This window comes from Anomalospiza imberbis, chromosome W (genome assembly GCF_031753505.1).
Source record: "Anomalospiza imberbis isolate Cuckoo-Finch-1a 21T00152 chromosome W, ASM3175350v1, whole genome shotgun sequence".
Classification (NCBI taxonomy): Eukaryota; Metazoa; Chordata; class Aves; order Passeriformes; family Viduidae; genus Anomalospiza; species Anomalospiza imberbis.
The window spans coordinates 5870239-6013907 of record NC_089720.1 but is presented as its reverse complement, the minus strand read 5'-3'; the positions used below and the strand labels follow the sequence as shown (position 1 = coordinate 6013907).

The following is a 143669-nucleotide window of genomic DNA, read 5'->3' as shown; positions in this document are numbered from 1 at the left end:
GAGTCCCACACAAGAGCTTGTGTGTCGGTGAGAATCATCGACACAATGGACCTGATATCATATGGTGCCATATCATATATATTAAAAGTGCTTTTTAAAAGTTGTTTGAAATATGAAGATCCGAGGCCATTATCTCTTATCGCTTTGATCAGGTCTTTGACAGCATCATGCTCCAGTCGTTCCCATCTTGGATTTTGTCCCTGTGCATCATAATTCACAGGCATGGCAATGTGCCTTGTACCAGTCATGTGGAAATCTTTTTCTTTCAACGCCTTTTTCCTGATTTCTGTCCAATCTGTCATTATAAGTGTCAGTGTTTTAGGTATTTGTAATTCCATGGGTATCTGCTTGTAAAATGGAGTCAATTGTTGCGCTTGCTGCCATGCAGCAGCTTGTCCCATCTTGGGATTCGCTGGCATCAGTGGTATTTCCACACTTTGCTGAGCTGCAGGCACCGCATTTCCAAAGAATGTTGACAGTCCTGGTGTTTCCCTTGGTCCTGGATGAGGAACATTTGCAGCTGAAGAAAAAGCACTGCTGCTTTGCATTGAATGAAAAGTCTGCGTAAATTAAGTCACCAAATCCGGACGAGATTTCAAGGCTGTATCAATATACTGCAAAAGAAATTGTCTCACAACATCCCCTGGTAACAGAATCGATTGTCCCTGCCTATATGAACCAGCAGCTCCTGGCGTTGAAACCATCCAAGCTGGGACACCCTCTGAAGCAGTAATACGTAGCATGTCATCCTGTTGCTGCACTTCAGTAGGAATGTCCTGAGCCCCATGATGTTCAGGAGCTAACGGTTGTTCTAGTTGCTGCACAGGATACGTTTTTCCTGGAGTAGTCTTTCTTTTGTAAGAAATCGGAAAATACTGTTGTAATGTTTGTTGTAATGTTGTAATCCCGCCACTGAGTGGCGCTGTTGCCCGCTCGGCTGGGCTCCGCATGGTAAATGGCTGCTGTAATGTTGCAGTCTTGCCACCAGTTGGCGCTGTTGCCCACCAAGGCACCCGTGACAGGGTGGTGTTTTAAGGAATGTCTCCGCCCTGATCACGCCCCGTCTCTGCCTATGATGCCACGGGGATGTGGGAAGGAACGCCCCTATCGTGGCCACGCCCCGCCTGCTCTGGCTCTGGCGTGGCTGTGCTCTCGGGAACACCCTCTTCCTCCCCCCGGCCGGCACCCGTGCTGCCCCGATCCCGTCCTGGGTCCACCCTGCTCCAATCCCCCCCCGGGGCTCGTCCCTCCGGGCTCCATGGCAACGCCTACACACGGCGCGAGTGTCCCCGCTTCCCCAAGGGTCCTCTCCGGGGCCCCCTCCGCCACCGTTCCCGCTCCGGGTTCCGGGTTTGACGTCATCAGCTCAGCTCATCGGATTCCGCTGCCCCGGCTCTCACCCCGCGGCTGCCGCGCATGCCTCGGGCGGCTGGCCGGTGTCCGCTGCCATGGTGTCCACCGCGCGGGCTTCCACCACGGCCGACGAACAGGTTTTTACATTTTATACTAAAAACTCCATGTACTATGTTTACAATAATGTGCCAATATCTATCATTTATGTTGGACAGTGTGTCTCTACCTTAAACCAATAGAAAAGTGTCACCATCACAGCAAGACATGGAAGGCGAGAAGAAGAAGGTCAGGACACACCCAAATCCCTCCATCTTGTCCCCTCGAACCCCATTTTAAAAAGCCCCAAAATTCTACTTTTTCATCCTGTGTTAATTCAACTACCACACTACTCAAACCCTTGTGGCTTGTAATTCCTCATACAAAGTTGGCAGTTTTTTCCATGGGCTGAAATTGAAGCCACAGGTATTTTTGACTTCATGCCAAGGTCTCCGAGCCCCCTGCCAGGGTCTCGAGACAGCCAGGGCAGCCAGAGGGATGTCCTGGGTTCTCACAGCACACAACATAATTAAAGGCTTGAGACAGGCAATAAAAGAGAGTGGTTTAGGGTCTCCTTACTTTAAGCAATTATTAAAAGGCACCTTCTGTAATTAGGCTCTGGTTCCTTGTGACTGCAGATACATTGCCACCACAATTTTAACAGATTCACAATGCATGCTATGGGAAGTCAAATGGAGAAGAGTTCTCACTGCATTAATAGAGTCTTATGCTGGAGGCCCAAATAGAAACCTCATGTGAAAAATGCATATTATATGGCTCTACGCAGATATTTACTATATGTATTATGCTAGGTTGGAAAGTTATGCTGTAGTAACATTTTAATAATATAGTAAATGTAGTTTTGTAATTGAAATTAAGCTTTAGTAGTTAAAATAGAAAATATGTGTGTGTGGTATTCTTTTTGCTCAAGAGAAGGAGAAGATAATCAAGAAATTCTTCACACAGAGATAACAATTACAGAAACCCCTAAATCTTCCAGAGGAGAGGAATTTATGGCTTTCCTTATCAACAAAAAAACCCGAACTTCTCCAAACTCGACTTAGACTTCAAGGCGCCTGGGATTAACAGGAATTCCTCAACAAGTACCGGACAAATTTCTTGTTTTAAATAAAAAATATGCATATTCATGAAGTGGTTTGTGTATACAACAGGTTACCCCTCTTAAGGAGGGAATTCTCTTTTATCGGGGTCCTTCTCCTGGCTCACTTTTGTCCAGAGAGGGGTACCCAGCCCGGGCTGTAACTTTTTGCTGTTATTGTCTCTTTAATTGTCCTAACTCTAATTGTTTAATCTTTATTACAATACTTGTATTAATTTTTTTTCCATTTTATTTTTATTAAACCTTTATAAATTTTTAAAACAAGTGATTGGCGTTTATTACAAATGGTAGCAGAGGATGGTTATTAATACCTCGCTGTGGGTGCTGTAGGAGAATTAGAGTGAGAAGACGCGTCCTGCCCTGATTAGGCAGCCTCGCTCTGTTCCCCTGGTGTGACCACAGACCACAGGTAAAGATCCAGGGACAAAAGAGACAATAAAGCAAAAAAAGGGAAAGAATTCCCTAAAACCGCGGTAATTAGCCCCTAAGACCAAAGTGTACACGAAGAACAAAGACCCAAGGACAAGGGATAGGTAAGTATTTGTTGGGATGGGGTGGATAAGGGGGGATGAATGTGTGTGAATGAGAGGCGGGCTGGTTACCCCAGACCTGCTAAGCGATTGAGGAGTTTCTTATGCTGCGTTTCCGTCTTTTTCGCGAGAAATGCAGCCAGTACAGAGACGAAGCGAATGATAAAAGAGCGAGAGAATCCCCCCGGGGAAAATTTAGATTGGGTCTCGGGGAAGGAGTGGGACCCCTTGGAGAGAAGAAGCCAAGGGTGTTCCTGGTATAATCCATTGGGGAAAATAAGAAGGTAAAAAGGGGGGGCCTTTAAAATTTTTTTGCTAGGTTGAATTGAATGGGCTGGGTTGAGGGATTAATATTCAAGAGCACCCAGGGTTGAATAAAAGTCTGCTGGGTTGAGATATTAATCTTCAAGAGCACCCAGGGTTGTTGCTGGGTTGAGATATTAATCTTCAAGAGCACCCAGGGTTGGTGCTGGGTTGAGATATTAATATTCAAGAGCACCCAGGACTGAGTAAAATTTTGCCAGAGTGAGGGTACACCCGAGAGAAGCTGGGGTTGGGAACAACACAGCCGGATTGAGGGGTATCCAAGGACACCGGGGCTGGCCAGGGACACCTAAACGTGTAATAGGTGTTAAAATTAGAAGGTACCTTGTTGTTGTGATTGTTTTGTTGTGTGTGAGAGTAGGTGAAAAATAAAGTTGAGTGAATGTGGACGAATGAAAGTATATGTAATGTAGATTGTTTATTTTAGGCTTTATTATAGTTCCTCGGAGGAAAGTGTATTGTATTGAAAAGGAGTGTGAGAAAAAGGAGGTTTTTTTAATATAGTTGAAAGAAAACTGGTATTTAGGTAGTGAGAGGAAAGTGAAAAACAGAGGAAGGGGGTGAATAGATAAGATCTTGAAAAATGGGACAGAAATCCAGTAAGGAGAATACAGGAAAAAAAAAAAAAAGTAGTAAGAAATTATCCACAGAAATACCCCAAGATAGTCCTCTGGGAGTTATGATAGCCAACTGGGAAAAAAACCCATGTAAAAAAAAAAAAAAAGACAAAGTCAAGATGATACAATTTTGTATGCTTGAATGGCCAACAAAGGAAACAAGATCTGACCACGTTTATTGGCCTAGATATGGTTCTTTTGAGAAATGGATTTGTCAGGCTTTAAATGTATTTGTAAACTCAAAGGAATCGTTTAATTCAGAAGAAAGAGAATATGCCACGTGTTGGACAGGGGATTTTAGGAAAGTAAAAATCTTTAAGGTATCAGAAATCCCCGAAACAAAACAAGAAAGGAAAAAAAGGGAAAGACAAGGGAGGGGAGCAAGAGGAAAAACGAGGAAAAGAAAAAGAATGGGATCCTTTAGAAATGTTACCTCCTCTCTTCCCATTCGCGCCTGCACCGCCTGCGGCCCCAGCACCGGTTTCGGGTCCCAGCGAGCTGCTCCCCTCAGCTCCGCCGGCCCCGGTGCCGGTGCCTGTCCCGGTGCCTGCGCCCACCCCGGGTTCTGGCTCGCCGCGTGTTCCTGTCCCGGTTCCCGTGCCCGCGGCGGCGGCTCTGCAGGCTCCCGCCCCGCTGCCCGCAGCAACCCCCCTGGTCCCTGTTTCGCCGCCTGCCGCGTCGGTACCGGCCCCCGCCTCGCTGCTCGCGGCTGCCCGACCGGCCCCCTCCCCCATCCTGCCCGGTTTGTCCGCGGCTGGTTCGCTGGCCGCGCCCGGCGGGCTCCCGTTAGTCCCGGCTGTCCCGTCTCTGGCCGCTTCTCCCGCAGCAGTTTTCTCGGCCCCATCCCCCGCGGTTTTGCCCGTTCCGGCTACACTGGGCGCTGCCGCCGCTGCCCTGCCTCTGCTGGGAGCGGCCGGCTCAGCCGCCGTGAGCCACGTGGAGGCTGACCGCACTCCCATCCGGTATCCCCCGGACATGCTGCCCCCTTCAGCAGCTCCGGCAGCAAACCCCGCCCGTGCTCCGCCTCTGGAGGACCTGGCCTCTATGGTATGTCCTCCTCACACCGCCTTTCCTGCCCGGAGCTCCGTTCCCTTGGAAACCGCAGCTCCGGCTCCAAGGAACTCCCTGTCCCTGGAAGATGCTCCTTATAAAAATACTAGAGGTGCAGTTAAGAGGCAGCTTTCTCCTGATTTTTCCTCACCACACGAAAATAAGGCTACAGAAAAATACGGGGAGAAAGAAATTGGTCGATTTCCACAGAGAGAGGTCCCGATGGGAGGGGGTTGGACTGGATTTGTGAATGCTCCCCTGACTTCTTCTGAAGTCAGAAATTTTAAAAAGGAAATCAAAGGGATTTTAGAAGATCCCATTGGCACAGCTGAACAACTGGACCAATTTTTAGGTCCAAACATTTACACTTGGGAAGAGATGCAGTCTATAATAAAGATACTATTTTCTAGGGAAGAAAGGGAGATGATCAGAGTTGCAGGCATAAAAGCCTGGAATAAGGAACATCCACAGGGGCCCTCTGGAGAAGAAATAATGCCAACTGAACCTCCGGGGTGGGGTCAAAATAGTGAGCAGGGGAGAAAACTTATGAATGACTATTGCAATACAACAATCAAGGGAATAAAAGGGGCGGCACCTCGAGGGCAAAATGCTAAAAAGGCTTTTGAGGCACAGCAGGGGAAAGAAGAGACTCCAACTGAATGGTTAGACAGACTTAGGAGAAATATAAAACAATATTCCGGAATAGATCCTGAAACTGATGTGGGAAAAGCTTTGTTAAGGATTAACTTTGTTACAAACGCTTGGCCAGATATTAGAAAGAAATTAGAAAAAATTGAGGATTGGCATGATGTCCGGAGAGATGAAGAAAAAGCTAAACTGAAGGCAAAAATTATGGCAGTCACCATGAGAGAAAACAATTACTCCTAAATATGAAGGTCGTAGAGACAGGGGAACAGAAAAGAATAAAACCCCAATACAAACCAAACCTCAGGAGCATTCCAGGAATGTCTGTTTTTACTGTCAGGGTGAAGGACATTATAGAAGGGACTGTCCTAAGCGGGCAAAAGATTTGAAAATCTTCAAAGAGATGAGCACAGAGGAAGAATAGGGGTGTCAAAGGCTCTATTTTCTAGGGGACAGATACCATCTAGAGCCTGTGATAACTTTAAAAGTAGGTCCCCAAGAAGAAGAATTGGAATTTGTGGTAGATACCGGAGCAGAAAGAACCTGTTTGTTAAATATTCCAAAAGGTTATAGTGTACCAACAGATAATCTAATACATGATTGTCTAGAAATTATCCAGTACCAAACAAAAGTTCGAGAAGACCTTGAAGAACAAGTCCTTTCAGAAGGGGAGATAATTTTTGTGGATGGTTCCTCCAGGTGTCTACAAGGAAAAAGAATGTCAGGGTATGCAGTAGTTGATGGGGAAAACATGCAGACTATTGAAAAAGGGAAATTACCTTCAAACTGGTCAGCTCAAACCTGTGAATTATATGCTCTAAAAAGGGCACTGGAATATTTAGTACACAAAAAGGGAACTGTATACTGATTCAAGGTATGCCTTTAGAGTAGTACATACCTTTGGAAAAATTTGGGAAGCTAAGGATGCAGCAGAAAACAGAGCCGAAAGAGTTATGCTAATATTAACTCCAAATGAGGAGAAACTGGAAATTCCAAAATTTAGTGAAGCAGAAGAAAAAGAATTAAAGGAGATAGGAGCTGAACAAGATGAATCAGGGAAATAGAAACTTCCTGATGGAAGACAATCACTTAATAAAATGCTTACTAGAAGAATATTAGAAGATATGCATCAGAAAACTCACTGGGGTACTCAGGCTTTGTGTGATCATTTTCTAAGGAACTATGGGTGTATTGGGATTTTTGGGATAGCAAAGAAAGTAACTGAAAAATGTATAACTTGCCAAAGGATAAATAAAAAGGTAATGAGGAAAACCACATTGGAAGGCTGGAAATTAGCTCTTAGACCATTTCAAAGTATCCAAGTAGATTTTAGTGAACTTCTTCAAGTTCAAAGATGGAAGTATTTATTAGTAATAACAGACCATCTAACTCATTGGGTGGAAGCGGTTCCCACTGCCAAGGCCACAGCCAATGTGGTAAGTAAAACCCTTTTGGAACAGATTATTCCAAGATATGGAATGGTTAATAGGATAGACTCGGACAGAGGAACACATTTTACATCAAAAGTGTTACAACAATTAATTCAGACCTTGGGGATAAAATGGGAATTACACACCCCATGGCATCCACAGAGTTCTGGCCGAGTAGAGAGAATGAACCAAACTCTAAAAAGAACTTTAACTAAATTAATAGTTGAAACCCGAATGTCATGGGTACAATGCCTACCTTTAGCCTTACTGAGGATTCGAACACAACCCAGGTCAGACCTGGGAGTGTCACCTTATGAAATGATGTTTGGATTACCTTTTCTGACCACCCAACATGAAAATGCTACCCATGAGGTAGGGGAAGAAAATGTTAAAAAATATGTGAACACCATTGCAAAAACTCTTGAAAATTGGAGGTTAAAAGGAATAATCCCCCAAACCACACCTTTAGACTTTAAAATCCCTAATATTCACCCAGGAGAATGGGTGTTAGTAAAAACATGGAAAGAACAATCTTTAACTCCACAATGGGAAGGTCCTTTTCAGGTACTGCTGACGACCAAGGCTGCGATGCGGATCAGGGAACGAGGGTGGATCCACGCCAGCAGAATCAAAGGACCAGTGGAAGAACCTAAGGAGTGGACAATAACATCTGAACCGGGTGATATAAAATTGACTCTTAAACGGGGAATGGGTGGTAATGAACTGGGAAGACCCGAATGATCCAAGAAATATACACAGGATCACACCTGACTGGGAAGTAAGACCGAGCTTACATCAGTAGTTTCAAATACCGCGTGGACAAACTTTGAGGCCCCTCCGGTACCCTCCTTGGGAAGGAATACTGCCACCACAGACAGGAGGGTTGGGACTGTTTCGGACAGAAAACTCCTGTATTTTGGCCTTAGCCTGTGATTTATACAAAGAGGAGGGCGAATTACAACCTCAATCAGTGCCACATAATATACCCTGTTTGATTCACCCAAATACTGAGCATGTTAGTTGGGTTAAATGTAAATGTTTGAATTGTGGGAATAATTGGTATTGTAGTTCACACAACTGACGCCCCCATTGCAAGAAGTGTCGAGTGTCAACTAGATCCCCTATCCAAGCAGAGCTCAAAACAACTGAAATAATAACTTTATTTTGTGGATGGGAATTATTAGTGCCTGTTGAATGGGAAATAGCTGAGGAACAGTGGGAGACCACCGTTTAGGAGTGTCAAAAACGATTTGCCTGGAAATTAGCTAAGAGAAAGTGACAAAAGAAGAGAGGGCAAGACCAGATTGGCCTCTATAATCGCCACCAAGAAGATCACATACACCTGCTGTGGGTTGCAACCCCATAGGCATGGGAGGTGGGAGTATAAGCCATACTGGACCTCTCCTTTTTCTGTCACTCATTTTCTGTCTTTTCCCTTTTGGGATATTAACAAAACCATGCTACAGGTGTTACCAGAAGCTGTATATGGAAAGACACCGAGGCTCTTTTTTTATCTCGCACACTCATGTCAACAGTCATTGTTATAACCCATCCAAATTAGGAAACTGCATGCACAATGGACAAAAGTACTGGATTACTGAGAATTTAGGAATAAGTGGTAACAGGATAGGAAGTGAATGCCCAAAAGGGGAGAAATGGATTTGTTTCACATACGCTATTGGGAATAAAGCACAGGATTTGGTAAAAGAGCAATTGATAAACAAAAAGGCTAAGCCAGCACCACCACCTAAACCTGTACCAATCTCACTTGACAATTTGTATACAAAACTGGAACAACAATTAGAAAAAGAGATAGATATTTCGAGGATGGGTAAAAATCAGTTTGTAGAATTGTGAGAAAGAATAAGTAAGGAACTTAACATAACCAATTGTTGGGTCTGTGGAGGGGCCCTGATGTCAGAAGAATGGCCATGGAAAGGCAGCAGCTTAGGCCCAATTGAGCTCCTTAAGTGGAACCAGACAAGTATAAGGGGAGAAAACCGACCAGAGGGGTGGGTTTTGAGTTCAGTAGTCATAGGGGAAGAATGTCTTTGGCGCAATGGGAAAAAGTTCCTTCATGAAGTAGGAAAAACTCCCTGTAAAAGATATAAGGTCAGTAATGGAACTTCTGTATGGTGGGTCCCAGAAGAACCTACCATGTATTGGACCCAGGAAAAAGTAAAAAAAGGAAATTGTGAGTATAATAATGAAATCAGGCTTTTTCAGTGTAATGATACAGGAAAAAATCCTTACGTTGGCATCCCAGAGATTTCTAAATTTTGGGAGAATATAGATGAGCAAACATTTGACTATTGGAAAGCTCCAGATGGCTTATTCTGGATATGTGGGAAAAGGGCATACCCAAAACTTCCCTCTCAGTGGAAAGGGAGTTGTACTCTGGGAGTCATACAGCCAGGATTTTTTCTTTTGCCAGGGCCTGAAGGGGATCACTTAGGGATACCAGTTTATGAGGATCTAAAAAGAAACAAGAGAGACTTAATTGGAGGGTTCCAAACATGGGGAGACGAGGAATGGCCCCCTGAACGTATATTGGAAACATATGGGCCAGCCACCTGGGCACAAGATGGGAGTTGGGGATATCGAACCCCAATTTACATGTTAAATCGCATTATAAGACTCCAAGCCGCTGTAGAAATAATAACAAACAAAACTGGTCGGGCAATGGCATTAATGTCAAGACAACAGACCCAAATCAGAGCAGCCGTGTATCAGAATAGGTTGGCTTTGGATTATCTATTAGCGGAAGAAGGGGGTGTTTGTGGAAAATTCAATACATCAGATTGCTGTTTGAAAATAGATGATAACGGGGATGCTGTCCTAGATATAGTCAATGATATCAGAAAAATAGCCCATGTACCAGTTCAAAGGTGGGAACCAATGCTGAATACTAGCTGGTGGGATAACGTGTTGGGAATAGAATGGTGGAAAAAGCTAGGCTTCTTCGTGTTATGCGCTACAGCTGGTCTAATATTTCTTCCTTGTTTGATCCCCTGTTTCATTCGACTCATCACCAGTGTAGTTCAAGGCATGCAATTAGTGACCATGGATCAAAAATTGGATACAACAAAAACGGTGCAAAAGATTATGGTATTAAAGAAACAAAATAATATAGAAGACCCTTTTCAAGAAGCTAGATTGATTTATGAAGAAAATGAACGAAAAATGAAGACTAGAAAGCAGTAAATATTGCTCGAGCCAAAGTAATTATAAAAAGAAAGAGGAAGGATTGTGAAAAATGCATATTATATGGCTCTACGCAGATATTTACTATATGTATTATGCTAGGTTGGAAAGTTATGCTGTAGAAACATTTTAATAATATAGTAAATGTAGTTTTGTTGAGGAATTCCTGTTTATCCCAGGCGCCTTGAAGTCTAAGTCGAGTTTGGAGAAGTTTGGTTTTTTGTTGATAAGGAAAGCCATAAATTCCTCTCCTCTGGAAGATTTAGGGGTTTCTGTAATTGTTATCTCTGTGTGAAGAATTTCTTGATTATCTTCTTCTCTTGAGCAAAAAGAATACCACACACACATATTTTCTATTTTAACTACTAAAGCTTAATTTCAATTACAAAACTACATTTACTATATTATTAAAATGTTTCTACAGCATAACTTTCCAACCTAGCATAATACATATAGTAAATATCTGCGTAGAGCCATATAATATGCATTTTTCACACTGTATATGTTTATTTCTTTCCCTCTTGCAAATTCTAAGGCCCAAGTTAGAGCAACTGTCTCGGACTTTTGCGCAGAGGTATTCGTTGGCAGGGGCCCAGATTCTATTACCTCCTTGTAGGTAGTAATTGCGTACCCGGCATGCCGTTTTCCACTAATGACATAACTGCTTCAATCAGTAAACCAGACTTCTGCATTCTCGAGAGGGGTGTCCTTCAGGTCAGGGCAGCTGGAATAGGTGGCCTTGATGGTCTCCAGGCAGGAAGGAGGCTGGATTGACAATGTTACATCATCTTGCTCCACCATAATAGCTTGGTATCTCAGGAACCGTTGTCGGGAAAGCCCATGCCTGCCTTTTACCTCTAGCACTGCAGACACCACGTGAGACACTAGCACAGTCATTTTCTGGCCCTGGGTGAATTTGTGTGCCTCTTGGATATTCAGTATGACTGCTGCAACAGCTCTGAGGCATCCAGGCCACCCTTTAGCTGCTGCATCCAATTGTATACAGAAGTAAGCCACTGCTCTCCGGTACAGGCCGAGGTCCTGTGGTAATATTCTCAAGGTGATTCCTTGCTTCTCATGGGAGAACAAAAGGAAAGGCTTACTCACGTCTGGCAATCCCAGAGCTGGAGCTGACATGAGGGCTTTTTTCAGTTGGTTGAAAGCCTGTGTAACTTCCTTTGTCCATTGGATGTCCCTGCTTTCAGTTGCAATCAGTTCATATAAGGGCTTAACAAACAGTCTGTAGTTATAGATCCATAACCTGCACCACCCTGTCATCCCCAGGAAAGTTCGTAGTTCCTTTACAGTCTGAGGTTTTGGGGTTTGGCATATTGCCTCTTTCTGGCTTTGGCCCAAGGTACATTGTCCAGCACTGACTTCGTAAACCAGATAAGTTACTTTCTGTTTTACTACTTGGGCCTTTTTCTTTGATACCCAGTACCCTTGGAGCCCCAAAAAGTTCAAGAGGCTTATCGTCCAGGCCACGCATGCTTCCCTTGTCCGTGTGGCTATCAGGATGTCATCTACGTACTGTAGCAGCTTCCCTTCCTCTGGAGGGGCTTCCCAGGTCTCTAATTCCTTTGCAAGTTGTTCTCCAAACAAAGTGGGTGAGTTTTTGAATCCTTGTGGGAGTCTGGTCCATGTAAGTTGAGTTCTTTGCCCGCTTTTAGGACTTTCCCATTCAAATGCAAAAATTTTCTGGCTGGCTTCGTGGATAGGAAGGCAAAAGATGGCGTATTTTAAATCTAAAATGGTAAACCAAATTAGTTCGGGTATTAAGCAAGTTAATAATGTGTAGGGATTGGCCACCACAGGATACAGATCCTCAGTTACCTTGTTCACGGCTCGCAGATCCTGTACTAACCGGTATGACCCATCATGTTTGTGAACTGGCAGTACAGGGGTATTAAAATTTACATTCTTTTAGATGCAGCTAGTGGTTAATATCAAACTTAATATTTTTACATGCTTTTGATCATTTACCTCCAGAGTCATTTCCCCATTTTTAAATGTAATGGTTGCCTATAATTGTCCCAGCAAATCTCTGCCCAAAAAGTGGCTCAGGGGAATTGGGCATATATAGAAACTTGTGGATCTCCCACTGCTTTCCCAGTTTGCATTTTAGTGGCCTAAAGAAAAATACCTTTTCAGTTTGGCCAGTCGCTCTTATAACTATAGCGTATTCATCTCCTATGGGCATCAAGGCTGTATTTAGAACTGAGTACGTTGTCCTAGTATCAACTAGGAATTTTACTTCTTTTTTCACTTCTCCCAGCTTCAGAATTACAACTAGAAGGCCTGCTGGGGTAGTCTCTTCTGGTCTCACTTAAATAACATTAGTTGTAATAAGGTATTATGTGGTGTTATATTTTAGTTCAATGGTATGCTCTGTCTCATCCCTCAAAAATGTATGGTTTATTCCAAGCCTGTGATCCTCCCCTGAAGTATCATGTGTCTGTAATCCCATTGGCCCAATCTGTTCCGCGCCCACTTTGAATCTCCCTGTTAAGTGTGCCGGGGCGGGGGGACAGTTCGCTCCTTCTCTTAGCCGGCTCTCCTGGCCGGTGCTCTCTCAGCCCCTCTCTCCCCCTCCCCTTTCCCCCTTCACTCCCCTTTCCCCCCCTCTCCCTCAGAAACCATGCTGCCTTGTTGCAGCAGATAGGCCTGCTAGGCCCCTCTGGAGATTAGCTACCTAAGGGCAGAGAAAATGCATAGTCATGCTGACTAGCAAAAGAAACCCTTTTCCCGCGCCTCAGACCCTCTGTTATCTTCCTGTAAGACAACAGGTCAATTTGTACCCTGACCCACACCATTGGACCATTTCTCAAAACCCCTGTACCCTATAAAAACCCCTCAGTTTCCCTAGCTCGTTGGAAGAAAGCTGTCCCTGAACCCTTCACGGAAGATGAAATAAAGATCCTCCGGTGGAACCTCACACAGCGCTCCCCGTCTCTCTCTCCCTGCGTCTGCCCGAGGCACCCCAGCAAGCCTATGAGCTGAAATCACTTCTAAAAGAGCTGAACACTGCTTAAGAGCTGCATATCACTACAACAGCTTGCTGGGGCTAGCTTGTGCCTGGGAGCTCTGCCAAAGGTGCTTGGGCAGGAGGGTGTGCAGATACCCTTCTCACCCTAAAACACCAAGGCAGCCGGACCAACTGAGCCTAGCCGGGACCAAAAACAATAATCTGGCCGCCCAACCGGGAAGATAAAACCCACCAGAGCAGCCTTCTTCGTGAAGAGTAACTGCCTTGGGTCCGGCCAGAATCCTTCTGAAGATAACTTCTCCGTTATAGAAGAAATTTTCTGCAGAAGGTGTCTGAATGACCCTCTTTGTCCAGCCCTGAGGAATCAGACAGTGGCAGACCACCCTCCAGCAGCTTCCGACCCACATTTGGCTGAAGAGTAAGTATATTACAGCCTTTTTCGCGCGCTTTTTCATTTGGGTCCCTTTTTCTTTTTCTTTTGTTTTTTTTCTCTTTTTACTGCTTGGAGGGGAAAGGGAATAATAATATTATGGGATCAAAAAATAGTAAATTAAAACAACCCCAGAACGAGAGAGACGTATATTTAAAACTCTTAGAAATTCTTTCCCTTAATAATTCTTCTTTCTCTAACCCTAAACTTTTGAAACCTAACTTAAAAAAGTTTATAAAATGGATAATTTCACAGTTTCCTGATACTAATACACACTCCATAACCTTGGATTCTTTTTGGGACTCTGTGGGCATACGAATATATACTTCCCAAATTAATGGGGATTTCTCTGTTACACGATTCTTACCTATTTTTCACAAAATTACCAAAGCGGTAGAAAAAAGAAATAGGACGGGTTCTGCGGCAGAAGCAGTTCCAGCCTTATCTCTCCCACCAGCTTGTTCCCTTTCAAGTGCTAATACCTTATCTACAAATCCGGACTCCAGGGAGGGCGGGCCCCAGCTCACCCCTGCCGCTTCTGCTCCGCCCCTGCCCTGCCCCCCCGGGATTACCGCGGCCCCCAGCACCCGCCCGCCTCCTCCACAAGCCCCCCCGTCCCCCTCCCCCGCGCGGTCCCCGCCCACCCAGCCCGCGCGGTTCCCCTCCTCCCCCTCCCCCGCGCGGTCCCCGCCCACCCAGCCCGCGCGTCCCCCGCCTTCCCCCTCCCTCGCGCGGCTACCAAACCCTTCCTGTGTGCCTGCTAAGCCTCCGGAGGTCTCTTGTCTCAAGTGTGGTCAACACCCCGCACCCACGATATCTCCGAATGCAACTGTATCTGTTCCTGCTGTTACCCACCCCACCCCCCCGCCGGTCCCTTCGCTCCAGACCCTACATGCCTCTCAAACCTGCCCCAGCTGTGCTGTCGATAGCCACGCCTTGCAGTCTTCTTCCCAGCACCCCACACCCCTGCAAAATGCCATTCCAAAACGCCAGAAAAAACACTCCTCATCTGAGGATAGTAGTGATAGTGAGTACAGTTCTGACACAGATGATTTGGATCCATGGGCTTCAATTAAGATGGAAGCCACCCGGGCAGGGGATTGGGAGTTGGCACAAAGAATTTCTGCCTTCCCTGTAACTTATTCTAAGGGAAAAAGAGGGGGTTCCTCCACTAAGATTACGTGGGAACCCAATACAAACAAAGAGCTCATTGAACTTCGAAAAGTAGCCAAAGAACATGGCAGAAACTCACATATTTTTAAAAATTTTCTAGAGGCAATCTTTTCAGCACACGTCTTAATACCACATGATGTTAAAAATATTGCTCATTGCCTCCTATCCCCAGCAGAATACATGTTATGGGAAAGGCATTGGAAAAAACAATTAAAAACATTATCAGACACATATGCAAGAGATCCTAATAGGCAAGATTTCTCAGTTGAACAGCTGGCTGGAGAAGGCAATTTGCAGAAACCTTCAGAGCAAGCTAAAACTTTGTCTGAGGCAGTAATACAAGACCTGGCTATCGCAGCAAAAACCTCCCTACTTCTCACCCCAGATGACTCTATCCCTACCCAACACTTCTCTAATATAAAACAAGGAATAGATGAAAGCTTTATTAAATTTGTGGACAGAATTAAAGATGCTCTGGATAAACAAATAGAGAGCACAGAGGCAAGAAAAGAACTGTTATGCAAACTTGCCATGAGCAATGCTAATGAGCAATGTAAAAACATTCTGAGAGCCTTACCTTTGGACACAGAACCTACCATAGAACAAATGGTGGAAAGTTGTACCCGACACCTTTCCACTGAAAATACAGTAGCACAAGCAGTTGCTAAGGGCATTGCAGAAGGAGTTTCTGGTGCATTTGCAGTAGTGACTTCCAAAGACCAGACCCGCTGCTTCCACTGTGGTAACTTTGGACATTTTATCAAAGACTGTCCAGAAAGGTCACCTATCCCAATTCCCCGTAATACCTACCAGAAACACCAAAACCGGCCACGCTTTCAGCAGCGTTCGGGAAACTACCAGCGGAGCGTGGTCGGGCTCCACGCCAAGACAACAAATCAAAAGCCATGCAGACCCAACCATGCATCATTCCAAAAGAAGCCACCTCACACGAAGGGGATCCAGCATACAGAGCAATACAGACGGGAACCCGACGTCAGCTGGTAACTGCTTTATCCATCGACTTAAAAAAGAGGGATGTTTATCGTGTCCCAACTGGCAAATATGGGCCAAAAGGAGGTCCTTTTGACATCTTAATTATAGGTGATACTGTTAATTGCCCAAATGAAATTTTTGTTTTTCCAGCAGTACAAACAGTGTACCCGGGTCAAGAAATATTGGTTCAGCTGTGCTGCACAGACTTACCATTTTTTCTTTTAAAGGGAACTCCAATTGCACAAGCCTTTCTACTCCCCAGAAATCACAAGGAACAGCTTCCTCTCAACCCTATAGCAATGTGGGCACAGGTTTTGGGACCTAATAGGCCTACCATCGAGTGCGGCCTGTCCTGCAAAGGGGAGAAGACCCACCGACTAGGTCTCCTGGACTCGGGCGCTGACGTAAGTCTTGTGGCACGTTCAGAATGGCCAGCAAACTGGGAACTGGAACCCGTACTAGGTATGATTTCAGGGATTGGTGGTGCCACAGCTTCCATGCGAAGCAAGCACAACATCCTCGTCGAAGGACCTGAAGGCAAGCTGGCTACTGTCCGTCCATTTGTGGTAAGGGCCCCCGTCACCCTTTGGGGAAGGGATGTTCTATCCCAATGGGGAGCCTCTCTACAAATTCCCAGTCGGGATTTCTAATTGGGGCCACTGAGGAGCGCGTACTACCAGACACCCCTCAGATCACCTGGAAATGCCAGACCCCGATCTGGAAAGAACAGTGGCCCCTGCCTAAAGTAAAACTACGCGCACTACAAGCCCTCGTAGAGGAGCAGCTTGCCAAAGGTCACATCGTCGAGACCACCAGCCCTTGGAACACCCCCGTCTTTGTACTGCGAAAGCCTGGAACGGACAGGTGGAGGCTCCTCCAGGACCTGCGTAAAATCAATGAGGTAATTGAGGACATGGGCCCTCTTCAGCCTGGACTGCCTTCACCATCATTGTTGCCTCGAGACTGGTCACTTGCCATCATAGATATTAAGGACTGTTTCTTTAGCATCCCACTGCACCCCCAGGACGCTCCACGGTTTGCTTTTTCAGTCCCCTCTCTTAACAGAGAGGCTCCACTCAAAAGGTATCATTGGCTTTTTCTTCCCCAAGGTCTCAAGGTCTCGCCTACTATATGCCAATGGTATGTTTCTCGTGTTTTGTCTCCCGTTCGGAGCCTATTTCCAGAGGCAATTATTTACCACTATATGGACGATATCTTGATTTGTGCATCAGACAAAGCCTACCTGGACAAAGCAGTTACAAAGACTATTGAAACCATCAAAAAAGCAGGGTTCGAAATCCGGGAGGACAAAATACAGTACACCAACCCATGGACCTATCTTGGATTCCTGATCCGGGAGAGGACCATCGTACCCCAGCAGCTCGTCATCCGAGACGACCCAAAAACTCTGAGAGACTTACATAGCCTGTGTGGATCTATCAATTGGGTACGTCCTTTGCTAGGAATTACAACAGAGGACCTCGCTCCACTGTTCAACCTTCTCCGTGGCAGCAGAGACCTGGACTCTCCACGCACTCTGACAGCAGAAGCCCGAGATGCCATCACCAAAGTACAAGAAGCCCTATCTTCACACCAAGCCCATCGCTTCGAGCCCAGCCTGCCTTTCCAGTTCGTCATCCTGGGAAAAGCACCCCGGTTCCATGGACTGATTTTCCAGTGGGATACTCAGCTTCGAGACCCTTTGTTGATACTTGAGTGGATCTTTACAAATAACCAACTTACAAAGACAATTACCACCTTCCAAGAAATAATGGCACATTTAATAAAAAAGGCCAGAACTCGCCTCCGTTCTCTCGCAGGGTGTGAGTTCACATGCATACACTTGCCATTAACCAGTGGAGACCTGGAGCATTTGCTTCAGAATAATGAAAATCTCCAGTATGCCCTAGATAGCTATACAGGCCAAATTTCTACCCATATCCCAAAACATAAGCTTTTTAATATAACCTTTAATCTGACCCCAAAATTAGTACAAAGTAGAACACCTCTCAAAGCTCTAACAGTCTTTACAGACGGCTCAGGGTCATCCCACAAGTCTGTAATGACATGGAGAGACCCTAAGACCCAAAAATGGGAATCTGATGTCCAAATTGTGGAAGGGTCTCCACAGATTGCAGAGTTAGCAGCCGTTGTCAGAGCCTTTGAGAAATTCAAAGATGAACCTTTTAATCTCATTACAGATTCCTCATATGTAGCAGGTATAGCTATGAGGGCAGAACAAGCCCTTCTAAAAGATGTTCCCAATCCAAAGTTACACCAATTGATTTCTGCATTAATACGCTTAATCTCCCACAGAAAACAACCTTACTATGTAATGCATGTGAGGTCACACACTGACCTCCCAGGTTTCATTGCAGAAGGGAACAGGAAAGCAGATGCATTGGCCATGGCAATAGGGACTGCCAACATCCCAGACATCTTTGCCCAGGCAAAGTTGTCACATGCATTTTATCACCAAAATGTGCCTGCCCTGATCAGAATGTTTAAGCTCTCAAAAGATCAGGCCAAAGCTATTGTTGCCACTTGCCCAAACTGCCAAAGCTACCAGATACCATCTGTGGGAACAGGAGTCAACCCCCGAGGACTCAACAGCTGCCAGCTGTGGCAAACAGATGTCACTCACTTCCCACCTTTTGGAAGGTCAAAGTATGTACACGTGTCAGTTGACACATTTTCTGGAGCAGTGTTTGCATCATCTCATCCAGGAGAAACTGCACAGCACGCCATAAAGCATTTCCTCCTTGCCTTTGCTACCCTGGGAGTACCAAAACAGATCAAAACAGATAATGGACCTGCTTATGCCTCTCGTAAGTTAAAGGACTTCTTCAGTGAGTGGGGAATAGAACACAAAAAAGGCATACCTGCAAATCCCACAGGACAATCCATCATAGAGAGGACACATCAAACCCTCAAAAGAGTCCTCAACCAGCAGCGAAGTGAAACAAAAATCATATCTCCAGTTGAAAGACTCTGCAAAGCTCTCTATGTCATCAACTTCCTAAATGGCACAACATCAGAACCTGATCCTCCAGTGCTTCGCCACTTTGCAAATACCACCCAAGCAAAGCTCGCTGAGAAACCACCGGTGCTAGTGAAGGACCCAGAGACTCATCAAATCTCAGGGCCTTTCCAGTTAATTACTTGGGGTAGAGGATATGCGTGTGTTTCACTACCATCAGGCCCAAGGTGGTACCCAGGAAAACACATAAAACCATACCTAGGCACTACAAACACTACTCAGTCAGACACGGACAAGAGTTCCTCTGAACCGGATACAGGACCGCCTCAAAACCAGACAAGTTCTGCCTGGAGACGAAGACGTCGCAGAATAACCACATACCTGAGAAAAAACCGACACATCACACGACAGCAGAAGAAACAGAAAAAATGAATAACATTCTGCTGCATTAATCAAGCTATAAGCCAGACATAGCTTGAACACAAAATTGTTCTCTAAATTACATGTTATTATCTGTTTTAAAAAATTTTTCCCCTAAAAACCCCTATAATTCCCTTTCCCAACTCTTACTAAAAACCCTTAACCTCACACCTGCTTACCCATCCCTTGCTTATATTACAAAAAAGAAAAAAAAAAAAAAAAAAAAAAAAAAAAAAAAAAAAAAAAGGGGGGGGAAGGAACAGAGAAAAGGAATGAGGGAAAAAACCCTAACCCCCTCCTCCCATCATAAAAGATAACAAATTTTGCTTATATTCCCTATCAGAAGTCTTATCCCTGTCCAGAGATGAAAACTGGTGCAATTACACCACTCGAGTGTTATCTGTGTCCTCTCTCCATCCCAAAGTACTACCCAAAGGAATGTTTCTCATCTGTGGTGACCGAGTATGGGCTGGGATCCCCTCACACCTTCAGGGAGGTCCCTGTAGCCTTGGGAAACTTTCTACCCTCACACCAAATATTACCTTGTTGCATAATTGGAAAAAAGAAAGGGAGGAAAATCGCCACAAAAGATCCTATACGGAATTTGATGAAAATTGTGATCCCAGATTACACAATTGGAATAAACCAAAAAGAATCGCTGTCTCCCTATTCTTACCATGGGTAGCTGCAGCTAAGGCCCTTGGTGAAAATAAATCACCTAGGCTGCTGGCTTAGTAAGCAAGCCAACGCTACATCTGCCGCCCTGAGTGATCTTTTAAAGGATGAGGAAACCACAAGACATGCATCTCTCCAGAACCGCGCAGCGATTGACTTCTTGCTGCTCGCCCATGGACACGGATGCCAGGACTTTGAAGGGATGTGCTGCTTCAATCTCTCGTCACGCTCAGAATCCATCCATGCAAACATCCAAAAAATGAAAGAACTTGTGAAGGATGTGAAAATAGAAAAGAACCCAGACTGGGTCAATGACCTTTTTGGTAAATGGGGATTAACTGGATGGGTTGCATCCCTGGTTAAGGGAATTATTTTGATTTTCATTGTAATTGTCATTGTATTACTTATGTTCTCATGCCTTGTCCATTGTTTTAAAAGAACCATTGGGAATGCCTTTTATTAAATACAGAAAGTGGAGTTGTTGCAGCAGATAGGCCTGCTAGGCCCCTCTGGAGATTAGCTACCTAAGGGCAGAGAAAATGCATAGTCATGCTGACTAGCAAAAGAAACCCTTTTCCCGCGCCTCAGACCCTCTGTTATCTTCCTGTAAGACAACAGGTCAATTTGTACCCTGACCCACACCATTGGACCATTTCTCAAAACCCCTGTACCCTATAAAAACCCCTCAGTTTCCCTAGCTCGTTGGAAGAAAGCTGTCCCTGAACCCTTCACGGAAGATGAAATAAAGATCCTCCGGTGGAACCTCACACAGCGCTCCCCGTCTCTCTCTCCCTGCGTCTGCCCGAGGCACCCCAGCAAGCCTATGAGCTGAAATCACTTCTAAAAGAGCTGAACACTGCTTAAGAGCTGCATATCACTACAACAGCTTGCTGGGGCTAGCTTGTGCCTGGGAGCTCTGCCAAAGGTGCTTGGGCAGGAGGGTGTGCAGATACCCTTCTCACCCTAAAACACCAAGGCAGCCGGACCAACTGAGCCTAGCCGGGACCAAAAACAATACTGCCTCCCGGGGGTAGGACCCCCAATAAACCCTTATCTAATTAGCACCCTCAGAAGCCGTGTGGAGTCTCCTTGCCTGCCTGCTGCTACCAGCAAACTCACAGCCTAGGGGGGCCCCCCTGGGGACACCCCCGGGGGGTCACCCCCCCCGAAATGTGCTGCTACAACTGAGCATCCATCTTGAAAATGAGGTAGCCATGTGGTACCCATGAGGGCAGTTCCCAGCACTGCAAATTTTTCCTTATTTAGTCCTTTTGTTGTATTTTTGTTAAGGTTTAATAAACCTTTTAAATTTTCAAAGTGAATAGTTGTTTTTCACACTGACTGATGCCAAAAGCTGTCCCCAAACCACGATTGGCCTCCCTTCTTAGTACCTCTCCCAGTTTATATATTGGGCATGATTTCTATGGTGTGGAATATCCCTTTGGTCAGTTCAGATCAGCTGTCCTGGCTGTGCTCCCTCCCAGCTTCTTGTGCAGCTCCTCACTGGCAGAGCATGAGACACTAAAAAGCCCCTGACTCAGGGTAAGCAATGCTCAGCAACAACCAAAACATTAGTGTATTATCAGCATTATTCTCATACTGAATCCAAAACACAGCACTGTACCAGCTACTCAGAAGAAAATGAACTCTTATCCCAGACAAAACCAGGTCACCTGTGTTTCAAACTGTGGACAGTTTAGCTCATCGATTGCTAGCCTGCACCCACAGCTGCAGTCTGTATGAAGAGCTTCCCCACGTGTCTGCTCTGAGAGACCATGGGCTGTAGCTTTGCAGGACTCCCCAGGGCACAAAAGGGCTGACACCAAGCCAAAGCCTGGTTCTGTGATGGCAAATGGGAGGGCAGAAGCTGGGGGCGGGGTAAACTTCTCAATGCTTTGATACTCCCTTTCTTTCAGGCCTTTCCCTTTGTACGTGGTTTCATGTCTGTGTGAGTTGACACAGGCAGGCAGCCGGAATAACCACAAAAACATGGCTGAAATGCAAAGAGTAAATTTATCTCATTACCTCGCTATCCGGAGGATCCCAAAGCAACACCTGGGTGGAGACACTCAAGCGGGAACACAGCACCTTCAGGCTCAGTCCACGCTAGTAGGCAGTGAGGCTGCTGTTTGCACCCATTTATCAAGGGCCCGCGCACATGTATTTTACCACCGTGCTGTGATTTCTGTGCTTTTTTATGATCTCTGAGCTTTGATCTTCTTTGTCCCAAAACAGGGAGCTCAAGCATGTCCGTGAGAGGGCCTCCAAGTCTCTTCAAAGACCTACATTATCTCTACACAGAGATTCTACTTCTAATAACAGACAGAAGATAAACAGCAGTAGGCATAATACATGGAGTTTCCCACACTGTTATTCTCTAGGCCTTGGCATTCCCAGCTACAAGGTCCCTTGAGCAAATCTACCATCCTTCTCACCATTCTTCTACTTTTAAACCTTTCCTCCCAACAGTGTCTGAAGCAGACAACCTTTCCACACAGTGAGTCTCTTACCATAAGCATACAGGTTTACTTTGGGACTACAAGCCAGGACCCTTTGAGCTAACCCAGTCAGTCTCCCCATCCCCAGCTGCTGAAGTCTCCCTGCACCAGGTTGGCATGGGACTCAAAATTACTCTTGGATAAAGCTGGATTCCCAAAGGAGTGAAACAGACTAGATATTTTCTAATAGAGCTGAGGCTTTATTTAATTTAAGTTTTACTGTATCCTTTTTCCAGAGTGAACATTTGCAGTCATGGCCTTGATGCTGCCTAGAGCTGCTGTGAGCCTGTGGGCTATGCCCTGGGTTTGTGGGAGATCAAGGACAGAAATGTCCTCATTCCTTTGAAATTGGCATTGACTGTGCTGCTGTATACAGTGGGGCCAGCTCTATTCTCCCTGCTCCAGGGATCTGGTATCAGAGCCAGACCATCTCATAATGCAAAGGGTTTGTCAAATTGTCCGTCCTACCTGTGCTTTGTATACTGGTGCTTTACTCGATCACTGTAGTTTGGAGCCCAGAGAAGTGTTTTTGCCTGAAGCACGCAGCTCTAGGTCTGACTTCAATCACCTTGCACTAGCCAGGGAAGGTGGCAGTGTTGAGACCTGTGCCTGTGTGTCCCCTCTATCCCCGGGGGGGAGGGGTCTGTCCTAACCACACTGCATGGCTCTGGGCCCCTTTGTGTGACAGTGAGCAAGGGTGAAGGGGCACCTGCTCCCACTTGGTGTTTGGTGCAGCTAATTTTGTATGAGGAAGGTCCCACAACCACATTAGCCAAGCTTTTGGCAAGCCTTTTCTCCCACAAGAGGGAAGAAATAGTTTGGAACTGCAAGGTAAAGGGTGAGTTGAGGGAGAGGAAACACGACATGACAGAGAAGTGTGAGGTAGGAGCTGCTGTGGCCTCCTCTGAATGCTGAAGGGGCCCTAAGTGGACTTTGCCCTGCAATTCCTTCAGAAAAAGTAACTCAGACCGTGAGGGATGAACGGAGGGGACTGAAAACCCAGATGCTGGGGGAAAATGCTGTCCTGGTTCTGGACAGGACAGGGTTCACTTTTGCAGTAGTCAGGAGGGAGGTTATTCTATACCACCTCACATCATTGCTGGGGGTGGGGGAAAGGGATTCTTGCTTCTGAGGAGGAGTTCCTCCAGGTTGAGAAAACGTGGCAGACTGGTCTGGCATTTGTTTATTGTTGGGGGCTTTACATGTAAATTGTTTCTTTTCTTATACCTTTTGTTATGAATATTGTTGCTGATACTGTTCAGTTTTCTGATTTCATTGTTGTTTCCAGTAAATTGTTCTTATCTCAACCCATGTTCTTCACCTTTTGTGCCTCAAAGTCTCAACTCGATCCCAATGACCTAGTGGGAAGCGGGAGGGGAAGAGGGAGTGTTATAAACGCCAATCACTTGGTTTTTAAAATTTTAAAAGTTTAATAATAATAAAATGGTTATAAAAATAGTAATACAATTAAAGTAATGAAAATTTAGAGTTAGGACAATTACAAGACAATAAAAAGCAAAGAATTACTGACGTCCGGATGCTCTCGGGCACTTAAGCCCAATAAGCATGCCTTGTGAACAAAGGAATAATCTTTAAAAGCAGTAGCCTGTTGCATATTCATACATCTCATACATGATGCATAAATTCCTTGCAAATAAAGAACTTTTCTGGTTTTTGTCAACTTCTTCCCCTTAATCCTGGTGGTTCCATAAAGACGGAGAGAAGGTGGAAGAATGTTTGTCTTTTCCGATAAGGAGGCAGTAATTCTTTATGGGCCCCCATCATTGTCATCTCTGTGTGAAGAGTTTCTTCATTATCTCATCTCTTGCTTGAGTTAGTAAAAAAAACCCCCACATACATAGGTTCTATTTTAACTACAAAACTACATATACCATACTATTAAAATGTTAATACAGCACTTCTAATCAATATAACATAATACATATAGTATTCAATTTAATATTTGCGAAAAGCCAATCATAAAATATGCATTTTTCACAATCCCTCCTCTTATTCTTTATAAATCATTTGGCTTGAGCAATATTTCTTATCTAATTGCATTCTTTAGACTATGTTAGTAATCAAATTAAAGATGGGATTAAACAAGGAAGAAACATCAGAACAGTTGTAATCCTAATTTATTCCACTATCTATTCTTCAATACATTATCCCATCAGTTAGTTTTTAACATTGTTTTCCCACTTTTGGACCAGTATCTGGGTTATTTCTTTAATTCTAATGCCTGAGCGGCTTTGTTTGTTATCTTTTTTATGACTGCTTGGAGTCTTATAATACGATTCAGTATATAATTTGGGTTTAATACAGAGGTAGATTGCTGTGCTGATTTCACTTTTTTTTTTTTTACTAATGGCCTTTTTGCCTAATCTTGGACTGTATTTTTGAAATCAAATGTAAAACAAATTAATCTCTCTCATTTTGGACATTCAATGCCCCATCTATTACCACTTTTTCCTAAGTTCCTTGTAATTCAATATTTTCCCCCATTTTTCCTGCAGGTACTCAGTTTGGATGGGTTATGACAGTGGCTGTTGACATGGGAGTGTGTAACAAAAAAGGAACTTTGGTTTCTTTCCATGTAATATTTTTTTGTAGTATTTGTGACACGATCTTGCCAGTATCTCAAAAGGTAAAAGACAACAAATGAGAGACAGAAACAGAAATAACAGAGGTCTGGTATGGCTTATACCCCCACCTCCCCTGCCTATGGAGTTGCTTCCCATAGCAGGTATGTGTGATCTTCTCGGTGGCGAGTACAGTGGTCAATCCAGGCTTGCCCTCTGTTTCCTTTGTTACTCTTTTTACTAAATATTTTTAGGCAAGTCCTTTTCAACACTCTTTAACTGAGGTTTCTTACCATTCCTCAAGTATCTCTCAGTCAACAGGCACTGATAATTCCCATCCACAAAACAAAGTTATTACCTCAGTTGCTTTGAGTTCTATCTCTATAGGGGATAGATTCAGTACTCAATACTTATTGCAATGAGAACATAGATTTTGTGAGCTCCAATACCAATTATTCTCATAATTTGAACATTTACTTATAACCCAGTTAGCGTGTCCAGCACTGGGATGAATCCAATAAAGTATACAGTATAATACTGATGGTAATTTCCCTTCTTCCTTGTATAAGTCACAGGCTAAGGCCAGAATTGAGAACTCTGATTAAAATAATCTTGTTCTTCCTGTTTGAAGTGGTAATGTTCCTCTCCTAAGGAGGTGTCGGGAGGCATCTGAGGACTTATTTAGGCAGTGCTTAAAACCAGTGATGTAAGCTTTGCCTTATTTCTCAGTTAGGTGTTATTTTTTTGTACTTTCCTTGGTTCATTTGGGTTTTCCCAGACTATTACCACCCAGTCCCAGTTGAAAGTCAATTTGATATCACCCGGTTTAGATGTGATAGTCCATTCTTCAAGGTTCTTCACAAGTTCTTTGATTTTGCTGTCGTGAATTCACCCTCTTTCCGTAGTTCAGATTGCTGCTTTAGTGGTACCTGGAAAGGACTTCTTAATAACACAGTGTTAAAAGAAAGACAATACTGCATTAACTTTTACCATTAGTTTTCTTCAAAACTTTCTGGGTTTAACTAAAAGTTTTTTCTACAGCTGCTTCTTCTTCTTGTATCCAGCTGTTTTAATAGCTGCAGAGGCCAATTCTTCTTGTGAGCTATTAGTAGTTAAATAGAAAGACCAGGTCAATTTTAACACGACATGAATCACATCTCTTGTTTTTTTACTTTTTGGGCAACATTTAACTCATTCTTCAGAACAAAAAGCCTCCTCTTCTTAACAACAAAAAACCAGAAGGAGAAAAGAGTTCTTGCTTAAACAAATAAATCACTTTGTGAAAGTCAGCTATCTCTGCCTTGATCTTATCTCTAGTGGTGGTCCCTTTCTTTTATTTATTTATTTATTTTTTTTTTAACAGTCTTGCGTTTAACTCTGTCCACCTCCCTCTCTCTTTTTCTCTCCCTCTCTTTCTCTCTCTTCACATTTTAACATCCACATTCCAGCATCAGTCCACCTTCTAACATCAGTCCACATTCCAATGTCTCAGAGGGATAAGTCTGCCAACCACCCCTCCCCCTTTTTCAACTTCTTTACAAATTAAATTACTTTTGTTATGTGCGTTTGGCAAGCATGCAATTCATGGCACTCTTCACCAAGGCTACTAGCCACTCACAGCTGACACAGTGCCAAAACTAAAGACTTGTTTTTCTATCACAATTTTCTCCATTCACAAGCTCAAAAGGGTTATAAGAACAAGGTAAACAACAACTTACTTCCAAAGTGACCCTACCTGCACCAAAAAATTTAAGACAATGTTAGTTAGTGTACTGCAATTTGCAACGAAGCCAAGGTTTGATTTGGGAAGGGCATCTGAGGACACAGAGCATGAGTTTTACAAATCCATATTTTGAAGAGAGAATGGAAAAAACATGAATACAGTGGGGAGAGACAGAAAGTAAGGAATTTGTCTCTGCAATACCTTCTCTTTGACTGCTAGGAAACGCTGATCAAAGAGGCTCCTGTGGTACAAACAATAATTGGATGGAAAGAGGCACTCTTGAATTTAAGCTTTAATGTCACAATAGGAAACAGCACCTGAGCACTGCAGTGGTGAAGCACCCTGCCTGCAAACTCACTAGAGGCAAGCTACTGCTGCCACGCTGCAGGGCTACCTGCAGCACAGAAGGAATCATGACTGAGCCCTCCCTGCAGGCCTGGGTAAACCACACAAGGAACCCACAACTTCTTCATAGCTGTCTAACTCATTCCAGAAATAAAACTACAGCAAGCAGAGATTCCCCCACACCAATTTTTTTTTTTTATGTGTGTGTGTGTCACAGAACCACAGTGATGCTGAAAGTAACAAATTAACAGCTTATATTAGAAGATACTGAAACCTTTTCTTCATCCAGCTTTGTGTGTTCCCATTTATATATGTAGCCATCTCCAATTCGAGGTTAAAAAAATGAGCCTTATTTTTCAAAAGTGCTATGCATGCACAACTCTAGCTGCTGTTCTAGGTGCACTGCAAGTAGTCAGCACTTCCAAAAACACAAACAAAACAAAAAACTAAAAAAGCAAAACACATTTGGGTACATGTAAAAGGACTGGCTGGAAGAAAAAAATGTTTCTCATTGACCTGCCAAGTAGCTGGTGTTACCTTTAGTTTAACTTTACACACTGAGAACCATGTGATTGAACAGCTTCACATCAATTCAAAATAAATTAAAAGTAGGTCTGGTTATGTCATAGCTGTAAACTAGTTTCTCAACTTTAGAGTATAGCAAGTTACAAATTTCAAGATGAAAAATCACAATGTAAATTGAAAGAAATAATTTAAACTACTTGTCTTTGCTTGCAATTTTGATAATTTCCCTTTCTTTTGGAGAAAAAAGTATCTTTATTATTGACCACATTTCTTCTCAGGTATAAATGCTTGAACTTAAAAATTGGTCTAATTGATCAGCAGTGCTTATGGGATCCTTTAAAATCCCTTTGATTTCCTCTTTAAAATTCCTGACCTCAGAAGAAGTTAAAGGAGCATTTACAAACTCAGTTCCACTCCCTCCCATCGGGACCTCTCTTAGTGGAAACAGATCCCAGTCTTTTTCTATAGCCTTTCTCCCGTGTTGTGAGGAAGAGTCTGGAGAATGTTGTTTTCTAACTGTACTTCTCGTGTTCCTATAAGGGGCGTCCTCCAGGTGCGAGTTTCTTTGAGCTGGAGCTGCGGTTACCAGGGGAATGGAGCTCAGGGGAGCATGGGTAGGGCTCGCTGCCGGAACCGCCAAACGAGGGGGCATTTCCAGGGGATACCAGCCGGGAGCGTGGTTAATGGCGGCTGGGTCAGCTGTTCCCAGCAGAGGCGAAGCAGCAGCGGCGGTGCCCAGAGCAGCTGGCACGGTCAGAGTCGCTGGGGATGGGGCAGAGGAAACAGCCGCAGGAGGAGCTGCCAAGGATGGGACAGACGGGATGGACAAGAGCCCGCCAGGCGCGGCCGGCGGAGCAGCCATGGACCAGCCGGGCGGGATGGGGGCAGGGACCGGTTGGGCAGCCGCGAGCAGCGAGACGGGGACTGGTACAGAGGCTGCGGGCGGCGAAACAGGCACCGGGACAGGCGCCGGCACCGGGGCAGGCGGAGCCGGAGCGAGCGGCTCGCTGGGACCTGGGACAAATGCCGGGACTGGGACAGACGGAGCTGAAACAAGCGGCGAGCCAGGGCCCGGGACAAGCGGCTCGGCTGCGAGTGGTGTGGTTCTCTCTTGTTCCACTCCCTTTTCCTTTTTACTGGTTTTCTGTCCCTTTTTTTTTTTTTTTTTTTTTTTCCCAAAATCTTCCGCACATTTTCTAATGACCTAAATACTACCTTCTTTCAACTACCCATGCAAAAAATCCTTTCTCTCACAAACCATTCAACATAATACACCTCCCTCTAAAAAATAAAACTCAAAATAATCTACATTACATATCTTCCACTCATTTCCATTTACTCACCTTTATCTCTCGCTCACTCTCACTCACATTCACACCCTCAAGCCTGTTCATTCATACTTCTAAACTTCACAATATTGTTACATATACTTTCATTCGTGCACACTTACTCACTTTTATTTAACTCAAAACAAACAATCTGCATTGCATATCTTTCACTAATTTCTATTTACTCACCTTTATTTTCCACTTACTTTCGCACACACATCTACACCCTCAGGCCTGTCCATTCATACTCCTACATTTCCCTTTATTTTATTGCACAGAGGAAGGAAACGTTAGCAAACCTCTTAGACTTACACAAAGGGATTTCTGTTGCCAGAGAATCGTGAATCGTGTAAGCCCCCACCCTGACCCCTTCCACCTCCCCGAGGTTTGGCTATCCCTCTTCCCTAGAGATAGCCTCAGAGTCAGGGGTTCGGACCTCCGTACCTTGCCCGATCTGGACTCCCCACACCCCCCCCCCCCCCGGGGAATGGGTTAGACGACTACTTTACGCAGCCGCGGTGCTAAAAGGTCCTACGATACTGAGCCATCCTTGCTTTGGGGGCAGCCTCTCTGGGTTTCAGTACCGCTGGGCCTCTGGGAAGGGCCCTGAGTTACTCAATCCTGGGTGCTCTCGAAGGTTAATATCTCAACCCAGCAGACTTTTTCACTCAAGTTTTTGCAGGGTTTTGCCTAAGCTCCCACCCTCAGGGGACTTGTTGGTGCGGGTCCCACCATCGCGTACACAACAAGTAAAGGTACCTTTTGTTTGCCTCCAATTCACCTTTGAGGCTGGCTGCAGTCACAACTTCCCCCTCACGCCCAGGGGAACAAGGCTAGTTTTGTGGGTTTTGCCTAAGCTCCCACCCACAGGGTAATAGGTGTTACTGGCCAGTGTTGGTATTCTTGGATATCCCTCAATCTAGCTGTGTTGTCCAAAGCAGAATTTCTAGGGGCCCCTCCCACACATTTTACCTTTTGAATTTTTTCCTCCAATTAATTATGCCAAGAAAACCCTCTTTTTACCTTTTATTTTACCCAATGGATTATACCGGGAACACCCTCGGCTCCTTCTCTCCAAGGGGTCCCACTCCTTCCCCGAGACCCAATCTAAATTTTCCCCGGGGGGATTCTCTCACTCTTTTATCATTCGCTTCGTCTCTGTACTGGCCGCTTTTCTCGCGAAAAAGACGGAAACGCAGCATGGGAGACTACTGCACTCACTTAGCAGGTCTGGGGTAACCAGCCCGCCTCTCATTCACACACATTCATCCCCCCTTATCCACCCCATCCCAACAAATACTTACCTATCCCTTGTCCTTGGGTCTTTGTTCTTCGTGTACACTTTGGTCTTAGGGGCTAATTACCGCGGTTTTAGGGAATCCTTTCCCTTTTCTTTGCTTTATTGTCTCCTTTTGTCCATCGGATCGTAACCTGCATCTGTCGGCAGCACCAGGGGAGCAGAGCGAGGCTGCCTAATCAGGGCAGGACGCGTCTTCTCACTCTGACTCTCCTAAGGCACCGGCAGAGAGGTGTTAGGAACCATCCTCTGCTACCATTTGTTATAAACGCCAATCACTTGGTTTTTAAAATTTTAAAAGTTTAATAATAATAAAATGGTTATAAAAATAGTAATACAATTAAAGTAATGAAATTTTAGAGTTAGGACAATTACAAGACAATAAAAAGCAAAGAATTACGGATGTCCGGATGCTCTCGGGCACTTAAGCCCAATAAGCATGCCTTGTGAACAAAGGAATAATCTTTAAAAGCAGTAGCCTGTTGCATATTCATACATCTCATACATGATGCATAAATTCCTTGCAAATAAAGAACTTTTCTGGTTTTTGTCAACTTCTTCCCCTTAATCCTGGTGGTTCCATAAAGACGGAGAGAAGGTGGAAGAATGTTTGTCTTTTCCGATAAGGAGGCAGTAATTCTTTATGGGCCCCCATCATTGTCATCTCTGTGTGAAGAGTTTCTTCATTATCTCATCTCTTGCTTGAGTTAGTAAAAAAAACCCCCACATACATAGGTTCTATTTTAACTACAAAACTACATATACCATACTATTAAAATGTTAATACAGCACTTCTAATCAATATAACATAATACATATAGTATTCAATTTAATATTTGTGAAAAGCCAATCATAAAATATGCATTTTTCACAGGAGGGAGAGTGAACAGCCTGTGGTTTGGGAGAGTCTAGGTGGGGGCACCAAATTGGGGAGTACCATTCCTAAACCACGACAAACACCTTGCTGGGAGAGGTTTAATTCAGCAGACAGACTCATCTAGGCTGGAAGAGCCTTATGGCTGCTCTTCTTCAGTCCCACCTTACTACTTGGGCTTTGAAAAAAGGAGGGCAGACGAGAGGAGGCAGGGTTTAAGTACTAGTCGGCTCCTTGGAAGAGACCACCAGATAATTAAATTATTCATAAGCATCTAGGAGAAAACAAGGCAGTGCCTGCCAGCATCGTACATGTCTGATTCCTCCTGATATGAGCAGGGCTGGGGCTGTAGATGCAATGCCACGTGGCTGCAGCAATGTTTCTAGCCCTAAGGAAATGCCACCCAGGTGAGGATGAGTGCCTAAACAGACCGAGAAGTGGTTGTGGAGGGGTGGCTGGTGATGGAAGAGCTGTGGGATGGCTGTTTCAGGTGGTTCAAGGGGAACTAGAGCTTCAGCCCCCTGGTAGAACAGGGTCTGTGCTGGGACAAGCGGCTAGGAACGAGTCCTGCAGTGGGGCCTGGTGGGGCAGTCCAGTCCTGCCTAAAAAATCAATCAGGGAAAAGAAAAACCTGCAAAGAAAAAAAAAAAAAAAAGAGGAAAGGAGTCCTATAGGTACCTTTGGGTGGAGAGGAAGGGCTGGGTCCCTACACACACCTTTTCACTCGGGGGGAAATCAAGCCTCTGGGGCATGTTCCCCACAAAGCCTCGCCGAGGCAGCAGAGATCACCTTCTACGGGTCCAAACCTGCCTCACTGCCCGAACCTAGGCGCGCGGTCCAGTCAGCTGAGCCCGGGCGCGCAAAGCGCATTCGAGCACTCACCTCCCGCCCCTCCTGCTTGTCTACAGTCCTTCCCACACGTTTCTCTTTCCTCGGGTGCTTAGCCAATCGCTAGGCGAGGGTAGCTCAGATGGCTGTCGTAGTGGGACTTTCCGCCTGGATTTTCGCGTTGGTAGATTTTTGCCATTGGCTGCTCGACCCGTATTGCCCTATAGAACAGCCACAGCAAGGAAGGCGCTGCAATTAGCTGACGGGTGTTGCTATTGGCTTGTGATGATTGGGAGAGAATAGGAGCGGGGCGGAGGAGGGAGAGTGCGCGTTTTTTTTTTTTTTCCTCGTCCCCTCGCTTCCACCTTTCCGATTGGCTGAGATGGTGGCCGGACGAAATTTCCGATTGGTCAGCGCACGCTGTTGTTAGGCGGGTGAGGCAGCGCGAGGCGGAGTTTCCTCTTCTGATGAGTCGGTTCTGAGGTTCAGTCAACGCGAAGCGTCCCGACGTACCATTGCTTCTGCGAGTCTGTCCGAGACCTACCGTCACCCGTCTTAAGGAGCTGTTGCCGGCCGCCTCACCTCTTTTCCTCTCAGCGCCATGGCCTCAGGATCCGAGTAAGTGTGGGCCGTCCGCCGGCAGGCCGCGGCCTAGGCCCGGCTGCGGTGGCGTTGGGCCCGGCTCGGCCTAGCTCTCCTTATCTCGCTTTCGCGCGACGCTACCCAGGCTGGGCCTGACGGCGGGCCCAATCTTCCTCCCGATCCCGCTGTGTCATTCAGGTTCTGAGGAAGTGGGGGTGGGGCCAGGAGGGGGATGGGCTGCTCTTCGTGTATGCCCAGCCAGAAGCTTGTCCGCAGCGGGGCCCTGGGTACCGCCGCCCCTCACCTGCCGGGCCTCCTCGGGAAGTGTTGAGTAATGGGGGGTGAGGCCTGGCCGGGGCCGTCTCGCCTGGGCTAGGCCTCATCCAGGGAAGGCTTTGTTTTCCAGAGCCCGGAGCGCTGGGGTGAGCGGCTGGCTGGGACATGAGGGGGAAGAGGCGTGTCCTGGTTTCCTCCCCGCAGGTCCACAGCGGCCTCGGATCGGGGCTGGAAGAGACTTGGCATTGGAAGAGGAAGATTTGTTGTACCGGACTAGCCCCTCTGGCAGCTGAAGCAATCAGTTATATTTTTGTCTCTAGTGTCTTGCCTCACTGTCTTCAGTTCCAGGCTGAGGATCATATTTTGTGCTCCTCAAAAGCCAGTTGAGTAATACTGGCCTCTCTGTGCCCAGTCCACGTGTGCAAGTCACTTCACAGTCCCTTGAGAGGAGTAAAAATAAAACCTAAAGCTAATTTCCAAATCCAAGAATACTTCAAGTGACTTGTTGGCTTCACCAGATGCTCTTTCAGTCCCTTTAGTGTCTATGGTTTATCTTCTCCTTTTCTTTTCCAACTTCTGCAATTTAGACCCACTTGGTCTTATTAAGTCAGCTTCAGCAAGGTGTGCCAAGAATTTAAGGTCTGTGGTAGAGCTTGTGATGGAAGTGATGGTCTCAGAGGTGTATTTTGAGTCTGAGGTGAGCAGTGTTATTAAAAAAATTATGTTTTTGCAAAGTTGTTCTCACCACATAGGAATCAAAAAAAGTTCCTGTACAACTGGAAAACAATTACTTAGTTACAATTTTTGGGTCAATGCTGTTGGCAGCCATCTTCTCGAATTGAGCTTTAGCACAGAGTATAGCACTGCAAGACCTAATAGAGTGTTTCTGAAAAAATTCTTGGATTTGTGTGTATACCTGTCTGAAACAGTATCTGAGAATTTGGCATCTTGAGCATGGGTATGAACTCACTGCTTGTCATGTGGTGTTCCAGTAAAGTGGCTGCAATCATCAGATATTCCACTCATTTACTTCAAGGGATTTTTTTTAAATACTTACCCAAAGAAAGTAGTTCAGACTGTAATTAGGATGTTCAGGGTGGTAAAAGAACACTGACAGATTTTATCTAGGATGTGAGTTCATGAGGGTATTGATAAAAAAGTTCACCAGCATACAGGAGGCATGACTGTTTTCACTTTTGTTACTAAAGCTGGAATAATTTTGAGTTGGTGACTTTTCATTGTATATTTAACATAGACATGCAGGAACAAGTTGGTTCCCTACTTTATGTGGAGCTCCGAAGGTTGGTGGTTGTTTTCAGAAGATTCACTAATTACTTTCTGATCTCAGTCTTCATACTGTCTACCACAATGCATAGCCTCTGGGCATTATCACATGCTGAACAAGGAAAGCTCTGACACAGAAAAGTGATGAAGTGATGTAATTGTAGAATCACAGAATGATTTGGGTTGGAAGGGACCTTAACAATCATGTAGTTCCAACCCCTCTGCCATGGGCAGGGACACCTTTTGCTAGACCAGGTTGCTCAATGCCCCATCGAGCCTGATCTTGAACACTTCCAGGGCTAAAGGCTGGAACTAGATGATCTTTGAGATCCCTTCCAATCCAAACCATTCTATGATTTTATGAACCCCCAGGAGAGATGCAGTGATAGCAAATGGTGATAATAATATTCTAAATTGCTATTGGAAGATGGGTAGTGCTTGTCTGTCAAAGTCCTTACTCTTGTCTGTAAGAGAAATAACATCACTTTCCTGTGTAGCTGTCATAATTTCCTAACACCTTTTTTTCTTTTTAGTAATTAGGTCAGATAACTGAAGCTGACCCCATGCGTTTAGATGCTTACATGCTGTGTTTCTTGGAGAGCTTTATTTCCATTATTAATGCCTCCGAGCTTTTAAACTGCTTTAAGTGCAGCAATGTACTGACAACATTGATCCAGTTTTGCTTCTTACTTAGGAAACTGCAGATTCAGTTCTTCAGTACTAAAACTTTTTTTCTCACACTCAGCAGAACTAAGTGGACATCTTGCTGTGCTCTTCAGCACTGCTGTGTGTTCAAAGGTATCTGAACTTTTTTTCCAAATATATATAATACAACTTTTGATTTATTGGAAGTTTTGGTCCAAAAGCTTCCACTTGCTGCCCAGTTCCTCTTCCTCTTTTTATCTTGTATCCCAGACCATTTTTTAGGCTGCACAGCAATTTCTGCATCCTGAGGGACAGCTGCTCAGTTTCAGTTATGACTTATATAGCCGAAGTCTGGCAGTGGTTTCTTATCAAAAGGCCTTTGGATCCACATTTCATGTGCAGAAGGATATTATTTGCATTTACACTTTGAATAGGCTAAATTGTTTTTTTTTGTGTCCCTTAGCTTAAGTTTTAAAATATACATGCTAAATTAATTTCCAGTGTCCAGGAATGTTGAGGCAAGGTTCTTACAAGTAGGTGGTTGTTTTTATCCACTGTTTTAACCACAAGATCCTGTTTGGCCTGATGATATATTGGTTTATTGTTGCACTCTCAGTTTTCCTGGAAATCCCAGACCTTTTAGGACTTTACCAGGACCATATTTTAGGTTTAAGATGGAATGAATTCAGTAGCTCCTCCCTGGAGGTATCCAATAGCCTTTCTTGTGTCTTCTTTGGGTTTAGAAAATGAATCTGTAACATCTCACACGGTCATTGAAAGGGATGGATGTTGATTTCTCACCTCTTGCATTCTTTAATGAAGAGAGGGAAAAGGTGGCTTTTAAAAATGCAGTGAACATGTCAAGTGATGCACTACTGATACAGTCTGTGTTTATGCTGTGTTGCTGCTTGCTCTGCCACTTCCACTCAAGGTTTGATTTCTTCTGGTTATTTTGTCCCTAAAACAGCAAAATGGAGCCAAAGCGTACATCCAGCACTATTGTCCGCAAAGCTTCCTACTCTTTGTTGGTGCTTGCTGTTTGCTTAGGACTAAGGAAGACTTTTTTTTTTTTTTTTTTTTTTTTTGGTGAGAATCAAGCCAAACTGTGCTAAGTTTCTGTTTCGACCTTAGTCACTGGCACATCTGGACTGCTTTGAGAGAGTAGTCAGATGCCCACCAAGGCAAGTTACAGTAATCTGCTGCTATTGTGACTGGCTAATATACAACTTCTAAGAGCTCCTTAGGAATCAGTTGGTTCAAGTTCATATTTATTTTGTAAAATGAACTATTTGCTATATTCGATTTTGAAGTAAATAAATTAATCTGCCTTTCTTCCATTTCCTTGTTGTTTGGTGTGCTCAATTTTGTCAAGGCAAATGAATTATGTCACATATCTTATGGCATAGTAGGCTAGAGCTGCAGTGAGTCCTGTGAAGGTGTTATAAAAAGGTGCTTATATCCAAAAAAAGTAAACCCCATTTTTCATGAGCACTTGAATATTTCTACTGGCTTGCTAGGTTTAACTAATAGGCTTTGACAGGCTAAACTCTTACAACTCTTCCTGTCAGGAGAGCTACAGCATTGTCCTTTAATTCTCCTATTTATCTGGGATTTGACACTAAATAGACTTGAACTTTTGTTTCTGTGGTAGCAGTTATATGTGATTTCAGATGAGTCTGACCAATTCTTTTAGGCAAAGCATCTTAGAGTCAGTAGCATCTCACTGACCACTTCTTTTTATAGATAGCTTCATAGCTTGTATCCATTTCAGTAGCAAATTGATGCCAGATCCCCTTCCCAAACTCAGATTGGCTCCTCTTCCAGGTACCCCCCCCCCACCCCAGTTTATATACTGGGCATGACATTCTATGGTGTGGAATATCCCTTTGGCCAGTTCAGATCAACTGTCCCAGCTATGCTCCCTCCTGGTTTCTTTTGTGCAGCTCCTCACTGGCAGAGCATGAGACACTGAAAAGCCCTTGTCTCAGGGTAAGCACTGCTCAGCAACAACCAAAACATTAGTGTATTATCAGCATTATTCTCATACTGAATCCAAAACACAGCACTGTACCAGCTACTGAGAAGAAAATTAATTCTTATCCCAGACAAAACCAGGACACTTGCAAACAAGTATAGTTTCTAAAAGACCAGACAACAAAGAAACCTGTAGAAAATGGTGAACAAAACAGGGGTGGGTGTGAAAGGGGGAGCAATATCACTTGGACTCCTTAACTTCTGTTTTCTTTCCCAGCTCTAAAGCTGATGACTTATCAACTGCTATTCTGAAGCAGAAGAACAGGCCTAATCGGTTAATTGTTGACGAAGCCATCAATGAAGACAACAGTGTTGTGTCACTGTCCCAGGTGTGTCACCTATAAAAGCAAAGCATTTACTCTGACAATTTGCAAGCTGTTGTTGTCTTTTAACTTGAAATCTAATTTTGCAACATGAATCTAAGTATTTGTGTCAGAAGCTGCAGCAGTTACAAGTGAGGCAGGTGGGTTAAATAAATAATAATATATAATAATTATTAATAAATGATAACATACATTCTGATTCTAACTTTTAGGATTCACTTGAGCTCATGCCTTTAGTCTGGCTTTAGGAGTAGATCTTGACTAGTGTAGTGAAAACCCGTCTTTGTCGATCTAGTATATCGCTTCTAAGATGTAATCCTTCAAAGTCAACTCGCTCTCCTTCAAATGCTTGAATTCATAGAATCATTAAGGTTGGAAAAGACCTCCAAGATCACTGAGTCCAACCTTTGATGAAACAGCACCATGTCACCCAAACCATAGCACTAAGTGCCATGTCCAGTTGTTTCTTAAACACTTTCAGGGATTGTGACTCTATCACTTCCCTGGGCAGTCTGTTCCAATGCTTAACAACCCTTTCCGTGAAGAAATTCTTCCTGATGTCCAACCTGAACCTCCCCTGGTGCAGCTTGAGGCCATTTCCTCTTACCCTGTCACTGGTTGCCTGAGAGAAGAGGCCAACCCCCACCTGGCGACAACCTCCTTTCAGGGAGTTGCAGAGAGTGATAAGGTCTCCTCTGAGCCTCCTTTTCTCCAGGCTAAACAACCCCAGCTCCCTCAGCCACTCCTCATATCACTGACTCTCTAGACCCTTCACCAGCCTTGTTTGCCCTTCTTGGACATGCTCCAGCATCTCAACGTCCTTCTTGTGAGGGGCCCAAAACTGGACACAGTACTAGAGGTATGGCCTCACCAGTGCCAAGTACAGGGGAACAATCACTTCCCTCAGCCTGCTGGCCACACTATTTCTGATACAAGCCAGGATGCCATTGGTCTTCTTGGCCACCTGGTCACACGCTGGCTTGTGTTCATCTGCTGTCAACCAGCAGCCCCAGGTCCCTTTTCACTGGTCCGCTTTCCAGCCAATCTTCCCCAAGCCTGTAGCACTGCATGGGGTTGTTGTGACCCAAGTGCAGTACCTGGCACTTGGCCTTGTTGAACCTCATACCATTCGCCTCAGCCATCAATCCAGCCTGTCCAGATCCCTCTGTAGAGCCTTCCTACCCTCCAGCAGATACACACTCACACCCAAATTAATGTAATCTGAGAACTAACTGAGGGTGCAGTTGATCTCCCCATCCAGATTATCAATAAAGATATTAAACGGGACTGGGCCCAACACTGATCCCTGAGGGACACTACGGGTGACTGGCTGCCAACTGGATGCAGCACCATTCACCACTATGCTCTGGGCCACACCATCCAGCCACTTCTTAACCCAGCAGAGTGCATCTGTCCAAGCTGTGGACTGCAGCATTCTGCAGGAGAATGCCATGGGAGACAGTGTTAAAGGCTTTACTGAAGTCCAGGTGGATAACATCTACAGCCTTTCCCTCATCCACTAGGCAGGTTACCTGGTCAGAAAAGGAGCTCAGGTTGGTCATGCAGGATCTGCCCCTCCTAAATCCATGCTGGCTGGGCCTGATCCTCTGGTTGTCCTGTATCTGCTGTGTGATTGCACTCAAGATGATCTGTTCCATAATCTTGCTGGGCACCGAGGTCAGGCTGACAGGCCTGTAGTTCCCCAGATCCTCCTTCCAACCCTTCTTGCAGATGGGTATCCCATTGGCCAACCTCTAGTCCTTTGGGACCTCCCCTGTTAACCAGGACTGCTGATAAATGATGGTGAGTAGCTTGGTGAGCTCTTCCACCAGCTCCATCAGTACTTTCAGGTGAATCTCATCTGGCTCCATAGACCTGTGAGGGTGTAAGGGGCTCAGCAGGTCACTAACTGCTTCCTTCAATTGTTTTGTCAAAAGTTTGTTCTAATGCTGTTATTGGTTACAGGCAAAAATGGATGAACTGCAGCTGTTTAGAGGAGACACTGTCCTGCTGAAAGGAAAGAAGAGGAGAGAAGCAGTCTGCATTGTTCTGTCAGATGATACCTGCTCAGATGAGAAGATTCGCATGAATAGGGTTGTTCGAAACAACTTGAGAGTGCGCCTGGGTGATGTCATCAGGTGAGGACTAGTTTGTTAACTGTTGTGTATCCCTGGGTTGCCTAAATAATTTGTGCCCTGGCTTTGAATTGTTTTGGTCCGTAGCAGGTTCTGCAGGAATTATTCTTGCATCTTCTGGAGGAGGTCACAGAAATGTTATCAAGTGTGTCTTACATCAGGGATCTCAGTTTACTTTTGCATGTCTTTCTGGCTGTATGCATATTCAGATTAATACTAAGATTCTTGAAGACTCTTCGGGACCTTCACAAGCCCTTGTCCTGTCATTAAGTAGTTGAATTACCCCACTGTTGTCATAGTATTCTTCCCAAATTTACATTGTCAAATGAATTCACAAGTTTTTTCCATCTAAATTTTTTATGTTCACAAGATAACTGAAAACTAGTAAGCAACATTGTAATTGATCTTATAGTATGGCTAGCTCAAGCACTGAGCTGCACTATAACAAACAGAAGTTAAAACTTAAAGCAGTCAAATATCCATATTAAAAATCCCTGAAGGTTGTTTATATACCAATTTTTGTTATAAAATAGTTTTAAAATTAGGAATGCTTGAAGTGTTGCAGGAATTTTGTACAATGCTTGCAGAAGGTAGTGAGAAAGCATTGGAGGATACATTTTGGCTTACAGGAGGCAGGTTCCATTCTGTGATGGGAGTGGAAAAAAAGAATATGTCAGCATTTCTTAAACATAAAAATGCTAATTTGCAGGTTTAGATATGTGAGAGCAGACAGTTATTTCTCCTGAGCATTCTTCTAATCTGGAATATTGTGCATGTTCTGGGAAAATTGGAACCTCATTTCTGACGCTAGACTTTCCTGGGGTGATATATGAAATAATCTTTAAATAAAAATGTGTTTCATATGAACTGTAGAGAGGGACAAGTCTGTTCCACCCATCTCTCTACCATTAGACAATGCAAGTTTTAAACATTAGTGTAGTTGGAACAGTGTTTTGAGCTAGTCTGTGGATTTAAAATAAAGGTGAATCCTTACTTTATATGAGGTTACTGTTGGAGTAATTTCTAGTGTGACAGTTCAGCTGGTGCTATCCCCGTCTCTGCTTGGACTGTCTGTAATAGTTCTCAGCCTTTCAGATGTGTTACTGATTGTCTTGGCTTCATTGCAAGGGTCAGAGAATTTTCACATCTTTTGCCCTCAGTTTTTCTTGCTGATCTTTAAGTACTTATTGTGTTAATTTCTTTGGCTTGGTTTCTGCCAAAATCCAGATTCATGCACTAATTGCTTCCTGCTTGTAGTCAGCTGTTTTCCTTCTGTGGGTCAGTCTGTCTTTTCATTTACTCTTCTGCTATATCCTCACTGTAAAGCATGTAGTTAAAGAATCTCCTAATAGTCTCAAACTAACATATGAAAGTTGCGTGCTCAGCTGCAGTTGCCCGTAGGCTTTTTTTAGCTGGCAAAGCCAGTTTGAGCTTTCTGCCTCTGCCACAGCTTGATGCTCTGATGTATTGCTACAGTAGGCTATTGGCCTACATTGTAACATAATAGCTGAAATTTTTATTTAAAAAGGGGGGAGGGGCCTTCAGACTTTACCTAAATATTAATTTCCACAAAAAGGGATTGACAGACACCTAGCTGTCCCTGGTTGGTACTGAGAACCTTTGTTCAGAATCAGGTTTATCAGCAACAGGAACTCTATTCTAAGTTATGAGGAAGAGAGGAAGGAACAAAGATTTCATCTCAACTCCCTTTCCCTTACAGTTAGTTCAGCAGTAGCTCATGGAATCACAGAATGGTATGGGTTGGAAGGGACCTCAAAGATCATCTAGTTCCAACCCTCCTGCCATGGGCGGGGACACCTTCCATTAGACCAGGCTGCTCAGAGCCCTATCCAGTTTGGCCTTGAACACTTCCAGGGATGGGGTATCCACAACTTCTCTGGGTAACCTGTGCCAGGGCCTCACTACCTTCACAGTAAAGAATTTCTTCCTATTGTCCAATGTAAATCATCTCTCTCTCTGTTTGAAGACATTCCTTTTTGTCCTGTCACTGCATGCCTTTGTAAAAAGTCCCTCCAGCCTTCCTGTAGGTTCCCTTTAGGTACCAGAAGGTGCTATAAGGTCTTGCTGGAGCCTTCTCTTCTCCAGGCTGAACAACTCCAACTTTCTCAGCCTCTCTTCATAGGAGAGGGGCTCCAGCCCTCTTATCATCTTTGTGGCTTCCTCTGGGCTTGCTCCAACTAGTCCATGACCTCCTTATGTTGGGGGGGACACCATATTCCAGGTGGGGTCTCACAAGAGCAGAGAGGGCGAATCCCCTCCCTTGATCTGCTGACCACGCTGCTTTAGATGCAGTCCAGGACACAGTTGGTTTCTGGGATGCAAGTGCACATAACCAAGTCATATCAAGCTTCTTGTCCACCAACACTCCTAAGTCCTTCTCAGCAGGGCTGCTCTCAATCCATTCTCCACCCAGCCTGTACTTGTGCTTGGGATTGCCCTGACCCAGATGCAAGAGCATGTGTTGAAACAAAAGTTAGCTCATGACTCTTACTGGTCTTGAGGCTGCATTAGTAACTTGTGAATATATCTTGGGGACAGCAAAGGGGAGCTACAAAAGAGCAGGGATGGGGGGGAGATAGTCCAAAATCCTTCAGCAGTTTTGGATAGAGCTGAAAGGAGTGAAGGAAAGCACGTGTTGAAAAGACTAGCTCTTTGATGGGCATGATTTTTGCCTTGTCAGCATTCTTATGCATGTGGGAAGTCTCCATAGGGCTTTGGAGGGTCCTTTCTGGCATTTATACTGGCCTGAGAAGAGACATCACTGCCTTTCCCAAACTTGGATTTAAGTCCAGCATGATATGGTTAACTGGAGTTTTCTTCTGTTGCAGCATCCAGCCTTGCCCAGATGTGAAATATGGCAAACGTATCCATGTGTTACCAATTGATGACACAGTAGAAGGAATCACAGGGAATCTGTTTGAGGTCTATCTCAAGCCATATTTCCTGGAAGCTTACAGACCCATCAGGAAAGGTAATAGCACCTGTTATTGAAGTCCTGATGGCAGTGAATGCAAGCTAGTCCTGATACCAAATAAAAAGAATTTCTGGAAGCTTGCACAGATCTCTGTGGAGCATTAGACTGACAACTGTAGAGTAAGATTTTGCTGTTGTGGATTTAATTTTTTCCTAAACTTCAGAAGAAAGAGTGATATCTGTTGCTGGCTGGTAGAGCAGCTTGATAGTTCTCTGTCATGGTTTAATCCCAGCCAGCAACTAAGTACCATGCAGCTGCTCACTCACACCTCCTCCCTCCTTCCCAGTGGGGAGGAGGATTGGAAAAAAAGTAAAAGTCATGGGTTGAGGTAAGAACAGTTTAATAATATTATAATAATACTAATAATAATTGGAGAGAGAGAGGGAGAGAGGAATAAAACCCAAGAGATACAAGTGATGCACAATACAATTGCTCACCACCCACTGACTGGTGCCCAGCCCATCCTCGAGTCGCAATATGTGGCTCCTGGGCAATTCCCCCCAGTTAACATACTGGGCATGACATTCTATGGTGTGGAATATCCCTTTGGCCAGTTCAGATCAACTGTCCCAGCTATGCTCCCTCCTGGTTTCTTTTGTGCAGCTCCTCACTGGCAGAGCATGAGACACTGAAAAGCCCTTGTCTCAGGGTAAGCACTGCTCAGCAACAACCAAAACATTAGTGTATTATCAGCATTATTCTCATACTGAATCCAAAACACAGCACTGTACCAGCTACTCAGAAGAAAATGAACTCTTATCCCAGATGACACCAGGACATTCTCCTGTGGATTTTTGCTACGTGGGATGGGAGGGCATCAGAAAAGGCTTAGGTCGAAGTCAGTTTAATGAGATTTTTCTCCTGAGTTGCTACCACTTGATGGGATTGGGGAGTTGCCCACATATTAATCAGTGGGTTAGATATACTAGCTGGCACCCTGACTAAATGCACTTTTTTCCAAAGTAATTTAATTAATAACTGGGAAAGTGCATAAAAAACAAATATACGTTTATAGTTATGCTAGTAGCACTTCTGCTGGAACAAATAGGTCCTAATACAATATATACACAAGTTGAATTTATCCAGCTTCTGTAGTCCAGTTTACCTAGGATTCATAGTGCAGTATCGCATACTATTCTGTTTTTGGAGACAACCAGTCTAGTTATAATAACTTCAAAATTAATTTAGGTTAAGTCAAGGCTTTTTGCCATTTTTAGAAATGTTAAATTGAAGCTGGATGGAAAAGAAACATGATTACTTGCCTTTATGTTTTGTATTTAGGCAGAATATTATTTTTCTGTTGTTTGCTGTTTGTTTCTCAAAATTTGATGGTGCTCGAGTGGTCACAGTACATGCAGCTCTTGAATTTAAAATGCAGAGTAGTGTTTAAAATGCCAGCAGTGTATACCTGTGTAGCACACTTCGTTGTCCTCTGGAGCTGCTGGTAGTACAAGGGTTGACATTTTGCAGCAGACTACTGAAATGTGGGGTTTTATAGGTGACATCTTCTTGGTGCGTGGAGGGATGCGTGCAGTGGAGTTCAAAGTGGTGGAGACAGATCCAAGCCCATACTGCATAGTGGCTCCGGACACAGTGATCCATTGTGAGGGAGAGCCCATCAAAAGAGAGGTGAGCAGAATCCTGCTGTGCAGTTCTACTGAATCCCCTCTGTCTGAAATCTGTTTTAGTGACACTCCTTAAGAGCAGCAGTGTTTGCAATTCCTGTTTTGGCATTTTGTGTATTGAATGTAATGATTAAAGCCTCTGGTTTCAGGAGATGAGCTGCTGCTGAAGATAGAGAAATGTGCTTCCAGTATCCTTCCTCATATGCTGAGATAGCACCAGTGCATAGGTTTGCTGATGAGATGCCATACTCTGGCAGCAGCTCTTTTGCATCTGCTTCCATATATCTCATGCTGGACTTAGATTAATCTTTTAATTCCAAAGTTCCCTTGATACCTAGCAGGGAGGGCTTACAATGTTGCTGAATTTCATGCTATGTGAAAAGAAAGCAATTGATACTTTTTCAGTGAGAAATTTGAAATGTAAATTATGGTTTTTTTTTTCTTTTTTCCTCCCAGTCCCTTAAAGGTGTATAGCCTTGAGTGTCCCAAGCTTGAGGCAGCCTGAGTGAATTGTGTGTCAGGTCTTGACCACCTTACTGTTACAGAGTAGGAAAGCTCAGAAATGGGCTAAGGTGGCTGTATGCTTCATAAAGTAAGTGCCTTTTTACTGCCTGCAGATCGGGGTGAGTCTTAGTTTGTAGTTAGCTCTGCCTTTTCAAAAAAAATCACCTCTATTTGACACTTGTGAGGCCATGCCTGGGCACTAGGTGAGTCCAGTTTGGGTTCTTCAGGATACAACAGAGATAGGAGCAAGTTCAGCCAAGGCCACCAAAATTGATGAGGGAGCTGGAGGTCAGAATGAATGAGGAACAGCTGGGAGTGGGTTGATGCAGCAGGAAGGGAAGGCAAAAGTTCAGGGTTACTGGCAACTGCCTGATAGGAAGGTGTGGATAATCAGGCTCTCCCGAGAGCTGCACCTAGGGACAGGACTAGAAGCAATAACACAAGCTGGATCAAGGAAAATTCCCAATGGAAAAAGGTTTCTCCAAACCCTGGAACAAGGCCTGGAGAGGGCAGGAACCTCCAGACCTGGAGACTTTCAGCACTTGGTAGGGCTAGACCCTGAGCAACCTGCTTGAAGTGTAGTAGTTCCAGTTTGTGGGACTCGGACTGAGCCCCTCTGAGATTCCAGGTTGTGTTATTTTATTTTAGCGTGGCCTAATGTTACAGATAACTAAGGCCAATAGAAATTTGGACAGCCAAATGAATGGATGCTGTAGAGCTATACTGAAAGAGTTGGTTACAGGTGGTCTTATCTGCACATCTGGATTGTAACATTTTCTGTTAATTTGAGTCAATCCCAAGAGAAAACACTGTGTTGGAGAACTGTATGGTAGCTAGGGTATGTCAGGTAGTTAGAAATACCACTTACAGTTTAAGGAATAAGTATATTTTATGCTGGGCTTCATTGTCTTATCATCTTTGCTAGCCAAATCAGAGGGTCACACAACTTGTTTTGCACTAGTCTGTAGGGGCCTTGGCAGCAGAGGCTGTTATTCAAGAGAGTAGGCTTCAGTGAGGAATTTCCCTCTGCATGTCTGGGAAGAGAGAGCTAAGAAACAGTTGTAGAAGACACCAGAAAGACTTGAAAATGAGAATCTCAAGACATCAAAGAAATGACAATGAGCAAAAACCTGGGTTCTGTAGACTAGGATGGATTGTTGAGCTACTGTTTTAACTCAGATGTTTAATGTATTTCCTCCTGGGTAGGATGAAGAGGAGTCGCTGAATGAAGTGGGCTATGATGACATTGGTGGCTGCCGGAAGCAGCTGGCTCAAATCAAAGAAATGGTGGAACTTCCCCTCCGACACCCTGCTCTCTTCAAGGCCATAGGGGTGAAGGTATGTCCCCATGTGCACCAGGTAGATGAGTGGGCTTGCCCTTGAAGATGACTTGATATCAGAGGTTCATGAGGTATTGGGAGGGGAATAAGTAATTTGGGGTTTTTTTGGGGGGTGTTTGGTTTGCTTATGTTTGGGACTTTTTTAAATGCTGGTGTTAGGAAAGTATCTCCTTACATGTTTTGGACACAGATAAAAGTACTGACAACTTGCAAAGCAGAGGGGTGCTTTGAATCAGTGCTGCCAGTTACTGGCAAGGTTTTTGTTGTGTGAAGTAGTAAGGGTGTTGATAGCAATGTTGACATGGCAGCTGTTGCATAAGATTGCATCACAATTTCAGACTGGCTTTATCAAATGCTTACAGATTTGGTCTGAATCTACTTAGGCATTCAGATACCACCTAAATCCCTTGCCTTTGTCCTCAGCCTCCACGTGGGATCCTGCTGTATGGTCCTCCTGGCACTGGTAAAACACTGATTGCCCGAGCGGTGGCCAACGAAACAGGGGCTTTCTTCTTCCTGATCAATGGTAAGTTTTGTGACTGCTTTGGCCCCAGGTCTGCTGTGTGCTCACTTGTCCATCTTATGGTAAGTAATGGTGTCAATAGGGCTTGTAGAGCCATGCTGTCTCCCTGACATCCTTTCTTACCTCTTTGAAGTGTGCATCTGGGGACACTTAGAGGCCATTTGTGTGGAAGTGTCTGTAGTGGCACTTCCCTTAAGCTTGATTGTTTTGTAGCTGGCTCATTGGAAAGACAGCTTTGCAATACAGGGACCTGGAATCTGTCTGGCTTAGTATTTGCATATGTTGTTGAGGGCAGAGCTGGGAGTGGTGAGATTATTCTATGAATATGGATGCAGAAAGCTTGTTTCTGTTGCTGCCAGCATGTTCCATTCAGAAAAGAAGCTGATCTGCTGTGGATTTGTTTTTCCCTCAAGTAAAGCACAAGACCTGTTCTGTTTCATATAACATTAATTGTGAGGAACTATCCTGAAAGCTATGAGTACCTTGGGACTTAACTACAAGTGACAGAACCTCCTATTGATCACTCTTCACCTGTAGCAGTTGAGGTGGATACTGGTTTATGTCCTGTAAGGATCAGACTATAACTTTTCCTCAGTGCTTTTCTGTGCCATTTTACATTCAGTGTTGAAATAACTGAACATTTGTACTTAAGGAGTGTGCTTTTCTTCTCTGATTTCAGTCACTTAGACCCATGAAGGTGAAAGCAAAGTATATAGCACAGTATAGCATTGAGAAGCAGTAGGGAAGTGACTTGCTTTATATCTCAAGATATCAGATATAAATGGACTGTTTTTAGCCATATGTTGTCCTTGTCATATACTTTCTAAGTATGTGGAAGGTGTTACTGTATGCTAATGAACCGGACATTTTAGACACTTGTATTTCTATTGCATAATAAAAATAACATTGTCAGAGTTAGTGATACATTCTCTGTCTGTTAGTCCCAAGCATGGAGCTGCAGTGTTGTAGATGAAGCTGGTATGAATTAGTGAGTTACCTGTAATGAAGCATTCTTATTACCTGCTCGTACCAGTGTCTCTGCAGCTGGCCTGCTTCAGTCAGCTGGCAGCCTTGCACTTCTAAGGGTCAGGTTTCTTTTTCTTGGATCCTTTAGAAGCATACTTTTTCTTCATTACCACTCCCTTCAGCATGATGGAAAATCTGTAAAAACAGAATAAATCTGTGAGCCTGCACTAGTGTTCAGCAATTATAGGAGATCTCAGAGGAATGCTGCCCTTCCTTCTGGGATTAATGTGGTTACACATTTTTATTATTTATTCTTTGAGAGGAGATGGGGTTTGGGGTGTTGTTTTTTTGGTGGTGGCTTGTTTTTGGTTGGTTGGTTAGTTGGTGTGTGAGTCAATACAGACAAGCAGCCAGGGAAACCATAAACCCATGGCTAAAACATAGAGTAAATTTATTTCCATTACCTCACTAATTGAGGGATCCATGAAGCAATACCTGCACAGGGGCACACAAGCACAGACATGGGCACTGTTAGTTCATGCCAGAGGATCACTGGCTACTGTTCACACATGCTTATCAAGGGTTATTTCCAGCTGCAAGGTCACTTGAACATTCACCAGTGTTTTGCTTTTTAACCCATTCCTCCCAACAGTTGGGTTTTTTTGAACTCATTTATAAAATCTTATAGAGGTAAATGCATACCTGTGTAATGCATGCTATAGACAGCTTTGGTATCTTACAGCTTTTTCTTTCCCTACCCTGATAATTTGTCACCATATAATTTGATTGCTTCCATTGTGAGCATTAACTGTGTGTGGTTGCACATTGCAGAGAAGCTCACTGAGTGTGAAATAGGGTAAGGGAAGAGGCAGCTAATGGTAGCTCATTGGCGAGTGTTGCATTCTGTTAAACTGAAAACACTGAAATGATGATAGTAAGTAATTCTGCATGCTGGTCTTGCCTGTTCAGATGTAAATTTAATGAACTTGGTTGATAGTATTTGCTTTGGCTTGAAATATAGATACATGTGAACTTTGAATTAAAAAAAAATCAGCTGCATGTTTTTGGGGCTAGCTGCCTCTCTTCTGGGTGCCACAGTTGCTATTTTTTTAGGTCCTGAGATCATGAGCAAGCTGGCTGGTGAGTCTGAGAGCAACCTGAGGAAAGCCTTTGAAGAAGCAGAGAAGAATGCTCCTGCCATCATCTTCATTGATGAACTGGATGCCATTGCTCCTAAAAGAGAGAAGGTAAAGAAAGCCTTTAGAAGGTAAAGGAGTGCATCCTTTTTGGTAGCAGCTGGCGTGAGTCTCTGCATTTGACTACAGGGTAAAGCAATATTTAACGTAATGTTTGAAAGCAATTGGATGTCAGAATTTGGGTATCAGAAGAATCTGATGTAGTTCACAATATTTCTTAACAGCTCATGTCCGTTGTATCTGTCTGCTTTGGTGCAGTACTAGCTCCTGTGCTGTGTTTTAGAGCTTTTGGTCTAAATATTACTTTCTCTCTCCACAGACACACGGAGAGGTGGAACGTCGCATTGTGTCTCAGCTGCTGACTCTTATGGATGGACTGAAACAGAGAGCACATGTGATCGTTATGGCAGCCACGAACAGACCTAACAGCATTGACCCAGCTCTCAGGCGATTTGGTAACCATGATTGCCATCTCTTTTTTTGTGTATCAGATACTTTGTTATGGACTGTGATTCAGGGCCCTTGGAAAGACTGAGTAGAAATTAATATTAAGCATCTTATGTGTTATATAAGCTTCTCTCCAGCTACTTGTTTGGAAATAATTTCTAGATTTCAGCTTTTGGTATAATATTTTGTGCTTTATTAGATTAGAACTTGTAGAAATAATAAAATACTTAGAGGGTAGCACATTTTTCCACTGCATCAGTTAGGTGAGGCTATTTCAGGACTAAATGCTTAAGGGGTTGTTCATGCCTCAGGTTGCAGGAGGCTCTGAATTGTCACATTTATCTTTTATTGATGAAAAGTCTGGTAGTTTCTGAGATTCAAGTTTTCAAAACTTTGCAGTATAAATGAACGTCTGTTGTATGACCAGTTGGTAAAGTCAAATTTGCAGGAAAAATGGCCTCTTAAATGTCTAGTGAGGCATTTGAATGCACAGCTATAGCTAGAAGAAAATTATAGATGTACATGCCCTAGTTAATATTGCAGTAATACATGAGTTTCCTGCCTCCTCAGATATTGGGGCAGTTAATGTTTTTCACTACTTGGATACTGCTGTGAAAGTTCTGAAAAATTTGATCTCTCAGTATTTGTGGAAACAAAGGTAGGAATAAATAAAAATGTCCCATGGTGTGTTGGTTAGGATAGCATATTTTCCTATAAATTAGGCTTGGAAAAAAACAGAAATCATCTGTGTTTATATAATCCTGAACTCTACTTAATGCAGTAGTCTCACTTTCCCTAAATGGCTATAAGCCTTTCTGCCTTCTCTGATCTGACTCTGCTACTGTGCTGATTGATGCTGCAGAGAAACTCAAAGCTCTGGCATTTTCTGAAATTATTTGTGGCTTGTCATCATGTTCCTGTGTCAGAGGAAGGTATCAACTGTAGCTCCCTTAGTTTGCAGAACCAGCAACTCAATGTGTGCTTGTACTCCCCAGGTCGTTTTGACAGAGAGGTAGATATTGGTATCCCAGATGCCACCGGGCGCCTGGAGATCCTGCAGATTCACACAAAAAATATGAAACTGGCTGATGATGTGGATCTGGAACAGGTGAGTAGCATGCTATTATGAAAGCTTGCCTCTGCTCATTTAGGACAGTGTGAAACTGAGCAAATATGTGATCTCTGAGCTTCCTTCTGACTAGATTACCAGTGACCAAAAATCCTCACTTGCTAGTTAAGAATGCTGTGGCTAAGTGAAAGAAATGTGTACCAGTCCAGTCTGGAAGTGCCTTGCCACTGTCCTGTGTTTGTTTGCTGTGGCATTCTCTTTAAAAATAAAGCAAGCCTGAAACAGCACTCACAGAGCTGGTTGAGCATTATAGTAATACTGGATGGATCTAATCTCTGTCCTGAATGAAGAACTGCAGTCCTCAGAGTTATATTTCTGCACACTATCTATTCCAGTTGCAACTTTGTTCTCAAGTAAGAGGTAGAACAGCAGTGTCTTTGGCTGCTAAATGTGATAGCACTTATCTTGAATTTGCAGCAAAGCACTAATGTTTCTGTCCTTCAGAGTTTTTGTTGCACCTCTGAATGAGGGACCAGTGCATGCATTGCCCTTGCAGAGTGCTTGCTTGTGTTCCTGAGAGTCATAGTTAATGCTCTGCTTTCAGGTAGCAAATGAGACCCATGGCCATGTTGGTGCTGACTTGGCTGCTCTTTGCTCAGAAGCTGCTCTTCAGGCTATCAGAAAGAAGATGGATCTCATAGACCTAGAAGATGAAACCATCGATGCTGAAGTGATGAACTCGCTGGCTGTGACCATGGATGACTTCAGGGTAATGGAGGAGTGCCCGTCTTTCTTTTGTGTGCAGTGTCTAATTGCTTATCTGAAGCAAGTGAACATAAAATATTAGAATTGATATAATTCTGTTTCTTCTAACGACAGTGGGCTCTGAGCCAGAGCAACCCTTCTGCTCTTAGGGAGACTGTGGTGGAGGTGCCACAGGTTACCTGGGAAGATGTTGGTGGTCTAGAAGATGTAAAGAGAGAACTTCAGGAACTTGTACAGGTAAGGGTTTCCAACAGATTTTTTCCTAGTCAGCTTGAAAAATAATGATTGTCATGGTTTAGGAATGGTATTCCCCAATTTAGTGTTCCCATTGAAACACTCCAAACCACATGCTGCTCACTCACTCTTCCCTCCCCTGTGGCAGGATGGAGAGGATAATTGGAGGCAGAAAAGGTAAAGATCATGGACTGAGATAAGAACTTACTGGAAACGGCAATGAGATAAGAAAATGAACAGTATTAATAACAGTGTACAGGACAGGTGAATGATTCACATGTGAGTGCTCACCATATGGAACATGACAGTATCCCCAACTGCTTGCTTCACGCTATCCAACCGAAAGGGACCCCCTCTCTCTGCCCCCTGCATGACATGAGGTGGTACCCTATCCTGGCCAGAACCAGGACAATAATAAAATTCAGAACCTCTGCACATTCCTGTTTGGGCTGTGACCAGGGTAAATGCAAAGTTTATATGGTATTTTTGTGTAATGGACTGAAAATATCATGCTGTTCCATCTTAGTGAACCTGGGGAGAGGGAGGTACTGGGAAGCAGCATCAGGCTTTCCTGAGCTGAGTATACAGGGACATGTTGGGTGGGTGTTGTACTACATGCAGGAACAGCAGCAGTTCTGCTTCTCTTAAGTGGAGACTAGCAATAGCACTGCTGCCAAGAATTCTGTTATGTGATGGCTTTAATATGCTAGAAAGTAGATGAAGATTCTCATGCAGAGAGCCTCTGAAGTTTGCAGCAGTGTTAGCATAGATAGAGGTGAGAAGTAATTGAAGCCTTCTATGAAAGGAGAAGTTGGAACAAAGTCATGAACAGTCTGTGGAATTGGGGTGTTTTGGGTTTGATACATCCCTGCTTTCAGTTGCACTGTAGAAACAGCCTGTCTGTGAATAAAAGAATCTACTTTTCAATCTAACTTCTGGCATTAAAATCATCACCTATCTCTGATCATGTTGGAAGGATAAATGCTCACATCAGGCATCTTGACTGTCTTTGGAGGGCAGAGAAAATAGGTTAGATAATGAGCTAGCTGTTCTCATTTGCTTTTGCAGGGCAGACTGAAGTTGGGGTTAAATGTGCTGGAAAACTACCTGAACTGGCACTTAGTTCATAGGCTTTACAATTTAGCTGTGTTGCTTTTCAAACCAGTGCCCATTTAAAAACACCAGTGGCACTGAGCAGGCAGACTCTTGTGTTTAACCCACCAGAAATTGAAATTATTTGGGTTGGAAAGGACCTCAAAGATCATTCCAAACCTCCCAGCCATGGTGTAGTGGGTTGACCCTGGCTGAATGCCAGGCACCCGCCAAAGCTGCTCTCTCACTCCCCTCTGCAGCCGGCCAGAGGAGAGAAAATTTAACAAAGGGTTCATGAGTTGAGACAAGGACTGGGAGAGATCACTCATCAAATACTATAGTGGGCAAAATAGGCTCTAATTAGAGTATGAATTGAATTTATTGCTAACAAAATCAGAGCAGGACAATGAGAAGTAAAATGAACTCTTAAAATACCACCTTCCCCCCACCCCTTCTTCCTTTCCAGCTCTACCTCCTACCCCAGCAGTGCAAGGAGACAGGGAATGGGGGTTTGGTCAGTCCATTACCCGTGGGTTCTTCCACTGTTTACAGAGAGGAGTCATTCCCTTGCTGCACTGTGGGGTCCCTCGCCATGGGAGGCAGTTCTCCATGAACTTGTCCAATGTGAGTCCATCTCACGAGCAACAGCTAAATGTGAACTGCTGTAACGTGAGTCCATGCCATGGGCAACAGTCCTCAGACTGCTACAGCTTGAAACACTCTTCCATGGGGTACAGTTGTCTAAAGACAGGCTGCTCCAGCAAGGGCTCCTCTCTCCACGGGCCTCCCACAGGGTCACAGCCGCCTCTTAGGCATCCACCTGCTCTGTCATGGGTGTCCTCCACAGGCTGCGGGTGGATCTCTGCATCACCATTGATCTCCATGGGCTGCAGGGGGACAGCCTGCTTCACCATAGTCTTACCCACAGGATGCAGGGGAATCTCAGCTCTGGTGCCTGGAGCACCCCCTCCCCCTCCTTCTCCACTGACCTTGATGTCTCCATAGTTTTTCTTCTCACATATTCTCACCCCACTCTTCTCTGGCTGCAATTACATCTGCACAATAACTTTTCTTTCTTCTTAAATATGTTATCATGGAGGTGTTACCACCATTTCTAATTGGGCCAGCCTTGACCAGCGGCATGTCCGTCTTTGGAGCTGCCAGGGATTGGTTCTGCCAGACATGGGGGAAGCTTTTAGCAGGTTTTCACAGAAGCCACCCCTGTAGTCCTTCCGCTACCAAAACCAGGTCATGCAAACCGAATACACATGGACAGGGATACCTTCCTCTAGACCAGGTTGCTCAGAGCCCCATCCAGCCTGGCCTTGGATACTTCCAGGGATGGAACATCACAACTTCTCTGGGCAACCTATGCCCATGCCTCACCACCCTCACAGTAAAGAATTTTTTCCCAATATCCAATCTAAATCTACCCTCCTTCATTTTGAAGGCATTCCCCCTTGTCTTATCACTACATGTACTTGTAAAATGTCCTGCTCTGGCTTTCTTGTAGGCACCCTTTAGGTACAGGAAGGCTGCTCTAAAATCTCCCCAGAGCCTTTTCCAGGCTGAACAGCCCCAGGTCTCTCAGCCTGTCTTCATAGGAGAAGTACTCCAGCCCTCTGATCAGCTCCCCGCTGTGTTTGCATAAGCAGGTCTACATCCTTATTTTGAGGGCCCTAGAACTGGATGCTGTACTCCAGGTGAGGTCTCAGAAGAGCAGAGCAGGGGGGCAGAGTCACAGAATGGTTGAGGTTGGAAGAGACTGCAGTGGATCATCTGGTCCAACCCCCTGCTCAAGCAGGGTTATCCCAGAGCACATGGCAAAGAATTGCATCCAGACAGTTCTTGAATACCTCCAGTGAGGGATACTCCACAACCTCTCTGGGAAATCTGTTCCAGTGCTCAGTCACCCGCACAGTAAAGAAGTTCTTCCTCATGTTCAGGTGGAACTTCCTGTGCATCAGTTTCTGCCTGCTGCTTCTCATCCTATTGCTTGGCACCACCGAGAAGAGCCTGGTCTATCCTCTTGATGATCCTCTCTTCAGATACAGATACACACTGATGAGGTCCCCTCTCAGTTGTCTCTTCTTAAGGCTGAACAGGCCCAGCTCCTTCAGCCTTCCCTCATAAGATAGATGCTCCAGTCCCATCTTTGTCACCCTCCACTGGACCTGCTTCAGGAGCTCCATGTCTCTCTTGTACTGAGGAGCCCAGAATGGGACTCAGCACTCCAGATGTGCCTCACCAGGGCTGAGTAGAGGGGCAGGACCACCTCCCTTGACCTGCTGGCAATGCACTTCTTAATGCACCCCAGGATCTCATTTGCCTTCTTGGCCACAAGGGCACTGCTGGCTCATGGACAGCTTGTTGTCCACTAGGACCCCCAGGTCCTTCTCTGCAGAGCTGCTTTCCAGCAGGTCACCCCCAGCCTGTACCAGTGCCTGAGGTTATTCTTCCCCAGGCGCAGGCCCCTGCATTTGCCTTTGTTGAACTTCAGACAGTTCTTCTCTGCCCATCTCTCCAAGCTGTCAATGTCCTTCTGAATGCCTGCACAGCACTCTGGGCTATTGGCCACTCCTCCCAGCTTTGTGTTGTCAGCGAACTTGCTAAGGAGGCATCTACCCCTTCATCCAAGTTGTTGGTGAACAAGTTAAACAATACTGGGCCCAGTATTGAACCTTGGGGGATACCACTAGTGACAGGCCTCCAACTAGACCCTGTGCTACTGATTACAACCCTCTGGGATCTGCCATTCAGCCAGTTCTCAATGCACCTCTGTCCACTCATCCAGTCTACACTTCCTGAGTTTGCCTATGAGGATGTTGTGAGAGGCAGTGCCGAAAGCCTTGCTGAAGTCAAGGTAGACAATATCCACTGCTCTCCCCTCATCCATCCATGTAGTTGTTCCATCATAGAAGGCAATCAGGTTGGTCAAGCATGATTTCCTTTTAGTGAATATATGCTGACTACTCCTGATCACCTTCTTGTCATCCATGTGGATAGAGATGGCCTCCAGAATGAGGAACTCCATTACCTTTCCAGGGATTGAGGTGAGGCTGACTGGCTGGTAGCTCCCTGGGTCTTCTTGCTTGCCTTTTGTGAAGACTGGGGTGACATTTGCTTTCTTCCAGTCCTCAGGCACCTCTCCTGATCGCCACAATGTTTCAAAGATGATTGTGAGCAGCCTCTCTGTGGTGTCCATCAGCTCTCTCAGCACTCGTGGATGCATCCCATCAGGGCCCATTGACTTGTGGATATTAAGTTTGTTTAGGTGTTCTCTGACCCAACTCTCCTTGACCAAGGGAAGGTCTTCCTTCCAACATTCCTTTACCCTGGTCTCCTGGGTCAGAGATCCCTGAGGGCTGGTCTTGTCAGTGAAGACTGATGCAAAGAAGACGTTCAGTAACTTTGCCTTCTCTGCATTCTCTGTCACCAGGGTCCCCTCTCCATTTACTAATGGTCTCATATTAGCCTTAGTTTTCCTTTTGTTACTGATGTATTGGAAGAAGCCCTTCTTGTTGTCCTTGACATCCTTGGCCAGATTTAATTCCAGATGGGCCTTGGCCTTCCTTGTCTCATTTCTACTTACTCTGACAACCTCTTTATATTCAGTCCAAGTGGCCTGACCCTGCTTCCATCTCCTGTGTTTTCTGCTTTTGCTTGGGTCCCCTTTGCCTGATTTCTTGCTCATTGGGATGTACCATTCTTGAGCCGGGAGGATATTGACCAAGTCTCTTGGACTCCTCTTCCCTGCAGGACTTATTCCCATGGGATTCTTCCAAGAAGATCCCTGAAGAGGCTAAAGTTAGCTCTCCTGGAGTCCATGGTTACAATCTTACTTGCTGCCCTGCTTCTTCCTCGCATGATACTGAACTCATCAGTCTCATGGTCACTACAGTCAAGGCTGCCCCCAACCTTTACATCTCCAAAAAGGCCTTCCCTGTTTGTTAGTATGAGGTCAAGTAGCACATCATTCTGTTACAAAAAATTTAGTAAAATAAAAAACTCCTTATCACCAATGTAGCATTAAGAAGCAGGCATTCCTTATTTAGCCGGATGCATGAAGGGATAGCACCTCCTAAAGTTGAGCACAGTGAGTACAGGAAAGTTTCTGTTTATATACTGTATTTTACATACATATTCATTGATTATCCCAGAATAAACATGCAGATTATAATCATTTTCCTGAAATCATTAACATATTTCCCCTCCCCTTTACGCATGTGTTCTTTTGTCCTGGGGGTCTCTTTGGTGGTCGCTAGTGATTGAGGACCCCAATGTAATACCTGACCTGGTCAAGTTGGCAGGGCACTGGGACTGGTGAACTTCCAGTTCTCCTTCTTACACAATGGGCATTGTGCAGTTCCATAGGCCAGTGGGTTTTGGAGAACAAGCATTGTGTTAGCTCACCAGGTGTAGACAATTTTTCATCTGGCAGCATTCCCCCCTTTGAGGCTTGTGAAGCTTGTCTTTTTAAGCCTTCATAAGCCTCACTTTGATTTTTAATAACATCATATAAGTTCCTTGCATTGCATTAGCAATCATTTTTTATGCAGCTTAAAGCAAACATCATAATCACAATTATTACTATGATCACAATTATGCTTTGCAAAAGTGAGGCCAACCAACCACTCAGAGAAAATGCAAGTCCTTTAAATACTTTATTTCACCAGTTACTTTCTAATTTTGTCCCTAATTTTCTGCTATATGCAGCAACTGATTTTGTCCTCTCTATCTGATCATCCAATTTAGCAGTCACATTCAGAATGTGCATACAACAAATATTGTTGTTTAAATTCAAGTATCCACATACTCCATGTTCATGTAGTAGCAATAAATCTAAAGCAAATCTGTTTGGTAAGGTCATTTTAGTTGTGCCTTGCAATCGGTCATTTATTTCAGCAAACCCCAATTGAGTTGTATTTGCTAAAGCTTCCATTTGCAGAGTCAAATTGTGTATAGCTAGTCTGTTCCTAAAGGTAAATGTTTGAGGAGGAGTAAAGATGTATTTTTATATCCATCCCACTATAGTTTTCATATCCTTCTCACATGTGTTCCCAGATTTTTGTCAAATTGCTGACTAAAGTTCCCCATGGAACTGGATTTTCTGCAGAGATTGGTATTGGTAAACAAGCTGTTATAGAAGTTACATTCTGTAATCTGACTTTAGGACCATATTCCCCTTCCGAGAATTTAAGATCGTAGTTTCTATTATTATTATAAATATGCAATTATTTATCATCTTTGTCTAGGTCCAATAAATAGTATTCCCCTAGAAAATCATATTCTATACCTGAAACTATAGGATTTAGATGAAAAACCTCCAAGGTGTTAGTCAGTCTTGTTTCTGCTGTGTTTAACGTATGGTTGCTGGTTTTACCCACATGTGATGAAGCCAGGGTTTGATTCCTTTTACCTTGAGTGCAGTGTAGGTTACCAGGAGGACTTGATATGGTCCCTTCCACTTCTCCTGAATTGGTCCAAAATTCAGAGTTCTCATACACACTGTACCTCCTGGTCAGAAAGGATGTACAGGCAAGTCTAGCCCAAATGATCTGTTGACAGTGTTGTACCTTTTAAGACTTAAAAGAGTTAGTTCCAGTGCTATTAAATATTAATTTCAGCAAAATCTTTGAGACTTCCCTTGCCTTGTTGATGCAACATGGGAAAGCTTCTGGCCATCCAGAAGAAGTATCTACCAATACCAAAATGTACCAGTCCCCATTCTGCCTGGGCAGTTCTTCAAAATCAATTTGCCAATTATCACCTAGTGAATTCCCCTGTTTTACTATCCTGGCGGTGGCCTTTTTCCTTTCTTGGGATTATTTTGCAAAACAAATCGCACATTTTTCAACAACTAATCTATTATTTTCTGTCATCTTTGTGCTAACTATGTCCCTTGATAAACTAGTTACCATATTCTCTATTTCCTAATGTGTTTCCTGATGTTTTAGTTCTGTTATCTTATACATTATTTGTGGAGGTACAATTACCTACCCACATGAGGTTACCAATCACCTGCTGGGATTTCCCATAGCTTCTAATGATGGGGCTAACTGCCTGTCCTGATTACTATAATTTGGTTTTTGTTCCCAGACATTCAACTTTTTGCTAGGTATTAGTGCAAGGATACCTTTTCCAGCAACCTCTTTAGTTGTTTTGTCAGCTTTTTGATTCCCTGTGTTAGCTGGGGAGTCTCCAAACTGATGGGCTTTACAAGGGCATCATGGCCACTTTTTCTGAGTTTTGCACACTCTGTAGTAGTTGACTAATTTCTTCTTTGTAGTTAATAGGAGACCTCTGTGCCAATAACAATCCCCTTTCCTTGCATATGGTTTCATGGGTGTGTATTATTCCAAAAACATATTTTAAATCAGTCCATCTGTTTACTCTTTCAGTGATTTCTAGCACTCATTGTAAAGTCATTACTTATGCTTTTTGTGCTGATGTGTTAAAAGGTAAAGCCTGGGCTTCTATTGTCTGGGTCGAGGCTTCCACTGCATACCCAGCTGCCTGTTTTCGTACCATGCTGCTCCCATTGGTGTATAGGTGCAGTTCCTGGTCCTGGATGGGATTGCTCTTGAGATCCAGTCTGCCAGAACACACTTGTCCAATGGTTACCAGGCAGTCATGGTACAAAGGTCTCTGGGCTTCTTCTGAAGCCTGGAGAAACATGGCTGAGTTCAAAGCAATGGTTACCTTAAGCAGCTCAACAATGTCCTGCTGGTATTTCAGCATCCTGCTGGCGATATCCAATGTCTTCCTTTTTGTTCCAATTGTTTGGACAGGCTGCTTCCATGACCCCAAATGCTGCACCAGTCCCCCTAGTGCCAGGTGCATCTTTTCATGCCCAAATAACTCAAATGGTTTGGTTCAAATTTAGGAGTCACAGTGCAGGCATTGTCATTAAGGTTCTTTTAGGGCTTCAAAGACCCTCTGACTCTCAGGAGTCCATACCAAGTATTTTTCGGTGGAGGATTGTACAAGGGTTTTGCCAGTACCCCATAACTGTCAATCCATAACTGACACCATCCGGCCATACCTAAGTAGGCTTGTAGTCCTTTGCTCTGGAGTCTGACAAACGGCTTCTTTTCAGCTACTTCCCAAGCTTCTTTTTTCCTGCAAGATCTCAAAACTAATATATATTACTGCTTTGCTTGAATCCTTACCCAGCTCTTTGGCTTGGAGGGCACTAAACCTGTTTGTTAATAGCAAGTCTTCAGGAGGAAAAAGAGAATTCTTCCTTGTACAGAGTGATTAGTTTCCAGCATTCTTTTGACTTTGGATTTCTTGAGACATGGTGCAGAGCCTACGTGCATCTCCAATGTAGAGGGGGACTGAAACTCCTGAGTCTGTAGGGTCTCTGATAATATGCTATCTCTTTCTCATCTTCATGAATGCTGTGCAGTCTGCTTGCTTACTCACACAACTCCTTGACCTGGTGATATAGCTCCTTGACAGGGACACACCTTCTGTAGAGAAGATGACTCAACCCCAGCTTCCCAGACAGGCATCAGGCACTCCTTACAACCAGAGGCCTGCAGAGCTACATGTACTGTCAGAAGGTCTGCCACTGGTGCAGCAACTCCAACAGCCACTGGGGAACAAGCTCTACAGTGTGTCATCACCATAACGTTGGGAGCTCACACTAGTAAGACTGGGAAAGAAGGGGCTTCCTTTGCTCCTTGCCATTAACTGCTGCTCCTATTTCCTGCTCTCTGGTACTGCTACTGTGTTGGCCCTCCTATGGAGAGGAGCCCTTCCTTGTCAACTGCAGTGGCAAATTGCTGCGCCCCACCTTGGCTGACATGCCATATCCTGTTTGCCCCCTCTGTTTGCTGTGCTCCTGGTTTCTCATGCTCCCTGGGGGCTCCTGCACCTGAGCTGTTCACCTCTGTGAGTGACAGACTGAGCTTAAATCAGCTGCTGTCACTCCTGGCCCTGCCCATGCTTAGTCAACTGCTCTTGTTCAAGCTCCACATGGGTCTTGATGCTCTCCTGGGGTTACCCTGTGTTGTGGTTTGACATAGAAGTGAATTTTCTTAAGAAGTTGGTAGTTAAACTAATTAGTGGTTAAGTTTAGATATTGACTACTGAAGGTATAGATACGCTTCTGAGAACACAGGAGGTTAAAAGTAAGAACTCTTAGGGGAACTCTTTGGTTCTGGTTGTCGGAGAGTAGATGCTCCCTTGCCCAGCCACAGGCTGGGTGGGGGAGGGGAAGCCATTCAGCCTGAGAGAGGTAAGCTGAGGGGGGCTGAAAGATTAGAACCGGGCTAGCTCTTGCGGACAGAAGGGTAGAGAGAAATGGAGATGCTTTTGTTCCCCCCTCCCCCTTCACTAGAGGGAAAGAGACAGAGAGTACAACAGCACTTGTAAATTTGCCAGCGGAGGAGAAGGAGAAGGAGGGGGGCAGATGCCTAGTCCTGGGAGTTGGCATTCTGAGCAGAGATTTCAGCTGTCCGGGGAGTCTGAACTTTTAACCCTTTCCTGGGAAATGAAGGCTTTGTAAAATACTACTCCTCCTTGATTTAAAGTAAAAGAGAGACAGTCCAGGACCTAAGATGCTAGAATAAGAAATTTTTAAGTAGAAGGAGTTAATGGAGTAGCTTGTGACTAGACTTTTCTTGTTAGCCATAAACTGAACCAAATTCTCCTGCAATAGAGACTGCGTTTTAAAGGGAATGCAGTGGTGAACCAAGGGACCTGCTTCAGCAACTACCAACACAAGAATAGAGAGAACAGAGAATAGCTGAGGAGGGTGTGGTGATGCCCTCTGTCTTTAAGAAGATGATTTCTGTTCTTAAGACCCTCGGCCCCAGGGGAGGAAGAAAATAGGGGGGACTGTGGTCCCAAAATGAGAAGCTGAACTGTTGTCTCTTTTAGTCCGTGGCAAAGCATCCTTAAAAGAGCCCTATGGGCAGTCTGTCCATGCACAGTAGTGAGAACACTGTGACATAGAAAAGAGAGTGTCACACTAGCAGATTTTCTCTGGGCAGTTGCCATGTGTGACATAGAAACACAGGAGGTAGCAACTGTGTTTTCTGGGGTGTCTATGGTGCAAGAGAGACTTCTCTCTCCTTTGAGAGACTGAGTATTGATTTTCTAAAGGGTGACAACTTGATCAGGAATCCTGGGTGGTGTCTCACTGTAGTTTTGTTATTAAGTTTAGGAGAGGAGTGTTTTAGAGGGTCTTCATCCTAGATTTAGTGTGTGTGTCTTTTATAGTAGTAGTAGTTTAATAAAGTTTTTTTCTTTTGTTATTAAGTTTAAGCCTGCTCTGCTCTATTCCTGATCACATCTCACAGCAATTATTTAGGAAAGTGCATTTTCATAAGAGTGCTGGCATTGCACCAGCATCAAACCATAACACCCTGCCTTTAGAAACTCACTGTTTGCTGCAATCTCCTGCTCTGCTGCCGGACGTGCCTGCACAAGAGCTGTTTGCTCCCTCAACCTGCTAGCCATGCTTTGATGCAGCCCAGTACACAGTTAGTTTCTAAGCTGCGAGTGCAGATTGCTGGCTCGTGTTGAGCTTCTCATCAACCACCACCCCCAAGTCCTTCTCGACAGGGCTGCTCGCAATGCATTCTCTTCCCAGCCTGTACTTGTGCTTGGGATTGCCCCGACCAGGTGCAGGACCTTGTGTCGCCGTTGAGTTAGGAACGACAAGGAAAAGATGACACAGACTCCAGTGCTTCTTAGAAGGCATGAAGCAAGGTTTATTAGAAACTTCACATATTTATAGACAGGATCGTTCACCCAGAACCTGATTGGTCCTTAAACAACACCCCTCACACCATTGGTTAATTAGGAACAACACCTTGTTGTAAATACCTTTCCATAAACATCATGTACAAACTTTCCACATGTTCACAAATACCAGGTGGAGAGATTTAGATAATAATTGTTTTAATTCTTTCTCTGAGCTTTCTTACAACTTCCCCAGGATGATGCCTGGGAAAGTTACCTGTTTCTCTCTCTGACTAAACTGTCAGGATCCACAGGTCCCCCTTTTTTGTTTAAAGCTGAAGGCGGCGTTTGTAATCCTCTGTGGGGCCCCTTGCAGGAAGGAGAACAAACACAGCTCAAGTGGTCCCTTTAGCAATTTGCCAGTTATCAATCAGAACCTCAATCAGACGCTGACTTAGAATGGTCAGGGAAATTCTCCAACACATACCATTGAATTCTTTACAATCACATCCTTTTACCAATATCAAGTCTTGTTGTTCCTTCTTACAAGAAATCCTTACTAATTCTAATATGGTAATAAAACATTGTTAGTCTGCTCAAAAAACTGTCAGTCTAACTTGTCAACAACCCTTTTCCAGAAACAAAGAAAAAGATAGAATGCTCATTCCCTGCTCATAGAGGGACCATCTGATTGATGATCAGCATCTTGATCATCGTTTGAAGGTTGCCTGTTGGCCACATTCTGGTTTTGGTGTCACAATTCAGGGCAAACACATCTTCCGGGTATCCACCGTACCCCAGTATCTGTGGAAACGTATGCATACCCACGACCCCAAGTGATAAGCTTGCACAGACCCTCGCACTTATTAGTGGTTAGGTCCCATATCCAGACTTTCACTCGAGGCAGGTGTCTCACCTGAAGACTGCAATGAGAAAAAGTGATTTAAAATGACAGGATTGTTTAAATTTTGTGGCATTGTAAGACAATTGATTGTATATAGAGCTTTTTCCAATCGGCTGTGCGGGGTTTCTCCGGGCATTCCGCTTTTTTGTTTTTCCAGAACGTGCTTTAAAATACCATGAGCGTGTTCAACAATAGCTTGACCAGTTGGAGAATGCGGAATACCAAGTTTATGTGAGACTCCCCATAAGCGCAAAAACTGCCACGTCTTCTGCAAGACATGGGTGGGACCCTTGTCAGTTTTCACAGAAGAAGGTATACCCAAAATCGCAAAAGTCATCCTCCAATGGGCAATCACGTCGCGACCCTTTTCTCCAGTGTGAGCAGATGCCCACATAGCAGAGGAGAAGGTGTCAATAGACACATGCACATACTTAACTTGGCCAAATTCAGCAATATGAGTGATATCTGTTTGCCAAAGCTGCAAGGCTTTTAGGCCTCTGGGGTTCACCCCTGCTGGTAAAGGTGCAGCAAGTCCATGACAGTCAGCGTAAGAAGTGACAATGTCACGACCCTCAGTTGGTGTTAACTGAAATTCTTTCTGCAGGGTATGTGCACTTTGATGGAAAAAATCATGCAACGCTTTGGCTTGCGCAATCTTGTCAGGCTGAGGTGCTACCCACACAGGGTTAGCCAACCTGTCAGCCCTGGCATTACCTTCTTTTATGAAACCTTGTAAATTGGTGTGACTCCAAATGTGCAAGATGTAATATGAATGAACTCGGGTCTGAATTGCACACCACAAAGTTTTCAATAACTGAAACAAAACTGCATTATTGACTTCTTTCAGAAGTGAACAGTCCAAATGTTTGGTTATGTCTGCGACATAAGCAGAATCAGTGACCAAGTTCAGAGGCACCTGAGAAAATTTCTGGAATGCCATGGCAACAGCCTTTAACTCAACCAATTGGGCCGAGCCTAACTCATGGCCTTCCAGCACTTGCCACCCAGATTGATCCTTCCAAGTAACAATGGCTTTCCCTGATTTTCCTGAGCTGTCAGTGAAGACAGTGGGTCCTTGCACCGGCACCCAACTATTTTTTGGCCTCAAAGACAGATTGGTTGATTTTGCCAACTGCAATAACTTATGACTGGGCAGATGATAGGCAATCTGCCCTGAAAAGTTTTGCAGTGCACTTTGCAAAGGAGTACTGTTAATGAAGCTCCATTCAAAGACTTCCCGCTCTATTGGAAGAATAATTTTTGAGGGATCAACTGCCATTAATTGCAAACACCGCTGACGGCATTTGATTATCAAATGAGCAATTAATTCAAACAATGTGGGTACTGTCTTTTTCGGTTGATGGGGCGAGAAGACCCATTCCAAAATATGCAAAGGATCAGACTATTTGTTACTCCATTGGCCAATGATACCTGTAGGATGAAAATCTGGATTGGTAATGGAAACAGTGATATCAATGGAAGGATCTGCTTGATAAACCTGACGAGAAGAAACAGCTTGGACTTCCTCCAGCGCTCGTCGTGCCTCAGGAGTCAATTTCCAAGGTGTATTCAGGTCAGGGCTCCCCCTTAAAATATTATGCAGCAGGGAAATTGTGTCGTGGTTAGCCCTAAATAAGGACGTAACCAACTGATGACACCTAGCAATTTCTGTGTATCATTCAGAGTCTTAATAGAATCCGTGAATTGCACCTCTTGATGCTGGATGGTTTGATCCAGAATTTTGACTCCTAAATATTTCCGAGGATGCTGTTGAACCTTCTCCGGAGCCACTTGCAGCCCATAAGAATACAGAGCAGCGAACAGCTGAGGCTGTATCCTCAGCAACTCATCCTGGGTGGATGCTGCCACCAGGATGTCGTCCATGTAGTGATAGCAATATGCGTCAGGAAACTGCTCGCAGACTCCGGACAAGGCCTGAGCCACATACCATCGACAAATAGTCGGGCTGTTTCTACAGCCCTGCGGCAAAACTTTCCATTGATATCTCTGCACAGGTTCAGCATTGTTAATTGCAAGCACAGTAAAGGTAAACTTTGGTTTGTCATCAGGATGCAAAGGAATTGTGAAGAAACAATCCTTTAAATCAATGATCAAAATTTCCCATCCCGTAGGGAGCATGGTAGGTGAGGGCATACCAGGCTGCAATGCCCCCATACTTTCCATCACTGCATTAATTTTTCGGAGGTCCTGTAAGAGCCTCCATTTCCCAGATTTTTTCTTTATCACAAAGACAGGAGTATTCCAGGGACTAGTAGAAGGCTCAGTGTGTCCCTGTTGCAATTGTTCTGAACCAATTAATGAAGGGTGACCAATTTTTCTTTTGTCAGGGGCCACTGGTTCTCCCAGATGGGTCTGCTCACTAGCCACCTGTGATGGGTTCAGTGCTGGCCCATCACCAATACACTCACTTCCTGCTGTGAGATAAAATTAGGAGAAAGGCAAAGCAGGCTCAAAACTTTAAAAGGGTACAAAGAGAATTTTAATAAAAGTAACTAGAAGGAAAAAAAAGGTAGTAAGAATCAAAACAAACCCTTCAGAACACTTCTCCTCTCCCCCACAACCTTTGCTTTCCCACTGACAATGTAAAGAAGCCAAACCTAAGATTTCCAGTCAGTTTACCACCTCCTAAAATAGTCTTTCTTCAGTTCACTGAGAGAGAGAAGTCCCTCTTGTTAAGGTTATGGAGGTTATGGAGACTTCTCCACAAGAGGAAAAAACAGTTCTCTAGTGTTTCTCAATTTCATCACGAATAGCAGCCACCTGGGGAACCCTGCCATCGTGAAATCCTTCCCATTTCCACAAGCCTTCCCACAGCTTGTTGATGGGTCATGTCGACTTATGGGGTATTGTTTTAAACATGAGCTTTTCAAAGGCAAAAGTTCTCATTATCTATTTCTAAAATCATCTTCATCCCTGGGAACAGAGATCTTCTCCTGGAAGCACAAGACTACTCTCTCTGTTCAAACTTCAAGTGGGATCACAGCTATTTCAACATCTGCTTATCTTAGCATGGAGGCCTTTGCTCGATATCAATTTGAACATTTTCATCTCCCCATAGTTTCATGTGTTATAAGGAAAAAGAGTCCTTTCTCCATAGCTTACAAGAGGATTTCAGCTCCAAAAACAAGGCATCTCCTCCTCCCTCCCATCTGGGACTTAACTCCTTCCTCACTGACCTTGATGTCTTCATGTTGTTCCTTTACATGCTTGCATCTTGTTCCTTTCTCTCACTCGAGGGAGGATTGAAGCACTGAAAGGGTTAACAACACACCTGGGCTCTTCAAATGGTCACCTGACCCCCAGTCCAGCTGGGTCTCCTAGATGGCACAGATGGCAGCTGGGGGAGGCAGCTGGGATCTAATCAGCTAGGCTAAGACTCGGCAGCAGCACGCCGGGATTGGGGGGGGTGGCCTTTTCTTTCCCCCTGCCTGATGGTTGCAGGCAACTTCCACGGGGGTAAAATCCCAGCACAGCCCCAGGGCTGCTCCCGGGGCACAGTTGGTGCAGCTGGGCCCTGGGCTGGGGAGTTGTAGTAAGCAGTTAGATGTTAGTAAGGCCAGCTCCATCCGGCACCCCCTCTCCCTGTCTGGGAGCAGATGGGGGAAGGGAGGGGGACCCAGCAGGTGGCCGAGGGAAAGGGAGCCCAGTCCCGCAGCAGGGCTGGTGGGCCTGGCCCAGGACAGGGCCCACCCAGCTGTGTTACCTTGTGTTACCTTGTTCCTGACCGGAAAGGAAAAGGGAGAGTTCCCAGTTTTTTTCGTCTTTAACATGTGTTTCACAGAGGCGTGTCCAGCTTCTCAGTGTTTCAACAGACTGTCAGTTACACAAAAAGCTTTGCATCACTTCCCTGAATTTCCTCCTATTCCAAACTATGACACCACCGTAGGATACTTTGCGCCCTTCAGCGCAGTGACCCATCAAAAATGTGTCCCAATCCATACCCCCCAGGCTGCCAATACATCCCACCCCCAGAGGTTGATTGGAGCTGCAGTGACACGGCCGAACTGTAGCTGTCTGCCCATCTACATTTTTCATCAGCACAGACTGTTGACTTACAAAGATCTGTGTTGCACCCCCCACCCCTTCAATGGCCGAACCTATGGAAGCCAAAGGCCACGTAGGAGGCCACGCAGAGAAGGAGATGACAGTCACATCACCCCCTGTGTCAATCAAACCTCAGAGCTGGATCTGAGGCGGGCTGGCACTTGGTAGAATCAGGATACATGTAATCTGTGGTCTCTGAGCAGAAATATCTGCAGTCCAGAAGACTCTTGGCAGTCCTGTGGATCTGAAGCTGCCATCTCCACGAGTCCACTGGTCAGTCCTGGGGACACATAACTGAAAAGGCACAAGTTGAGCAATACGAGTCCCTGCTGGGATAGTGACAGGGGGATGGGCATGGAAACCATAGCACAAATTTGACCTTTAAAGTCAGAGTCAATGACACCTGGATGCACAATGATTCCTTGGAGTGTGGCACTAGATCTTCCCACAAGCAGTGCACTCAATCCTTGACCTAAAGGTCCAAAGGCATCCACGGGAACCTTATATACACAACAAGATTCTAAGATGATTGTTGCTGCGGTGTGCACATCCACCCCGGCTGCTCCGTGGGTGCTACCCCTAAGCTGGCTGAGTAAGCCTGTGCTGGTACCATGCCCTGGGGAATCATTTGTGTCAGAGCGCAGTTCTCCTTTGTGCTTGTCTTCCCATTTCCCAAACAGTAAGAGCCTGAGACGAGATATGCGGGACTTCAGGCAGGTCTTCAAAATGCAGTTTATTGTATCCAAGATTTTACAACAGTCCAGGGTTGTGGGTGACAGAGCCTGCGCCTACAGCTGTCAGCTCCAGCTGTAGACAAGCCTGAAGATGCTTTAGTTTTGGTTACATTGCATTATATACTTTGCTGACCATCTTAATACATAAGAACCAATCTATACCTTTACTTTTACTTATAGCCTATCATAACTACTGTCATTACCATATTATGGTTAATACTATCCAATCACATGAGTTAGTATGTTACAGTTTAAGCTAGAAGTTGTTTTTCAGTTTTCTTGCAGTGGAAAATTCTGAGACCTTTTTTCTACTTGCCACATCAACATGTCTTGTTTGCCCGTGGTATCTTTCTGCTTGGTAAAACACCTTTTTGTTTGTGGTCAGCTTATCCTTTGCTCTAAGTCATAAAGCCTCTTTCCAATTCGACATAACCTTTGCTTTCTTAGTTGTCCAGCAAGACTGGCTCAGCAAACCTCAATTTATACATCTATTGTTCTTCTATATGAAAACTTGCTTCCATCTCTATTCCATTCTCAGGTTCTACATTCAGAGATCTTTCTGCCAAGCATACATATCTGTTAAACTTTCTTGTCAAACTTTCATCCTTCCCAACACCGAACCTACCAAAAGCTGACCATTGGCATGGTATTTAGAGTTACATTGGTTTGCATAATGATCTGTATTTGCACACTTAGCACACGAGAAATTATTCTTATTTCTTTTCTGTTTCTGTGTTCCCTGTTTTTGCTTGCCCTTATTTTTCACCTGTTTCTGTTGTCCATCCCCTAAGGATGTCTGGCCTGGCTGTAAAGCAGCCACCAAAACAGACATTTTGTAGTCTACAGAACCTACTTTTGAACATGCTTGGACCATGTCTGTTAATGTTGGGTCGCCTGGCAGAGCATCCATGATCTTCCTACAGTCGTTTGCGTTGTCTCTTGCTAATTGCTTACATAAAATCTACCTCAAATTATCATCCTCAACCTGCTTTTCCAGGGCTGCTGCAATTTTCTCAACAAATGGTAGAAATGGTTCTCTTATTCCTTGAGTTATTTTCACATATAGTGGTTTGGGAGCGGCTGTTTCTATAGTTTTTAACAGTGCTCCAATGCCTATCTTTTGACTGCTCGAGAATGGCAGGGTCCCAGGTAGCCTGAAGATCAGGATTAGAGAAGGCATTGTTCCCCATGAGAGCATCCACTCCCACAGCATACGTGGGATCATTCTGAGGCAATCACAGGTTCTCTGCTGCAGCCCTATCAGCCATCTTCCTCCAGTTGTCCTTAAAAACTTTAAATTGTACAGGTTGGAACAATATTTGAGCTATATGTTTAATATCAAATGGAGCAAGCAGGTCAGTGTTTAACACTCAGATAATTTGCATAACTTGTGAAGAACCAAGCCCATATTTTTCTACTTTACCTTGCAAATCTTGCACTACTCGCCATTCTATGACACTGTGCTTGTCGGCTTGTCCTGTATTTGGGACAGCTTTATACACGGGAAAGGCTTGGACTCCCCCTTGCGACGGAGCATTGCCTCCCTGATCCACCTGTGTCCCCTCCTCAGATGCTGGATGAACTACTTGACTGTCCCCTGTGGCCCCTTCCTCCGCATTTATCACGTTGATGAGTCTGCCCCCGGGCATTCCCACCTTCTCTAACAGGTCTCAATCCCCATTCTCCAGAGGCCGCAATTTGACCAATTCCCCAAACTGGCGAGGGTTCGTCGGTCGCACGGTCACCCGACAAGGGGGCAATGTCCAGTGATGACTCTGGTATGATGTCGGTGCCGGCATTCGGCCACCGGGCCACGCCCCCGGTGGGGGGCAGGTTGCCGATCTTTGTCGCTGTCACTGTCAGTGTCCCGGCGTGGGGGCGGGCGGGACAGCCTGCGTGAGGTGGAGGATGGTGGGCCGGCTAGAGGCACCAAAGCGGTGGAGCCGGCTGCAAGCCCTGAGGCAGGGAAGTTGGCAGCAGCCAGCGGGGCGGGGGACCTGGCCATGGCGGGCGGTGCGGGCTGTGGCGGTGAAGCTGCAAGAGGCATGATGCCTGCTGATCCGCACGCAGCAGAGGGAGGAGGAGTAGGCACAGGCAGTTGCACCATTTCCGCAGGTGAAAGCGGAGGGGCAGAAGAGATCGCGTCTCCGCTCGCATCATTTGTCGACAGTGAAGGTGCTGCCGCTTGCGCTTGCACCGCAGAGGAGGGGGGGACTGGCGGAGGAAACAAAGTGGGCAGGAACTAAGGCGCACCCGCCGGCAAGCGCTGGCGATGCGGGGGGGGGGGGGTGGGGGGGTGGGGGGGTGGCGCATACACTTGCACTGATTCCGCAGATGGGAACGGAGGAGCTGAAGGGGCGGTCGTTCCAGCCACGTCACTCGCCGGTTGTGGAGGTGGTTTCGCCGCCTCCTGCAGTGCAGGGGAAGAAGGAACCGGCGGCAGGGTCAGAGAGGGGAGGGGCCGGTGAGTGGAGCAATGCTGGTTGTGGAGCAGGCCGTGACAAGGACATGCTGCTTACCGCTTGCGGAGCAGAGAGCTGACGCCGCCGGGGAGGGCGAAACCAATTGCGGCGAGGGCCTCCCATGATGTCTCGCAGTGCAGGGGGAGCCAGAATCGCTGGCTGTGGCAGGGACACCCCGGCCGCCACCTGCGGCGCTGGGGGAGGCGAAGGTGGCGCGAATAGAGGGGAACGCTCTGCCAGGTCCAATCGGGACACGGCTACCGAAGTGGTCGAGGGCGGCGTTGCAGGAGAAGGATATTTCGGCGGAACACAGTCCCTGGGCGAGGGATATATTCTGTGGGGAATCTCCATGTCTCTCGAGGGTACATGCGGAGCCGAGAAAGAGCCGGCAGCCCCCTGCCCGGCTCCCTCTCCCCCCAGGGTGTGTGTGTCCATGGAGAGAGCATCTTCACTTTCTGAGTCCCCCATCTCCGTTTCACTTCCCCTTGGGGTCCAACCTTGCAAACCTCTCGAAAAGACTCCCCAGGTAACTGCTAACTGAGGTGTGGTCTTATCTCCGCTGATGACCTCGTCCCACAGGCAGTTGCCTAGTAATGGCCAAGTCTCTGGATTAAATGCAGTGTTTGCCTCTACTGAAAAGTCATGGGACCTCGCCCAGGCAAGTAAGGCACACATTGAATGATCTGACACAGGAACCCCCTTACGTGGCAAAGCATCCTTCCATGCAGAAAGAACTAATCTCTCTTCCGTAGAAAGTTGGTTCCCCATATTGAAGGAAACGCTTCCCAGCAGCCCGCATGCAGCAGTAGTCTACCCCGGGATGTAAACACTTTAGCTATGCTGGGAAAAGCCGTTCCAACCTAGTTCTTTGGCATTAGGCTGCTACCCGTGGTCATGAGAAGACCAGCCGTCTCAAGGAGGCACAGGGAAAATCACTGTTACCACTCTTAAATAGAGGACAGAGGGCGTCCAGTCTGTCCTGTGAGGACCGGCAGGGCTACCGCGGCACCTCCCGGTGGGGTCGATCCGAAGCATCCCGTTCATCCTGCAGTTTCTGGAGGGGTAACCAGATGTTGCCATTGAGTTAGGAATGACAAGGAAAAGACGACACAGACTCCAATGCTTCTTAGAAGGCATGAAGCAAGGTTTATTAGAAACTACACACATTTATAGACAGAATCATTCACCCAGAACCTGCTTGGTACTTAAACAACACCCCTCACACCATTGGTAATTAGGAACAACACCTTGTTGTAAATACCTTTCCATAAACATCATGTACAAACATTCCACAAACACCAGGTACAGAGATTAAGATCAGAATTGTTTTAATTCTTTCTCTGAGCTTTCTCACAACTTCCCCAGGGTGATGCCTGGGAAAGTTATCTGTTTCTCTCTGACTAAACTGTCAGCATCCATAACCTTGCACTTGGCCTTGTTGAACTTCATGAGGTTTGCACAGACCCACCTCTCAAGCCTGTCCAGGTTCCTCTGGATGACATTCTTTCCCTCCACCATGTTGTCCGCACCACACATCTCGGTGTCATTGGCAAACTTGCTGAGGATGCACTCAATCCCACTGCCCATGTCACCGACACAGATGGTAAATAGTGCTAGTCCTAACACTGATCCCTGAGGACACCACTTTTCACTGGTCTTCACTTGGACATCGAGCTGTTGACTGCAACTCTTTTAGTGTGACCATCCAGCTAATTCCTTATCCACTGAGTGGTCCACCCATCAAATCCCAGTCTTTCTAGTTTAGAGCCCAGGATGTCATGTGGGACACTGTCCAATGCTTTGCACAAGTCATCTCAGGTAGTGCTTCTGGTAGGAGCAGAAACAAAACTGGTCTAGTGGAAAGTGTCCCTGCCTGTGGACTAGAGGATTTTTGAAGGTCCCTTCCAACCCAAACAATTATGTGATTCTAAGATATAGTCCTGTTCTAGCTTATATTGAGAGATTTTAATTTGTTTGTTTGGTTCTCTTTCAGTATCCTGTGGAACACCCAGACAAATTCCTCAAATTTGGCATGACCCCATCAAAAGGGGTTCTGTTCTATGGGCCACCTGGTTGTGGTAAGACACTCCTGGCCAAAGCCATTGCTAATGAATGCCAGGCGAACTTCATTTCCATCAAGGGGCCGGAATTGCTCACCATGTGGTTTGGTGAGTCTGAAGCCAACGTGCGTGAGATCTTTGACAAAGTAAGTATTTCTTCTACTCCTTGTGCTATGTTTGTGCTGAGGTACTCCCAAACCCTCTACTGCACCCATCTTACTGGCCTGGTTTTGTTTTCCTTGCTTGCACTGAGAGCAGAGGCTGCTCTTTTGATGTTAGGGTATTGTCTTGGTTTGAAAGACAAGTGTTTGCTAAGGAAGGCAGGAGCCTCGCTTGGAATGGGAAATGCAAACTCCTTTCTTCCAAATTATTATAATTTTGAAATTAAGGGGCTCTCAGGCAAAGACATGAGAATAGGAGTAACAGTTCTTTACTAGTATGTATAAATTAAAAAAAACCTACAACTTATTAGGAAAATTAAAATAAAATGCAGTAGTACAAAAAACACTGTCAGAGACAGAATACAACCTAACACCTTGTTGGTCAGGGTGTTGGTAGAAGTCTGATTAAGTGGTGGCTGCAGTCCTCCTGGAGTGACAGATGTGGTTCTGTTGAAGCAGTGATCCTGTACAAGGGTGTAGGTTTCCTCTGAAGGTCCAGTGGTGATGTAGAAGGGTCTGGTCTTCTGGGAATCTAGTCGAAAAAGGCTGGCTGTGGTGTTCCAAATCTCCAATTATATCCAGGTAGGAATGCTTGGCTCCTCCCCTTGGGTGGAGCATCTCACAATGGGATGGTGTAATGATTCACTCGCGGCTGCAGGAGGCGCTGTGGCATGACCTCAGCAGTCTCTCACGTGGGTAATTGCAGGCATAGCCGGCAGAAGAGATGGAAAAGGAACTTCCTTTACAAACTCACGCAGGGGCAGTTAGTCCCGGTGCCCCTCTGGATAGCAAAATGAGCTGTAGCAGGAACCTCAGAAGCAGCAAGCTGGAATGGCAGGGACAAGCAGACCTGGGGTAGCAAACAGAACGTATCAGAAACTCCTCAGCTGTAGCAGGAGCCGCAGGGTGTCCTGGTAGGCACAGTGCTGGGTTGCAGTGTAGCGAAAACCCCAGAGCGGTGGCAGAAAAACGGTGGGGCTGGGCAGCAGCAGCTGGGCTTCCAAACGCTGCCAGAAAAGGCTCCCTTGGAGGGGGAGGGGCTCAGGGTCCTGGGTTTTCCCCTGAGGCACCTGAGTAGATGGCGAGGGTCCTTTCCAGAGAGATAGGGTGTTAATAAGGTCTCAGTGCGATGGCCCCTCGTACAAGCAAAAGCCTCACTTGCAGTAGGAGAGAACAGTAATGGGCTGGACTCTGCAGTGGCAGCGATTGCAGCAGCTCAACTGTTCCCTCTGATCTCGAGCACAAGAGAGAGGAGTTGAGCCCAGCCCCTCACCCCCAGGCCAAAATCTTGCGGTATCTCTGCCCTTCCTAAGAGAAAACCCCTCAGATAAGAGAGTAGCCAGTTGCACCCTTCCCTCTCCTCCTCCTCCCAGCCACATCTTTTGTCTCTCAAGTATTTGTGGTTATTGTCTCTCAGCAACAAATAGGACAAAATTCCATGCGAGAAAGAAAAAAATAAAAAGGAGAAAAACCTAACCTCCAACAAGTGCCCTGTGTTATGAACATGTGCTAAAGATGGAGAATCCCTGACCTCTCTGGTTCCTGTGCTAGTGTTTGAGCTCTCACATTGTGAAGATTTTTCCCCCCGTTATTTCTAACTGGAATTTTCTTTGCAGCCATTTGTGTCTCTGGTCTTTCATCCTTTTGCTGTGTGTGAGAAACAAGGCTCACTCTTTAAAATTTTTAAAAGTTTAATAAGGGATAAAAGGGACAATATTCAGTGCTGGGGTGCTTGGCAAACTGCCAAAAGCACACTGTTAGCTTAAAACAAATTTCTTATATACATTTTCATTACATTCGTTAAATGCATATTCATGAGGATTATACATATTCAAACATTCCTCTGAGTTCTTTTACATGTTCCAGAAATTCTTTAGCTTTGTTCGACCCCTGACCCGACCCCTGACCCATCGTGCAATAATGTAGTTTTGATTTTTGGGAGTCGTGTATGTAATTTCCTCACAACATGTATATAATTTCCTCACAACGTGTATGCCATTTCCTCATGATTTATTAAAAAATATGGATATTGATCTAGTACCAATATCCAACTGTGATGGACAAAAACTCTCTAACAGTTTAAAGTTAGAAAGTATATGTTTATTGCGACGCTGGGCAGCGTGCGGGATAGCTCCCAAATACACACTGCGCTTTTCAAATAATTAGAGTCCTTTTATCAATACAAGTATTGAATACCCAAAATACAAATACATATTCATAATTTTGTTACATCCCATTCCTTGCTTCGTATGCTAATAATTTCAAAAGCTATTAAGCATGTGTAGTTTGTTCCTTGAAATGGGTCGGTGGTCCCTTTCATGGGGAGGGGTCCCAAAATGAGGAAGTAAATGAAGTCTTCCTCATTCTGACCTTTCTACCTTTTCAATGCAAATATGACAAATGAACCTTGGTAGAACTCCCATTCCCTGTCTTCAATTGGTTTCAGAATAGAGGAGGCTCACAATTGTCTTATGTCCCTAAAAGCTATTTGTCAGTTTCTATATTCTTCATTATGAACCTAGCTAACTAAACATTGTGTTGACAAGCAATCAATTATTAGTTAACTATTAACTCTTAACTTCATCAAGGCCTACTCATTTATTTTAATTAACTCTAGTAAGGCTTATCTCTAACTAAAATCTTAGCTCCTCTAAAATCCCTAAATCCCTCAAAGTTTATGTTTCACTCATAACGTCAAACAGGGAATTATTGATAGCCGCAGGGTCAATGGCAGAAGTCCTTTTCACATCCTTTCTTTCGATGTTATCTGTGTGGTTCCTTCAATGTTATCTAATCATACAGACAGTTTTAGCTATTTCCACAAACTTATCTAAGTTATTCTCACTACTGTCAGTTAGCTAAAAATAAAAGCATCCTGCAAAAGTTAACATTCCATAGTCTCTATTTTAATATTTTGCAAAAGCCTAAACTACAATATATATTTATCACACTAATACATAGATAAGGTACACATGGCCAGGGAAATGGCCACAAAAGCTGATAAATTATATCAAAAACAGTTTAAAAGTGATTACAAACTGTACTACATCAAAATCGTTGTTAATAATAATTTGCAAAAGCTAATACATAATAGCAAAAGCAAACAAATACATAGTTATTTATAACACTGTGCATTTTGAAGAAGGATATAGCTCCCTTTTCCCTATAACTCTACATATTAGGTAGCTGAAAACAGATTGGATTTCCCCCTTCCGTTTGATATTTCTTACCTACTGATACTCAAGTGCCTAAACGTCTTGGTTTGAGACAAGTTTAGGAGGAAATGTCCCGAAAGGAACGTCTTCTCTGAAGAAGGCAGGTTTTGGCACTCCCTCCCTGTAGTGGGTTGACCGCTGGCCAAATGCCAGTGCATTCACGAAAATCATCTAGTCATCTTCCTCTGCTGTAATTGGAGCAGAGGAGGGGGAAAAAACCCAGTTACACTAAAGCTCATGGGGTTGCTATAAGGATTAGGAGAAAATGCTTTAGGGGCAAAATGGGTTAAAAATTTTAAAGGGTATAAAGAAAACTTTATTAACAAAACTAAAAGAAGAATTATAAGAACTAAATAAACTTTTAGAACACTTTTCTTCCCCCAGCCCCTCTTTCCTTCTCACTAACAACATAAAGAGATAAAACCTGTGATTATCAGTTTGCCACTTCTAAAAAAGAATCTTTTTTCAGTTCATTTTAAGGATAGGAGTCTCTTCTGCCAAGCCACAAGAAACAGTTTCCTTGTGGTTTTAAGTTCAGAGTTAAATAGTCTGCCCGTTAAAAACTTGTTTGCTTCGTGAAAGTCCCTCCCATTGTCTTACAGTTTTTCCCACAACTGCTCTCGAGGGCCATTTTGGCTACTGGGATATAGTTTTAAGGATGAGCTGTTCTATTATAGAAGCAAAAGTTCTCTTCTGTCTCTGGAAGTAAACATTCTGTTCTTCTGTTTCTGAAAGCAAAGGTTCTCTTCTATCTCTGAAAGCAAAGATTCTCTCTCTCTGTTCAACTCAGATCACAGCTTGGCGTCTGTAGGTTTTATCTCAAGTGGAATTTTACAGCACGGAAAGGGTTAATCTCGTCCAGGCCCTGCATCGGGGACTTGCGTGTTCTGCCTCATGCTGCTGGTCATGTGATCTTCCCCGACGCTGCACAAGCCGCGCTGGGCGCTGTTTTCGGTCCTTTTGCCTGCAGTGAGGCAGATTAGAAGCAGATAGGCACGCAAAGTCTCTCGCTGGCTGGGCTCGGATGGCGGCGGCCGCTGTGGCCGCATGGCTGTTTTCCGGCCCCGGCCGCTATCAGTTCCAGCCATGGGGCCACTTCCTGCGCAGACTGCAGAGCTGCTCACTGGTCTCAGCCGCACGGTGCCCCGTGGCGCCAGGACAGCCCCTAGCAGGATGGCTCGGCAGCTTGCATCTGGAACGGGGCCCGGCCAGGCCCGGAGCCCAGCAGACCGGCCTGGCCCGATGACTGTGGGCGGAGCTTAGCAGCAGCAGGATTTCAGCAACCGCGCCGTGGCCCGGCCTGGCCTGGGCTTCCCCTCCTGCTGCCTGGCAGCCGGGTCACGCGGGCCCGGCCTGGCCTTACCGGGAAGGGTAGGGGGGGAGGGCCTCCACTCTTTTGCAGAAAGCAGGAAATAAGAGAGAACTTTTCGTGGTTTCTCCTTTCTTAAATATGGTATTCATAGAGGCGGTTCTAGCTTCTCTAATTGGCTAATTGGTGTATGTCCTGGTTTAGGACAAATTAGGGGAAAATCTCCAAAGGAGCCCCTTAAAGGAAACAAACCTCCACAACTCCTCCCCCCCCCCACCACCGGGTTCGGGAGGAATTTCCTCGGAGGAAAAGTGGAAAAAACTTGTTTATTAAGCAACAACAAAAAACACTCCCCAACACAAGAAAAGCGGCCCGAGATGACAACAAACGTTTTCACCAGTCCAAGAGAGGCTGAACGGGCAAGCTTGGGCAGTCTGCTGAGGAGGGTGCTGAGCTTCTCTGTAATGCAGACTCCGGAGGAGTTCCTTGACGTTCCCGAATCAAGGTCCGAAGCAGGTCCGATGTCTTCAGGGAAGGGGAGGAAGGAAGGAAGGAAAAAACAAAAACAGAAAAATGGCAAAAAAGGCAAGCAAAGAAAAAGCAAAAAAAGCAAGAGAGCAAAGCAAGCAAAGAGAGCCTAAAGCTAGCAGCAGCAAGCCAGAGCAAGCAGCCGGGGGAGGGGCGCGGCTATAGACAAAACATACTGAGAGCACAGGAACAGGAATACACGACTGGGATACAAAGCATGAAAATGTCCTGTCACCCCAGGACAGTGTATCAGTTATCAAAGCCAGCCAGAGATTGGTTTTGCCAGGCACGGAGGAAGCTGTAATGTTCTTTACAGAGAGAATTACTTCTGTACCTGGTGGTTTTTTCCCTTAACTAAAACCAAGCTATTTCAAACCACAACACTCCTCCACCACTGATATGAAAGGAATTTCTTGGAAGAAAGTGAAAAAAACCTGTTTATTTAGCACACACACACAGAGTGCACACAGGCATGGGAAAAAAAATGAATAATGTTAAATATTAAAACCTTCTCACTGCAGAGAAAGATGGTGGATTCAGAGTTCTTTCTGTAGGTGTGGCTCAGCTCCTCCCAAGGTCCAGAGCCAGAATGCAGCATCCTCAGGCCTCCCCCGCTGGTTCCCGGCGGTGGTCTGTTCTTGGACCAGAGCAAAGCTGAACAGTTCCAGAATGTTATAGATGAGTAATGTAATGGTTGTCTCTCACAATTAAGAGATAGCTATTATGTGTATGTTAAGATGTATAGTGATGTTATTGTAATATGTCTTCCCATAGTCCTCTTTCCTCTCCCCCTTGTAATAGCCTTAGTAGTCAGGGCATTTGGAGAGTGCTGGCTTATTACTAGGAGGCACGACATAACAACACCTGACCTCCAATCAAGGCAAAACTTTGGGAGGGGCTAAAGGTATAAAAGGCAGAGCATCCATTTTGTAGATGAGCACATGGCTGCTAGTCATGGAGACTCCCAACGCTGCAATTTTTCCTTATTCAGTCCTTTGTTGTATTTTTTTTTGTTAAGGTTTAATAAACCTTTTAAAATTTTAAAAGTGAGGGTCATTTCTCACAGGAAGAAACCACAGAAGTCAACAGAGAAGCTGTATGCAGTCCTGGGAAAGCTTCTTGCCTCAGCTAACAAAAAAGAAGCTAGCTAAATGCAAAGATGTACTTCGTCTTCGTGCTACACAGCACAACTGAGAAAACATGGCAGAGGATGTGTGTTTGAACAGAGACCACCAAAAGAATTCCCCCAGCTTCCCCTCTCCCTCAGACCCAGCTGAAAGTTACAGGACCCATTCCTGGGCATAAAGCATACAATAGAGGATACAGTATTATAAAGCCACCCCAAGACACTAAATAACCAGTTGATGTCCCCAATCCTGGAAGGAGATCTGGTCCAGGTAAATTGGCTCCAGCTTTTCCTCTAGGCATTGGAGTTCCCACCCTTCTGCCTGGTTCACAGTGCTCTTAGCTTTGGGGAAATGCAGCTTGTTGTTCAGGAGAATTTGAGTGTTTGTGTGGCAGGAGACTGTTCCATAGCAACTCCTCCAAGCTGTCCTTGTGGCAGCAGAGCTCTGGTGTACTCTTCTAAGCTGCTTTAAATGTAGGGTAGGCTTACTGTGAAGTCAGCGTGCTCCTTGCCTAGTGGCATAAACTTGGAGTAATTGCTCCCATTTGCTTTTTGCAAGGCTCGTCAAGCAGCCCCCTGTGTGCTCTTCTTTGATGAGCTGGACTCCATCGCCAAGGCCCGAGGTGGGAATATCGGCGATGGCGGCGGTGCTGCAGATCGTGTCATCAACCAGATTCTGACCGAGATGGATGGCATGTCCACCAAGAAAAATGTATTCATCATCGGTGCCACCAACAGGCCAGACATCATTGACCCAGCCATCCTACGCCCTGGCCGCCTGGATCAGCTCATCTATATCCCCCTGCCCGACGAGAAGTCCCGGGTTGCAATTCTTAAGGCCAATCTGAGGAAATCACCAGTTGCCAAGGTAGGATCTGTGCTTTGACTGTGTCTGGCTTTGGTTTGCTGTAAGCTGCACATGCTCCTCACAAGCTGGGGATAGAGCAAAGGGCTGGTGACCGCTTCGTGCAATCCAGAGCTGGGAAACCTTCAGTCCCTGAAGGATGGAAGTGAAGAAGTAGGGGGAGGCTTGAGCTCTGAGAGTAGGTATTAATAAAGGTAGGTGTTGGTGTGTAAGCACAGCAGGTCTTTGTCACATGGTGGAGTTCTGCCCACAGTGTGGGAACAGGAAAGCCTGTTATGGCAAGATGGAAAATAATATTGTACTCTGAAAGAAAAGTAAATGTAGAAAGCAGGTGGGAAATGGAAACTGAAGAGGAACTACTGAAATTAATTGTTGCTGAACTGAATTGTTGCAAGAGCTATGTTCCTTGCATAGGGAGTAGGCAATAATGAAACTGATAGCTGATCAGAGAAAAACAGATGTCAAGTGAGAGCTTAAGCTATTTTATGCCAAGCTTACCTTTTTAGGTGCTGCTGGGAAGGAAAGCTTCAAAGGAGGTTGCAGTACTACTCTCTCAGTTGAAGGGAAGGAGCAGAAGATTGGTTGTCTTGGTCTGCCTGTGTGTCATTCCTATTTCTAGTCTGACAGTGTTTCATTTGACTCCTTATGCTGAGACCAGAGTAAATCATATCCTAAATCCACAAGACAACCTGCCTCTTCTTGAGGGTAAACAATGCAGAGGCATTTTTCCCCTTTACTCCACTCTCATGATACCCCACCTGGAGTACTGTGTCCAGCTCTGGGCCCCCCAGCATAGGAAGGACATGAACCTGTTGTAGCGAGTCCAGAGGAGGCCACAAAAATACTCAGGGGACTGGAGCTCCTCTGCTATGAAGACAGGCTGAGAGACCTAAGGCTGTTCAGCCTGGAGAAGAGAAGGATCTGGGGAGACTTCATTACAGCCTTTCAATACCTAAAGGAGGCTTACAGGAAAAATGGGGAGGGATTCTTTGTCAGGGTGTGTAGTGATGGGACAAGGGTGAATGGCTTCAAACTGAAAGAGGACAGGATTAGATGGGATACTGGGAAGAAATTTTTTACTATGAGGGTGGTGAGGCCCTGGCACAGGTTGCTCAGAGAAGTTGTGGATGCCCCATCCTTGAAAGTGTTCAAGCCAGACTGGATAGGGCTCTGAGCAGCCTGGTCTAGTGGAAGGTGTCCCTGCCCATGGCAGGAGGGTTGGAACTAGATGATCTATGAGGTCCCTTCCAACCCAAACCATTCTGTGATTTACAGCTGCTTCCCAGGATCTTACTGGGTGTGTGGGGAGTATGGCCTGCCTTTATATGTGGTTAACTTTTCCCAAAACCAAGAACCTTAACAGCTCATCTTTTCAAAATTGGCCAAAGTTGAGGCAGCACCTTTATACCATGAGATCTAAAGACACTTTGTCACCTGAGGATGTAAGGTATAAAGGACAGGCCTCTCTTGAGGGTTGTTTTTTTGTTTGGTTTTTGTTGTTGTTTTTGTTGTTTTGTTTGGGTTTTTTTTCCACTAGGATGTTGACCTGGATTTCCTAGCTAAGATGACCAATGGCTTTTCGGGGGCTGACCTGACAGAAATTTGCCAGCGTGCCTGCAAACTTGCCATCCGCGAATCCATCGAGAGTGAGATCAGGCGAGAACGTGAGAGGCAGACCAACCCTTCTGCCATGGTGAGTGGGATACTCTGAGCTTTCCCCACTTATGACACAGGCAGTCCACCTCTGCCTGTGGGTGAGGCAGGATGCATTCCTCTTCATAATCCTCGGTTGGGGATGAGTGGGGTCTCAGAAGAGAACATGGAATGGGAGCATGAGGTCCTCCTGGGGTACCTCACTGTCAGCATTGCTCAGAAAGCCAGCCCCTGCTGCAGCCCTAACTTAGTCTGCCACAGTGTCTCTCTCCAGCTCCAGCTTTGGTGGGTGTTAGAGCCTCCTGATCTAGTAGGAGGCTGTGGATGGCTGTTGGGCTACAGAGCTTGGGCATGCAGCTCACCTGGTTCCTCTGTCCTGCTGCAGGAGGTGGAAGAGGACGACCCGGTTCCTGAGATACGTAGGGATCACTTTGAGGAGGCCATGCGCTTTGCTCGCCGCTCTGTCAGTGACAACGACATCAGGAAATATGAGATGTTTGCACAGACCCTACAGCAGAGCCGTGGCTTTGGCAGCTTCAGGTAAACATGAGAAGGGCAGTGTGACTCAGTTAGCCCCAGAACAGAGCATTGAGGCACCTTTCTGCTGGATTCTGGATAAAAAATTCCCTCTTCCACTGCATTTTCCCCAGCATGTACAGCAGAAAGCTGAGTGTGTGGCAGGTGTAGGCTGTGCTGCAGGTTGGTTTTAGCTGCTCTGTTAGTACTCCTGGAGTCCAGCAACCCTTTTTCCTTTAACACAAGTGTCTTGGTTTAAGACAGTTTAAGGGGAACACTCTAAAATTAGTTACCTCCCCTTATAGCTTTAAATAATCCCTTTCTACCAATGAGTTACAAACATGAGTAAATATAAGTGAAAAAAAAAAAGTTTACTAAAAAAACAAAACAGCAACAGGCAAAAAAATAACAGTGATAATCACTAGTTACAAAGTTGCTAAATCTCAGAGAGTCCCCAGGAAGAGAAACTCAAAATGGCAGAGTAAACCCCCTGAAGATGGTGCCCTCCACAGACAACCATGTGTGGGGAAACAAAGGCAAAACGGTTTAATGTCCACCCATAAATGCAGAGGAGGTCCTCCTAATTGTCCCATGGAACAATGACAAAATGGCAGAGAGTCCTCTTTCTGGGCCATGCGTTTCAGAGAGAGAACAAAGGAATCAACGTGGCAAACAAGCCTTCAAAGTTCCAAAGCTCCCTCCCCCCCACCTCCCCAAATGAACAACCGGAGCAGGGGCAAACAAAACCTGGGAAAACTATTTCTGTCCAAAAAGAGTCAATGCTGCCGGGGAGCTGACACAGGCTCTCATGTTGGCTCAGCAGGCTTCCTCTCTCTCTCTGCCTCTTTCTCGGCCAGCTGGATCCAGCCAGTGTCGGCACTGCAGCCTCCAAGCCTCTGGTGTTGGTGCTGCTGTCTCGGGTCCCTGTTCTGATTGATGGGGGAGAAAAAAAATGGACTTCTGAGCACCTAAGAATGGTGGCCCAACCTCGACTGGCAAAATTCACTCTGTAGCAGTTTTTGATTGCGAAATGCAGCTTCTCATGTTGCTACTGTTGCTAGTAGAGGCAAGAGAGAGCTCTGCCTTCATGCCCCAACCTCAAAAAGCCCAAGCATCCCCCAGCCCCACAGCTCCATTTCCGGCTGCAGGGTTTTAAAGAGACAGTAGCAATCTTTGGGCACAGATAGATATGGACTACAATAACATTTTGGGTTACCCAGGACAAGTGATACCCAAAAGTCATATAAGCCTTTTGCATGATCTGCTGTAAGGTTTCATCCCATTCCTCCTGCCTGTCCTACTTGTCACTGGGGTTTGGCACAGAGGGAGGGTATGGCACTGAGCTGCAAGGAGGCTTTTGAACAGCATCTCTTCTCTCCTGTCCTGCACTGCTGCATGCAGGTTCCCATCAGGCAACCAGGGCAGTACCGGTCCGAGCCAAGGCACAGGAGGTGGCAGCGGGGGCAACGTGTACAGCGAAGACAATGACGACGATCTCTACGGTTAACTCTCAGCTTTGTGGACCAGCTCCACATCAGGCCACATTGTACAGCAAAAAAATCCATTGTTCAGTGGACTCTTAGCTTCTTTATTCTTCAGTCAGAACAGTGTAGCTGCACACCAGACTTTGTACAGGGAATATTTTCTGCAAACACAAATCCAGAGTGGTGTTCAATTGGGAGGCAGACAGTGAATTAACAAGGAGGGGAACTGACTTAATTTCTGAGAAATTTCTGTGCTAGTTTATGTGGCAGAATCAGCAGCTTTAGTAAAGAATAAAATGCTAGCCTGTATAAAAAAAATCCCACAAAAATGATAAAAAATAATAAAAATCCCACAACACTCCTTTGCGTGTGCCTGGTACAGTGTAGTTTGTGTTGTCCCTGTAAACTCCATGTCTCATGCTATCTGAGCACTCCTCAGTCCGGTGGAGCCTATCTGTATGCATGCTTCCCTGATGTGTTCGAGGTTGTTTTTCATTGTTATGTCTCTTAGCCCAAGTTAACAGAAGAAATTGGTTTGGCAGTCTGTCTCTTCCCTGCTTCAATTAGGCAGGAAGCACCAACTAAGAGAGCCTGGTAGCAGGTATCTCTTGCTTCTCTGATGCTGGCCCTGAGCTGTCGGATCTCCTGCTGCTTTGGCTCCTCTGCAGCAAAGGATTTCAGTAATCCTGGTTCTATCTGCCCTGCCTGAAGGTTGGTAGAAGGGGGCTCTTGGGCTGTCTCTGAAGTTTGTGGTGCAGCATGACCCTAATATTAGAAAAGGGGATGCTGCAGCACTGTTCATCAGGCTTTGTGGAGAGATTTTCCCCCTTCCCCTGCAATACTTTTGGAGTTCTGATGACAGACATGGCTCTCTGCTACCAGCCTGCCCCTTTTTTTGCCTCATACTCTGTAGTTGGGTTCTGGTCATAGTTCTTATCCTTCCTTTCTGGTTACAGGTTGCTGCCTTGCTCCTTGGTTTATTTTCCCTTCTCTGAACTGTACTGCTGTACTTCAGTGTTTTATATGAGAGAAGCCCTGGGTCTGGTCTCATCATGCACACAGCAGCAGTGTGACATGCTGGATATGACCCAGCTGTGAACTGAAGGGGAGAGCCTGTTTGAGACAATGGCCATAAGACGTGCAGAGTGGTCATGTGCTGTTGACTTGGAGAGAGTGCAGGAACTGAGGATTTCTGCAAAGTTTAAATGTTGATTGTGTGGCAGAAGGGTGCCCTAGGCTTTTGGGGCTGAGCCACACTGAAGAGGTCAAGCTCCCCTGTGGCGGGAGTTATGTGGGGCCTGAGCAATGTAAGTTTCAGCCCCAGAGCTTGGCAGACCTAGGAGAACTTCAGCAACCTGGCTAGATTTAAGGGGAGAGGGGAGACATGCATGAATCTTGTCTCAAAATGACAGAAGGATGGGACTATCCATGAGAGGGGGAGTAGTGCATACCAATGGGGAAAAAGAACACCTGCTGTGGTAGAACATGTAAGCCCCTGGGAAGTGGGAGTAGCCCCTTCTCAGGTCCTCTGTCCTGCTTAAGAGCTGTCTCCCTGCCAGCGCCACTCCTGCCCTGTCCTTATGCCACCTCTGTTCTGCTTTGCAGAGAAAATGCTGGCCATCGTCTATAGCAGCAGGGTTAAGGATGGCCTGTCCCTCTCAGGCTGGCACTTCCCTTTCTGGGGATAACTGGCACCTGAAAACCTTTACTCCAGGGCTGCTTCCCTGCCTGTACTCTGCTGCTCTGTGCTCCTTCAAGCAGGGTAGATGCAGGTACTGGCTTTGCTTTCATTGTGTCCTACCTGTTCATCAGGGCAAGCCCAAGAGAGGCAGCTCCAGCCAGGGAAGGAACCAGCCACCCGGGAAGGTTCTCCATCCCTGCTGGGAGCTCTCTAGGACTCTTCCAAAAACCTTCCTCAGCTCTGGTATTTGGGTGAATTTCTTCCTGCCAGTTTGGGGATGTGACCATTCAGCAAGCCCCCAGCAGATCTACCCTGGCATCTCTGCTGTGGAGGCTGGGACAAGCAGTGTATAGGAGAGTAGGGTACATGTGTCCCAGCTCCCCAAAGCCTTTCCTGCTACCTCTCATAATTGCAAATGCTAATTAAATCCAGCACAAGGGCTGGAAACCCTAATCTTTTTTTCCCTGCCACCTCTGGGACATGGTTCCATGGTTCCTTATGGGGACAGCATCCACAGTGGCACTGAGAGCATCTGCCCTGCACTGGAGCTGTGTAAAACTGCTGGGGGGCTGAAGGTGTCCCCCAAATCAACACCTGCATCTATCAGGGAGCTTGGCTAGGGTCTCTCTCACCCCCATGCATCTCCACCACCAGCAGCCCCAAGGAGTGTATTTGGCCCCAATCTGTGCTCTTTTCCAGGGGCCACCCCTGCAGCAGGGACCCCTGGGAGCTGCATGGGCAAGAGCCTTTCCACAGCATACTCATCCCGTGACCAGGATCTTGCTGGGGAGACTGGGCAGCCCCAAAGGTGCTGGCAGGAGGAAGGTGCTGTCAGCTGGAGCAGTGGTCGGCATCTTCTCGTGCCCCCTGGAGTTCCCCATGTGGCCCCAGAGTTACATCCTGATATGAAAAGGGCAGGAGGACGTTCTCCTTAAAAATGCCTTTATTAGAGAGATCAGCTCTGGTGGGGGCCCGACGGTCGGTCGGTCGGTCGGTCGCGCGCGCGCACTGCCGCCGCCGCTTCCCGGAGTGGCACGGAGGAGGAGCGCAGCTTTGTCCGCTTGACACGCAGTCAGAGCTGAGGATTCCGTCCTCACAGGAACAACAGAATTCCGAAGTTGGAGTTTTGGTCAGGGGTCCTCATACTAGCATGTGTCTCTGGTGGTTAGAGCGAGACATTAGTGAGGTTCCCGCAGACACTAGGACTGATTGCTCACCCTTTGCGGTAGTTTGAGTCCTCCCATTCCGTTGTGGCTCGCTGTTTTAGGGGTTCTTAGTGCTGCATGCGGTGTATTTCTGCATTTGCATGTTGCTCCTGATGTCACCTCCCCCTCACGGTCCGGGCGCCATTTTCTAGGAAGCAGCAGGTGTGAAACCCGACCCGACAGAAAAAGGATTTCTAACAAGAGATGAACCATAGGTAGTTAACAGGGAATGGACGTGGGGTAATTAACAAGGGCTGAACGTGAGGTAGTTAACTGGGGTGAACGATGGGTGATTAACAGCCATTTAGCGCTGGCCGATAAGTAAACACTCTGTAACCTCTGAGTAGTCTCTTATTCATAACAGTCCCCCCTATTTTTCTTTGATGGGACTTGGATCACAAGTCCGCATCAATTTGCAGTCTCTGGTTCCTCAGCATAATTTTTTCTTAGTTTCTGAAATTGGTCATAGATTTCTCGTGCGTTCATGTGTTCCTGGTTATTTAAGTTCATTATCTTTTCTGGTTTCTTTAATGCAGTCTCTATGTTGGTCTGTACGGCCGAGGTCATTATCTTAATTAAACATGGAAGTAGGCAAGGTAAAAAGATGAGGCCAGCAATGATGCATACAATGAAGAAGGCTACCTTCTTCCACCAGTCCCCCTTAAAGGACCATAGATTATCCCACCAATTGGAATTGAGTATGGGAGTCCATTCCTGATTTCCTACATATGCTAATTTTCTGATTTCGTTTGAGATGTTTCTAATAACTTCACTTCTATCATCGGTTTCCAAGCAGCATTCAGACGAGTTAAACTTACCACAGATCCCTCCCTCATCAGCAAGTAGGTAATCTACAGCCAATCTGATTTGATAAATTACAGTCCTGGTTTGGGTAAGTTGGTCATTAATATGATCCAGAGCTAGGGAAGTTCGATTAGATACCATCTCTAATACTGCTTGGAGTCTGATGATTCTATTTAGCATATATATCGGGGTCCGATAGCCCCAGGACCCGTCTTGAGCCCAAGTGGCTGGGCCATAGGTTTCAATAATCTTTTTCGGGGTCCAAACTTTGCTTTTCCATTTCTGTGCTCCCCCAATTTCAATTACACTTCTTTTTTCTCTTCCAGCTTTTCTTAAATCATCATATATGGGAATTCCCAGACTCGATCCCGATTCTTTTGGTAACAAAAAGAAGGCTGGTTTTATTATCCCAATGGTACAGCTTCCTGACCAATCTCCTGGAAGCTTAGTATATGCTGTAGTCCCACAGATCCAGAATAGATGTTGAGGGGCTTCCCAAAAGGTATTATCAATTTTAGCCGGATGTTCTCAATATTTTGCAATTTCTCTTATCCCCAAATATGGGTTTACTCCTTCTTTAGCACATTCATGCAAATCATATGCCTGATTATAGATACACCTGAACCCTTCCTTTTTCTCCATAGACCAGAACCTGTTTGGGTCCTTTGGGATCCATCGAGTGAGTGAGCTTTTTACCTTTAAATACCTTTTGCAAGCCATCCTTCCCACCTGAGTGTTGTATTCTCTTCCCCTTCTGGAGATACATTCTTCCCTTATTATTCTGGTTTTTAAATTCCACTGCCCTTCTCCCCTTTTCTTGAGGATGTTTGCTTCAGTGTTATTTTGCTTCCATTTTAGGATCTCTAATGGCCTCAGGCTAACTCCTTCCCATGGCCAGACCTTGGACATTTGTGTGTTACCACAGACCCAGCAGTTAGTCAAATTTAGCTCGTGGCTAATTCTTTCGACTAGGTCTATAAATAAATTCTTGCCTGTGGGAATTTCCCAATCATTTTGTTCCTTTGTATTTTTCATTATCTCTTTTTCTTTTATCAAGTCTACCAGACCTGCTTGAGTGGTACTTTGTTCAAAGCACAACCAGGTTTCTCCAACCGGGCACTCCCCTAGGAGTTGCTGCCTAAAATTAGCAGTGTTTCGAGCCATCCAATATGTTCTTCCATCCTCCTGGCAAGAAATTAATTGTGAGAGGTCAACACAGCTAGGGTTCAAGTTAGTATGGACTCTTAGTAAAGAGGTTAATTCCTCCTCTTCGTACAGCGCTTGGTAGCACTTACTACATGGCTCTCTCGGATTCCCCAGAATTCCACTAGCCATCATAGCCATGACTACCACCCTTCCCAAGAGTCCGGTATGAGACATCCTCACAGTCTGCCCACCCGGCCTTGCCTCTTGAGGATGTTCAGAGTCCAGTAGAGTCTTTTCTGCCCCTTTTTCTGGTTAAACCTCTCAACTCGTCCTCCTATCAATTTGTGCTCACCTAGGAGAGTGTTCCGTATAAGATTAACCTGCGGCTTTCTGAAATTTAGTTGGGGGGGTTTTAACTACCATACAAACTTTTAACACTTAGAATTACTCAACACTTAACTGCTTAGAACTCTTTTGAACATACCCAACCAATTTAAAATCTTCTTATAGTTCTAAACACAGCTTTTCTCATTAGTTTATCAGTCTTTTTGCCGCCTTCTTTTAAGAGTCAACTTTAAGTCTGTTGGTCCTTTTACAATAACATACTCAGGTAAATCCTGTCCTGAGTTAGGGGGTGAAGGTGGTGGTGAATCAGGTCCAATGCCAGGGGATGAAACTGATACTGACGCTGGTCCGATGTCAGGGGGTGTAACTGACGCTGACTCTGGTCCAATACCAGGGGGTGGAGCTGACGCTGACTCTGGTCCAATACCAAGGAGTGGAGCTGACGCTAACTCTGGTCCAATGCCAGGGAGTGGAGCTGACGCTGACTCTGGTCCAATACCAGGGAGTGGAGCTGACGCTGACTCTGGTCCAATACCAGGGGGTGGAACTGGTCCTTTGACCCTCGTGAAGTGTGTCCAACCTTTCTCTCTGGTTCTCACAGCCGAATTAGTGACGAGGAGCACCTGAAAAGGACCTTCAAATTTAGGTATGAGCGGTCCACTATTCCAAGATTTTATTAAAACCCAATCTCCAGGGTTAATATTATGTACTTTTGTGTCCAGAAGGGAGGTCTGGGGTAGATATCCTTTTTTTCTAAGTCCCTCTAAAGTTCTTCCAATAACCTCTAGATATCTTCTAGTGGCCTCCTCTCCTTCTAGATAGTCTCCAGTACTGTAAGGTGTTAACAGGAATGGTAATCCAAACATCATCTCATAGGGTGAGATCCTTATATCAGATCGAGGTCTTGTCCTGATCCGTAAAAGTGCTAACAGTAAGCACTTTACCCAATTCATTTTTGTTTCTTCTATCAATTTAGTTAGTACATTCTTGAGAGTTTTATTCATCCGTTCTACCCTTCCAGAACTCTGGGGATGCCACGGAGTGTGTAACCTCCACTCTATTCCTAGGGCCTCGATTACATTCTGCAATGTTTGAGCTACAAAATGTGGACCTCGGTCTGAATCTATAGTATTCACTATTCCATACCTAGGGATAATGTTTTCTAGGATTATCTTTGCCGTGACTTGGGCAGTTTCTCTTTTGGTAGGAAAGGCTTCTACCCAGTGGGTTAGATGATCTACTATAACCAGTAGGTGTTTGTATCCCTGTACCTGTGGCATCTCAGTAAAGTCTACCTGTATTCTCTGGAAAGGTCTTAGGGCCAATTCCCTTCCTTCAGGTACAGCTTTTCTCATGACCTTTTGATTTACTTTTTGGCAAATTAAACAACCTCTGGTAATAGCCTTTGCTAGATCATACACACCTATACATAGGTTGTTTCTCAAGAAGTGGTCACAAAGTCCCTGAACCTCCCAATGGGTTAATTTGTATAGTTCTGTCAGCACTGTTCGAGCAAGTGCTTTGTTTAAAAATACCCGCCCATCTGGAGTTAACCATTCTCCTTGTTGTCCTTGATGCAAACTTAATTCTTTTATTGCTTTCCATTCCTTTTCACTAAATATCGGTTCTCCTTTCCCTCTCTCCTCTTCAGGTGTAGTTTCTATCTGAAGAATTTTCACTGAATCCCCCGATTCCAGAGCTGCTTCCTTCGCAGCTTGGTCAGCCAGTCGGTTTCCTCTGGCTTCAAAATTGTTCCCCTTTTGGTGTCCTTTCACATGGACTACAGCTATTTCTGTTGGTTTTCTGAGGGATTCTAATACAGACTTTACCAAGCTCTCATGGGCCAGACTTTTTCCCTTTGAGCTGAGATAACCCCGCTCCTCCCAGATTTTCCCAAATGTATGTACTATTCCAAAGGCATACTGAGAATCTGTGTAAATAGTTCCTCGTAATCCTTCTAGCAAATTTAATCATCTTTTTAAGGCATATATTTCACAACTTTGGGCTGACCAGTTTGAGGGTAGTTTCCCTTTTTCTTGGATTTGTAAGGTCTCTCCGTCTATGATAGCATATCCTGAGGCTCTTTTTCCATCAATAACTCTCGAGGAGCCATCTATAAACAGAATTTTTCCACCTACCAAAGGCTGTTCTTCTAAATCTTCTCTTACTTTTGTCTGAAGATTAATCAATTCCAGGCAGTCATGTTCTAAATCCTCAATGGGTTCTCCCATAAGGAATTGTGCTGGATTAAGAGCACTTGATGTAACTAATTCTAAGTTATCTGTGCTCATTAATATTATTTCATATTATTTCATATTTTAATATTCTAGTATCAGTTAGCCATTGTTGGGCTCTTTGACTCAAAATTGTTTTGAGGTCATGTGGAGTATGTACTTTGATTCTTCCCTGTAGTGTCAATTTTTGAGCCTCCTCAATCAGAATGGCTGTAGCCGCCACTGCCTGTATGCAAACTGGCCAACCTCGTGCCACGGGATCTAGCAGTTTAGAAATATAAGCCACAGGTTTTCTACAACCTCCCCAGTCTTGAGTGAGTACACCATAAGCTATTCCCCCTTCTGCACTCACAAAGAGATCAAAGCCCCTCCTCAGATCTGGTAAACTCAGGACTGGGGCAGAGGATAACTTCTCCTTTAGGTCTTCTAGCTGTTGCTCATCTTGTGCTGTCCAAATTATAGGATCTGGGGCTACCAACTTATCATACAGGAATTTCACACTTTGTGTGTATTGATCTAACCACAAATTGCAGTATCCAAACAGACCCAAGAGCTTCCTTACATCTCTTTTTGTTTTTGGAGCTGGAAGCGACAGAATGCCAGAGATTCTTTCCAGACTTAGCTTTTTATATCCCTCCCCGATTATATGTCCAAGGTAGGTTACCTCTGATTGTACAAATTGCAACTTCTCCTGAGAAACCTTCAGTCCTTTCTCCCCTAGAAAGTTTAAAAGTTGTATGTTGGCTGCTTTAACTTGGTCCTTCTGCTTTCCAGACACCATTAAATCATCTACATATTGTAGGATCTGCACATCTCCTTCAGGGACAAAGTGTTCTAATAAACCTTCTAAAGCCTGTCCAAAGAGGTTGGGGGATTCAGTGAACCCTTGAGGTAATCGGGTCCACCTAAGCTGTTGTTTTCTTTTTGTATCTGGGTCTTCCCACTCGAATGCGAACCAATCCCTACACTCTTCTGCCAGAGGACACGCCCAAAAAGCATCTTTTAGGTCAATAATAGTGAACCAAGCATGATCTCTTGGAATTCGGCTCAGCAGGCTATATAGGTTGGGCATGACTGGATGTCTAGCAATGGTTCTCTTGTTGACCTCCCTTAAATCTTCCACCAGTCTATATTTCCCTTCAGCTTTCTTTACTGCTAGGATAGGAGTGTTGTGCGGTGACATGCATGGTTCTAAAATTCCCTCCTGTAGCAGTTGTTCAATTACCACGGCGAGTCCTCTTCTTCCCTCTAGGGAAATGGGGTATTGCTTAACCCTTATAGGTGGTGTGGCTTCTTGCATTGTTATGGTTATTGGTGGAATATCCAGAAGCCCCCGTTTTCCTCCCTCAGCCCATACCTTTGGGTCTATTTCAGCGATGTCCCCTTGGAACAGTTTCATTATTTGCACTACCATTTTTCCCTCCCTTGGGATAATTCCAACCCCCAAATGAACCTGTAAGTCCCTCCCTAGTAGGCTCTTCTCTAGTTTAGGCAGGTAGATAAAATTAGCTTCGCACTGCCTTGAGTTTCCCATTATTTTGACATTCTCGATTATCGATGCTCTGAATGGTTTTCCCTCAGCTCCTAATACCTCACAAAATTTCTTTCCAATTACCATTCCCTCTGGTAATTTATTAAGACAGGATTTATCTGCCCCTGTGTCAACTAGAAACTCAAATTCCTCATTTAGGGGTCCCACTTCAAAATTTACCAAGGGCTCCTCAAGATGTTTCATCGGGTCCCCTAGAATATAGAGCCCCTAACACCCCTAATCATCACCTCTAAGGATTTTTTCCAAAACTTCTTGTTCTCTGGCTATGGCCTCATCAGTGCTGAGTTTTTTACAAAACCTCTTAAAGTGTCCAGTTTCCCCACAATAATAGCAGCGCCTTTCACTGAGAGAGACCTGACCTTTCTCAGCTCCTCTGAAGTCCTTATATCCACCAGCTGATACTGACCTCTCCTTGCTTGCTGCTAATGGCAGACCAGACCACCCTTTCTTTACCCTGGTTGGTGGTGCAGAACTACCTGCCCCTACACTTTCTTTAGCCACAGCCACCATAACTCTGGCCTTGGCTTTAGCTTTTTCCTCCTCCCTCCTCAGATACACCTTCAATGCTTCCCTCAACAATTCATTAATGTCTTTCTCTTGCCAGTCTTCCATCTTCTCTAATTTCCTCCGTATATCTGGCCAAGATTTGCTAACAAACTGAACTTTCAATAGCACCTTACCCTCCATGCTATCTGGATCTATCTTAGAATATAATTGGAAGTTCCGCCGTAAGCGGTTTAGCCAGTTAGCTGGGGTCTCATCCTTCTCCTGTGCACTCTCAAATGCAAGTTTGGTGTTCGTTCCTTTGGGAACTGATTCTCGAATTCCCCGGATGATCAATGACCTATACTCCATCATTGCCTTCCTTCCTGCTTCTTGGTTAGGATTCCAATTAGGGTCCGCTAGAGGCAGTTTTTGCTCCCCGGTGGGTACCTGAGGTCCGGGCCGATTATCCTTCTCCCAAATTTTTATGCTCGCCATCCGAATCATCCTAATCTCCTCTGGGGAAAACAGTATGTTTAAAATGGAATTCATCTCCCCCCAGGTGTAGATATTTGGTCCTAAAAATTGATCCACCTGGTTAGCGATGCCCACAGGGTCCTCAATAAGGTTCCCCAACTCCTTTTTAAACCCTCTTACCTCAGAGGCTGTTAATGGTGCATTTACAAAACCTACCCCTCCCTGTACTCCCCCCATAGGAACTTCTCTAAGGGGAAACAACTTCTCTAACTTCGAAGTCTTGGAGTGAGTACAGCAGTAGGGCCCTTCCTCAGACGCCACATTTTCCACTTGAGGGTTGTTAGTGTTAGTGGGGGCCTGAGGAGGATTGGTATTGGTTAAGAGGTCACCGGGTAGAAGGACTCTCATGTTCGAATCGGGAGAATAGGATGGGATAGAAGGAGAAGGACCTGCATACATAGCAGATGGAGGTGTAGAACATGCATTAGATGAAGGAAGTCCCTGTAGTGGAGTGACAGGAGTAGGTGAACAAGCCTGGGAATGTGGTAAAGGAGTAACAGCTGGGGGAGGAGTTGGTATAGGGAGTGCAGCAGGTGGAGGAAGCTCCTGCAGGGGAGGGGCAGGAGCAGATGGATAGATCGGAGGGGGTGGTAAAGTTTTACCCCTAGTTACACCCCTTTCCCAGCAAGTGGCATATACTAATTGCTCGGGGTCAGTATCCTCTCGATCTTTCAAATAGTTGGTTAGTTGTTGGCACATCCATTGGTCCTTTGTGCCACATCATGGCCATCCTCCAGGTATTTCTAAGTTTGGCCAAATCTCCACACAGTAGTGGATCATCTTGATTTTGTCTAATGTCCCCATAGCTTCTATGGAGTTCCATTCCTCTAGCAACTCACCTAGAGGGCTGCTCGGGGGAATATTCTTTTTTTCCCTTCCCCTTGCCCTTGGTTTTAAAGGAGCTCATTCTCTTACTGCCACACCCTCCCATGTTTTTCAAACCAACAAAAAAAATCCCAAGACACCTCTTTCCAAAAGAAAATCAACTGTCAGGTCCGCCACAGAAAACCCGAGACCCCGACCTCCTCTACCGGGTCTCGTGCCTTATCCCCGTTGGTTAGGGCTCAAAGCAAAAAGACTGCCTGATTTGTAGTTTTGCCTGGTCTCCTTTACCAAGGCCTACGCATCAGGACTTACCACTACTAGACCGCGGCCTCCCTTCGCCGAAGCTAGTGCCTGACTTCCCTCATCAGGACTTGCCAAGCCTGCAGGACTTTTTATCTGCCTGACTCCTTCTCGGGACTTATACTTTGCCTGACCTTCTACTATCAGGACTTAAAACAACTCGAATGCCTGATTTGTAGTTTTGCCCGGTCTCCCTACCAAGGCCTACGCATCAAAAAACAACTAGTCCCCAGCCTCCTATGCCAAGGCTAGTGCCTGACTCCCGTTAGCCAGGACTTAACATAAAATTGCCTGATCTGCTAAGGTTGCCTAACCCCCCTAGTTAGGGCTTACCTATCAGGACTTTTTGGGGGTCTGCGTGCCACTCATACACTATTTCCTCCGCACGCCCGGAGGGGGGGTCCTCTTTACCCCCTAAAGAGACGCCTCACTCTCTCCGGCTCCACTCGCTTCCCCCCGTTCCCGGCCCCCTCGCGGGAGTCCGAAAACGCGGTATAAGGGGTCCACACTCGCTCCGAGGGCCCGAGCTGCCAGCCCTCGTCTCACTCACTCCCCACTCGTCCCGAGTCGATCCTCCGGTCCGGAATGGCCAGCTGTCCCCGAGGTCCGAGATGGCCGGGCCCGACGCTGCTTCCCGGAGTGGCACGGAGGAGGAGGAGCGCAGCTTTGTCCGCTTGACACGCAGTCAGAGCTGGGGATTCCGTCCTCACAGGAACAACAGAATTCCGAAGTTGGAGTTTTGGTCGGGGTCCTCATACTAGCATGTGTCTCTGGTGGTTAGAGCGAGACATTAGTGAGGTTCCCGCAGACACTAGGACTGATTGCTCACCCTTTGCGGTAGTTTGAGTCCTCCCATTCCGTTGTGGCTCGCTGTTTTAGGGGTTCTTAGTGCTGCATGCGGTGTATTTCTGCATTTGCATGTTGCTCCTGATGTCACCTCCCCCTCACGGTCCGGGCGCCATTTTCTAGGAAGCAGCAGGTGTGAAACCCGACCCGACAGAAAAAGGATTTCTAACAAGAGATGAACCATAGGTAGTTAACAGGAAATGGACGTGGGGTAATTAACAAGGGCTGAACGTGAGGTAGTTAACTGGGGTGAACGATGGGTGATTAACAGCCATTTAGCGCTGGCCGATAAGTAAACACTTTGGGTCATTAACGACCACTTAACGCTGGCCGATAAGTAAACACTCTGTAACCTCTGAGTAGTCTCTTATTCATAACACATCCCCATGTCCTTGTGTGTCCCGTGTCCATCCCCTGCCCCTAGCCTTACAGCCAGGCTCCACAGAGGGCCATGTGTTGTTGATGCTGACAGTCTGGTCAGAGAGAAGGTAAGATAAACTTTCCCAGGCATTACTCTGGGAGAGCTTGAGAAGGCTCCCCCAGAGTAATGCCTGGGAAAGTTTATCTAACTTTCTCTCTGACCAGACTGTCAGCATCCACAATGTGTAGCCCAGCCATGGTGTATGCAGAATGAAGGATTGCATCCCCTTGCCCCAGCCAAGACATTGTCATTAGAGGTTGGTCCCTAACCCAAGAGACTGGGGCCCTGCAGCACCCCAAGTCTCTGGGCTTAGCAGGGCGCTCCTGCCAGCAGAGGGCAGTGAACCATGTCCCCCATTTGGGGTTTGGCAGCTTCTGCCCAGGCCCCTTCCAAACACAATGCCCATGGGATTTTGTTCAAACCATCTGCCTTTACGGCTGCTCTTGCTTGGTGCCTTATGAGCAAACATTTTTCCTGATTTCAGTGGGGAATGTCCCTGGGTACATGTGCTGCTGCCTCTTACCCAGCCCCAAGGCCACCTTTTCTTTTTCAAGAGCTGAGCACCAGCATCTCTCCAACCCCCTCAGGCACTCTGTCAGCAAGGAGCCCCCTTCACTGTCCCAGCTCCACCACCCCACCATTCATAGATTCTCCTCAGCTGGCCCCCACTCCCGCCTTTGTCAGCCACATCCTGGGAGCCCCAAGGGGATGCAGAACCCCCATGGGGTTGCCCTGGTACCAGTGAGAGGCTAGCCCTGCTGCCTGCACCCAGGCCCGGGCAAGCACAGCCCCAGCATCTCCCATCACAACACACCCCAAGGAGGTATATTTTTTACTTTATTTTTTCTCTCAATACTGACATTTAAAAATATTTTTTAAAAACCCTACTATAAAACATTCAGGTCTCATTAAAACTGAGAAAAACAAAGCAGCTTGTATCTGTGCACTAACTTGTCTTCTCCCTCCAGGTTTCTCTATGTCAAACTCCACCAGGACCAGTGGAGTGAACCAGTGGCATACCCTTGCCTTTCAAACCAGGTGATAAATTAAACAGTGCCTAATGAAGTCTCCTTACCCTGTGCCAGAGCTGTGGCAGCAGACAGCCTCCATGCCCTCTACAATGCAATATACAGCTGTACATCTAGCCCCCGATGGACACCTGATGCTTGCCCTTCCTCCCCTGTCTAAAAGGACCCCCTGTTTCAAGTCAGTGATTCCTCCTTAAAAAAAAAAGGATTCCTGGCAGATTATTCCAGAGGTTTTCTCTGTGGTACTGTAGTGGAAGAATACAAAGGTCAGTCAAATGTGCCTTCCACTTTGTAGGAGCCCTTCCCAGGAAAAAGGCACAAGGCAGAGTGGGTCAAGAAAGGTAAGAACTATAAAAATTCTCCCAATGGAAATACAAAGGTTTTTTAAAAAATACTGCATTTAAAAACAAAGCCAGATTGCTTTGTTGAACTATGAAAACTAAGAAGAAAAAAACCAAAACTAAGTCTGCAAGAAATGAAAAAAGGGATTAAGGAGTTCTCTGTACAAAGGGCCAACTGCAAATTGTGATGCGAAATCAGCAGAATGAATATGCATGAACCTATTGTGAGATCCTATGTATATGTAAATTGGTACGGGATAATAAAAAGGATCGAGAATCCTCAAGGGGCGAGCATGCCTATTGAAGGGAAAACCCTGGTGTGCGCCCAGCGCTGAACTAAAATACATACCAAATCTTACAAATCTATCGTAATTGTAAGGTTTTTATTTTTCACTGCAACTCACTGCACCCAGTGGAAGAGTGACCCATTGTAGTGGGTTGACCTTGGCTGGGTGCCAGGTGCCTACTAAGCCACTCTATCACTCCCTTTCCCAATAGGGCAGGGGAGAGAATAATAACATGGAGAACAACCAGTGGGTGAGATAAGGCAGTTTTATTACAGTGGAAGGAACTAAATAAATGAGAGTCTGCATGCACATAAGATAAGGGAAAAATAAGTCAATCTACTTCCCATCAGCAGCGATGTTTGGACACTTCCCAGAAAGCAGGGCTTCAGCACATGTAATGGTTCTTCTGGAAGGCAAACATTGAAGAATCACAAATGCCCCCCCTTCCTCCTCTCTCCCTTAGCTTTATATATCTGAGCTGACGTCTTATGGTATGGAATATCCCTTTGGCTAATTTGGGTCAGCTGGCCTGGTTGTGTCCCCTCACAGGATCTTGCCTAATCCCATCCCCTTTGATAGGGGAAGGAATGTCAGAGGGACAGCACTGCTTGGCAGTAGCCAAAACACTGGTCTGTTATCAACACCTGTCCAGCTACTAATGCAAAGCACAGCAATGTGAGGGCTGTGAACTTTACCTCAGTCAGACCCAATTCAATCTCCACCCATTTTTCCATACCATTTGCGTCATACTCAGATCCCGTATAATCTATATATCTTCCAACTCTTCCATTATATGTATTTCTCATTACCGGACTCCTTTCTTACCCCCACATACAGCTTAAACTACATCCTTAAATCATCTCTATACCACACATACATTTTTTCATTAACTACTATAGCCAGTCCTTTCACATCCCTCCAGGTCTCCATTACAGCAGGATGAGGGGTCAGGACAGGAGAAGTGTCGCTGTAGAGCAGGACGGTAACGAGAATGACTCCAAATCAAAGGCTAGAGAATAAACTCCGATTTATTTCAAATGCACCGCTCTATTTATAGAGAACATTGTGTGGACTAGTTTCATTGGTCCTAGAGTAAAAACATCTCACACCACTGGTGTGCAGTGAATGACGCACAGTGGCAGAACATATCTATCAACAATGTGAACAACAAGATAGATTAGAGAATTATTTACATTCTTTCCCAACTGTCTCCCAGGCTCTCGCCTGGTTAGAAAACCTTCTCTTTTTCTCTCTGATTGAACTGAGAATATCCACAGAGAAGTAGTACATTTGATGTTTGGCCACTGACACTCTCCCAGCTCATCACTGCATTCTCCTTGCTCCGCAAAATTCCTTCTTCATATGTTCATGTTACTCCTGCTACTTTACCTCCTGCAATATACAACTTACACCATAGATTATTCTTACTCTAAGGTTAAATCTCCTTGAGGCACCAGGTCTCCCACTAGATCACAGCCTCCTCCAGGTATCCACCCACTCCAGCGTGGGCACCTCCACCAGGGGCTGCGGGTGGATCTCTGCATCCCCCGTGGACCCATGGACTGCAGAGGGATAGCCTGCTTCACCACGGCCTGCAGAGGAATCTCGGCTCCAGCACCTGGAGCACCTCCTCCCCCTCCTTCTCCACTGACCTTGGTGTCACCGTATATTTTTCCCTCACATGTTCTCACCTTCTCCTGTTCTCTGGCTAGAAAAAAACTGTGCCCAACTTTGTTTTGATTTTCTTCTTAAATATGTTATCACAGAGGTGTTACCAACATCTCTAATTGGCCCAGACTTGGCCAGCGGCATGTCCATCTTCAGAGCCATCAGGGATTGGCTCTGCTGGACATGGTGGAAGCTTCCAGCAGCTTCTCACAGAAGCCACCTCTGTGGCCCCCGGCTACCAAAAATCAGGCCATGCAAAACCAAGACACACATGCTGTACCAGTTTGAGGAAGACTTGTTGCCTGTGAGATGGACTCACATTGGAGAAGTTTCTAGAGAACTGTCTCCCATGGGAGGGACCCCACAGGAGAACTCCTCTCCTTGAGCAGGGGAAGAAATCCTGGGTGATACACTGACCGTAGCCCCCATTCCCTGTCTCCCTGCACGGTTGGTGGAAGGAGGTAGAGCTGGAAGGAGAGAGGGGTGGGGGGGAAGGTGTTTTTAAGGGTTTCTTTTACTTCTCATTATCCTGCACTGATTTTGTTAGCAATAAACTTAATTCATATCTCTAATTCGAGCCTGTTTTGCCCATGACAGTGAAAGGAATGAGGGACTTGTCTTTACAAACAAACTGTGGGTCTGCTGAAGATAGATACTGAGAGATAAAAGAAACAATGGGAAGGATTCCACTGATTGATAAATGGAATGAGAGATTTGTCTTTACAAACTGTAGGACTGCTGATAAATAAAATTGAATACTGAGAGATGAAAGAAACAATGGGAAGAACCATAAATTCCATAAGGAATTCCACTAATTGACACAAGGAAAAGACAAAGGAGGGGAAGTATACATTAGAAGGGGGTCTTAGGTATTAGGCGTTTCAGGGAGTCTGTACCTCTCAAGTACCTCAACCAATGGGGAAAGAGAGAGGGAAATGCAGCCAGGAAATTAGGATAAAAAGGAGGCTGCGTCCTCCAAAAATTTGAGAGACCCCAGGGGAAATGCCCCATGGCCTCTCCCTTTATACGAATAAAGTAACTCTGTCTCCTTTTTGGACATAAACCTCTGGTGTTTGTGGATTAATTTTCCTGACAACAGTATTTGATGAGTGATATCTCCTAGTCCTTAACTCATTAACCCTTTGTTATATTTTCTCTCCCCTGTTCAGTTTGCCGAGGGGAGTGAGAGAGTGGCTTTAGTGGATGCCTGGCATCCGGCGAGCATCAACCCACGACAGCACAACCCATGTCCCATCCCCCACCAGCAACAGCCCCCACAAGGCTATGCTGGCCTGGGACAATGTTGCCGCTGCAGCACAGCACCCAGCTTTCTTGGAAGCTGAGGTCTCAGGGGTTGGTCCCCATCTCCAGTCCCCAATACAAAGCCAAGAGCAGGTGTCAGCAGTGCCACCCCACTGTACCCCAGCCCCTGGCAGCAGCCAGAGCAGTGGGTACCATGGCAGCTGCATGCCGCCTTGCATTGGCAAGCTGTGTGATGTGGGAATGCAGCAAGAAAATCCTTGTGCCCTTAAATAATTCAGCTTTAGGGTACACACAGCTGCAATAATCTTCAGGCTTTCAACAAGGGAAAAATGCTGAGGAAGAGAAGTTGAGAGCAATGTTTGGGGAAGGGACGGGGTGGCAGGGGTATAGCCTCGAGCTTCCCAAGTAGTGGGCTGGCACAGGTTCATCCCTGCTCAGCAAGCTAAACACTCACCCCTCTGATCCAAGTCTGGGAGAGGCCCAGCCCTCCCCTTCTCGCCTTCACCAAACACTGCAAAAGAAAAGGAGGAGGATCTAACTTGCTGTTTCTGAGGTATATGGTAATATATTCTGCATGCCCTTCCGCAGGAAAAGCCTCTGGTGTTAGAGCAGGAACAAGCACTAGGAGAATCATCACTTCTCATGCTGTCCACTGGCTGAGGGCTCATGGCTGCAGCTTTTACAGCTGAACCAGGGCTTTACACCAGAGCAATTGCAGAGCACCTGTGTGTTGGAGAGTGAATGTTATAATTTATGGCTTAAATATCTTCATGAAGGACCTTTGCTTATTATGGCAAAGCTGTATTAGAAAAGCTGCAGAGAAGACCACCACACCCTGAATAGGCCTTCTGTCTGAGGCCTTACACTGCTCGATGATGGAGATAAGATAAATTCAGGACTGGAGAAAGAAGAAATACATTCACAAAGGGATCAAGCTTAGTACCTTCGGGGTAGAGACCACAGCCCCAGGTCTATCAGCTCCCAGGCTCGAACAGACCCTCACACCAAAGGGTGGGGGGGATGTGTTGCTGTTGAGGCAGGGACGGGAATGGAAATGACTCCAAGTTCAGAAGGCAAAGAATTATGATCTTTATTCAAATATATTGCTCTTTTATAGAGCACATAATGAAGACTAATTTCATTGGTCTTAAACTAAAAACATTCCACACCATTGGTACACTATGAATAGCACATGGTGGTAGAACATATCTATAAACAATATGAACAGAAAGAGAGAAAATAAATGGCTTACATTCCTCTCGGCCTTTTTCCCAGGCTTAGCCTGGCAGAAATCTCTCCTTTTCTCTCTGACTGAACTGAGAATATCCATATGTCCCCCGTTTTGTTCAAAGAAGGAGGCGATGTTTGTGCCCTCCGGCAGGGCCCTTTGCAGGAAAGAGAACAAACACAGCTCAAGAGTTTTATCAACTGTCAATCAAAACCTCAATCGGATATTGGCTCAGAACGGTTGAAGAGATTCCAAACTCTTATTATAAATTTCAAGAAATCAGTTACCAACTCTAGTATAGTAACAACCCATTGTCAGTCTGCCAAAGGACTGGCAGTCCAACTTGTCAAACCCATTTCCCAGTGTGAGCAGATGCCCACATGACAGAAAAGAAGGTATTAACAAACATGCACATACCCAAATCAGTCAAATGTGGAATTTGGCAAGATGAGTAACATCTGTTTGCCACAGCTGAAAAGCCTTTAGGCCTCTGGGATTTATCCCAGCCAGTAAGGTGCAGCAGGGTTTTGTTTTTTTTTTCAAGCCTTGGTTGGCATTCATCAAAATTGCTTTTGCAAGGTGTGTGCACTTGATAGAAGAATCATGCAAGACTTTTGGCCCATGCAGTCATGTTCTCAATGAACAACTTGAGTGATTAAATTGAACTCAGGTCCAAATTGCATCCTCAAAGTTTCAAAACAACTGAGTAGAATTGACCAAATTCAGAAACACTTGAGAAATCTCTGAAATGCCATGGCCACAGCCCTTAATTCAATCACTTGGGCCGAGACTGACTCGTGGCTTTCCAGTTCTTTGAGCTGTCAGTGAAGATGCAGCTCTTTTCCACTTTTTTTTTTTTTTTTTCAAAAGAGCCAGCAGGTCGGAATCCAGGACATCCCTCTGGATGCCCTGGCTGTCTCAAGAGCCTGGCAGGGGGCTCGGGGACCTTGGCAAGAAGTCAAAAACATCTGTGGCTTCGATTTTAACCTGTGGAAAACGCTATCAATTTTGTATGAGGAATTACAAGCTACAAGGGTTTGAGTAGTGTGATAGTGAAATTAACACAGGGTGAAAAATAGAATTTTGGGGTTTTTAAGATAAGGGGTTCAGGGGACGAGATGGAGGGATTTGGGTGTGTGGGTGTGTCCTGACCTTCTTCTTGTTCTTCTTGTCCTCCATGTCTTGCTGTGATAGTGACACTTTTCTATTGGTTTAAGGTAGGGACACACTGTCCAACATAAGTGTTAGATATTGGTATTAAATTGTAAACATAGTATACATAACTTTTGATATAAAAGGTAAACACTGCCTGACAGTGGAGGGCAGAATGCCATGACCGCCTTGCTGAGAGGACCTCGGCAGGTCAGAGAAAGAATGTTTAGATAAGAAGAAATAAACAACCTTGAAAAAGCAATTGGACGCATTCCAGACCTCTTCATTGGTGGCTCGGGCTGGGAGAAAAAGGACTTTTACAATCTTGGGGTCATCAAGATTTTACAGAGACACAGACCCCGAGACCAGCAGCACCGGCGGGCTTTAGGACCCTGTAGTGCTGGATGAGGCGGGGGACCCAGCCCAGGGGGCCGGGCCAATCGTCCCAAACCCGTCCGGGTGGGCGGGGAGCCCAGGGTCTCTGCCCAGCCAAGATCCATTCGGCTCGGTCCCTCCCCCAGCTTCTCATTGGTATCACTTGGGGCCCATGGATCTGGGGTCCCTGGGACACCCCATGGCCACCCTCAGATGGGCGACCCATTCCAACCTTATTTTTCGGTGCCCGCCACCACCAGGCTGCTAGAGCCTCGGCAATTCCTCCGGCTTTTCTCTCGGCATCCCGCTCCTCCCGCTCTGCGAACAGTAGCAGTACGTGCACCCTGGATTTGGGGTTCTTGGCACCACCCGTGGCTGCCCAGTACAAGGGGCTGCTCCTCGCTCCTAGTGCGTCTGCCCTGCTGCGCGATACAATCGATTGTTGCCCAGCTCCCTGATTCGCGGCCCCACCCCCCTCCTCCCCAGCCGCGGGACCAGCAGCAGCGATGCTGCTGCGGACCAAGCCGGCGCTCCCTTTGGGTGCCACAGCCTCTGCCTCAGAGGGACAGAGCTCGGAGCAGTCTGGGGGAAGCGGAGGGGGTGGTGGGCTGGATGCAGGCTCTGAAACAAGCAGGCTGGACAGATCAACGAGCGGAGCGGGGGGCGCCGCTCCCTCATGGTGTGGCACGCTGCCAGCCCGAGCGAAGGGGGCGGTGCGGCTGCGGCAGCGTCCCTCAGCGTTGGCGGCCGAGGCAGCGGATGCGGCAACTCTGTCGGTCCCGGGGTGGGAGGGGGGCGGCAGCGGCGGCGGCGGTCCCGGGGTGGGGGGCGGCGGTGGCGGCGGCGGACTTGCTCCGTCCAGAGCGGTGGGTGGAGCAAGAAGCGGTTGCGCCTGTCCCGTCGGCAAAGCTAAAGCTGATAGGTGTAACAAAGGCAACCTGGCTGCCGCCTGAAAGGCGGATGACGTCACCGGCACCGCGCTCAAGGCAGGGTGCGTATGCCCGGCCGATCGCGGCGCGGGCTGCGGCGCGGTCAGTGTCCGGAATCCCGAAATGTCCCGGTCGGAACCACTGCCTCTTGGGGTCTCGCCCCGTAGGGCTGTGTAGATGCGCCCCCAGACTGTGAGCAGTGCGGGCGCTGTTGCGTCCTTCTTGTCCAAATGCTTCATGAGGCAGTGTCCCAAATCGCACCAAACTCTACTATCAAAGGCGCGTCTGAGATCCGCAGAAAATCCATGGTCCCGAGCACAACCCAGGAGGAGAACGAGCTGGGCGTCAGACACTGGGACCCCCAGCTGAGGGATATACCCCTGCCAGGAGGACAAAACCAGACGTTCAGGTGCAGAAAGGTGGTCCCCATTTCCAAGGAAACCCTCCCTTAGCAAACGTCCACTTCAAGAGACAGACAGTCTGCTATTTCAAGGAGAACTGTCCCACTCAGTTCTTGGCTTCTAAGAGCCAACCCGCGGTCCAACAGGACCAAGTCTTCTCTGGAAGACACGGGGTTTCAGCGTTACCTCACTCAAGAGGGCAAAGGTGTCCGGCCAGAGCCTCCAGGCTGCTGGCGTCTAGCCGCTGCCCCAGAGCCCCCCCCGCCGGGGCGCCGGGGTCTCGGCTCTTCGGCCGAGGCTACAGTAACAGTCGGGTCACCAGTTGTCACTGTTGAGGCAGGGACGGGAATGGAAATGACTCCAAGTTCAGAAGGCAAAGAATTATGATCTTTATTCAAATATATCGCTCTTTTATAGAGCACATAATGAAGACTAATTTCATTGGTCTTAAACTAAAAACATTCCACACCATTGGTGCACTATGAATAGCACACGGTGGTAGAACATATCTATAAACAATATGAACAGAAAGAGAGATAATAAATGGTTTACATTTGTCTTGGACTTTTTCCCAGGCTTAGCCTGGCAGAAATCTCTCCTTTTCTCTCTGACTGAACTGAGAATATCCATAGGGATGAGAGGTTTTGGGTGTGTGGTGAAAAAGCCTCTAGTCAGAGGCAGCTAACAGCCATCCTCCATCCTCTGCTGTGCAGAGGAGCTCAGCTGTCGAGCCCCTTCATCCTGGGTAAAGCCTCATCCACAAGAAGGACAGCAGAGTCATGGCCCATCAAAGGTCTCCTCAAAGGGGTCCCCAGGACCCTGCACCAGAGCACTGCAACATGATGCAACAAATCGACAGTGTTGCAAGGGATAGTGTCAAACCTAGCCCCCTCAAGATGGCCGTTCAGATGGGCATTCCCATCTGGCCCAAACATGTATTAATCCATTGGATTCTATACTTTTCAGCACGGTGGCGGCCGCAGCATTGGATCCTCACTACCAAGACCAGATGGAGGGGAGAAACAAGACATCGTTGGGACCCCCAGAAGTGTGATATGCTTCTACCTAACCCCTGTCACTCTCTCCCTTTTCCCCAACCCCCCCCACACACTTCTTTTTCTATTTCTTTGCTTTCTCTTTCTTTCTCTTTGCCTCTTTTACGATTAAATAAAATATATAACTTTTTTGGCACCAACATCTAAAGTAGTTTGGTAAATATGCAACAGGCTACTGCTTTTAAAGATTATTCCTTTGTTCACAAGGCATGCTTATTGGGCTTAAGTGCCCGAGAGCATCCGGACGTCCGTAATTCTTTGCTTTTTATTGTCTTGTAATTGTCCTAACTCTAAATTTTCATTACTCTAATTGTATTACTATTTTTATAACCATTTTATTATTATTAAACTTTTAAAATTTTAAAAACCAAGTGATTGGCGTTTATAACACTCCACAACTTGATGTAGTTATGAAGTGGGTATGTATGTCAGCACCCGGCACAAGCGAGATAGTTCTCCAAAAACTTGTGCCCCGAGCCTCAGTCTGACCCACATCTTTATTCACAAAGGTGTTCCATATGCAATACATTACACAACTTTTCCATGCATATTCAAACCCTGGCCCCACCTGTCCTTGCCTCTCATGCTAAATAGGTCCACACCCTTCTGGGCATGCGTGGTTTGCTGTGGTGGTCGTGCGGTGGTCTCTGGTGGTCTCCTCAGGATTGAACTTTTGAACTTTTCTCCTCTGCACGTGCATTTTTGGTCCTTTGGTGCCTATCTGAGTATGTCTATTGGTCTTGATAAGCTTGGAGACAGAGGAGCCCCTTTATCTGGGTTCTTTGCATCTCCTGGTCTTCTCTGGCATTGTCCTTTATGCAAGAAGCTTCAGAGATTTGCATTTTCCTATGCCCTTTGTACCATGGCAGAGGTTTCTCAAGTAAAAGGTTAAAATTAATTTATTTTGTTAATTCAAGTGAGCTCCAAAAATCTCTATTTCATGCTGAGTGGAGAACAGGAGAGCTGGAGGCATCTGCTTGCACAGCTCCTCTGCACAGGGCTGACAGCAATTGATAAAAGATGTGGACTCCATGGTTTGCACACATAAAGCCATTTATTGATACACAAAGCTGAGTTTATATACTTTTTCATCAGTAACTAAAAATAGCACAACTATAACATTTGTGTAACTAGGTAATATTGCTTAATTCAAAGCCTCGTATAAACTAGCGCAGGTATGTATGGTCTTACATAAGTTCTGTTTACCAAGCACACCACTAACTTCTGCATTCCTTCTTCAAAGTTCTGCATTCTGTTGCCAAGGCTTGCAGCCTACTAATGCTAACATATCCAGTTCTGTCATGAGCTGAACAGTGCTCCCAGCTCCGCTTTCTAGCTGCATTCCTGCATCTCCCCCTTTCTTTTCCACCAGTAAAATTTCCTTTGTGGATTTATCAATCCGCTTCTGAACACATTGCAAAACACATGGCGAACATATAATCTGTTGCCCTGATTTCTTAGGATTTTCTAAAGCCTTCTGAGTTTACATTCTTGTAGAGAACTTTCTCACACAACTTTCTGTAAACAACCTATTGTTTTGCATTCTTTCATAGAGGCAGAGAAATTTGATAGATTGGTAGTTTGTCCAGTGTCGTTGGAGAGGTGGCACGTTCACCCTCCAATCCATTGGCACCTTTTCAGAACTATAAATGATTGGATTCAGAAAAAATAAATTAGTCTCTTCATCGTGACCAGAGATGTGGTGCGTCATTTTTCCTTGTGTCCTCTGGTGACATCTGGTGGCCGCCGGCATGTACTACAGCTTAGGTCGGGTAAGAATGTGCTTACCCCCCCCCCCCCCCCCCCTTTGGTGTTTTGCCAGCTGTTTTAGTGATCGAAACCTTCATCGGTTTCGGGATGAAATCTCTGATGTTGGATCTCTGGAGGGATGTCCTGGAGAGGAATCGTGTTTCTGTCTCCTGGAGTGATTTTGAAAGGCCGTTTTTATGGGCGAGGCAGCAGGGGTCCTTTTCTGACCTTAAGGAGGTGATGTCCCAAGAAATGTGGTCACAAGTGGGGGGCAGTCTCATAGATGCCCTGTTTGATGACTGCTCTGTGGACGTAGGGCCACTGCTGGTGCAATGGAAAATAGTAGACACGGCTTGGCCGGGATCTGAATTTGGTAGCTCTCGGTGAAACATGGGGTTAGAACTAGAAGATATGAATCATAGAAATTAGAAGGTATTGAATAGTAATAGGCATATAAAATAATGGATATTGCTTAGGGCCACATCCTTAGGTTACGTGAGAATATACCGTATCCTGGCCTATGGGAAAGGAAGAGACTACGTGCAGAGCAGCAAGGAGAGACCTGATAAGGAGAAGGAATGTATATGGAAAACAGGATACAGGGTGTAAAGACAACTGAAAATGGGGCTCCTTATGTTCTGGGAACAGATGGATCCTGACCCCTGGCTTGGACCGTGGCCAAGGAATCAATGGGCATGTGCAAAGCAGTGGGGTTGAAAAGTCAGCCTGAAGAAGACCATTCTTCTTACTTCATCCCTTTTACGACCCCCGAAGCCTGGGACGACCACCAGAGACAGCTGCGCAGGCGCAGAGGACCGACAAGCTGATTAGCATACAGAGCGGAGAGGGAGGGGAGCCAGGAAATGGCCCATGGGGAAACTTAATGCATATGTAACACTCCAGGGGATAAAAGAACACGTGTGTAAGCAAGGGGCACACATGTATTTGGGGAAATGTCCCACATGCGTCCGGCCGAATAAACATACCTACTTTAAAACTCACTCTGTCTCTGAGTTTTAGAGTCTGGCTCTGCGTGTCACCGACATCCGTTCTGTGGCATATGCTTTTTTTGACCCTGTGCAGTTTGGCATTTTTGAGGACAAATGGGCTCATTTGGTGGCCTGTGCAGTGCAAAAGAATGCTACGCGGGGCCACAGGATCCCAGGAGTGCGGTTGGCACTGATATGTTACTGGGCATGGGCAATTATGTTGATCCTCAGGGGCAAGCTGGATACGATCCCCTTGTGCTTGACCAGTGCCAGGCGCTAGGCTTGGCAGCACTGGTTCAGACCCTGGAAATGGCTGCTCCTCTGCAGCCGTTTGCGACCATTGTCCAAGGGGTCGATGAGCCTTTCATGAAATTTGCAGGGAGACTGACTGCCTCTGTGGAGAGGCAGTTAGCAGATCCTGAGGCAAGGAGACTTGTGCTTGCCAACCTGGCCAGGAGCAACTGTAACGCAGACTGTAAGAGAGTCATACGGGCTCTTCCTGGTATGGCTACTGTCTCGCAGATGGTAGAGGCCTGTGCAGACCTCAGCCCCACGGTTCAAAAGATGGCTGCCTGGACTAGTGCTGCGCAGCCAGTCTGGGCGGTGCCACAGGACTGGCAGCAGCAGTGGGGGAATGCTTGGGCCAGCACCAAACAGGGAAAGAAAGTGCAGAAAGGAAAATTTCCCATGTTCTTGTGTGGCCGGTGTGGAAGGTCCAACCATATGTCATATGCCTGCAAGGCAACTGTTCATGTTAATGGCCAGGCACTGCCGGGCCCGGGAAATGGGAAGCGGAGCACGAAGGGGAAGCGCGCCCAGACACAAGTTCCTCTCCAGACCCCGGAGCCCATGGAGGTTTGCTCAGGCAGCTTGCAGCCAGCACCCACGGATCAGCAGGTGTGGATGTCTGCACAGCGGCAACAGTTGTTTTAGAATCTTGTCAAATACACAAGGTTCCTCTGGATGCTTTTGGTCCTTTGGGTGAAGGCATGAATGCTTTCCTTATGGGAAGGTCTAGTGCCACCCTTCAGGGCATCATCATGCACCTGGGTCTCATTGATGAAGACTTCAGAGGGCAGATTTGTGCAATGGTTTCCACACCCATCTCTCCTGTCACGATCCCGAAGGGGACACGGCTTGCTCAATTTGTACCTTTTAAGTCTTCTGTTCGCAGGACGGCTGGCCGACCGCGTGGGGCTGGCGATTTTGGGTCCACTGGGACGCCTCAAGTTCACTGGACTGCTGTCCTGACCAAAGACCCTCCCGAGATGTCGTGTACTCTGTCCATCCCCGGTGCGATGCTGTCGGAGATTAGCCTCCGCGGGCTTCTCGACAGCGGCGCTGACGTCATGGTTCTCTCCCTTGCCACCTGGCCTCTGGACTGGCCTCTGAATCCAGTGGAGACATCCGTCGCAGGACTGGGGGGAACGGCGCGATGTTACATGAGCCAGCGGTCCATGCTGATCATGAACCCAGAGGGACAGACGGCCTGGGTTAGGCCACATGTTACTTCTACTCCTGCTAACCTCTGGGGAAGGGATGTTCTATCTGCGTGGGGGGTGTGCATCGGGATGGGTTTTTGATGGGGGCCACTGCGACAAAGGGCGCAGAGTGTCCCACGCCTCCTATACGGTGGTTGGTGGACACACCTGTTTGGGAGAACCAGTGGCCCCCCCTCAAGATAAATTGAGCACCCTTCGAGATCTGGTGCAGGAGCAGTTGGACCAGGGTCATCTGGAGCCTTCTACCAGTCCCTGGAACACTCCTGTTTTCTGCATCAAGAAGAAATCTGGGATATGGAGGTTGTTACAAGACCTCCGAAAGGTCAATGCAGTGATGGAAAGTATGGGAACATTGCAGGCAGGCATGCCATCGCCTACCATGCTTCCTGCAGATTGGCCGATCTTCATCGTGGATTTGAAGGATTGTTTCTTTACAATTCCTTTGCATCCCAATGACAGACCAAAATTTGCCATTTGCCTTCTCGGTGCCAGCAATCGACAATGCTGAGCCCGCACAGTGATATCAATGGAGAGTCTTGCCCCAGGGGATGCGTAATTCCCCTGCCATATGTCAATGGTACGTGGCTCGTGCCTTGTCTGGAGTTTGCAAGCAGTTTCCTGGTGCACGTCTGTATCATTATATGGACGACATTTTGGTGGCTGCTTCCACCCAGGATGAGCTGCTGAGGATTCAGCCTCAGTTGCTCGATGCTTTGTATGAGCATGGACTGCAGGTAGCTCCAGAAAAGGTTCAACGACAACCTCCTTGGAAGTATTTGAGGGTCAAAATTCTGGAACGGACAATCCAACACCAGGAGGTGCAATTTGTGCATTCGGTGAAGACACCGAATGATGCCCAGAAGTTGATGGGTGTCATCACTTGGTTATGTCCGTACCTGGGACTAACCGATGCACAGCTGTCTCCTCTGTATCATTTGTTGAAAGGAGACTCTGATCTAAAGTTGCCTCGCACATTGACCCCTGAGGCACGTCAGGTGCTGGAGGAGGTTCAGTGGGCTGTTTCTGCCCGCCAAGTTTATCGCATTGATTTCTCCATTGATGTCACTGTATTTGTTACCACTCCAGATTTGCATCCCACAGGTATCATTGGCCAATGGAGTGACAAATGGTCCGATCCCTTGCACATCTTGGAATGGGTTTTCCTGCCCCATCAGCCGCAGAAGATGGCAACCACATTGTTTGAACTAATTGCTTGCTTGATAATCAAATGCCGGCGACGGTGTTTGCAATTGATGGGTGCGGATCCCGCAAAGATCATACTCCCGGTATCCTGGGAGGATTGTGACTGGAGCTTTGCACACAGCGTATCCCTGCAATGTGCTCTGGAAAACTTTTCAGGGCAGATCACTTATCATCTGCCCAGCCACAAGCTACTGCAGGTGGTGAAATCCACACAAATTTCTTTGCAGCCCAAAAATAGTCAGGAACCCGTGCAAGGGCCCACTGTCTTTACTGATGGCTCGGGGAAGACTGGAAAGGCCATTGCTACCTGGCAGGATGGATCTGAGTGGCAGGTTCTGGAAGGTCATCAGGATGGCTCAGCCCAGTTGGTTGAATTGAGGGCTGCTGTCATGGCATTTGAGAGATTTTCCCAGGAACCTTTCAATTTGGTCACGGATTCCGCCTATGTGGCCGACATTGCACAGCGATTGGGTCATTCAGTGTTGAAGGAGGTCAATAATCCTGCCTTGTTTCATTTACTGAAGACATTGTGGTGTGCCATTCAGGCCCAGGTTCATCCATTTTACGTTTTGCATGTGAGGAGTCACACCAATTTGCCAGGGTTTGTGGCAGAAGGTAACGCGAGGGCTGACAAGTTGGCTAACCCAGCATGGGTAGCACCTCAGCCTGATACACTCACGCAGGCCAAGGCATCGCATGGGTTTTTCCATCAGAACGCACATACCTTGCAGAAGCAGTTTCAGCTGACGCCAACGGAGGCTCGGGACATTGTCGAGTCCTGTGACGACTGCCATGCACTTGCTCCACCTTTACCAGCAGGGGTAAACCCCAGAGGCCTTAGGGCTTTGGAGCTTTGGCAGACCGATGTGACCCAGATTGCCGAGTTTGGCCGGCTTAAGTATGTGCATGTCACAGTGGACACGTTCTCCTCTGCAATGTGGGCTTCTGCTCTCACTGGAGAAAAGGCGCGCGATGTCCTTGCCCACTGGCGGCAGGCTTTTGCCGTCCTGGGGGTACCTTCTGCTGTGAAAACCGACAATGGTCCTGCTTACGCATCGCAAAAGGTGCGGCAATTCCTGCAGTTGTGGGGTGCGTCACACAAGTTTGGTATCCCTCATTCTCTGACTGGTCAAGCTATTGTAGAATGCGCTCATGGTACTCTGAAGCGGGTTCTTCAAAAACAAAAACGGGGAATGCAGGGTGAAACCCCACACAATCGGTTGGAAAAAGCATTGTAGACCATCAATCATCTTACGGTGCAGCAGAACTCAAATAACCCTGTCATTCTGAACCATCATTTCTCGTTGCAGGCTGTGGACGAGGCACATCAGCCTCGAGCAAAAATTCGATTGCGGAATTTAGTCACCAAACAGTGGGAAGGTCCTTATGACCTTATCGCTTCAGGGCGCGGGTATGCTTGTGTGTCCACAGATACTGGGGCACGCTGGGTATCTTCAAAGTGTGTTCGCCCTGACCTGTGACCGCAGAGACAGAATCCGGCCGACGGGCAACATAGAAACTGTGAACAACCTGAAAGGCATCAAGTGGGTGAATCGCTGAGTGATGACTCGGATGCAGACGATGCGAGTGATCACTCTGATGATTCCTCCATGAATGGACACTGAACATTGTTCATTTTTCTTTTCCTTTTTCTTTTTTTAAACTGAGAAGGATGAGATGTCGCCCTGATTTCTTAGGATTTTCTAAAGCCTTCTGAGTTTACATTCTTGTAGAGAACTTTCTCACACAACTTTCTGTAAACAACCTATTGTTTTGCATTCTTTCATAGAGGCAGAGAAATTTGATGTACTGGTAGTTTGTCCAGTGTCGTTGGAGAGGTGGCATGTTCACCCTCCAATTCATTGGCACCTTTTGAGAACTATAAATTATTGGATTCAGAAGAAATAAATTAGTCTCTTCATCGTGACCAGAGATGTGGTGCGTCATTTTTCCTTGTGTCCTCTGGTGACAATCATCATAAGCAATAATATGGCTAAAATATAAATTCCTGTTTTAGCTAAGTGTTTAAGCCAGCCTGTAAGCCCCCATCCTCCAAGTATGTCCCCAAGCCAATCACTATCATCTACTACTTTTAATTTGGTTACACTATCTCGAAGGGTCTGTATGTTAGCATGAATAGACAAAGAGTTGTCAGAAAGGTTCATGCAGCATAAGCCTTCAAAATCCTAGCAACCATGTCCATGCACCAAAAGCAAAAAATCTATTGCAGCTCTATTCTGCAGTGTAGCATGTCTCACGCTATCAATATCTGTTAATAAGCCTGGCAAAGCAGAGCTAGTAGCATTAGTTTGTTTTGCAAGGCAGAAGCCAAGGTTATTTGAAGTTTTTAATGCGTGTGCCGTGCCTATAGATGGAATAATTGAGGCAAACACTCGGGCTCCAGTGTTCCAGGATTCGACATTATCATCACAGTCTGGGCTGTATGTGTGTGCGCTACACATTGCTTGCACCAGTCTGTGTAGAGATGGTAAGTTTTCCCAGGAGTGAAACATGGTTAGTTGCCCAAAAGTGCAAGGGCCTCTCACAGCCGATCCTGGTATTCCTTTCCAGGCTCTGTTTCCACATATCAAGAATATATTGTCTATTAATCCAATAGAAACCATCCCAGGTAAAATTGGCTGAGGCAGGGTATGATTACACCAGGCAGAAGCATTGGCATAAATTCCCATGCCTGAAACATCAAGGCCGAATCTGTTGTCAGCAAAGGGTCCACTAGTATAATTTAGAAAGAAACATGCAAAAGCCTGCGTGGATCCAAAAAATGTCCAGTTCTTGAGGTGGTAGGGAAAGAGTAAAAAAACTCAGAAACTTTATTTACTCCTAGCCCTCTATCATTAGCAAAATATCATCCAGCTGGCCTATTATTGTTTTTGCGATGCATGTCATTGCACTACCACACTGGCTCAATTCGACCTGGGGCGGTACATTGTCTTGTTGTCGCAGCATATGCCACAGCATATGTCGCAGTTAAGATGGCCACAATACACAGAGTATCATCATACAATTTCAGAAAGCTTCAACCCGTACAAAGTAACACCACACCACATCAGAAGGCTTCAGGTGTCTGCCCATACAGAGTAGTATCATATCACTTCAGAAGGCTGCAAGCATCTGCCCTTCTTGTTCTTTAGCCCAACCTTTTATACCCTTCTGTTATAGTTTGGAAGGGGAGGAAATTTAGAAAAGTGATGTAAAGCTTTTTGTGTAATTGATAGTTTGTTAAACTATTGAGAATTTGGACATGTTTTTGTGAAATACACGTTAAAGACAAAAAAACCCCTTGGAAACTGTTTTTATTTTCTTTCTGGTCAGGAATGAGGTAACATGGCTGGATGGGTTTTGTCTCAGGTCGGGTCTACTGGTTTTGCTGCGGGGCTGGGGTCTTTTTTTTTTGGGCTGCCTGCTGTTTTTTTTTTTTATCTGTTTTTGGGCAGGGAGAGGGGGTGTTGTGGGTTGAATGGAGTTGGTTTTATTAATATTTAATTGTTTATTATAATTTTTTAGTTTGGGGCCCAGCCCCACCTGCTGCACCCTGGGAGCAGCCCCGGGTCAGTGTCGGGATTTTACTCTTGTGGAAGTTGCTTATAACTATTGGGCAGGGGGAAAGAAAAGGCTACCTTTTTTCTCCTAATTTTGGTGTGTTGCTGCTGAGTTTTAGTTTAGCTGATTAGATGTGTGCTGCTTCTTTTAGCTGTTATTTAGAACACTTAGCTTGATTGGGGGTCAGGTGACTAGCTGAAGAATTTAGGCATGATGTTAACTTTTTTAATACTTTAGTCTTTTTTGAGTGAGAGAAAGGAATAAGATGTAAGTATGTAAAGAAACAACATAAAAATATTGAGGTCAGTGAGGAAGAAGTTAAGTTTTAGATGGGAGGGGTGAAGAAATGCTTTTTTTCTTTAGAACTAAAACTTTCTTATAAGCTATAGAAAAAAGACTTTGTTCTTTATAACGCATAAAACTATAAAGAGATAAAAGTGTTTAAATTAATATCAAGCAAAAGCTTCTATGCTAAAATAAGCAGATGCTAAAATAACTGTAATCTTATGAGAAGTTTAAACAGAAAAAGAGAGAAGTGTAAGAAATGGCTACTCACTTTACATAATTTTAGAAAGGTTTATTAAACCATACCAAAAATACAACAGAAGACTGAATAGAGAAAATGTTATGGCACCAGGAGCAATGGATTTTCCTCACCATGTGCTTGCCCACACAACAGAGGTTTCGCCTTTTAACCCTCTAACCCCTCCTAAGGTTCTGTCCATCGACCCCTTCTTTGCTGTCCAGTGGTGGAGAGCACTTCCTCAAATCCTGATTGGAGGTCAGATGTCGCCATAGTGACAAACCAACCCTCCCAGATGTCCTAACCCTGGCTGTCTCTTGATAACAACATGAGGGGGTAAAACATTACTATAAATCAATAAAACTTTTCTTAACCTATATACATGATAATTGTGAGAGTTAGTTTAACCCAATGAGTCATACTAGCATCGTTTGATGAGGGAAAGGACAGAGGGAACCAAAGGGAAAAGAAACAAAAACTTCCTTAGACACCCTTATCCAGATTGAACAAAAGGACATTACAGAGGTCGGATATGGCTTTTACCCCCACCTACCATGCCTATGGGGTTGCTACCTGTAGCAGCCTGTAGCAGCCTGTAGCAGCAGTGACGATCGTGTCCAGAGAGGCCACAACCGATGGCAGGGAAAACAGATGAGGCAAGGCTCTTTGTAGTTTATCATGATAGTCCATTTTATTTTCCCCCCCAATCCCGTGCCAGGGGGAGCAGGGGGCGGGAGGCCCGGGAGTCTGAGCAAAGCCCAGAGAGCCTGAGAGCAGAGGGAGAACAGACCCAGGGCCGTGGGGTTTTATCAGGTGTCCCATGGGAGGAGTCTTAAGATCAGATTACAGCCTCCTCAGAATGGGAAGGCTCCACAATTCCTCCGTTTATAAATTGGTTAAAACAAGGGGATTCTCGGTAATATGACTTAATGTTTTACAAAACTAAAATGAACATTATTAAGCTGAATTAGCAATAATAGAAAAGCATTTGAGACAATTACAGAGGATAAAGTAACAGAAATTATGATACTGAATTAAATGAATACATTTTTGCTTAGTGGGTTAATAGTTCATTCTCCTTTGGCTTTTGATCTTCTCACCAGAAGGTGTGCTGTTCTTGGTCTCCTCTTTCACGAGGGGCACAGTCCTTAGTGTTTGATCTCGGCTTTAGTACTGGTGATGTAGGTATTTCTCTATTGGATTCTGATGATGATGACTGTGAAGCAAGGAAGGGTGAAAGCAGCAGTGGGACAGCTCGCAGCACATGGCAGGGCTCTGCCCTTTCCAAGGCTGCCCTGCTCCGCCACGCCGCTTCTGCCTCGCGTCTCCTGCAGGCACAGCGGGGCCCAGGCCTCTCTCAGGGCTCACCAGCCCCACCTTGCCGCACACAGCCCCACGGGCTGGGAGCGGAGCCAGCTGCAGCCGCACGGCAGGAAGGGGGAAGGTAGGTGAGGGGGAAAGGCAGACCAAAAAAGAAGGACTCAGCAGGAAAGAGTGGGGTCTCAAAACCACATGGTCGCGCCATTTTGAGAAGGAGCACACGGGATTGCATGGCCAGTGCTTTCCCAGGCAGGGAATGGGGGATATGGAAAAAGACAGGGCTGAAAGAGGACACAGGGTGGCGAGAGGGCGGTAGCACTCCCACGTCAGCTCTGGACAGTTTCCGACCTTGTCCTCCTTCAGGGAAAGTGGGGATGGGGTGGCAGACGGGCAGAAAATGACGGAGAAGACGGTAGCAACTCTGAGTCATCCTGGCAGTTTTCACTCCTTGCTGCGCTCTTAGGAACAAAGGGTAAAGAAAGATACAGGCAGCTTCACAGAAACTGAAAAACGAGAAGGGTCACAGGAGGGGGGACCACAGATCTAGGGCATTGACACGCTGCATGCAATCGTCCATAACCGTCTATAAGTACCCTCCAGGGCTTTACCGTCCATAAGCTGCAGCAGACGTGTCAGGAAAGTTGACAAGAGTCCATGGAATGGTCTTTTTTGCAGGCAAAAACTCCCTCCCATGAAAAAAACATTCATAAGCGTCTCGCTGAGTGATGGTAGATGTTAGTCCCATCGCTCGGTCCCAGTAAGCTGGTGCCCTTACTGGGAATTCTCCTCCCCGTAAGTTTTTTATCTCCATGGAAGATGGGGGTCCCACAGGGTGTATCAATCTGCAGGTGACTCACAAGGGTGCCGGTCGGCCTGTCTTCGCTGGTTGCCTGCATTCTCCACCATTTGTAGCAGCCTGTAGCAACAGTGACGATCGTGTCTAGAGAGGCCACAACCGACAGCAGGGAAAAGAGATGAGACAAGTCTCTTTGTTGTTTATCATGAAAGTCCATTTTATTTCCCCCCCCTCATCCTGTGCTGGGGGGAGCAGTGGGCAGGAGGCCCAGGAGCCCAAGCAAAGCCCAGAGAGCTCAAGAGCAGAGCGAGCAGACCCAGAGCCATGGGGTTTTGTCAGTTGTCCCATGTGTCTTGGTTTGGAAAGACAGGTGTCTGCTAAGGAAGGCAGGAGCCTCCCCTGAAATGGAAAAGAAAAAAAAAAAAGTAGACCCTCTCCCTCCAAATTGTTATAAATTTGAAATTAAGGGGGGCTCTCAGGCAAAAATATGGGAGCAGGAATAACAGTTCTTTATTAGGGAAGAAAATAAAAAGATAAAATAATCAATGCAGTGAACCAAAACAACACTGACAGAGTCAGAATACAACCTGACACCCTGTTAGTCAAGGTGTTGGCAGCAATCCAATTGGGAATTATGACTGCAGTCCTCCTGGAGTGGCAGGCGTGGTTCTGTTGGAGCAGTGATCCTGTAGAAAAGGGTGCAGTCTTCCTGCAGTGGAAAAGTCAGCTGTTCCTCTGGGAAATCCAGTGCAGAAAAAGCCATGCTGGTGTTCCAGAAACTCAAGATTATATGCAGGTAGAAATGCTTGGCTCCTCCCTCTGGGAAGAGCATCTCACAATGGGATGTTATAGTTCTCATCGGTCATGCAATGACATTCAATAGCCCATTATCAGCAGATGTCTCCCCTGAGAGAGGATTGGTTGTGGAAGAGATAAGGAAAACTGCCCACTTAACAGAAGACAACTGCCATACAGATGGTGATAGTAAAAGGGTTTAAAATCATGGGGATCTGGGGAGTTAAAAGGAAAACTAAGCTTAGTAGGCCCTGGGAAAATACCCTGGGAAAGTATAGGCCTTATACTTGCTAGAACTGCACCTGTCTAGCTGTTATATGATAAATGATGGAATTGTTAGATGTGATGATTGTTTAGTAAATTACTGTTTAGTCGTAAGAATAATCATGGGAAACTATGGTCAGGGGCCTGAGAAAGATCACGAGAAATTCATGCTTGGATAAAGTCAATGTATACAATAGAACAATATAAGTTTAATAATTAATATGTTAGTTATATAACGATAGAATATAAAATACGTTCAGCTTGAAAGCCATGTCAGAGTCAGATTTGGGTCTGTACCCCTGATTCCCAGAGCTCTGCAATAAAAGCACCTGCATATAATCATATCCCGTGATTATGTGTGTTCCTGAACGCTAACAATGGCAAATGGAATACATCTTGCCTTTCAATCTGGGACACCATCGGAGGAATCTTAAGATCAGATTACAGCCTTCTCAGAATGGAAAGGCTCCACAGCTACCCATAGGAGGTGACTCTTAGTGGTGAGTACAGAGGCCTACTCGGTCTTGCCCTCTAGTCCCTTTTGTATTTAAAGACAGTTGGGGAATTACAGAGGTCCGGTGTGGCCTTTTGTCCCTACCTTACCATGCCTACAGGGTTGCTACCCGCAGCAGGGCTATGGGGTCTTTTCAGTAGCAAACAAAGGGGCCAACCTGGTCTTGCCCTCCTTCCTCTGTCTTATTTTCTTAAGGAAGCTGCCCCATTACTTTTTACAGTCCCTTGTGTACTTCCCCTCAACAGATGCTCGTAATTCTTCCTCATTAAAACATGAAAAACCAACAAACAAACAAAAAAACAACAGTTCTTGGGCTGGCTGGTGAAAGCTTGATTCTACTTTTTGAGTGTCTTGGTGTTTCCCTGGTTGTCTCTCGGTCTCTGCTTGAGAGTCAATCTCGTTTCCCCCGGCCTGGATGTTACAGTCCATTCTTTGGGCTCTTCCACTGGGCCTTTAACTCTGTTGGCATGAGTCCATCCCCACTCTGCAGTTCACACGGCCGTTTCGGTGGTGAGAAGTACCTTCCCACTGAGGAGTTAGAGGCTGATCTCTCCATGACTTAATCATCATCCGATTCCCAGGATTAATATTATGGATTCTAAAATCCAGGGTGGTAGTTTGAGTAATTGCCCCTTTATGTCTTAGCCTTTCTAAGGTTTGAGCTATAGATATAACATATTTTTTGGCACTGGTTTCCCTTTCCTCACAGGTGGCAGCCTTCTGGGGTGAGGTTAGGAAGGGTACCCCAAACATATTTTCATAGGGTGACACCCCAAATCTGACCGGGGTTGGGTTCTAATTCTTATTAAGGCCAAAGGGAGCCATTTTATCCATGACATTTAGGTTTCAATCAGTAGCTTAACTAGAGCTTTTTTAAGAGTTTGATTCTCTCAACTTGACCAGAACTCTGTGGGTGCCATGGAGTGTGTAACTCCCATTTCATTCCCAGGGCTTGAAAAACTTTCTGCAATATCTTCGATGTGAAATGAGTTCCCCAGACTGAATCAATCCTAGTCACCATCCCATATCGGGGAATGATTGATTCTAGGAGTGTTTTACTCACAACATTGGCATTGGCTTTCACAGTGGGTACCGCCTCTACCCAATAAGTCAAGTGATCTACTATCACTAGCAAAAACTTCCACTGTTGTACCTAGGGAAGCTCAGTAAAGTCTACTTGGATGTTTTGAAAGGGCCTTAGGGCTAGTTCTCGCCATCCCCTGGGTGTTTTCTTCAGGACCTGCTTAGCTATCCCAAAAATTCCTTTGCAGCCCCAATCCCTTAGAAATTGATCGCTTAGCACTTGAGTACCCCAATATGTTGTACCATGCATGCCTTCTAGCATTTTCTTGGCAAGAGGTTTAACACTTGCCTCCCATCCACTAATTTCCACTTCCCCTCGTTATCTTTCTTGGCTCCTATTTTAAGGAGTACTCTCTCTTCTGTCTCACTGAATATGGGGACTTCTTGCCTTTCTTTCATGGGGGTTAACACTACCATTAATTTTTCTGTCCCTGATTCAGCTGCATTCTTAGCTTCTAAATCTGCTAAATCATTCCCTTGTGCCTCTTGAGTCACCCCTTTTTGATGTCCTTTAACATATACTACTGCAACTTCCTCTGGTAATTGTAAGGTTTCTAATACCTCCAAAATAAGCTTTTCCTGAATCAGTCCCTTTCCCTTTGAGTTTAACAGCCCCCTCTCTTCCCAAATTTTTCCAAAGGTATGCACTACTCCAAAAGCATACTTTGAGTCTATATATATTGTTCCTCTTTTTTGTATTAATAGTTCTAGAGCTCGTTTTAGGGCATACAACTCACATGCTCGGGCTGACCAGTTGGAAGACAACTTTCCCTTCTCTATGGCCACTAACCCTTCATCTACTATAGTGTACCCCGATACCCGGTGCCACTGGATTACCCTTGAAGATCCATCGATGTACAATAGTTTTCCTCCTTGGAGTGGTTGATCCGTTAGGTCCTCTATTACTTTAGTTTGATAGTTTATAACCTCTAGGCAATTATGTATTAATTCCTCACCTGGTTCCCCATATAAAAACTGGGCAGGGTTGAGTTGGTTACTCACGATTAGCTCTAAATCACTATTTATTAAGAAGGCTTCATACTTTAACACTCAGGAATCAGTGAGCCATTTCTCAGCCTTTTGGCTTAGGATACTTCTAACTGAGTGAGGAGTATATACCTTCAATTTTCCCCCAAAGGTTAATTTTTTGCTTTCCTCTATGAGTACAGCAATTGCTGCCACTGCCTGAATGCAGATTGGCCATCCCCGGCTGACAGGGTCTAGCAGTTTTGATAAATAGGCCAATGGTTTCCTGGATCCTCCTCAGTCCTGGGCTAATACTCCATGTGCTACCCCTCTTTCTACATCTACAAATAGATAAAAAGGTTTATCTAAGGCAGGAAAACTCAGTGCTGGTGCACTGACTAATTTTTGCTTTAAAGCTTCAAACTTTTGTTCATCATCTTCTTCCCACCTAATGTCTTCTTCTACTAGCTTTTCATACAAGAACTTGATGGCCTGTGTGTATCCTTCAATCCATAGCGTACAATATCCCAGCAAGCCTAGAAACTTTCTAACTTCCCTCAGGTTCTGGCCGTAGGAGTGACGCTATCCCTGCGATTCTCTCAGGGTTCAACCACTGGCTCCCTTGACAAATCACATGTCCTAGGTATTTTACTTCCCTCTCTACAAATTGGAGTTTCCCTTTTGATACTCGAAGTCCTTGGTTCCCCAGAAAATTTAACAATGCTATGGTGGATTCTCGAACTTTGTTTTCTTCCCATCCTGAGAGAAGAAAATCATCTACATACTGGATGACCTTTATCTCAGGTTTGATGGAAAAGAGTTGTAGTACTTCTCCCAAGGCTTGACCAAATAGGTCTGGGGATTCGGAAAACCCTTGGGGTAACCTAGTCCACCGAAGCTGTTGCTTCCTCCCGTCATCGGGGTCCTCCCATTCAAAGGCAAATATAGCCCTACTTTTCTCTGCCAATGGACATGCTCAAAAGGCAATCTTTTAAGTCTAGGACACTAAACTGCTGGTGTGATGGAGGAATATTACTCAGTAGTGTATAGGGGTTAGACACTGCTGGGTACCGATTCACTGTTCTTTTGTTTACTTCTCTTAAATATTGGACAAGCCTATAAGTCCCATCTGACTTCTTTACTGGTAATGTGGGTATATATTTTGAGGTATATACATGGTTCTAAGGTCCCGTCCCCAAGTAGGTCCAGGATCACCGGCCATAGTCCTCGTCTCCCCTCCAGGGAGAGTGGATATTGTACCCGGACTGGACGGCTCTCATCAACTATTTTTATTACTATAGGTTTCATGTTCAATTTACCTCATTTTTTTTGTTTTGCTCACACCATCTCATGAATTTTGCCCTGATCCTCTTCCCTTAATTGGAGAAGCTTAACCACCATTTTTCCTTCCTCTGGGAGTACTCCAATGCCTAACTGCACCTGTAAATCCCGCCCCAATATATTGCACTCTGCTTCTGGAACTAATAGAACACCCCCAATTCCTACTTTATTAGCCCCTTCAAACTTTACTTCCTTTATAACTGAGACTTTGAAACCTCCCCTTTTGCACCTACTACTTGCATAGTATCTTGACCCTTTTTGCACCCCTTTGGGATTCTACAACTGCAAGTTCTTTCAGCCCCCGTGTCTACTAGGAATTCAAATTCTTCCTCCTGGGAGCCCATTTTTAAAATTTTCAAGGGCTCCTGATGGTATTCTGTCCCCAGGAGGTAGAGCCCCTGACACCCCTAATCTTCTGCTTCTCCTTTTTGCTCAGCCTCATAGACCCTCAGGTCCTTTTCCTTCTGGGGACAATTCTTTCTGATACGCCCATTCTCTTTGCAGTAAAAGCAAACTCGTCTGTGGAGCCTTCCCATTCTGAGGAGGCTGTAATCTGATCTTAAGACTCCTCCCATGGGACACCTGTTAAAATGCCACGGCCCTGGGTCTGCCTCTCCCTCTGCTCTCGGGCTCTCTGAGCTTTGCTCAGACTCCTGGGCCTCTGCCCCCCTGCTCCCCCTGGACCGGGGGAGGGGGGGTTGGGAAATAAAATGGACTCCGCTGCTAAACAGCAGAGACTTGTCTCGTCTGTTTTCCCGTCGGTTGTGGCTTCCCTGGACACGATCGTCACTGCTGCCACATGCTGCTACACTGGTCCTAGGTTCCCTTGTTTCCCAAACTCTCCTTTTTGTGTCCAGTCCCAGAGGGCTGCATCCCCCCCTCCGCCTATCTTCCCATACTCAGAATCCCTCTCCCTTACCTGGGTTGTTCTTTACGTGCTGGTTTCCTTCCTTAATGGCAGTTGCCATTACCTTAGCTTTTGCCTTGGCTTTCTCTTCGTCCCTTTTTACATATACCTTGTGTGCTTCCCATAAAAGATCCTCTAACCTCCTTTCTTGCCAACCATCTAACTTTTCTAACTTTCTCCATATATATGGCCAGGCGTGAGTGACAAAATTTATCTTTAGTAAGATCTGTCTGGCCACCATGTCAGGGTCAGCTCCTGAATATTGCCTCATATTTTTCCTCAACCTTTCTAACCACTCTTTTGGGGTTTCTTCTCTCTTTTGCTGCTCATTGAAGGCCTTACGAGCATTTTGATTACGTGAAGTTGCCTCTTTGATACTTCTTATAATCAATGTTCTGTATTCCTCCATGTCTTGCCTTCCCCCAGTGCTGTTGTGGTCTCAGGCGGGGCACACTATGGGCATTTTCAGATCCCCAGGAGGTCCTTGCACATGCTCCCTTTCCCATATTCATACCCCAGCCGCCTGGATCATCTGTCTTTTCTCTGGTGTGAACGACATAGTCATTATTGATTGCATTTCCTTCCACGTATAAATATTTGGTCCCAGAAACTGGTCTAACTGCTCTGCTAACCCGATGGGGTCCTCTAATAGTCTTTTAAATTCCTTTGTAAACATTCTCACTTCAGAGGAACTGAGAGGTACAGTTACGAATCCAATTCCTCCCTGTACCCCCCCAGGGGTACTTCCCTCAGGGGGTACAGTCCCAATGCTTGGCTCCCATCCTCTGATCTGCTTTTCTCTCTTTGTGCTACCCTGCTCCTGGTGTTCTGGCTAGGTCCATCAGGGGGTAGGGGAGGTGCAGTTGGAGCTACTGGAGGTGGGGGGGGTAAGTGGTCTAACGAGTCCTACTCTTTATGTTCTGCTACCTTGAACACGCTCACCTTTGAGGGTGATGTTTTTCCCTCCCAGCAAGCAGCATAGTCACTCTCTTCTTGATTGAACGGTTCCTTAGCTCTTACATAGATGTTTAATGCCTGACATATCCATCCCTCATCTGACCCATATCTCAGCCAGTATACGTGATCACTCCTAATTTCCCTTCTGGTCCATTCCAATATGCAGTACTGAATCATTTTGCTCTCGTCCTTGTCTCTGGTGTTGGGGTCATATTTCCATCGGGCTAGCTTCCTTCCCAGTGGACTATCTGTGGGTATGCCCATTGGTTCCACTTTGATCTCTTCTTCTTCCTTTGGGGATTTGCTACTCATCCATGATCCCATCCTGACCAGCAGATCACAGGTTTTTCCCTGACAGAGCCCACCTTTCCAACCACAGGCCCTCCCGACAGAGCTTGTTTCCCCAAGAAGGGCGAAGAAAAGGGGAAAAAAATAAACCAGGAAGGGAGGAAGGAGAAGTAAAGGGAAGAGAGAGAGGAAAAAGGGAGAAAAAAGGGAGAAAAAAGGGAAGAGAGAGAAAAAAACTAGAAACAAAAACTTTACCTCTCTTCTGTAAAAAAACTACAGTCCAGGGGGCTTCAGTCCCCACCCCGCTCCGGCTCGGCTCACTCCACCCTGACTTGCCGTGGCACAGCTTGGCTAAGGTCCGCCCCTGCTCCGCCCTGGCTTGGTTCAGCAGCTCCACCCTGACTTGCCATGGCACGTGAAGTGTTACACCTACTACGGGGTAACCCCCCCGCAGCAAACATCTCAGAGGTTGTCCCATTTCTAGCCCAATCTCAACTGGCTCTGGGAACCACAGAGCTGGTTGCGCCCAAGAGCTGTCCCCTCCCGAGCTCGGCCACCGCCAGCGCCACCGACGCCCTGCCCGCCGGCGCTCCCCTGAAACCGCCGCCGCTTGGTGCTGCAAAACCCTTCACAGACCCCTCTATCTCATACATCCCGCCGGCCATGGGGGAAACCCCGCTTTCCTCTTCACCATGCGTCCCGCTGTTCCCTCCAACCGCCCAATATCCTAAAACGCCAGCTGACCAGGACGGGTCTAGTATAGTACTGGCGTGGAGTTCGCTTTCCTATACCGAAATTATCGAGTAATTATCTGGCCAAAAATACTTATGACTCACCCGTCTTCTTCTCTTTTCTTTATCCAGCCTCCTCTTGTCTCCGGGCTTCAGCCTGCGAGCACCGGTGGCCCTGGCAGCGTCCAATAGACTCCGCCAAATTTGTGGCGTGGGCACGCCTCTTTTCGAAAACTCCCAGCACCACCAGGGCAAGGTGTTTATCCTGGGTGAGCATCCAAAATTGTGAGAAATAAATACTCACTTTTCATAATTTTAGAAAGGTTTATTAAACCATACCAAAAATACAAGAGAAGACTGAATAGAGAAAATGTTATGGCGCCGGGAGCAATGGATTTTCCTCACCATGTGCTTGCCCACACAACAGAGGTTTTGCCTTTTAACCCTTTAGTCCCTCCCAAGGTTCTGTCCATCGACCCCCCTTCTTTGCTGTCCAGTGGTGGAGAGCACTTCCTCAAATCCTGATTGGAGGTCAGATGTCGCCATAGTGACAAACCAACCCTCCTAGATGTCCTAACCCTGGCTGTCTCTTGATAACAACATGAGGGGGTAAAACATTACTATAAATCTATAAAACTTTTCTTAACCTATGTACATGATAATTGTGAGAGTCAATCATCGCATTGCTCATCTATCACAAGTAGTCTTGTACTTCCTAAAAAAAAAGAAGAAAATCTCTGTTCCCAGAGATGAAGAAAATTTTAGAAATAAATAATAAGAACTTTTACCTTTAAACAACTCATCTTTAAAACAATACCCCATAAGTCAACATAGCCCATTAACATAGTTTAGGGTAAAACCATGGGGGGGGGGGGGGGGGGTAAAGGGATGAACCATTACAGAACTGGTACAAAAACATGAAACTTAAAAACACAATACAACACACCTTGGCGCTCCATGTCTCATTGCTTTCAATATTGTTCACCTGCTTTTCACGGTTGTAGCCCGTTATGGATGAGGCTTGGCCGCAGGCCCTTCCCAGTTACCACAAACTGTACCTACATCTTGTTGATAAAACACCCCATTCACTTTTTTCTAAAGGCATGGCTATTAGGCAAGTCTGGAAAGGATCACTAGGGGAGGTCATAGATAGGCACAACATAGATTCATTTAAAGCCTGAGCTACTGTAAGCCACACATTACCTTCTGGAAAGGGTGGCATTGCGACCACCTCTTCTTTGTCAAGAAGGAGTCTGACGAGAAGAACCAGAGTGAGAAGGCAGATCTGGCTCCCAAAAATACTGACGTGGATGCCAGCCATGCTCCTTCCCACAAACCAATTTTAAAATTACATGATCATCAAAAGACTAGTGGAAAGAATCACACTGTGGGCAATCCTGACGCTGGTATTCTGATTTGCAATACCGCTTCTTCTGGCACTTATGACACAAACACAATGTCCACGCTTGGTGGGAATAGTCTCTGTAAATAAAACAAGTGATAGGGTTATTTTGCCATGTAAGTTAAAGCCTCCTTTCACTTCATCTCTGCCGTTTTTCTTGCAGGGAGACTTGTTCTGCAATTAGAGCTTCTAATATCTCTGGAAAGAGTTGACAGTGCAGCTCGTGAAGTGGTGAGAGGTCGATGAGTCCCCATCAACTTATGGGACTCTGAATGAAACAAAGGACTGAATGCCGAAATCCTGGCCTCAGGCAAAATTTTCCCTATAAAAATCGCTTGTACCAGGATGGTGTTGTGTGGGCATAGAGGAAAACCTCCGCTGAGGCTGACTTCTGTGTCTCGCACCCAGTGCCAATCCCGGGCTGGGAACTGCCCTTTTCCTTGTGGCTGGCTAATTAGATCTCTATTGCTAAAATAAATTTTTATTTTTATTTTTAATTTGGCTGGATCATTTTTCATTTATAACAAGCATCATATAGCCAATCAAGGACAGAAGGCGAAGCTGAGGCTGAAGTAGGCAAAACTGGGAAGTTCCAGGGTGATCAGGATCCTCAGGAGAGGTATGCAAGGATTCTCTGAAAGGTATCACGTTCTTGGCCAGGATCCACCTCGGGCCATTTTCTGTAGAGACACAAGCAAAACCTCTTCCCATGTGACAAGGGGATAAGATCCAATAATTTTACTTGTTTCTGGGTCCTTAATAAGGACTGAGACTTTCTGTTTAACTTCTAACTGAGAGTTACTGCCAAAATGTCTTGCAATTAGAGTGTTAGGATCCATGAGGGAACAATTCAAAAAGTTAAAAACATACAATGCCTTCTGTGATCACTCTGCCAGGGTAGCATTCCCCATTCCCCCTTTCTGTTGTAACAAAAGACACTTCAGTGAAGTATGGGCCCTTTTGATTATGACTTGGCTCATTGAGGAATTAGGAATCCCCGTTTTGTGTGTTAATCCCCCAGAGGGAAAGGAAATTTGCAACCCTGTTGCAGTGTGATTTCACGGTTTACCCCGGAACCCTGGTTTCTCCCCTGAAGATTTGCTCCCAGGTTTGTCAATCATCCCTCCTTTCCCCACCCTGACCCCTGCTGAGCACTGTCTGTCACTCCTGGAATTCCAGAAGGATGTTGAGTGATTGGGCAGATTCAAAAGAGGCCCTCTAGCCCCGGGGGGCATTTGGCCATCCAGATGTCCTTTGTCCTTGGAGACCTCCTCTCCCATACCTGGTTGGTGGGCTCCCTATCCCTTCCCTCCTCCCCTCCCCCAGGAAAAAGGGAGAGCAACCATGTAGACGGGGAGCTCTGTTGGAGCAGTTGCTGGATTCAGAAGCCTGTGGGCCAGAATAAAAGCTCTGGATTAAAACCCTCCATCAGAACTAACTCCTTTCCTCCACCATTGCCTAAAAAGTGTCTCCAGCAGAGGATAACCTGAAGGAGCGGACCCTCTACGAGAGTGTCCTAGGTTGACAGTATGATGATTTTATCCCCAATTGTCTGTTCTGTTTATGCTGAATAATAAGTTTTGCACCTTTAAGACTTGTTCCAGAAGTGAAGGCGAGGGAGAAGAAGGGCGAAGTTTGTTTTCAGAAACTGCACTCACTCCTCCACGTTCCTGCTCCTGGACTGTGTTGTCTGTGGACGGACAGACAGTGAGACAGATCTCCTTGGCTTTTTAGTTAGTTTTAGCTAGCTGAGGCAAAGAAGTTCACTGGACTGTGGCTTTTCCTTTTGTTATAAATGAAAAATGATCCAGCCAAATTAAAAAAAAATAAAAAGAATTTATTTTAGCAATAGAGATCTAACTTAGCCAGCCACACGGAAAAGGACAGTGCCGAGCCCGGGATCGGTGCTGGGTGCAAGACAGAGATCAGCCTCAGCAGAGGTTTCCCTCTATGCCCCCACACCACCATCCTGGTACAAGCGATTTTTATAGGGAAAATTTTGCCTGAGGCCAGGATTTCGGCATTCAGTCCTTTGTTTCATTCAAAGTCCCATAAGTTGATGAGATTTCCTTCTCAGCAACAAGGTAGAGAAATTCAAAGTCTGGTGTTGTGGAAACTCTTGATGAAATTTACGGGAACAGAGTATTCACATGTATCGGCCTGGGGGGGATGTTCCTGATGTCCATCTCGGGTCGTTCACGCGATGATCAGCGCCTGGGTGTCTCCATATCGCCTCAGATAAGGCCCATCTCCTGTCGAGCCACATCCCCTTGCTTGTAAATCAGGTTTCAACACACACTTAGTTTTGCCTGAGAAGGGGGCTTCTAATGCCAAAAGGTACATCTTAACAACTATTTAATATTATATATATATAATGCAAGAAAATGGCACGAATTATACCTGTTACATATAACACTTTTCTTTGGACCTGCTCAAACCTGCTCTGGACTGAACACCCAGAAGAGCAGCGGCAGCTCGCACCTGTGGCCTAGTGGGCCAGGCCTGGGCCGTGGCATTTCCAGCTCTGGAAGGACTGATAAGAGACTGAGTGAGCCGAGCTGCAACCCGGGGGGGCGGATTTTTCTGAGTTTGTCTCTCTTTGTGAGCGGCAAGAAGTTTCATTGTTTAATATTGTTTAGGTTTTCTTGTTTAATAAACAGTTTTTTCCTCTTTTCTCCAAGGAGGTATTTTTTCCTGAACCGGTTGGGGGGAGGGGCCAATTGAATCTGCCTTCTAGAGGAACCCCTTTGGGGGTTGTCTCCCAAATTTGCCCTGAACCAGGATAGAGAGTGTTATAAATAGAGACAAGCCAATCTGAATTAATAATTAATAACTAAATCTATTTGCGATCGTGTAACTATTTATAGTTCGAATTCGCCCGCAGTCTACAGAGCGGCTCTGGGTGCAAACCGACAGTCAGTGCCTCTGTCAATTTTGCGCACCAATGTATTTCTGCAGAGGGTTTTTATACTTTTTATTCTGCCTTTGGCTGTAAGTCACTGTAGTAAGCTGCATATTCATGCAGTCTTCTCTCACAGAGAAGGCATTTTGGCCGCTGATGTCTTCTGAACAGCAGATCATCAGCTAGTGATGAGTCCAGATGTCCTCTTCCTTGTCTTTCCTCCTGATGATGAGTCTAGGTCCAGCCTCCACCGCCACCTGCTTATGATTTGCTTGGGTGCGACCTAATAGCCAGCTTTTCGGCTATTGTTTTCTGCTGGCTAGGGCTTTTAAAATGCTAATTAGGTGCCCGGCAACTTGCTGAGCAACTTAATCTGCGAATTCCCTTCACCTTGGTTTTTACAGTAACTCTAAAACATTTTATGGCTACAGTGTATAATATTTATAACTACAGTTTATTACATGCACTCCTAACTGCACGAATTACATATATAACAGAGAATAAGCTCCATCCCACTGCCACCGGATCTCCAGCATGTCTGGACTTGTTATAAGTTAAGGTAAATAATTTGTCCGATCCTTTAGGGATTGATTAGAAAATTTATTGATTACAGCAAGCAATGACAAGCAAACAGCGCTGGGTGTAGCCAGGGAGTCAGTGCTCCGCCAAAGGCTCAAGCCGTTTCCCTTTTCCCACGGTCTTTTATTCTCTCTTCTTCCGCCTTTGTGGCTTTTCCAGGAGTACTCTGCGCGTGTGCCTCCAGTTGCTAGGGGATCGCCTTCTGCTCTCTGGTGGTCGTCTGGATGAAGACTCTCCTCCTCTTCCTCACTGGGGGTTTATGACCCTGTAACAATCTTTCCATATATGGTTACACACCTCCCGACCCTAGATGTACAATCAACTTAAGGAGTCAGCCTATCCTCTGGTTTCCTGTTATTCACAAAAGCCTCCTCCTTTGTCTGAGTTCCTGTTTAATGATGAACAAAGAGGCTTCTCTTACCTATTACAGACTTGTCTCCATGCGCCCAGCTGCAGCATCCAGCTAGCCAAAAGTGTCTTTGGGGTGAAACACCACAGTTTCCGCTATTTGATTCAGCTGCAGGGGCCAGACAAGCCAAGGCACGTCCCGTCCTCGATATTGGTAATACCAATTCAACCCTCTGGGAAATTATGATGGGCCATTATCAGTTTTGATTTGTGAGGGGATTCCCAGGATGGCAAAGGCACTCATAAAGTGACAGCAAACATTTTTTGCTGATTCTCCTGTATGACTTGATGCAAATAAAGCGCCTGAAAAGGAGAGGATAGAGGAATGAATGTACTTAAATCTGCCAAACTCGGGAAAATGAGTAACATCTGCTTGCCAAATTTGAAGGCTTTTGAGTCCTCTTGTGTTATATGTAACAGGTATAATTCGCGCCATTTTTTTATATATATTTATATAATGTTAAATAATTGTTAGTGAAACATGGGGTTAGAACTAGAAGACATTAATCATAGAAATTAGAAGGTATTGAATAGTAATAGGCATATAAAATAATGGATATTGCTTAGGGCCACATCCTTATGTTACGTGAGAATATACCGTATCCTGGCCTATGGGAAAGGAAGAGACTACGTGCAGAGCAGCAAGGAGAGACCTGATAAGGAGAAGGAATGTATATGGAAAACAGGATACAGGGTGTAAAGACAACTGAAAATGGGGCCCCTTATGTTCTGGAAACAGATGGATCCTGGCCCCTGGCTTGGACCGTGGCCAAGGAATCAATGGGCATGTGCAAAGCAGTGGGGTCGAAAAGTCAGCCTGAAGAAGACCATTCTTACTTCATCCCTTTTACGACCCCCAAAGCCTGGGATGACCACCAGAGACAGCTGCGCAGGCGCAGAGGACCGACAAGCTGATTAGCATACAGAGCAGAGAGGGAGGGGAGCCAGGAAATGACCCATGGGGAAACTTAATGCATATGTAACACTCCAGGGGATAAAAGAACACGTGTGTAAGCAAGGGACATGCATGTATTTGGGGAAATGTCCCACATGCGTCCGGCCGAATAAACATACCTACTTTAAAACTCACTCTGTCTCTGAGTTTTAGAGTCTAGCTCCGTGTGTCAATTGGCGACCACGAAGGGACTTCTCTGCCAGCCGTGGGACTGGCTCGGGGGCGGACTTCCTAAGGCGCTACCCAGGATTTCTCTGGAGGAACTCCGCTTCTCGTGTCGCTTGCTGCGGGGGCAGAGAACGACCTCCTAACCAGCGGAGAAACGGTATGTATCTTTTAAAAAAGGGGGGGCCCCGTAGTGACCGCTGGTAAGCCGATCAGAGACGTCTGACCGCACAAAGCATGGTCTTGGTTTGGTTTGGACTTGCAAGTAACCGGTAGCTGAAAGGGCAGCTATCAGTAAGGGCCGCTGACCGACGGAAAGGCAGCGGGGGAGGCTTGGTTTGGTTTGGACTTGCAAGTAACCGGTAGCTGAAAGGCCAGCTATCGGTAAGGGCCGCTGACCGACAGAAAGGCAGCGGGGGAGGTTTGGTTTGGTTTGGACTTGCAAGTAACCGGTAGCTGAAAGGCCAGCTATTGGTTAGGGCCGCTGACCGACGGAAAGGCAGCAGGGGAGGATTCACTGAATCCTTGGTGTACGGTTGCTGTCTGGGTGTGTGATATGTGTGTGTGAGTTTTGTCCGTCTAGGTGTATGTGAGTTTTATCTGTTATGTGTGTGAATTTTGCACTGATGCGTGAGTTTTAAAGGTTTTGTGTGAAGTAACTTGTGTTTATGTGTGTGAATTTTGCACTGATGTGTGTGTGAGCTTTGTTGCTGTCTGGGCGTATGTGTGAGTTTTAATGGTTTTGTGTGAAGTAACTTTTTTTTTCGGAAACTGTGGCATATTTCTGATGCTTGCGTCAAAAGTTATAATTGTGGCAACTTTGTGTGGACTCTTTGAACTCCTTGCGTTGTTTTCAGATATTGCATTTTGTTTGAAGCACTATTGGTGCTGTTGTGATGCTTTTGCTGTGAGTATTAAGTTTGCTTAATGCTGTCTAAGGTTTTGTTGTGAGTATTTTGTGTAAAGTATTTCGTTGTGAGGCCTGCTCTGATAAATGTTGTTCTCAGCTACTGCTATTTGTTTGATGTTTTTGCTGTGAGTATTGTTTTTAGGGTTTGTTTAGTGTACTTTACTAGCCGTGGCAGGACAGCTGGAGGGGATCCTTTTCCCCCAGTGGTTTTGGATTTGAACCTTAGGACCCTCTGTTTTGACAAGGGCAATATCTAGAGTGGGAGCTGGTTGAGTGCAGGACCTGCAGGGAGTGGTGGTATTGCCCGTCATGTATGAGACACAGTTACTGTGCTCAGTATAAGCTGCAGAGTCAGGAGAATCCAGAGCTAGAAATTTTAAAGGGTGTTTTGTTTTTTTGGATCTATTTAATTCCAGAGATCTGGAGCTAGGAGAAAGGGATTAGGAAAAGACTGTGTAAGAGTGTGAGAAAGATCTGGATAAAAGACATAACATAAGAAAATAATGGGATTGAGAGAGAGCAGAGAAATTCCCAAGGCAAGCCCTCTGGGCTGCATTTTAGCTAACTGGAAGAAGATTGCAGGTTCGGGGGGTGTCGAGTCCAAACGCACCCTGGTAAAATACTGTAGCCAGTGGTGGCCTTTGTATCGTCTGGAAAACGGAGCCAGATGGCCCCCGACTGGGAGCCTAGATCATGATACCTTAATGGAACTAATGCTATTTCTTAGACGTGAGGGTAAGTGGACTGAAGTTTCATATGCAGGTATGTTTTTCTCCCTCCGAAATCACCCTGAATGGCAGAGGGATTGTGGGATCAGGGCCCCTTCTGACCCCCTGGTATTAGCCCTAGAAAGGGAAGGCAAAGCTAATAGGAAGCAGCCTAAACGATGTTGTAGCACCTGCTCAATAAACCAGCGTTGCACACATCGTGATAAGGTTTATCAAGCAGAAACACAAAAGCAGGAGTTGTTGGATTTATTTGTGTCACCCCCTGAGGAGCAAAGGGGACTAAGGGGAGGAACAGGTTCAGCCCCCTTGGAGGAGAGACAGGCTGGACCGTCTGCTCCCCCACCCACCTCTGAGTTACAGACTATATCGTATCCACCATTGCCTGAGAGTGATAGTGATGAGGGTGCAGGCAGTCCCATAGCATCTCGGACTAGAAAACAAACAAAGGAAATCATACAAGCCCCTTTAAGGGAAGCAATAGGACCTGAGAAGAAAAGGGTGTTGATAAAAGTCCCCTTCTCTACAATTGATTTAGAAGGTTGGGAAAGAGTTGCCAAAAACTATAGAAGTGACCCAATAGGAACAGCTAAAAGGTTAAGATACATGATTAAGCAGCATAACCCAGACTGGTCAGATATTCAGTTATTGTTGGATGCATTGACAGACACAGAAAGACAGCTAGTTTTAAAAGCAGCAGGAGACTTGGCAGAAGGCTTTTGCAAAGCAAAAGAAGAGGATGTTAAGAACTTCTTTCCCCTCCAAGACACAAAATGGGACCCAAATGATGAGGAGCAAATAAAAAAGTTACGTCACTACCAAGAATGGATAGCAAAGGGGGTGGAGCGGGCTATCCCCAAGACTATAAATTGGTCAGCTTTATATGCAATTAAACAGAATCCCTCTGAAAGTCCTTCTGAGTTTTTGTTTTGCTTGAGAGACACAATGCGTCGTTATACATCATTAGATCCTGAATCAGAGATAGGGATACAGCAGCTAGCAAATTTATTTTTAGGGCAATCTAGTCAAGATATCAGGAGGAAACTTCAGAGACTCCAGGGGGGAGAGGAAAGGAAGTTGGAGGTCTTGCTAGGAGAGGCATGCAGGGTTTTCAGCAATCGAGAAGAAGGATATAGGCAAGGAATGAGAAAATTAATGGCTGTAGTAAAAAAAGAAAATAAAGGAGGGCAGAGACAAAGACCACCTAGGCAAGGACCACCCCGGTTGGGTAAAAATCAGTGTGCAAATTGCAAAAGACTTGGACACTGGAAAAACGAGTGCCCTGAACGAAAAGGAAATGGGAAAGGGAACCGGGGAAGGGAGGTGGTGGTTGCTCACACAGAAAGTAATTGAAGGGGACCGGGGGACCTTACCCCAGGAGATCCACTGGTTATAAAAATGAAACTGGGGGAGGAAGGGAAAGAGGTGGAATTCATGGTGGATACAGGAGCAACATTTTCAGTTTTAAACAAAGCTCTGGTGCCAGTAGGGAATGATTATGTCAGGGTCAGGGGAGCAACTGGCCAACCTGAGATAGCATATTTTTGCAAGCCACTCAAATACAAATATGGAAAACAGTGGGGCATCCATAAATTCTGATACATGCCCAATTCCCCAGAATCTCTCCTAGGGAGAGACTTATTGGAGAAACTGGAGGCAACTATTTCATTTAAAAATGGGGAAGTTATTCTGGAGGTGAATGAACAAAAATATGTAGAAGTGCTGAGCTTAATACTGACAACCATTAAGGCTAAAGAAGAAATTAGTGAAGAGATTCTGAATCAAGTCTTTCCGGGAGTATGGGCCTCCAATGTACCAGGGAGGGCAAAAAATGCACCACCAATACAAATCAGGCTCAAGGAAGGAAAACAACCAGTTAGAATTAAGCAGTATCCCTTGAGGAGAGAAGATAGAGAAGGAATTAGCCCGATAATTGAAAATTTCTTACAGCTGGGGTTATTGAAAGAATGCCAGTCCGATTTTAACAGTCCTATCCTGCCTGTCCACAAACCTGATGGGACATACCGGATCGTGCAGGATTTACGGGCTGTTAACAAGATCACTGAGGATCTCTACCCTGTGGTAGCCAAACCCTACACCTTGTTGACATGTTTAACACCAGAACTAACTTGGTTCACTGTTTTAGATTTGAAGGATGCTTTCTTTTGCCTCCCTCTCCATGAGACCAGCCAGAAAATTTTTGCATTTGAATGGCAAAATCCCAAAAGTGGACGCAAAACTCAGCTCACATGGACAGTTTTACCACAAGGCTTCAAAAACTCGCCCACCCTGTTTGGAGAACAACTCGCAAAGGATTTGGAATCCTGGGAAGCCCCGCCAGGAGAAGGCAAAATGTTGCAGTATGTAGATGACATCCTCATAGCCACCCCCACAGAAGAAGGGTGCGTGGCTTGGACGGTAAGCCTTTTAAACTTTTTGGGGCTCCAGGGATATAGGGTGTCAAAGAAAAAGGCTCAGGTGGTGAAACAGAAGGTGATCTACCTGGGGTATGAAATCAGTGCTGGACAACGGACTTTGGGGAAAGAACGCATAGAATCAATATGCCAAACCCCAAAACCTCAGACGATAAAGGAACTGAGAACATTCCTGGGTATGACAGGATGGTGCAGACTATGGATATACAACTACGGATTGCTCGTGAAACCTCTGTATTCACTCATTGCAAATGGAAGCAGAGACCTTCAGTGGACAAAAGAAACCACTCAGGCCTTTGGTCAGCTGAAAAAGGCCCTCATGTCAGCTCCAGCTCTAGGACTTCCAGACGTGAGTAAACCATTCTTTCTCTTCTCTCATGAGAAACAGGGAATTGCCCTGGGAATACTGGCACAGGACCTGGGCCCATACAGAAGGGCAGTTGCTTACCTTTCTAAACAGCTAGATGCAGCAGCGAAAGGATGGCCAGGTTGCCTCAGAGCAGTGGCCGCAGTTGTACTGAACATTCAGGAAGCCCGTAAGTTCGCCCTGGGCCAGAAGATGACTGTGCTAGTGTCTCATACAGTATCCTCAGTCCTAGAAACCAAGGGTGGCCACTGGCTCTCCCCACAACGATTTCTGAAATACCAAGCTATCATGGTAGAACAAGATGATGTTGAGATAGTGGTAACTAACATTGTCAACCCAGCTTCCTTTCTCACTAGGAACCAAGGAGAACCAATTCATCACGATTGCCTGGAGACCATCGAAGCCACTTATTCCAGCCGCTCAGACCTGAAGGACACCCCTCTGGATGACGCGGAAACCTGGTTCACTGATGGAAGCAGCTACGTCATCAATGGAAGGCGACATGCTGGGTATGCAGTTACCACATCAAGGGATCTAATCGAATCAGGACCATTACCAGCAGGTACCTCTGCACAGAAGGCAGAAATAATTGCCCTGACTCGGGCATTAGAGTTATCAAAGGGAAAAAGAATAAACATTTATACAGATTCAAGATATGCATTTGGAGTGGTGCATGCCCATGGGGCTATCTGGAGAGAAAGAGGACTATTAAACTCACAGGGAAAGAACATTAAACATGCACAAGAGATACTACAACTATTGGAAGCAGTCCAACTGCCTGAAAAGGTGGCAATCATGCACATTAAAGCACATCAAAAAGGAAACTCAGAATTGGAGGAGGGAAACGAGCTGGCGGACAGAGAGGCAAAAGAAGCAGCAAAAGGTGAAGTAACAGTGGAGGGACCCTTAATTCCTGATGGCCAAATCTCCCTAGAAGGTAAGCCAGTGTATGATAAGAAGGACAGAAAGCTAATTGAAGATGAAAAGGGAACGTATAACCAAGAGGGATGGGCTGTTACAGCAGAAAAGAAACTAGTTATCCCCTCCCATTTATTATGGTCATTAGTAAAAGAGGAACATCAGAAAACACACTGGGGAATTGATGCCCTGCATAACTACTTGACTGGAAAAATCATTGCTAGGAACTTATATGCCACTGTCACTCAGGTAGCCAGGCAGTGTGAACTTTGCCTCCAGACTAACCCTAAGAATACCCCTAAACCAAAACTTGGCCAAATTGGAAAGGGCCATGGACCTGGTCAGCAGTGGCAAATTGATTTTTCAGAATTGCCAAGAAAAGGGGGGTATCGATATTTGTTGGTACTAACAGATACCTTTTCAGGATGGCCAGAGGCTTTCCCCACCAGGACTGCAAAAGCTCGGGAGGTAACAAAGGTGCTGTTACAAGAAATAATACCACGCTTTGGAGTTCCAGCCACAATATCCTCAGACAGGGGACCTCATTTTATTTCTAAAATAGTACAACAGGTCAGTCAGCTTCTGGGCATAGATTGGGAACTTCACACACCATATCGCCCCCAGTCAAGTGGCCAAGTTGAAAAAATGAATCATTTGATTAAGCAACAAATTGTGAGACTAGGGCAAGAAGTTAATTTGCCTTGGCCCCAGTCTCTCCCACTAGCATTGTTGCGACTCCGAACTAAGCCCAGAACCAAAACAAAGCTGAGCCCCTTTGAAATGCTCTATGGGAGACCATATGGTGTACAGAAGGCAATATCCACCCAAATTGGGGAAGAAAGGCTGGCTGTTTACATGGTGGCCTTAGGTAAGCAGCTCAGAGAAATTGAAAAACACGTGGCTGGAACTCAGAGCAGAGGGCTAGATGGACCAGTGCATGACATACAGCCTGGGGATTATGTGTATGTCAAGTCTCTTACAGAAAAGACCTTGGAGCCGCAGTGGGAAGGACCGTTCCAAGTGCTTCTCACCACTTTCACTGCGATTAAGATCCAAGAGCAGAACGCCTGGATTCACCACTCTCGAGTAAAGAAAGCTCCTGAGGCCCCTTGGAAAGTAACATCGGGTGATAATGAACTGAAACTAAAATTCACTCGAACAAAATGAGTATATTGCGGTCGGGGGTGTTTAGCAATTTAGGTTGCAAAAGTCTAATCAGGAGAATTGTTTTGTTAGCAACCCTAATCACAATCCTAGAACTAAAACCCACCTCTAGCCAGAGTAATGCTGAATGGCCTTGGTCCCAAGCCTTTACTTGTTACACTGGATCCATGGGAAAATACTCTGACATAAAAAGTCTGAATCTATCAACTGTAGTCATGCACAGAAACCAAGCATACGAAAGACAAGAGTGGCAGAGACAAAGAATATGGTCACTTCAAGGAACCATAGGAGAAGAAATTAGGATAGGGTGTCGGATGATCAATGGAACCGATCATAGGAGAGCAACCCAAATTAGTGTTTTAACATCTCCCACGGACGGAAACTGGGAGGTTTGTAGTCGTTCAAGTGAAATAGACTGTTGGTGTAACTTTACATTAATACAGACTGTTGAGGTAGTTTGTCTCTGGGCCCAGGATACCATTGGGCTCTCCTTCAAGTTTAAAATAAATGCCACAACTGAGCCCATGACCCCAGCCCAAACCCAAATCGCACCACTTTGGCCTGGACCTGAAATTTACAAAATCGGCCCATATGTAATAAGAAATACAGGCCAACAGCAGTTATTGTTTAACCCAGAATGGTCTCTTAAGCGTGTTGAATTACTAATGCAAACTAACATCTCTGAAATTCAACCAGCCTGCTCTCCCTTTTTAAAAACGTCCTTTGAGGGTTGGATGACCTGGCTGCAGAAACAAGCATATACTGGAAGCAGAATGCGAAGAGATCTGACTGGAATATTAGGGACAGGGCTGGGAGTCCTAAACGGAATTGATTCTGAAATATTAATGAACAAATTGGCCACTGCAACAAGTGATTTAACTAAATTAAAACAACCTTTACAGTCATCTTTGTTAGCATTGGGAACCAGTCAGTGTCAGGTCTCGAGAATACTGCCAAGGTTGAAAAAGGCAGAGGACCAAGACCATGGGTCAATCATAGATGCACTTGCTGTGGTTCAGGATAATGTTTCTCTGGCCTTTAGCTGCATACAGGCACAATTATGGTTGCAATCAACAGCAGCCTCAATTATAAGGGAAGGAAGCGAAGGAGCCTTTCCAATTGAGATTCGAAAGGCCGTGTGGGACAGTGCTATGGATTTTGAGAAGAAATTTCAGTCTTGGTGGACTTTGGTAAACTTTACCTATGACTCAACTGACAACGTAGTTACTGCCTTTGTGCTCACCATACGCAATGCCACAGTTTATGTTATTCATCCTATTATAGCACTGGGACTGAATCATGAGCAGTCAGTGCTCTACCCTTCAGAGCACGGGGCATGGGCACGGAGAGTGGGTGAAAAATGGCAAACTGCGAATCTAGAATCTTGCGTTACCCGGGAACAACAGGGGTTCATTTGTGAGAGTAACACAATCGATGCTCAAGATATATGTCTTGATACTGAACAAGGTGTTTGTCACTTTGAGATTCATCCGGATACGAGTCAAAGGACTGTACTTGTATATATTGGTCAAGGTTGTGTATGTTTGAGAACTGCGTGTACTTTTATAGAAATAGATAAGGGTAATGTAATTTTGCTTGGTAAGAATTAACTTTTGTATTTGTAACTTTGTTAGGATTTCAGGGTGTGACTTTCTGTATTTGGCACCAGTTGTGTCTCATCAGCTAATTAATGCCCACAATAAGATGTACCACAGGTTGTCACCCATGCCTATTGGAATGAACCTCACTTTAATTAGACAAGTAATCAAACATCAGGACCTTGTCAAAATTCTAGAGAATATTCAAAAAACTGGGGAGAAAACCTTAATTACTGTCCATCATGACATAAAAGAAATAAGCAAGGTTCTGCAAAGAGTGAAACAGGATGCAAGTCACAGTTGGTGGGATTCACTTTTTGGATGGTCGCCCACTGCAACTGGAATCCTAAATACATTATGTCACCCCATTATTGTTTTACTAATATTAGTAGGTATAAGTTTAACACTATCCTTTGTGATACTCATTTGGAATTGCAAATTGTAACAACGAATAACAATACTAACCTCTTTATCCCAGATACATGGTAAAGTATTGGGAGACACATATCGTAGAGATTGGAGCTTGTACTAAGTAAAAGAATTTACTATTTTGCTAAAAAGGGGGGACTGAAACATGGGGTTAGAACTAGAAGATATTAATCATAGAAATTAGAAGGTATTGGATAGTAATAGGCATATAAAATAATGGATATTGCTTGGGGCCACATCCTTATGTTACGTGAGAATATACCGTATCCTGGCCTATGGGAAAGGAAGAGACTACGTGCAGAGCAGCAAGGAGAGACCTGATAAGGAGAAGGAATGTATATGGAAAACAGGATACAGGGTGTAAAGACAACTGAAAATGGGGCCCCTTATGTTCTGGAAACAGATGGATCCTGGCCCCTGGCTTGGACCGTGGCCAAGGAATCAATGGGCATGTGCAAAGCAGTGGGGTCGAAAAGTCAGCCTGAAGAAGACCATTCTTACTTCATCCCTTTTACGACCCCCAAAGCCTGGGATGACCACCAGAGACAGCTGCGCAGGCGCAGAGGACCGACAAGCTGATTAGCATACAGAGCAGAGAGGGAGGGGAGCCAGGAAATGGCCCATGGGGAAACTTAATGCATATGTAACACTCCAGGGGATAAAAGAACACGTGTGTAAGCAAGGGACATGCATGTATTTGGGGAAATGTCCCACATGCGTCCGGCCGAATAAACATACCTACTTTAAAACTCACTCTGTCTCTGAGTTTTAGAGTCTAGCTCCGCGTGTCATTAGGCTGTACCCTTTGGCGTTAAAAGCCTCCCTTCTCAGGCAAAACTGAGTGTGTGTTAAAACCTTATTTACAAGCAAGGGGATGTAGCTCACCAGGAGATGGGCCTTATCTGAAGCGATATGGAGACACCCAGGCGCTGATCACCATCAGGAACATCCCCCCCGGGCCGATACATGTGAATACTCTGTTCCCGTAAATTTCATCAAGAGTTTCCACAACACCAGACTTTGAATTTCTCTGCCTTGTCGCTGTGAAAAATGCATATTATATGGCTCTACGCAGATATTTACTATATGTATTATGCTAGGTTGGAAAGTTATGCTGTAGTAACATTTTAATAATATAGTAAATGTAGTTTTGTAATTGAAATTAAGCTTTAGTAGTTAAAATAGAAAATATGTGTGTGTGGTATTCTTTTTGCTCAAGAGAAGGAGAAGATAATCAAGAAATTCTTCACACAGAGATAACAATTACAGAAACCCCTAAATCTTCCAGAGGAGAGGAATTTATGGCTTTCCTTATCAACAAAAAACCGAACTTCTCCAAACTCGACTTAGACTTCAAGGCGCCTGGGATTAACAGGAATTCCTCAAAAAGTACCGGACGATTTTCTTGTTTTAAATAAAAAATATGCATATTCATGAAGTGCTTTGTGTATGCAACAGGTTACCCCTCTTAAGGAGGGAATTCTCTTTTATCGGGGTCCTTCTCCTGGCTCACTTTTGTCCAGAGAGGGGTACCCAGCCCGGGCTGTAACTTTTTGCTGTTATTGTCTCTTTAATTGTCCTAACTCTAATTGTTTAATCTTTATTACTATACTTGTATTAATTTTTTTCCATTTTATTTTTATTAAACTTTTATAAATTTAAAAAACAAGTGATTGGCATTTATTACATCGCCGAGAAGGAAATCTCATCAACTTATGGGACTTTGAATGAAAGAAAAGACTGAATGCCGAAATCCTGGCCTCAGGCAAAATTTTCCCTATAAAAATCGCTTGTACCAGGATAGTGGGGTGGAGGCATAGAGTGAAACCTCTGCTGAGGCTGATCTCTGTGTCTTGCACCCAGCGCTGATCCTGGGCTCGGCACTGTCCTTTTCCGTGTGGCTGGCTAAGTTAGATCTCTATTGCTAAAATAAATTATTTTCTTTTTTTTAATTTGGCTGGATCATTTTTCATTTATAACATCTTGGGTTAACACCTCCCGCGATGGAGGGGAAAGAGTATCTTTGACAATCTGGGCGCACAGCCACAATAGTAGCAGCTTGGTGTGTGGTCAAGTCAAACGCACAGGCAGCATTCTGGTGAAAAAATGAGTGACCAAGTTTTGCTGGCGAAAAACAGTCTAGCAGTTGAATAGGTAAAGAAAGTAAATCTGCTTGCCGGTTCCCCTCTGCAATAAAACCTGGTAAAGTTGTGTGAGACCTGACATGCATAACAAAGTAGGGGTGCTGCCTAGTATTTGTAATGAACAATGTACCCGGTGTTCCCCAGGACGCAGATACTGTGCGCGGGCAGGGCCTTCCTAGCTCCCATGGCAACACAGGAAGGGCTGCTGGGTCTAGCTGAGTACCGATATTGAAATTATATTGAAATGTTAATTAGCTAATTGCTCTGGTTGTTTTCTCTAAACTACCTGGAGATAACCTGCCTCCCCCCACCACACTGACATTCTGGGACTAAAATGCAAATAAAAACCCTTGGGACCATGGGAGCGTATTTTAGGGGATAAAAACACCCATAAATAAAGAACTAAACACAGTAGAGGGGGATAGACAAATGCCTTAGCTGAGGAAGAGGGAAACACATCCCCTGATCGACTTTTGACCTGTCATAATCACCCAAAAAAGACTAGACTTCAGTAGCCTGTGGGAAGAAAAGACGGAGACATGGAATTTCCTGGTGTTGCCACAAGGAAAGGAGAGGGGACAGCTGTTGTTCTGGGCTTCAGCAACAGACTCTGCATGCCTTCTTCCCTTTTGGCAACCTAGGAAAGCTACAACAGCGGGGGTGAGCTCTGTGTCGGGCCCCCTGCCCAGATGATCTTTTTAATAAAGAGCTGAACATTAATAAAGGCATTAGCCCTGTTCATTTCATCTGGACAGCTGGACACCTCGACCACCTACTTCAAGGGACCCTCGGGAGTTGCTGTCTACCTCGCGTAAGACGGGGGCCAGGAGCATGGACCCCTGAAGTGAGAGGGACCCACTAGTACTACGGGGGGAAGTGAGTGGAATAGAGGAGTTACTGAGGGGTGTCCTTAGAAGTAAAGCAGACCCTCCTCCAGGTGTGTGGAGGTCCCCTAGGGGTAAAGTAAGTCCCTGGCAATCAGGGAAGGGGAATGTCTCCAGCAGAGCAGGTGGGATGTCCCTGGCAGGTACGGCAGGATGTCCTAGGAGGCAGGAGCGGCAAGTCCCGCAAGGCAGAGGGCATGTCCCTGGCAGGCAGGACAGAATACCAGGGCAGGTGGGATGTCCCTGGCAGGTAGGGCAGGAAATCCTAGCAGGCAGGAGTGGCAAGTCCCGCCAGGCAGAGGGCATGTCCCCGGCAGGTAGGATGGGATAACAGGGCAGGTGGGATGTCACTGGTAGGCGGGGCCGGAGGTCCCCAGTAGAGCAGGTAGGGGAATGTCCCTGGAAGGCAGGGCAGGATGTCTCCGTCAGAGCAGGCATGAACCCGAGTAAGCAGAAAGGCAGGAAGGCAAGCAAGCTAAACCTAGTAGGACAGCCAAGCAAGGGGGGCTTGGCCGCAGTTCAAGTGTAAGGCTTGGCAGGGCGTTCGACCTTACCTCGGCAGGGAGACCAAGCTTCCTAAGCCTACTAGGAGGGTCAGGCAAAAGGGGCTTGGCTGGAGTTCGAGTGTAAGGCTCAGCAGGACGTTCGACCTTACCTTGGCAGAGAGACCAAGCCTCCTAAGCCTAGTAAGAAGGTTGGGCAAAAGGCGAAGTAAGAGTTTGGGTGAGACTTAGCAGGGGTCCAAGCCTAGAAAGTCCAGCAAGAAGTCCAAAACTTAGGCCGAAGAGCAAGACAACAGAAGACAATAGATGTGAGTGTGACTAGTGATTGTCCTGGCCAACAGACAATGCAAAGTGTCAAGAGGGTAGTACCAAGAGTGGGAGTTTAGTTAAAAGAGATTAAGTTCAGTCAAGAGATTCAAAATACTAAGTTGTGGGAAGGGACCAGATGAGCTTTAGTTGCATGTCTGTATAGTCCATTTTAGATAGAGGCGCCATTTAAGGTATATTTTTTTTCTTTTCTTTTTGAGACCTGAAAATGGGAAGAGGTTATAGTAAAGGAGCAGATCCTTCCAAGGAGAAAGTAAAGAGAATTCCCCTTAACAGCCCCTTGGGGAAATTGTTAGACCAATGGGATTCTTGGGAGACCACGAAGGGTCTAGACAAGAGTAAGATGATACATTACAATATAAAAGTATGGCCGAAATTAGAATTACAGGGAGAGTGGCCATGGTATGGAACCTGAGATCAGTGGATGTGTAATCAGTTAAACCAACACCTACAAACCTGTCGTGGTTTGACATGGAAGTA

At 45.7% G+C, this 143669-nt stretch overlaps 2 protein-coding genes and 2 long non-coding RNA genes across 5 annotated transcripts in view; 2 read left to right on the top strand and 2 right to left on the bottom strand.

Annotated features, from left to right (window-relative positions):
- LOC137464300 (uncharacterized) overlaps positions 1-4003 on the top strand; it is a 4958-nt gene extending 955 nt beyond the window's left edge. Inside the window, exons 1-3 of one of the 2 annotated variants that reach the window (XR_010994166.1) lie at positions 1-1490; positions 1569-1638; positions 2356-4003. The exon at positions 1-1490 is cut by the window's left edge and continues 955 nt beyond it. This is a non-coding gene — a long non-coding RNA (uncharacterized lncRNA). The remainder of the gene's footprint in view (positions 1491-1568; positions 1639-2355) is intronic. The other variant, XR_010994165.1, reaches the window with a different exon arrangement.
- Positions 4004-31529: 27526 nt separating this feature from the next.
- Positions 31530-32244, bottom strand: LOC137464264 (uncharacterized). Its single transcript, XR_010994141.1, has 2 exons — positions 31855-32244; positions 31530-31769 (listed from the first exon to the last, which is right to left on the bottom strand). It is a non-coding gene; the product is annotated as an uncharacterized lncRNA (long non-coding RNA).
- A 181-nt stretch (positions 32245-32425) lies between these two features.
- LOC137464251 (transitional endoplasmic reticulum ATPase-like) lies at positions 32426-83140 on the top strand. Its single transcript, XM_068175553.1, has 17 exons — positions 32426-32584; positions 37005-37116; positions 39076-39248; positions 42095-42237; positions 43739-43869; positions 45576-45707; positions 46133-46235; positions 48312-48445; positions 48714-48849; positions 49837-49953; positions 50519-50679; positions 50790-50912; positions 71856-72068; positions 78821-79129; positions 80664-80819; positions 81165-81319; positions 82697-83140. The coding sequence occupies exons 1-17, from the start codon at positions 32568-32570 to the stop codon at positions 82800-82802; spliced, it is 2421 nt and encodes an 806-aa protein (XP_068031654.1). The 5' UTR covers positions 32426-32567; the 3' UTR covers positions 82803-83140.
- On the bottom strand, positions 59696-71449 carry LOC137464272 (uncharacterized). The gene is made up of 5 exons (XM_068175562.1): positions 71285-71449; positions 69920-70056; positions 69467-69810; positions 69146-69292; positions 59696-65036 (listed from the first exon to the last, which is right to left on the bottom strand). The coding sequence occupies exons 1-5, from the start codon at positions 71447-71449 to the stop codon at positions 64189-64191; spliced, it is 1641 nt and encodes a 546-aa protein (XP_068031663.1). The 3' UTR covers positions 59696-64188.
- Positions 83141-143669: the final 60529 nt, after the last annotated feature.

Bases quoted from the DNA above. Each gene is read 5' to 3' on its own strand.
- LOC137464251 (XM_068175553.1), top strand. The intron at 42,238-43,738 runs GTAATAGCACCT...GGGGTTTTATAG, and splicing joins TTACAGACCCATCAGGAAAG to GTGACATCTTCTTGGTGCGT. The intron at 81,320-82,696 runs GTAAACATGAGA...TGCTGCATGCAG, and splicing joins CGTGGCTTTGGCAGCTTCAG to GTTCCCATCAGGCAACCAGG.
- LOC137464272 (XM_068175562.1), bottom strand. From the start codon at position 71,449: ATGGGCAGTGGGATTGAGTGCATCCTCAGCAAGTTTGCCAATGACACC. The intron at 69,293-69,466 runs GTGCGGATCAGC...CACCTCACGCAG, and splicing joins ACTCCTCCTCCCTCTGCTGC to GCTGTCCCGCCCGCCCCCAC. The intron at 65,037-69,145 runs GTGACCGTGCGA...TTTATCTCACAG, and splicing joins GGACATTGCCCCCTTGTCGG to CAGGAAGTGAGTGTATTGGT.